The 140,440-nt window shown below is 42.2% G+C and overlaps 11 protein-coding genes across 19 annotated transcripts in view; 7 read left to right on the plus strand and 4 right to left on the minus strand.

Moving 5' to 3' along the window:
- Window positions 1-2,770: 2,770 nt before the first annotated feature.
- Window positions 2,771-6,037, minus strand: fgfbp1b (fibroblast growth factor binding protein 1b). The gene is made up of 2 exons (XM_086210246.1): window positions 5,773-6,037; window positions 2,771-5,505 (listed from the first exon to the last, which is right to left on the minus strand). Exon 2 carries the CDS (start codon window positions 5,477-5,479, stop codon window positions 4,841-4,843), a length of 639 nt encoding a protein of 212 aa, XP_086066372.1. The 5' UTR covers window positions 5,480-5,505; window positions 5,773-6,037; the 3' UTR covers window positions 2,771-4,840.
- A 4,844-nt stretch (window positions 6,038-10,881) lies between these two features.
- On the minus strand, window positions 10,882-14,712 carry fgfbp2b (fibroblast growth factor binding protein 2b). 2 transcript variants are annotated; one of them, XM_086211831.1, is made up of 2 exons: window positions 11,528-14,712; window positions 10,882-11,247 (listed from the first exon to the last, which is right to left on the minus strand). In XM_086211831.1, exon 1 carries the CDS (start codon window positions 12,326-12,328, stop codon window positions 11,540-11,542), a length of 789 nt encoding a protein of 262 aa, XP_086067957.1. In that variant the 5' UTR covers window positions 12,329-14,712; the 3' UTR covers window positions 10,882-11,247; window positions 11,528-11,539. The 2 variants fall into 2 exon arrangements, with proteins under 2 accessions (XP_086067957.1, XP_086067956.1); XM_086211830.1 differs by having other exon boundaries at window positions 10,885-11,308.
- Window positions 14,713-14,856: 144 nt separating this feature from the next.
- Window positions 14,857-37,569, minus strand: prom1b (prominin 1 b). 6 transcript variants are annotated; one of them, XR_015117626.1, is made up of 28 exons: window positions 36,965-37,568; window positions 30,219-30,280; window positions 29,749-29,775; window positions 29,447-29,652; window positions 27,506-27,626; window positions 27,350-27,413; window positions 27,138-27,227; window positions 26,865-26,888; window positions 26,373-26,590; window positions 26,152-26,226; window positions 25,976-26,039; window positions 25,853-25,861; window positions 25,584-25,743; window positions 25,033-25,185; window positions 24,809-24,932; window positions 24,513-24,616; window positions 24,196-24,280; window positions 23,941-24,087; window positions 23,506-23,577; window positions 22,217-22,309; window positions 21,548-21,601; window positions 21,375-21,455; window positions 20,895-20,963; window positions 20,520-20,609; window positions 17,883-17,998; window positions 17,052-17,150; window positions 16,060-16,094; window positions 14,857-15,959 (listed from the first exon to the last, which is right to left on the minus strand). XR_015117626.1 is itself a non-coding variant. In XM_086211825.1 (28 exons), exons 1-27 carry the CDS (start codon window positions 37,233-37,235, stop codon window positions 16,073-16,075), a joined length of 2,619 nt encoding a protein of 872 aa, XP_086067951.1. In that variant the 5' UTR covers window positions 37,236-37,568; the 3' UTR covers window positions 14,857-15,959; window positions 16,060-16,072. The 6 variants fall into 6 exon arrangements, 4 of the variants coding, with proteins under 4 accessions (XP_086067951.1, XP_086067950.1, XP_086067952.1 ...); XM_086211825.1 differs by lacking the exon at window positions 17,052-17,150 and adding an exon at window positions 21,751-21,768; XR_015117627.1 differs by lacking the exon at window positions 26,865-26,888.
- Window positions 37,570-37,676: 107 nt separating this feature from the next.
- On the minus strand, window positions 37,677-49,791 carry tapt1b (transmembrane anterior posterior transformation 1b). Of its 2 annotated transcripts, none has more exons than XM_086211829.1 (14): window positions 49,593-49,791; window positions 47,100-47,230; window positions 46,883-47,001; window positions 45,951-46,113; window positions 45,728-45,863; window positions 44,518-44,615; window positions 44,365-44,434; window positions 44,103-44,183; window positions 43,708-43,817; window positions 42,895-42,954; window positions 42,474-42,542; window positions 42,295-42,371; window positions 42,013-42,185; window positions 37,677-41,926 (listed from the first exon to the last, which is right to left on the minus strand). In XM_086211829.1, exons 1-14 carry the CDS (start codon window positions 49,756-49,758, stop codon window positions 41,676-41,678), a joined length of 1,704 nt encoding a protein of 567 aa, XP_086067955.1. In that variant the 5' UTR covers window positions 49,759-49,791; the 3' UTR covers window positions 37,677-41,675. The 2 variants fall into 2 exon arrangements, with proteins under 2 accessions (XP_086067955.1, XP_086067954.1); XM_086211828.1 differs by having other exon boundaries at window positions 37,677-41,929.
- Window positions 49,792-50,894: 1,103 nt separating this feature from the next.
- clrn2 (clarin 2) lies at window positions 50,895-53,377 on the plus strand. The gene is made up of 4 exons (XM_086211832.1): window positions 50,895-50,922; window positions 51,053-51,395; window positions 52,072-52,251; window positions 52,354-53,377. The coding sequence occupies exons 2-4, from the start codon at window positions 51,143-51,145 to the stop codon at window positions 52,620-52,622; spliced, it is 702 nt and encodes a 233-aa protein (XP_086067958.1). The 5' UTR covers window positions 50,895-50,922; window positions 51,053-51,142; the 3' UTR covers window positions 52,623-53,377.
- Window positions 53,378-55,317: 1,940 nt separating this feature from the next.
- On the plus strand, window positions 55,318-60,425 carry lap3 (leucine aminopeptidase 3). The gene is made up of 13 exons (XM_086211833.1): window positions 55,318-55,530; window positions 56,228-56,343; window positions 56,489-56,543; window positions 57,023-57,128; window positions 57,211-57,370; window positions 57,452-57,616; window positions 58,401-58,559; window positions 58,680-58,804; window positions 58,975-59,063; window positions 59,145-59,247; window positions 59,618-59,697; window positions 59,783-59,895; window positions 60,012-60,425. The coding sequence occupies exons 1-13, from the start codon at window positions 55,432-55,434 to the stop codon at window positions 60,196-60,198; spliced, it is 1,557 nt and encodes a 518-aa protein (XP_086067959.1). The 5' UTR covers window positions 55,318-55,431; the 3' UTR covers window positions 60,199-60,425.
- A 385-nt stretch (window positions 60,426-60,810) lies between these two features.
- On the plus strand, window positions 60,811-62,735 carry med28 (mediator complex subunit 28). Its single transcript, XM_086211834.1, has 4 exons — window positions 60,811-61,021; window positions 61,565-61,631; window positions 61,729-61,841; window positions 62,097-62,735. The coding sequence occupies exons 1-4, from the start codon at window positions 60,827-60,829 to the stop codon at window positions 62,298-62,300; spliced, it is 579 nt and encodes a 192-aa protein (XP_086067960.1). The 5' UTR covers window positions 60,811-60,826; the 3' UTR covers window positions 62,301-62,735.
- Window positions 62,736-64,089: 1,354 nt separating this feature from the next.
- klhl2 (kelch-like family member 2) lies at window positions 64,090-73,440 on the plus strand. Its single transcript, XM_086210247.1, has 15 exons — window positions 64,090-64,574; window positions 66,355-66,474; window positions 66,577-66,683; window positions 66,880-67,001; window positions 67,812-67,974; window positions 68,291-68,400; window positions 68,521-68,637; window positions 68,782-68,931; window positions 69,028-69,145; window positions 69,849-70,046; window positions 70,152-70,253; window positions 70,478-70,606; window positions 71,476-71,616; window positions 71,696-71,839; window positions 72,002-73,440. Exons 1-15 carry the CDS (start codon window positions 64,507-64,509, stop codon window positions 72,028-72,030), a joined length of 1,818 nt encoding a protein of 605 aa, XP_086066373.1. The 5' UTR covers window positions 64,090-64,506; the 3' UTR covers window positions 72,031-73,440.
- Window positions 73,441-74,581: 1,141 nt separating this feature from the next.
- On the plus strand, window positions 74,582-78,955 carry msmo1 (methylsterol monooxygenase 1). Of its 2 annotated transcripts, none has more exons than XM_086211836.1 (6): window positions 74,582-74,634; window positions 75,757-76,050; window positions 76,145-76,293; window positions 77,443-77,569; window positions 77,660-77,814; window positions 78,163-78,955. In XM_086211836.1, exons 2-6 carry the CDS (start codon window positions 75,796-75,798, stop codon window positions 78,350-78,352), a joined length of 876 nt encoding a protein of 291 aa, XP_086067962.1. In that variant the 5' UTR covers window positions 74,582-74,634; window positions 75,757-75,795; the 3' UTR covers window positions 78,353-78,955. The 2 variants fall into 2 exon arrangements, with proteins under 2 accessions (XP_086067962.1, XP_086067963.1); XM_086211837.1 differs by lacking the exon at window positions 74,582-74,634 and adding an exon at window positions 74,741-74,883.
- Window positions 78,956-80,442: 1,487 nt separating this feature from the next.
- cpe (carboxypeptidase E) lies at window positions 80,443-95,871 on the plus strand. The gene is made up of 9 exons (XM_086211835.1): window positions 80,443-80,832; window positions 90,873-91,069; window positions 91,267-91,434; window positions 91,795-91,912; window positions 92,162-92,344; window positions 92,887-93,026; window positions 93,270-93,369; window positions 93,599-93,717; window positions 94,729-95,871. The coding sequence occupies exons 1-9, from the start codon at window positions 80,589-80,591 to the stop codon at window positions 94,825-94,827; spliced, it is 1,368 nt and encodes a 455-aa protein (XP_086067961.1). The 5' UTR covers window positions 80,443-80,588; the 3' UTR covers window positions 94,828-95,871.
- A 10,625-nt stretch (window positions 95,872-106,496) lies between these two features.
- The window catches only part of tll1 (tolloid-like 1), a 47,304-nt gene continuing 13,360 nt past the window's right edge, over window positions 106,497-140,440 (plus strand). The window contains exons 1-17 of the mRNA XM_086211838.1: window positions 106,497-106,659; window positions 108,273-108,734; window positions 124,052-124,174; window positions 124,378-124,458; window positions 125,105-125,278; window positions 125,379-125,496; window positions 127,340-127,518; window positions 128,042-128,147; window positions 129,505-129,629; window positions 131,305-131,420; window positions 131,680-131,782; window positions 133,274-133,390; window positions 133,566-133,711; window positions 135,107-135,302; window positions 135,426-135,551; window positions 136,464-136,624; window positions 136,726-136,906. Coding sequence (XP_086067964.1) covers window positions 108,554-108,734; window positions 124,052-124,174; window positions 124,378-124,458; window positions 125,105-125,278; window positions 125,379-125,496; window positions 127,340-127,518; window positions 128,042-128,147; window positions 129,505-129,629; window positions 131,305-131,420; window positions 131,680-131,782; window positions 133,274-133,390; window positions 133,566-133,711; window positions 135,107-135,302; window positions 135,426-135,551; window positions 136,464-136,624; window positions 136,726-136,906 — 2,233 coding nt within the window. The 5' untranslated portion in view covers window positions 106,497-106,659; window positions 108,273-108,553. The remainder of the gene's footprint in view (window positions 106,660-108,272; window positions 108,735-124,051; window positions 124,175-124,377; window positions 124,459-125,104; window positions 125,279-125,378; window positions 125,497-127,339; window positions 127,519-128,041; window positions 128,148-129,504; window positions 129,630-131,304; window positions 131,421-131,679; window positions 131,783-133,273; window positions 133,391-133,565; window positions 133,712-135,106; window positions 135,303-135,425; window positions 135,552-136,463; window positions 136,625-136,725; window positions 136,907-140,440) is intronic.

Genomic DNA, 140,440 nt, shown 5'->3' on the forward strand with positions numbered 1-140,440 from the left:
ACTGTTATGAACATGATATCTCAGGAACAACTTGAGGGAACTTCTGTTTCTTTTTTGACTTATTTGACAGGGACGCATACATACCAAGTGAGATGCTGTGAATCCAGGTCACAAGCAGCTAGCATTAGCAGCTAGCATTAGCAGCTAGCGTCCAAAGCTAAACTGCTGCTACAAGTAAAATGGGTAGTACAATGCAGTATTAAGATAGAAACATGTCAGCAAATGACACAAATATATACACACACAAAAATTATATATAGATATAGATATATAGAAATATATATGAATATAATATATATATATAAATATATATTATATATTAGTATATATTCCCACTCATACTATATATATATATATATATATATATATATATATATATATATATATATATATATATATATATAGTATGAGTGGGAATCAACACCAGGTTCCATTTCACCAAAACGTAATCAAACAGTTACTCTGAGTGTTGACCAGCATGGATGTAAACTGTCACTGAACTGGTATGCGTGGATGCACAACTGCAGGTTGCTAATCGTGTTTTTTTACTCTGATTTTATGGGAATGCATCTCTAAGTCAGCAGCTGCAGAGAGCGATAAGAGTCAAATGTGTAAGCCACAGCAAAAATATTTACAAAAGTAAAAACAAACAGGAATGTACATCTTCGGAAAGTTTAATCGATTTTATTGTATACAAACTACAGATGCATCCTGGTTTTGCTTGATGATGCAAACAAATTCCTCAGTTCCTCCCTCCCACCAGCCTCCCCTTTAGGTCCTGTATCTGATCTCAGCCACATGTACTAACACTCGTCTATCAAACGCTCCACACACTCCCAGATACTCATACACGGTAAGGACATTATAAATGATCGAGGAAATCTTTCTGTTTCAACTCTACGACTGTTGAGCTTCACTGTAGTTTAGATACATTGTGTTTGTGTGTGTGTGTGTGTATGTGTGTGTGTGTGTTGACTTGTGATAAGAGGGATACATACTGTACTTCTAAAAAGCAAAATCCACTGAAGACACACAACTGAAAGGCATTAAACACACGTGTGCGCACACACACACACACAAACACACACGTAAACACACACACACTCGATGTGCAAACATGTCAGTAATTCTCCAATCAAATGGTTGTTTGTAACTGTGCATTAACGTGTGCTCAAGATCTTTCACGAGGATTAGCGACCTGTTGACCTTTGAGTGTGTGAAAATAACGGACAGGAAGTTTCCTCATTAACAGCACACACGCTTAATTGAAGACTCACGTCCTGAGGTCTTATTCCTTTGTAGACGAGAGAAAGATAGAACTTTTAATTCAGAGTCTCTTTTTTTGCTCAGTTTTTTTGTATTCATTTACAAAATAAACCTCACAAGTCACCATTTTCTCCCACGGTGCATGAAATACCCATAGTTCCTTGTCGACAAATCCACAAACAAAAAACAAGTTCACAAATAAAGAATTTCCATTTTTTTCTTGCAATGAAATCGGGATAATAATAATAACCTGATCCTGAAGTACATCGTCTTCCTTTGATAGACTATAAAAGAAATAACATGATTGTTAGTATCGCGGCATGCTCTCTTCATTTCCTCTTTCACCCTTGACCTCTAACCTCTAACTACTTCCTCCCTGAGTGATGTACCCTTGAGTCGTGGAGAAGTGGTGGGTAAAACAATACGTCTTCAAAAATCCCTTGTTACGCCATCAAAGAGGAGCGACTTCCGTTTTAAATGGCGGCTTTTTAAATGTCTGTCTGAGGGGACAAAGAGCAGCAGGTCAAAGGTGATGAAGGTCAAGAACAGACAGGAAAACATTAAATCCACATCTGGTGTTGCACTTGTTTAGGGATTAGACATTTCATACAGCTGCATTATAGTAGCCTGTGCTTCCAATTCCGCTCTAATGCAGCTGTCTGAGAAAGTAATTAGAGGCTGCTGCAGGAAACGGGAGGGACAGCCTATATATTTGGCTGCCGTGCACAGTCACTCCACTTGTGTGTGTGTATAAGAGCCTTTCATCATTTGTATGAAATGCTTTTATCTGAGGATGTGTTATCAGTCAGTGGGAAGGCTGGGCTGTGTAATTCACAATCTGCCGAAATGTGTATTCGGTATTTATTACTGTTTTTCATCTCAAACCTTCGCTGTCGACTGGACGGAACCTGCAGCAAGTTCTACCCCTCTAAAACTACGCGTACAGTCGTGCACACACCAAACAGGTCAGGTATTTAGCTGAATTCAGCCAAACCTGGTGCAAAGGTACAGTACAGCATGAGCCAAGGGGGACCCTGTTATATTTTGGGGCGGAGCCACTTAATATAATAAAAAATTGAATTTTTTGACATCAGGTTTGGCTGAGTTTGCCTTGGTGTTCGCTTCCATTACTTGCAAAATAACTTCAGTGTCCAAGAACTTGTAGTATCAAGGTCCCAGAAGTGAAATGTTCTGATTAAAGTTACTTGGCAAGTATTGGACAGTTCGTAGGAATCTTCTTCTCTCACCTGAAGGAAATGCGCCCATAAAAGGATTGTATGTTTTTGAAGCATACATTTCTTCAGTAAGGTAACCTTTTTTTTTTTTTTGGAATACAAACAAAAACTGCTATTGTAAAAGGAATTAAATAACTGGAGGAGCTCAATAATGTGACCAGCGGATCCCCAAAAGTTCTCATGCACCCACATTTAAACGTTCCACAGAAAACAAAGCACATGGAGATAAATATAAAACATTTATTTGTGGTGCATAAATACAACGTGTTGTTGGTGGGCGACTGATACATTGATCAGAGGTAGAAGAAAGTTCCACTCTGCATAATCATCAATCTTCACTTCCGTGTGATAAACAAAAGCTTTCTGGTTCTTTTTAGGTTAAAATAAAACATTAAAGAACAGCTAAACCACAATGTGAAAGTGAGTAAACACCTTACACGTTAGCACAGAGCATCACTTTAATCATCACCGTCCTGTCTCCATGCACCGTTTCAGTAAGCGGCGGATGAACGACTGACTGAGATGGTAGAAATGTTTTAAAAATCCCTTTACGCGTTCAGACGTCGTTCACCGATTACACTCACAAGTCAAGTTACACCAAATCTTTCAGTGTTTCACTGCAGTGGGACCGACGCAAGATCGCAGAATTTCCTCCAGACTCTCAAAAACGTTCCCCAACCTTCTCTAAAGCTGCTAAAAAAAAAACAACAACAACATTGGGTGGTGTAACCTCACGCTGGGCTGTTTGTGTGAATCAGGACACACCAGCGAGACAAATCTCAAACCCTCAAGTATCTAAACGAGCCGGGGGAAAAAAAATCCCTGAAGGAAAATACATTATTGACGATAATCATCTGGGTCACGTGCGTCCTTCTCATCACTACAGCATGTCTGGTCCTGTCTGTGTCTTCCACGGAGGTTTTGCCAGCGTGTTCTCAACACCTGTAGAAGCACCAGCCTTTGAATGGTCTACTCAAAGTATGAAAGCACCTTGTTTGGAGGTTTCGGGTTGTAAGAGCAAAAGATTCCACAACCAGCAGATCCACCTCCAGGACCAAAGTGTGTGTGTGTGTGTGTGTGTGTGTGTGTGAGTGTTTTCCTGAAGAATTAAACAGCTGCAAAAGTGTGGCTCGGAGCTTGACGGTTCCTAGCAACGTTCTTACTCTACAGCCTCATGTTTTCAGACTCTGTTGGTTTTAAAGAAGAAATGAAAATCAGACCAAACGTGAAGGAGGCGGATGCTGGATGTGTTATCTTCGACGCAGACGAGAAAAAGACAAAATCACAAGACAGTGTGTCGGGATATAATTACATCATGCATAAAACCTCAAGACTGTAGCTCAGATACTTCAGGTTTCAGCGAAGCACCGTTGACAGGTTCACTGTTTCCCAGACGTTGATCTTTGTAACATGTTGGCTGGATGCAAACTGGAACCAGACCGTCTGAAACTGTGGCTCCACACCAAAGGTTTTTGGAGACGATTGTCCAGTAAATGTGTTCTTCCCTCATCAGGGATGTCATGATCAAGTTGCTCCGTTGTATCCGCTGACGCTGAGAAGATTTGCAGAGTTGGTTTTTACGTGTCTTTACACAGAAATCTGGTTCATAATCACCCCATACTGTGTTTTATTTCATTTTCACGGATTCTTTTTGAGCAGATTCTCAAGAGTCTATCAGCACCCGATGTGGGAGGGACATGTTGGGAATCTCCTGTGTCTGGATCTGATATTAAAGAGCACCATGGGAGGGTTCAAGTCGGATGAAAGATTGGCTATTTGCAATCAAGGAAAACATGTTAAGACGTAATACCAGAACATATAGTCACATTTATGCTGGTCTAAAAAGTAAAATGTGCTTGCAATATAGAAATTAAAAACTCCCCTCTACGACTGATTAACAGGAAAAAGAAGAATGTGGCAGTGTGTTCTGTTTGTATGCTGTATTTTCAGTTAAAAAAATAACTTCTCTTCATATATTCGCTCACTTGAATATAAAAAACTTGATTTTAGTGAATGAATATTAATGAACCAGTTTTAGTTAAAAGCAGTGAGGCAGAGGTCGTCAGTGTTGATGTAATAGGACAAAAGTACAAATGTCACCCGCTGCAAAGTAATCAGTTGAAGTAACGAGGTATTTCTACTCATTGGTGGCACAAGAGCACCGGATGTTGCGTGAATGACGTAACTGTGAACGCTTCTGGAAAGCGTGGACCGCGGAGAGAGGGTTTGTATCGATTATAAGTTAAAGATCTGTAATTTCACTTCTACGCGTCACTGGTGTGTCACCAACGAGTCCATCAGTTTCTGCCGTCGGTCGGAGTCCCTGCAGGGACCTGAAGCTAACACTCGTTCTGGAGAACGGAGAGGAAGAACACGCACACGCTGGTCCACGAGCTGCTGCAGTACTCTTCCGCCGTTTTCCGGTGGTTGTCGTGCACCGTGCACGGGGTCGGTCCCACCGGAGCTGGAGGTGACGCGGAGCGGCTCGGCGGGGGAACATCCACTCCTCCGGACTGAGAGGAGGTCACCGAGCTGTGTAGGTCCAGTCTGAAGTGCGGGTCCCGGGGCGCGCGCTTGCACATTCCAGCTTTCACCAGCGCGCGCTCGTCTTTGCACAATTTGCCCTTCAGTTTTTTCAAGGAGCGGGACACCTGTTTCCAGAAGCCCCGCGGGTCAGAGAGGTAGCCCGGGCAGCTCTGAGGTCTGGCGCTGTAGTCACAGCTGAGCTCGGTGTTTCCACCTCGGACGCGCGCCTCAGGATCCTGGCATTTAACCGTCAGCTTCACCGTGTCCGCCACATCTCTTGTCGACCACGTGCACCGCATCGTGCCCTCAAGGGTAAACCTGCCCTGACCGGACCTGTTCCCGCTTCCCTGCGCTCCGCGGTCGGGCGCGCAGGAGGAGAGAGAGACCTGTTGCGCCAGGAAGACCATCAGCAGGCAGGGAGCGAGGGGCGGCGGCGGCGGCAGCAGCAGCATGTCGCGTTAAAGATGAGCAGTTACAACTGAAGAAGAGGGGAGGATGAGGAGGATGCAGGCGGTGAATAGACAGAGAGAAGAAGAACATGTGCGCATAGACTCTCTAAAAGTTGCAACCAGGAAATAAACTTCAGAGTTTACAAAAATCCTGAATACAGTTTTTTTTAACTGAATATATATATATATATATATATATATATATATATATATATATATATATATATATATATATATATATATATATATATATATATATATGAATAACGATCACATCCTCACATCCTGAGACTCACCAGAAATGTCCAGTGTTCTTGTGCGTAAAGCTGCGTCTTGTGGCTGGCCTCGCGCTGGCACATGCATTTCATACACAGACGCAGGAGCAGCAGGAGCAGCAGCAGCAGCACGCCCACCTTTCCCGCCCATAAACACCAGCACACTCATGCAAATCCACAGAAGGAAAACTGTTCAGTTCGTCTTTGGGGAGGGAAGGGAAGGGAAACCGTTTGTTCTGGGCCGGACGTGTCCACGCTGAGCTCCTGCGGAGGATTCAACAAATCAACTCCCACTGATGGAGCCTACGTGTTTGCACCAAGTGGAGGTTTTCCAACCTTGAACCGCCATATACACTTGGAGGCTCTATACACTTGGAGGCTCGACTCCAAGTATCCACCAATCAGGTACTGGTTTCAGCCATGACGTCAGCTATGTAAGGGCCTGACCTTTACTGGTGCTGGTATGCAGTGCAGAAAAAAACAACTAAAGTGTCAAAAGCCTAATATTTTTTTTTAAATATAAAACCAAAGAATGAGGCAGGATTTATTATGAGGGATATAATAATAAGTAATAGACACACACACACACACACACACACAGTATAAAAACAATATAAATGAATTTAGAGAGATAAATCCACACATGGAAGGGAAGACCAGCTGAGCAGATCTGTGCAGAGTTTTTTTAACCACTTGGTCCCTGATTGTTGTTATTTTGAGAGCCCCCCCCCCCCCCCCCAGTGTGTCAGGTATGGCATGTCAGAGGTGCGGTGATGTGTTAAGTAAGTCAAAACAAAACTCACCTATCAGACACAAGCAGGTGGAAGTCGATAATATTTGTTGTTCGTTGCCAAGAGGTCAACAGGTCAGGCATGAAAACGAGAACCAGGGCGAGTTGAGGACAAATTCAGGAACAAACTGTTTGCCAGTCTGCCTGAGAACACGGGGAATGGGCTTGTACAGTATGTGGAGAGGCGATTGGGTAACGACGAGCAGGAGTGTGGCATAGTGGAGGGATCTGGTGATGCACGGAGCCGAACGGACGCCGGGGTTACAGCGGGGCGGGAACGTCAGAATAAAGGTTGATTATGCGGAGATGCGGGAGCTGACTAATGATAATAATGATAAAAGGGTAATATAAATATAAGTCATATAAAAGGGGGCATTATTCCAAACTTAAGCTAAGCTAGTAGCAGCTAACATGAATGGTGTAGCTCTGTGGACCCTCACTCATCGGAACAGGAAGAGAAGGAGTAGGAGGTTGAATACTTATAAGGAGAAATACTGTAGAGATAACATGTGTTTATGATCAGACGTTTGAGGAGACGCAGCTCCTCAAACATGAGAGGGGCCTCACAGCCCTCCAGGCGTAAACTTGGCAAAACTGCATTGAAATTTGTTTAAAAAAACAAAAAAAAACGAGTGCAAGCTGTTGAATGTTTAAAATAAGTACATCACCGTACCAGAGGCAACGAGAGAGTGTTTTTTGTTGTTGTTGTTCATCAACAGCAGGGAAATGAGTATCCTCACAAACAAAATAAAAAAAACACAAAAACAACACAAACGGCGTCACGCGATGCACCGCGTTGATGCCATGTCTTGGGAAAGCAGAATGAAGTCTCGGTTTCTTCCTGTTCAGGGGCTCCGGGATTTAGTAGCCAGCGTCTGCAGACAAGGATGAACTCAGGAAATACGTGACACGACCACGACTTCTCAGCAATAGGGAATGTAATCCAATCTGACGTAGATAAAGAGACGGCGTGAGGAGTGATGACATCACTAGTATTAAATGGCTTGGAGGTTTTGTGACATCACACATCAGGCGCCGCACTCGCGAACATAATCTAGGATCCTTTTTCACAGTGGAGACACGAACCTTCCTTCTACGCGGGAGGGTAAAGCAGAATCCTCCCCCCAGTCGTTTGAAGGTGACCTCACCACCTCGACGGCTCCTGGTGCTGCTTCTGTCGCGCGTGGACTTGCTGTGTTGTGGACTTTTGCACTCAGACTTTAAGTTTCTTGTCTTTTAAGGTCTTTCCTCGCATAATTTCTTGTTCTTTCTTTAGGTTTTCTTTTTTACTTCTCACAGCTGTGCTTCATCTGTAATTAGTCCCTGCCTGTTTATGCTGGTTCCCATTGCCAGATTAGCGCTGTACATTTCCTGACATTCCCTTGCGTGTTCTTGGACTGACCGTCTTTTCACCCTGAACTGCTGTATGGACTTTCCACCGCCAGTTCCTCATCTGTGCTACTGCTGCCGTTAACCCTGTCGACCCCCAGATGTGTTTATTAAAGACTGTTCATGGCCGGGACATGATCTTAATCTGTACATGACTTTAGTGTTTGTTATCATTTTTGAATTTCTATACTTGACTACCTCACTCCACATTTTAGGCCACGAGATGAGAATCAAATATTGGCTATTTCATATTCACTATTATATCGGGCAAGTTATATTTTGTGGCCACAAATTAATTAAACTGAGGGAAGAAGTTATGTACCATGGCCTCAGGAGAGCTAGACTGAGCTCTCTCTCTCTCTCTCTCTCTCTCTCTCCCTCTCCCTCTCACTCTCTCACTCTCTCTCTCTCTCTCTCTCTCTCTCTCTCTCTCTCTCTCTGGTGTATAAAAGGTGTCACATTGAGCAGAAATCCCTCTGATCCACGGACTTTTCTCACATAGGTCTGTTCAACTTGTACAGTTTGGGCCAAACTAAGGATTTGCACCGACTACATGACCGCTAAAACACTAACTTTTCTAACGCTGAACATGTCTGGATGACACACGTGCTTCACTTTCTTGTAATTAAAGTGTCTGAAGTGTCTCCACTGCTGCCTGGTTGAGTCTCCATGTTCTCCCTGTTCCTGCGTGGGTTCTCTCTGGTACTCCAGCTTCCTCCCACAGTCCAAAGACATCAAGAGAGGATGTGGCTGATTGATACTCTAAATTGACCGTAGGTGTGACTGTGAGTGTGAATGGTTGTCTGTCTCTATGTGTTGGCCCTGTGATGGACTGGTGACCTGTCCAGGGTGAACCCCGCCTCTCGCCCGTAGCTGCTGGGACAGGCTCCACCCCCCGCGACCCTTAATAGGAACAAGCGGAAAACAATGGATGGATGTTTGGTTGGTTGACCGATATCTGTTTGAGAGCGGGTGGGCCGGCCCCCCAGCTCTCCCTGTTATCTTCATGAATGACGCAGTGGCTGCAGATGAGAACAAAGACTTCATTCGAACCTGGAAGAAGTCATGTAAAGACTTCCATGGTCACGTTGTCATGCAATCCTGCAAGACAAATCAGTAACTCAGGAAAAAAATGATTTATTGAAATGAAACAGAAGCCAGTGAGGACACCGGTAAGTGTATGGCTGTTAGTTCTTGAGCTGCGGAGTCGGATTGAGCGTGGAACCCAAATCAGCGGCGACACTGGGAGCTGTCAAACACCTATCAGCGTGTGCTGTCTCACCTGTTTCCTCCAGGTGAAGGGTTCGTGTCCGCCAAGCAGTGATGGATGTTTCTGCTTTTAAACATTTCTGCCAATCTACGATGTTGGACTGACAACCAAAACTAGTTCCAAAACAAACAAGTTACCTATTTGGGGTAATTTATTCCAGTTTCAGTCTCATGTAAACAAACTGTTACCCCGCCACAAGTCTGCATGAGTTTCCTGAGTTGTCTCTGTTTGTTTGTGGTGACCCACCAGGGAATCTTTACTGCTCTGCAGTCTAATGCACCGTCCGTCTGGAGGATGAGCTTAGAGGATGCAGGTTTTATACAGAAAAGAAGTTCAGTGCAAGACAGGCAGAAGCAAGGTGGGGACTTTTGGCACCTGGTCCTCATCACCTTGGGACACTTTGATTTCTTCATTTTTAAATAATAGAAGTAGAAGAAATCATAGAAGCACATTTTTCTCAACAAATGTAACTGCGGACTGCAGAAAGGCAACCTGCCAGCATCTGTAACTTTATTTCATCGTATATTTTTTCTTCAGGTTAATCTCTTAGTATTGTGTGAGAAAATGTCAAATTAAATGCAACCTGATCATCGCTTCAGCTCCTCTCTGCTCAGCAGCGCCATCTTGTGGTTTAGAGCAGCAAGTTCCCCATGATGGAGCGCGAAGACACTGGAACTGTTTACTTATTTCTCATTTGCTTTGCTTTTACTTCATTCGTGTTTCTTTGTGCAGGTTTGTACATGTAATGATGCATTCTGATTCGTGTGTGTGTGTGTGTGTGTGTGTGTGTGTGTGTGTGTGAGAGAGAGAGACAGAGAGAGAGAGAGAGAGAGAGAGAGAGAGAGAGAGAGAGTCAGTGTGTGTGTTAAGCTACAGTCAGTTTGGTAACTTAACTCCCCTGTGATGACATGTATAGCTGCAGTCAACACTTTAGTTAACTTTTTAAAATAATTTTACCTCACGCTGTATGAAAGCAGTACTCAGAAGTGATACATTCTTATATAAAAGTATTTAGTACTTCTCATAGAATCAAGTTTGACCTGTATATTTATTGAAATATGCAAAGTAAAAGTTCCATAAAACATAGAATCAAATTTCATTAAGGAATGAAAAACACACTCTCTCTCTCTCTCTCTCACACACACACACACACATTTGTGCACCATATCATCTCTGTTGTCTCTTTCATGTTTGTGCTGTTGTCTGCTGATGTGAATGTGTATTCATGCATCACCCCTAAAAAAAAGCAAAACACATCTACTCCAAAGTAATACTTGACTAAAGAGTCTATGTATTTCTACCCTGCACCCAAATCCCTTTGCGGTGCGTTTTCATGCTCTTCCTCAAACAGAGCCTGATCTTTTTTGTTCTGTTGGTTTCTGTAGAATCTCTACTCAGGTGTTTGAATGCGTGCGGAGGTGAGAGAAAAGGGCATTTTGTTGTTTGTGTTTCTGGAAAACAACACTGCCGCCGCTCTTTTCTCCTCACAGACGACCTCTGTTCCTGCTCTCAAGACTCGATTCATCGGCTCATACAAAGAGGCGTTTGGCTGGCTCCAGACACCTTCCGTATGTGCGGCGTATTATCTTGACTGCTTCGACTGTGTCTGCATGTTAACAACTTCCTCAGCCAGACAGCTCACATGTTGTTACAGCTGGGCGATGAGAAGAAACAAGGACCCCTTTGAATGCACCAGAGCGAAAAGTGCTGCAGCTCAGCTGAAGAAATGAAGAGACACGACAGGAGCGAGGAGCGAGGTCACCACTCTGATTTTATTCCCTTCACATTTTCTTTCCTGCAATACAATGAAATGTTTCCTTGCGTTTATGTGACGCGAAGAGGTTTTCTTTTTATTTATTTAGTTAGTTTTACATCAAACAGAATCACATGCCTGCCATGGTTTCCCTTGCCTTGCTGTGCGTTAATGACATTTACACCACATGGCAGGTGGACAAGCAGTAAACCGCTTACTGAGTGTTTTTGGAGATGCTCAGTCTGAATGATGCTGCAATGTGAGGAGTCATGACCCCGGGCTCCCTCAGCGGTCCTGTAGAGGTCAAAGATGGACAAGAAGAGATCTGACAGGGTTCATCACTGGTGTTTCCAACCTGAAACAGCAACAAACGGAACCCAAGAACACACAACAGATGTTTTGTCATCAGTAACATCTAAAATACACATATAAAAGTCATCAGATCCTGGTCCTATAAGCTCCAAACCTCTGATCACTACTTCTCCATGTGATCTTCGGCTTTTTTATCTGTCTGTCATGCAAACTTCTCTCCCTCACATCCCTCTTTCTCTTTCATCATTTATCCGTCACTCACCTGAGTACCGTCTCAGTTTTGGAACCAGCTGATGACGTAGGTGCAGATGCCATGGAAGCTCTTCCAGCAGTATTCAGTGGCAAGGCGGGAAGCTTTGGAATCAGGCTGCTCCGTTGGACGAACAGTGGTCTTCCCAGGCTTAGGGGTAGTTTTCCTGGTCTGAGGGACCTTGCCTGGCTGAGGTTTGGCAGGCTGCGGCTGAGGCTTAACAGGTTTAGGAGTAGTGATGGGCTTGGTTTGGGCTGGCACGACTGGTTTACGTGGCTCCTGGACAGGCTTGGTGGGTTTGGGAGTGGTGGTCTTGGGCCAGGAAGCCAGGAAAGTCATCTGGGTCTCGTCTGGGTATTTCTTACACATCTGTGTGCGGTAGATTTTGGGTCCCTGGCAGGCGTGGCTCAGCTTCCTCAGCTCCCACATCATCTGGGTGAAGTAGTGACGCGGGTTGAGGTTGTAGGCACGGCACAGGTTGGGTTTGCCTTGGAAGTCGCAATAATAGGAGCGTCCTTGGGTCTGGCCCTGGCTCGGGCCCTTGCAGGAGACACGCAGGCGAGTATAGTCCCCAGCTCCGGACACCACCATGGTGCAGGAGTCCTTGCTCTTGGTGCTGAATCGGATGGGCTCATCCCAGATGCTGCGCTGCTTGTTGTCATTGCTGCTGTTGGCGGTTTGAGCGTTTGACACGAAAACTGTTGCTGCCAAGAGCAGCAACAATCTCAGCCTGGCGCTCATGCCGTTAGTTGGTGTGGGAGCGATGGATGGATGTAGGTATGGGATGACGTGTGTGTGTGTGTGTGTGAGCATAGAGGATGAAGGTGTCAAGCAGAGGCGGAAAGCCTCTCGGTGGGAATTTATAAGGCAAAAGCTCACAAAGAAGGCATTATTCAGGTGTAGGCTCAAACTCCTCCTCCTTCACGCCACACACACACTCACACACACACTGCCACTTCAGGCGTGTGCGATATGCCCAAAACTAAAAAAGTGATGGGGGGGGGGGGGTATGAACTGAATGAGCCGGAAGATGGGGAGCGGTCAACGGGTCTGTGGAAGCTGGGGGGGAGGGGGATTATACAGCTAAAGAAGTGTACACATATGAAGCCAAGTGTTTTGAAAAAGCTCCGTGGGACATTATATAATCTCACATAGGAGGTTCTTTGACGATTGATGTGGGGGAGGGGACGGAAGGTCCTGAGCCATAAAACAGCCTGAAGTAATTTGCTTAAGAGTTCAAGTTAATCTGTAAAAATAGAAAACTCAACCTCTTCATCTTAAAATGCAAACTTCCGCACCGGCGAGACGCCATACTATCAGAAGAACCACGAACTGGTCCTGTGCAGCCGGACGAGTCGCTCTTCATCAGAAGGGGGACAATGCTCGATTTTCATGAAGTCATCATTATTTTAACTTGTTCTTGTATTGTAACCAACTACCCTGCAACCATGAGCCCCCACCACCACCACCACTACACACACACACACACACACACTATTGCATCATTTTCAGAATCTAATCAAGGGGGAATCTCCAGAGATGAAAAGTGAACCCAACACTGAAGAATCAAAACCTGCCGAGTGAAAGCTCCCCGAAAAGGAATCCAAACTCATCAACCCACAACTTTTCAGGAGGAACATGTTGACTGCAAAAAAAACAACAACTGGTTTTTAAATCTAATTTCTTTTTTTCCCCGAACAGCTATGTAGACTGCAGTGTGTCTCGAGGGGGAAAAATGTGTCGCTCTCGTATAAAGGGCTGCAACAGGGGACGAGTCAATAGCGCGACAACAATAAACTGAACCTGACACGAGTGACAGTAGCGATGACACTCGTCAAGGCTGCTTAATGACTCAGTAAAAGTACTACTAGTTGCCTGCCGTCCTCAGAGATTTGTAGGTAAAAGAAAAGCTAGAAAAAGGCCAAAAAAAAAGCAGTGTTTTTTTTTTTTTTTTTTTAAATTGCACCAGTGGCAATGCAACATTGTGGTTTGTCTTTCCAGTTAAAAATAAATAGACAAGATCAACATGTAGCCACAATCCTATGATCAAAAATAATCAACATGCAAGCTGATAATGTGTGACACACAGCAGGCGTTTTCTGAGCATCCCCCTTAAACTCTCCTTGGACAACTCACGCACATGCCCAGTGTATTTTAAGCACGAGCACTCACGCAAAAACAAAGTCAAAGTAAAAATGGCAGCCACTCAGCTATGCTCTGGTTTCAGTGAGTCTATTTAATTATCAGTTACGGAACTGCGGCCCATCTCGACGATGGAGGTTCAAATAAAATGCATCGGGGTTGTAATTGCATATGGCAACTGGTTCTATGAATACTTCCACGGCGAGACAGGGCCCCCCAAACTGTTGGGAGAACTGGAAAATGTAAACGTGGCAGTGGATCAGCTTGTAATTTCCATTTAAAAAAAAAAAAAGAAAGAAAGAAGTTTTATTCATATTTTTAACATTACATGCATTTTGTCCCATTTAAAATCTCAGAGAATTATAATTTCAGTTACGTGCTTATACATTGCAATTCACTAAATGTGGGTCAAATGTAGTGAGGTACAAAGTACGGCGTAGCGAGTGAGTGGAATAAGATAAAAGTAAAAAGTACCACAAGGCTACTGCCTTTGATACGGACCAGAAGAACAGAAGAGTCGCTGTCCTTCACGAGATGAACGACTTGATATGAACTTGTCAGTTTGGATAGACAACAGAAGACAAGGGAGCGTGTTTAGCCTGCAGCAGGCATGCCCCCACTGCATTTTATTTTTATAGCCGTCAATCAGGTAGGGAGAATAAAAATAATAACAATTAAAAAAAAAAAAACGGAAGAGACACAAGGAGTGAAATGTAAACACGAGAAGTGTGTGTGTGTGTGTGCTGTCAGGAACAGATGTTATCCTAAACGAAGCTAAAGCTGTCGTCCTCTGATAGGATGCAACGGCGTCACGCCACCTCAGCCCCACACTGCAGACCTGTCAACACCTCAGAACAGACCTGAACTTTTCCTGCCTCTGTGTGTTCAGCCCTGCAATCTGCATACGTTACATGAATGTGCTGTGTGTTTTGGCAGACGGGTCCTGTTGCCTTTGGAGGGCCCATGTCCCGATCGTCTGGACCTTCGCCTCACTAATACTGTCATGTGTGTTCCTTGTTGTTCATACGTGTGGATTACAGAGCAGCGAAGCACATTTATGAGATTCGTTTGGTGATTTTATGACCCTCGAAAAACAAAAAAGAATCTACAGGAGACCTTGAGATTGTGTGTTCTGTCAGTATCAGTGGATTGCATCCATTCAGTTCATGAACCATAGGAAAGAGAAATGAAACAGACACTTAATGATCTCAAATTTTATTCACAGATTTTCTCCCTTATCACACTCCTGCTGGATTTTTGTTTCTAAATTTGGCCTCTGACACCAATTAGGCTTCTGGGACTTTAATCTCTGAAACCGCAAAATGGTGAAAAAACCCTTTCTGAGAACACGAGTGACTAAACCTTCACTAATTGTCTGGTGAGCGATGCCTAGGACACAATACATTGTGTTCACTGTCTTAAAACCTTGTTGAGAACGCCTGCGTGTATGTTTGTTTTATAGCAAGTAACCCGAACCCTTCACAGAAGCATGGACCAGAATAAATCTCTTCTCGTCTTCAGAAAAATGTCGGCGAGTCGACGCCTGAAGTACAGTTTCCTCATTCAGTGTTGAGATAATTCAACATTTTGCAAAACGCCCGCTTCACCCTTTATGTAAAGTTAGATGAGAAGATTGATATCACTCTCACATAAATATGAGGCTAAAGGAGACGGTTAGCTTAGCTTAGCATGAAGCTGCTCATAAAGACGTCATATCTTGATGCTGAGCTAACAGCCACTGGTTTTACCCTCTTATTGAATTCACAGAAATTGATATCAACCTGCTTAACTAACTGATGGGCAAAAAACAAGGACCTCCCCAAATGACAAGCTATTCATATAAAATCTAGCTGGTCAATGCAACTTGTTAAGACAAAACAATGCAAGGTGTACTTCAAATATTCACACAGAAAAGACAGAAAATTACTACTTCTACAAAAAGCTACATAAAAGTTAGAAAACCAGCATTAACAAAAATATATAAAACTTCCAAAAGTTTTGAAAGTGTAAAAAAATGTACACTTGTGTCTCTGTGGTGAAGTGGATAAAGTTAAGTTCACTCCCTAGAGAAGAGGCTAGTAGCTACGCTCATGTACAGTGAGAGACTCTAGACTTACTGCTGTGAGTGAAACAACACTTGATAAATTACAGTTGGCTGGCATCAGAGGTTCTGGTCGGATGGCTCGAAGGGGCACAGATGGGGTGGGACAGCCTCCACAGAGTTCCTGTTTGTTGTTGTTTTTCCCTTTCTTTTTTTTTTTTTTAATAAGACCTGAATAGGAAAGCTGGAAAGTCCAGTGCGCTGAAAAAAGAGAGGCGATATCAGAAACACCCCGCAATTAATCCAAGAGCCTGCTTGTTATTCTTGAGTGAGTGTTGACACCAGATAAACAAACACTTACAGCGAAGGAAAGGTCAGTTCCAGTTCTCTTGTCCACTGTTGAAAAAGAGAATGAGTCAAGTTACTTGGCTACTTTGTTTATTTATTTGTTGTTCAAGAGCTACAGAGGTTATATATTTTTGGACAGCAAGAGTTAGGTTGAGCCAAACCAAACCAAAGCTGAGCAGTAAAATGGGATTTTGTAGCCTTTTTGTTCTGCATTGAATCATAGGTGAGTATTGGGGGTGAATAAGAAATAAGTCCCCTGTTACAGCAGGACGATGCACTTTGCTTCCACGATACATCAACCTAGAATAAACAGCTGGTCACAACATTGAGAACATTGTGTCCTGTGGTTGTACAGTTGCAAAGCGCAGGGCAATGATGAATATGTATTGTTATTATTATTATTATTATTATTATTATTTTTAGTGAACTGGAATAGTTTAATAGCAAAATGGTTGACTGAAGTATTTTGTGAATACTGGCCCTGGAGCTGCAGCTGTGACGGTGTTTACTGCAGGTCTGATGGTGCTGAAAAAAACATAAACAGCTTCGTGCTGCAATTTACCAATGAACCCCACACCAATATGACTGTCAACAGAAAGCAAGAAAAATAGGCAGAGAGAAGATTTTGACACCTACCTAACACACTTTGTTAAGAAGGAACTCACAATATTTCTTTAGAGACCACAAACTTTACCATCCTCTGCATAAATCCAAAGACAAACGCCTTGAATCTCTGCTGGATGATTGACACGTCTGCAGTATATGAGGCTGTCAGGTCAAGTCTCTCCATAACAGAAACTTTGATGAGTGAGCTATTTTAAAGTCTCCTAAAAGGAGACAAAGATGATGGATGAAGAATGAAGAAGATAAAAAGAAGAAATGCTGACAGGTAGAAGGGTAATGTCTCCGAGCCGATGCCAGGCTGATGATGATTGATGGCTGGTTGTCAGCTTTATCACTGCTAACATGATTAGAGGCAGATTAGTGGGAGGTGATTATCAATACCTCGTTCATGAAGGGAACCTTCCTTTGGGTCACCCGTAGGAGTAGCTCGGGGGAGCGGAGGCTCGAGGAAACCGAGTCAGGGTGTTGGAATAGGGGGAGCTACACACATACACACACACACACACACACACACACACACACACACACACACACACACACACACACACACACACACACACACACTGCTTTGTATATCTATATCCATGGAGAAATCTAGCCAATGCCGACTATCAGTCATACAAAGAAAAAAAAATCTCTACACCAATTAAATGCATGCAGGTAGGAGGCGGCGGGTACTGTTGTACCTGACCACAGCAAGGTTTCCATGGTTACCGCATCTTAGTTCACCATGATTACCTGTATTACCCATACTGCAACACAAGGGTGAGGGTGGACAGGTGAGAAAGAGAATGCTGACAGGAACAAGGATGGAGTGATGCTGGGAGTGTGTAGAAAAGCAGATGGAGATAGAAGACGAGCATGAAGAGAAGATCCAAAGAAGCGAGGACATGCTCATGATTTATGATGAAAACATGAGGGAGGGATGAAGAGATCCAAATTAGAAGCATCCCATACCAAAATATAATGAGGCATGTAGAAGATGACTAAGTGAAGCATGCACAAAGAGACGAATATCAAAGTGCAACCAGCCACGGGTAAGAGGAGCTGACAGCGGAAATAACATGATGGGGAAATAGGAGGAGATTTCAAGACCATGGTAAATGGTAATGAAAGAGAGAAGGAGAGAAAGGAGGTATTAATTAATCTGATCTAAAACAGAGATGATTCAGAACTACCAAAGCCATGTATGAATCGATGTGTTGGACTCACTCCTCAAAGACGTCCTCTGTGTCCATCCTTCTGTAATATTTGGCCAGTTTAATGGAGATGATGATACTGGGGATCAGCAGGATGCAGCTGCCTCCCAGACCGAACCAGAAAGTGTTCTGCAAAACAAAGTTACCAATCATTTTTCACATTTTTTTTCCAAAGTTCATCTCGTACATCTGCTCATTGCCAAATATTTGAGTGCTACATAAAGACTTGATTCATGGTTGAAAAATGTATCCAGCAAAAATGCAAAAACATTTGCTGTATTCTCCTTCTAAAGTGGGACTGATGACAACATTCTAAATATGATACACTCAAATTTGGAATTTTGTTTAGACAAACAAGCTGTTTGAGGACCTCACCCATTGTAAACTATATTTTTGGTTTATTCACACCTCATTGACTAGAAGACCAAAATAAATGATTTCTCTTATCAAAGATTTCATTTCATCAAGACAGTGCTGGGAAACTGTGAGGTAGATGCCTGTCACGATCTCCCAGAGCTGCAAGTGGCATACAATATTCAATTTACTTAGCTTGTTGGACCAACAACTCAAAATTTTAAGATATTCATATATACTATCATTTAATAAACAGTACAAAATGGCATGACCTGTGTTAGGGTTACAGGCCAACACCATGGAAATAATGTCACTAGAGGGATTCTTTTGTTGTGGACACACAACAACCCTGTTTCAACAAAGTAGCGGTCTGGGTGAAAGTCAAGGTTTAGAAAACTTCTTGGTCTGGGTTCAAATTATGAGTGACAAACGGGACTTTAACACACATCTTCTACTGCAAAGTCTGGTCAACCTCTGCTCCAAACCAGCCTCTGATGCGGATGGCCACGTGTGTTAACCGGAGTAACTGCCACCCATCATGTGATGCTGATTTCCATTAGCATTGCTCCTGTGGCACTGCCGTGTTTCACTCTTCCATACTCTTCTATTTCAAATATCTCTGGGAAATCAACCTGAAAAATGATCATTGAAGATCAAAATAAATTAACTGAGGTGAGCTTTTCTGTTTATCATTTTACAAGTTACTTGACGAATCAAGTTAGATGTGGACTAGTTAGAAAAATGATTCTAATAAAAAAGTATTTTATATCTGCAGTCCTACAGACGATAACAGCCAAATAAAGATACCAATGTATGTACATTACTAAGCAGAGACAGTATAAAAATGTGTAATTAGAGGACAGAATACACAAATATCAGCACATGTCCACAAATTTAAATCCTCTGCTCAGCACAGTGTTGGATGCTGGTTTGAGCTCATCCAATTTTCACCAACTTGCATGCATTATATTTATAGCTGATATGTCAACATAAAACGCTTCAAGGGCCAAACTGAGAACAGTGAAGAAACTATATGTGTGCAACTTGCCACTTGATTCAAAACACACTCTATCCCATCTGTGTGTGCATGTATGCATGTGTGCATGTATGCGTGTGTGCATGTATGTGTGTGTGCATGTGTGTGTGTGTGTTCTTGTACTTGCTATATATTGAGGATGAGAATATGTAATTAACCAACAGAGTGAGAACATTTTTAGAAAGTGAGGCCATTTTAGCCGGTCCTCACATCTTCAAAGGGCTGTTTGAAGGTCAAGGCTTGGTTTTAGGGTCGAGGTTAGAATTAGGTTCTGGTTAGGTTTAGGGTCAAGGTTAAGGTCAGACAGCCAGATGAGATGGTTAGGTTTAGGGTGAGGGGCTAGGGAATTAATTATATCAATGAAAAGACTCACAAAGATATACGGATTCAAGGATGTTTGTGTGTGTGTGTGTCCGTGTGTGTGAGTGAGTGAGTGAGTGTAATTTGGAGACTTGAGAACATTCTGTTCCAGTACATGTGGCTGACTCCTCCGTGTTCCTACCAAAACCCAGCGGTCCCTCAAAAAGTCAAAGAGCCGTTTATACTTCTGGGTGAAATCCAGATACATGTAAGGAACATACATTCAGCTGGGAAAGAAATTGGTACACCTCAGCAGTCCAACATCCACACACACACACACACGCACGCACGCACGCACGCACGCACGCACACACGCACACACACACACAGTAGGCATTCCTATCTTTGCGAGGATCCAACAGTAACATTCATTCATTCTCTTACCAATAATGTGACCACCACAACTTAGTTCAAACCCTTAAACGGCCATTTGTGGTGGCCCCCCACTCACGTTATTAAATCCCTTTTGGGGTATTTACATAGACTTACACTCATTTCCTACCCTAACCACCACTTGCCTATCCCTAACCCTAAACCAGTACTCATTGTGGGCCCTTTTGGGGGATGATTATTGAATCCTTCATCCCACAACAATCTTTTGGATTTGTTAATATTATTATGATTAATGTTGGTCATGTCATGAGAGTTGGTAGGACAGTATCAGACCTTGATGCATTCATAGGGTAACACAGGACTGGAGAACTGTGGTTAACCTGTTCCAGTAAGTGCACAGGGCACTGGCAAAGTGGCATCTCAACACAAGTTATACCACACACACACACACACACACACACACACACACACACACACACACACACACACACGCACACACACACGCACACGCACACGCACGCACACACACACACACACACACACACATACAGAGTTTTGGTGTCTTACCACTGAATCGGCTACAAAGCTGCAGGCTACTATCTCCAGACTGTCCACAATGTTACTGATGGGTTTACACTGAGCCACTTCTGCAGTCAACTGTAGAGAAAATACACACATTGACACACATAAGCACATAACCACATATTCTATATCTTAAAGTTAAAATAGCCTGGCTACAGTCAGGACACGTGTGAATCATCTATAATTAACTGAAATCTAAAGAATGACATGACTTCACTTAATGCACTTACATGAGGGATTTTGAATGTTATCCTTCATCCACTGTGATTCAGAATAAATCTACCATTCACCTTTGCATTGTGATGTCATTGCTGGCATGTTTTTGCTGCACAAATCACAGAAAATGTAAGGTTTACTCACAGAGTTTTTAACCCATTCTGTGTACTGCCTGAAGTATCCCACCAGGCTGTCTACATAGCCTTTGGTTTCCTAGATAATAAAAGAGAAAAGAAAAGTTAAGCAATGTGTGACTGCAGTTACATCAGGGTTCCTAATTGAATCAGTGGAAGTATTTTTCCTCTGTGTTGAGTTTAGATCAGCGCAGCTGATCCTGGTAGATGCCAAAGTACTGTGCACACATGCATAAAGTGAATTCCGGAAAGTATAAGCAGAAATATGTTACTACACATCCTCGGTGTTCTCAGCTGTCCTTGAACACGTCTATTTCAGGGTGTGTTAATCATATTTCTCAATAAATGTTCATTCCTTTGACTTCATGAATGTGCAGTACCAAGTTGAAAGTTATGAGGATGAGTATTTATCCACTCCATCTTTATAGGTCACATCACATTGGCACATTTCACAGTAGTTATATAAAACTGATATGTATTCGCTTTTTACCTGTTTCACCACATGGGAAGCATTTTTAGTGATGAGGTATTCTGCTGCATCAATGGCGCTCAGGATATTAGTGACCTTCACCTGTAAAGAAACATGCAAATCGATTCAGTTTTTTTGTAAATTTATTGGAGTTGTTACTTGCTGAGACCATTTTCGTTATCGTGTTTTCTTACCGGCAGGTCGCCTGAGGTTCTCTGCAGCAGTTTGATACTCTGACTCAGGGTGCTCTGCGTAAGAAGACAATCAGTAACTATTACCATGCCAATCTAATATCCATTCAAAAAACTCTGTTACATTACATCACTGATACTGTCACCACATGAACAGCACTGCAACATCAAACACACACATCAACACTGTCACAGTGTTGCCTTACCCGCGCTCTGACATATTTCTGTCGCCATTTAATGAGACAAAAGGTAGCAGAGAGATGACGTTAAGTGGAAGTGCTAAAATTGTGTTTGCTAATGAAAATCTCATTGCCTGTAATATTGGCCTCAGCTTGCTCTTTTACATGTAATCAACTGACTCGCTCATTCAGCCTACAGCTTATAAAGGTGTGTAATCGTGTAACTGCATTTCTTATGATGTTGATAGACACCTAACTTTCTGGTAATAGGCTACCGCCTATTGGTTTGGAGGTTATAGTGTAAATTTGAGTGTTTACACAGAGCACCTTTAACGACATAATATGTTCATTTGCTTTGCCAGTAGCAGAAAGGGGTTTTTTGGTGGTGCGAGAGGAGGTGCAGATATTTGCTTCAGCATACTTATCAAATCAACATCTTTTAATGTGTGTAGCACAGCTGTTTTTTGTGTTTCTGTGTTTTCTGTGATTGTACCATTGCTTGCTCCATGGGAACCACTTGCTCTCTATGAATCTGTCTGATGCTGCTGGCATGTCCTTTCAGTGCATTCTCCAGAGCACCACGAGGCTGTGAACACACAAGCGGAAAGAAGACAAGAGCGTAAAGAGTATGAAACATTAAAATACAGAAACTTATAAGCAATAAACACAAAAGAGAGAAATATTAACGTTCATATTTTACTTGCATGCTGAAACTGAAGTACCACTTTATAATACTACAGGGTAGAGTAATAACAATTAGTTGATAGGCATATACCCATCCTATCCTCACCCTCAATTAAGATTTCCCCTAACCCACAGAACCCTAACTCCACCCCAGCTTTTTCCACCCATTTTTACTGTATCACATAAAGTTAACATGATTGTCATAAATAAAGTATTAGTAGATACATTAGTGTAAGACTAATGGTTAACCAAGCACTGCGTAGCAATTATTAGTGTACCCCTATTTTAAAGTGTTACTCAAACATTTGTGTTTGATTATGTTTGAAATTTGATTATGAAGCAGCTCTGTATAGAAATGTAACCCATAATTTTTAGATGTTGGAAGATATGATCCAGGATTTATGGTCAAATACTCATATCTATCATTTTTGGCCAGTATGCCGAAAACAAAAGAGTGGGTGTTTCAAATTGTTGACCCAACTCAAGCCAATTTTATGTAATGAAAATCAGATTTAATTGTGGATTGCAGACCTGCTTGGCTCTGGATGTAAAATGCATAAATCCACTTAAAAGGTGTAATATAATCGAGGAGTTTGTTACATTTGCACAGTGTTCATTTGTTTCTCTGAGTAATAACAGTCTTCTAGATCATTCATTTATTATTGCCTTCCTTTCAAATACACACACTAATCCTTCTGCAGCTTGTCCTATTTGCCTTTCAATGCCACAGCTTCTATATTATGCATGTGCCATGAATGTGTACGTGTGTGTTCAAGGTGAATGGGCAGCTTGTTCTGACCAACGTGACTGATCATGAGCATGAAGCGAGATCACTTCCCAAAAGGGCTCTCTGGCTGTATTTGGACTGTATTATGATACTTTCATAACATTCCCACCAGTGTACATGATATTAATCAGTGATTATACAAAAAAAATCATGAAACCAACAAATGATACATGGGATGATTTACAAACACATGCAGAACTTTCCATAACACCAAACAACATCACTGTTGTCATTGTGACTTCATCTTTTTTTAAAGTATCCAGCAGTCACAGGTTCCTGGAACCAGTAGGAACAATGAAATCTAAACTCACCAGCTGGTCGGCTTGAGCCTCCAGGTCAGTAGAGAAGGACAGAAGATCCACTATTGTGACTCCCTTATTTATCTACAAGACAGAATTTTAAAAAGTTTTCATTTTGCTGAAGCTAAACTTTGTAATAATAACATGCTTGTATTTTTTTTTTGATTGATTGATTTAATTCAAGCTTATAACATTACAACATTCATGCAAAGCAGTGACAACTGCATATAAATCATATAGATACCAAGTTTTTGTGGTTTCACATACAAACACACACATATTTCATGTGTGCGGACAATGAAAAAACATGTGCTGTGTGTCTTAAAGGAAGTGCTAATCATGCAATTATTATGAACCCATAAAGCAAATGCCTATATTACATTCGTAGGAGCTTTTTGACTTTTTTGACAGTTTTAAGTCTCCATATCATGATTTGTGGGCACACACCTCAGCAAGGTAGGCTTCATAGTCGATTTGTCCAATCCCAGAGTTGGCAAAGTTGATGAGGTTGTCTCTGCCAGCCTGCTCCAGTAGAGTGGTGTCCTGAAGGTCGACATGCACACCCTCAAACACTTTGGCCAGATCCTTGTTGTACTAATGTGAAACACACATAAAAATACAAGTTACCACATTGTCAATGATCCTGCTTTCATTTATAAACCAGTGTTGCTGATTTTCATGGCAACCTCAGTATTCAATTACCACAGTTCTGTTGAGGAAGGAGTTGATGTTGAACATGGTTTCCAGCTGCAGAGCGTGATACAGACCGTTGTTCTCATAGCACTCCCTACGAGACACACAGCACAGCATAATCAGACTTTTTCACTGTACCCTTTTTCACTGTACCCCCCTGTACAGTAACAATAAAAGATTCTGATTCTGATGTGAGTATCATCATGCGACTTGAATACATGTGATCACTTAAATTTCAGGTCAATATATAAATAAACTGATCTCTGCCCTTTAAAAATCAGTTACAAACATGAGTCTGTATAAAGGTGGGGTCCAATTTGCAGTACCTGTACATGCCCCCCAAAGTTAAGTCAATGTTGGGATTCTGAAACAGCATCCCGGGAAGGAAATTCTTCTTGGCTGGATGGACCATGTAAGGTGTGTCGATGATCTACACACACACACACACACACACACACACACACACACACACACACACACACACACACACAAATGAATATCCATCAACACAGTGTAGCAGTGTTGTCTGTTATGTAATACTAACTTGCCCAGATGAAATTTCTCTCCAAGATAAACAAAGGGAGAGGGAGAATCAAGTAGGAAGAGAGTGTGTATCCTGCACCTTGAACAGCTGTCGGTTCGCGAGCGGTTCACACACCAGCTTCTCCATGTTGCCACCAACAACAAACAAAGTGGTCACTATGGCCATTAGCATCCAGGCAAAGATGAAAGAGAAGCCAACACCACTGTAACAGCCAGAGAGTACAGGAGACATACTTCATAATTAATATTTTCTGCTTCTAATCTTCCTCTCTGGTTATTTTAAATGTCCCCTTGGTAACCTACGCCATGAGCAGGTTTCCTCCAGTGTTTGATAGGCAGCCACGGGTTGTAGGTGTGGCCTGCTTGTCATAGCCACAAGTGCCACATAGTAGACCCAGAATATTGAAGGCAAGGATCAGGACAACAGTGCAGAGCACTGCAACGCAGCCGATCCACCTGCAGCACACCACACACATTAAGTGTGTACACTGGCAGTTATAGATAGATAAATAGATAGATAAATGAATGAATATATGATATAATATATATATCAAGATGATATAGCCATGACACTAGCCAGAAGATGACGCAAACTGTGAAAAATATATATATATCATTTACTGTGGCAAACATAATAAGCACAAAACTCAAGTCTGAACAGTAAACCTGCTCTAAATGCAGCTTTTGGCCACTTCAGGGCAACCAAATCATGTTGAGCATCTTTAGTTGATACTGCAAAGAGTTACTTACAAACACATGTTAATACTGGCCCAAAGACAGGGGGCATGTTTACCACGTTGTGTCTGTGTAGACAGATTTAACTGTAGACAAGTAATAAACACAAATACACAAACCTGTAGAAGTCTATTTGGTCTATCTGTGGATAGTAGGACTCAATGTTCTTCTGTCCGTCATTGAGGAAAATAGTAAAGTTGGCCAGAGATGCTTCCACTGGAAACATCTTAGCAAAGCCATTGATCTCATAACCAATCTTATCCAACATGCCTTTCACTCCTAAACACACAATACGAGAAACGCACATTAATGAATGAACTCAGTAGAGACAGAATAAATAAGAGGGAAGATGGGAGTCTATTATGAAGCAAACATGAACAAGACTTACGAGGCAGAGCTGAGGTCATCATCCAAAATGATGAAAGAAAGGATGAGAAGAAATGTGAATCATATTGATTTAACAAAGAGAATATGAGTACTGACATAAAATTACATGCACACATTTGTGTACCTGAGACAATATTTTTGGTTTGTTCTTTAACCAGTCTTGGTGTATCATTAAAGGACGAGTAACCCTGAAGGTGGAGAGAAGGAGAGAGCAGTTGTGATGTGTTTAATGAGACGATGGGACAATGAAAAAGAGTCACAAGATGAACAGGGGGTGTTGAGTTGCTGACACAGACTGACCTTCTGTAATATGTTACTGAGGTCTGTTCTCAGGACAATGTTGACATTAGCCAAGGCATTATTGACATCTGGGAGCTGATAGGCAGGATGTGAATAATAGGGAAGATCAATTGTTATTTGTGGAGATTGAAATCATTGTATGCCATTCAATTTTAACATTTAACTCCCCTTTCTGTGTAATTTTCTGAATGTTTCAGAAAAATATATTGACTACTCTGCACCTTGGAGTAGTCGGCATTGATTCCAAGGCGGGACAGTGTTGAACGGATAGCGTTGCAGGTGGGAGATACAGCTCCATTGGTGCAGGCGGGATCAGACAGGGTGTTGGACAGTGATGCACGCTCTCCAGACAGACTGGCTTGAAGTCTCCCTGTCCCCTCCTGAAGTGCGTCCAAAGAGGTGCTGACGTTCTCCAGAGCCTCCTTGGTCTCCCGCATGGCTATAATCGAGAAGAAGAATGACAGGTCAAAACTTGGCATTCTTATCATTATGCCAGAAATGTCCACAATTGTGTAGCGTTTTGTCAAATCAGTGAGCAACACTGCACACATAACAATGTGGACACACACACAACCACAAAACAGTCAAAATTATGATAACACTGATTACCAAAGGAGAAGCACAACAAAAAGTGTCTACAATATACGACACTGTATCAAAATCTGTTTCTAACACCAAGCCATGAACACTGAACTCACAACAGTTCTGATTACCTTTGATTGCACTCTCAACTTTAGCTTCAGATGAAAAGCAAATGTCAGGGAGTGAAAGATGGATATGAGTTTAAAAAAAAAATTGAGACACAATACCACAGCAGGAAGCTGTGGTAAAGATCAAAAGAAAAGCCTGTACATATGGAAATCCTTAGCTGCTTAGCTTGTCTCCAAGTAAACAAAGCATTCCATCACATACCATTATTAGATTGAATTTAATGTGATACAGTATTTTCAGTCCAGAATGAATTCATCTATGTATTTGTGTGTTACCTCCTGTCATGCGCAGTGCTGTATCTAGTGAGGGTACCACCTCTTTCTCCAGCTGACTGTGAATACGTCCCCCTAGCAAAGGTCCAATGTCTGTCAGGAAACAAGATCAAAGGGTATGATGACAGTACTACAATTTTACATGGATTTAGTTGACACAGGAGGTTGAGAGACATTCAACAAATACTTGATGTAAACAGTTTGGTTGAGCTTACTGTCAAGGTCTGACAGGACTTTGTTCTTGGCTGTTGTGTACTGAGCCGTCAAGTATTCAATTTGCTGCAAGAATATAAAAAATCAAGAAAGAGCATGACTGCAAATTCAGTGGTTGTGTATTTGTCTTATCTGTTAGTGTAGGAGTGAGTGCATACCGCAGGTGTGTTGTTAGCAAAAGTCCTCAAATCTCTCATATTGGTGTTGATAAACCGACGAGTGTTCTTGATCTGGGCGCTGATATTGTGGTTTGCAGCGTAGGCCACGAGTACTCCCAAACTAAAAAACACATACATACACAGACTGGTAGGTTTAGTAAAGCCCAGAGTTATAATGACCTCTGTTCACCAGCAGAGGGCAGAATTGCCATACTGCAAAATTCAAACTGCATGAATCTCTAAAATATCACCTAGGATTCAAGGATACTCAGTGAGACAAGTATATGTTGGCAGAATAAGTCATATTTTGATAAGTCTGGTTATTTTCTAGAATAATCTCTTTTGTCTCATCTTATTTTTGACTGACAAAGATTAGTAGAATACGATGGATTATGCACAAATTCACTGTGATGGGAAACTGAAAGTGTGCAGGTACAGGTCTGATGATGTGCAAGAGTGTGTATCATTGTTTCTAATTGCAGTGACATATTGGCTATTGTTCCTGAACAAGTTCTTTGTTAGTTAATAAATTCACCTCGCAGAGTGCTGAGCCTTTACCTACCGAGCCCTTTGTTAAGACTTTTCAACATTTTTCAATTTTAACAACACGGGCTCAGACCAAGAGAAAAAAAGAGAATGTGAAAGAAAGAAGAAAAGCCCCGATCAGATAATACCTCCACATCTCCAAATAGCTACAGTGTGCTTTGTGTGTACATAGTGAATGTGTGTGTCTGTGTGTGTGTGTCAGCATGCAAGATTTGATGTGAAAGCGCTCATTCAGACAGAGAACCCCCTCACAGTCTCACAGTCAAGACCTGACTGTCCTGCAAAGTTGGGATCGTATTTCCCTGCACCTGTTTTCTCCATAGATCAGGCTCATTGGCTTAAAACATACACCCACACAAACACAAATACAGGGTTCCTGCATAGCATGTTGAAAGAAGATAAATTTGAGACTCTTTAAGACCACTTAGAAAAAATGTAAGAGTTATTTCACAGCTAAACTTGTGAAAAGTTAAGATGAAAATCACTTGGTTCCCTGTTGATGGGGGACAGTGACTGTAGTGCAGCCTGGACATTTGATTCAAACACATTTAACAAAATACAGAGAAAGTATTGTAACAAAGAAACTTCTTACCGCTATACATTTTAAGACCTGTGAAAAATCATTTTTAAGACCAACAGACAGATTTCAGAACAAATGCATATCTTTATAAGGCCTAAAATTCTGAAAATCAAATGTGAGACTTTTGAGGACCCTTTGGAAATCCTCCAAGGCACATCTTAATGATTTACACTCTTGATTATATAATTAATTTGGAAAACATCTGCTTTTAGCGCTCAAAAGTTTAGGATTTGGTTGAACAACTGCGTCTTACCTTCCAATGAAAATGCACACAAAAATTCTAACTTAACACACCTCCTGTCCATCCCACCTTTATCTCTTTTTGAGCTTTATGTAATAGACTTGTTTGTGGAGTTTATAATATTTCTGTTGTTGTTACGCTGACAGAGGCTGTTATGTTCTCACCCTGGTCTCTTTGTATGTGTGTCTGACTGTTAACAGGACAACGCTCAAACTACCAAACCAATTTCTCCAAACTCAGGAGAAGGTTCTCAGACAAGCCAAAGGAGAAATTATCAAGTTTGAGGCAGATTTGTTAATCAAAATTTACAGTGGGTTTAGTGGGAGTCAGTGTTTACTGTATTTGGATGGATTGTTTTTCTTCTTCTTCTTCTTCTACTGCTTAATAGGCGACCACAGCCTGCCTCAACTCCCTGTTGTTCCAAATCATCCAAGTGTTGTCACACTGCAAATGACCAAGTTTTAGTTTGATCAAGACTGAGACATGCAGATGTTGAATGTTTTCCTCAGAAATCATCAAGTGAACAAAAAAACAAACTGATCATAATAATAACTGATGATGTCGCAGGACTCACGTGATGATGATGGAGGTTGCGATGAGTGAGGCGGTGTAGAAACCACGCTGGCAGTCTGCGTTCTTCCGCTGTCTCTGGTGCATCTCCCCTCCACAGTTCTCACAGCATCGACAGACACAGAAACAAGTGCCTATGATGGGGACCAGCACCACAAACAGGACACCGATAGTCCCGCATATGATGAATCCAGCCTCATAGTAGATCCACTATGGAAGGAGAGCAGTCAGACAGTCATCACTGCCCTCTGCACTTGTGACATTACAGTGTGTAATGTGATTTAAACAACAGCATGAGGAGTTTACCTGCAGCAGGAGGACGACATTTTCTGGCTGTATCGCATGCGTGCAGATGCACATTCACAAACAAAAACGTAATGAGAGGAAAACAAAGACAAAAGAAAACAAGGTCGATGTGATGCTCAAGAGATTAGCATCAGGTACCATCAACATCGAGAAGCACAGAAAACACGAAAAGAGTCAAGTCACTACGTTCAAAACTAGATGAATCCCCAAAAGTTGTAGAGCCGTTAAGAGTTGCAGAGACCCAAGAATTTTTTTGTAATGTACAATTCAATCATATACTGTAGCTGACGTAATACTGCAAAATAATGACCCCATTTCATGATACTTTACCCCCCCCCCCCCAAAAAAAAACAGAACCAGCTCCATTAACCTCAAAGTGAAAAAAGGACTGAATGAATCACGATTACGTTTAGGTTTCGCTCAATGCACTCTCAATATGTGATCGTCACCATGACTCCAGCCAAACGTACCTTTCTCCATTCTTCTATTTTGATTCCACCCATGTTTTGCTGAATCATTTTAACGATCAGATCTAGGGAACAAAAAGACATGTCTTTTAATCTGTAAAAATGGTGGGACACTATAATCCAGAGAGCAACAGTGTTTTAGTGCACCAGTTGGATGCCACTGGCTAATCAGCCAGATTTGCAGACAGACAACCAAATCAACTTCCGGTATAATATTTGACACGCTATTTTGGAGTGGGAAAAAAACAACAACACTCATCTGTTTATGGCCAACAACAAAGATTATAAGGATTTTCGAGTTCTGTTGTTTCTCTGTAGGTCCTCGTCTATCCAGCAGCTGTGTGCTGCCGCTGCTCTTCAGTCCAACTGTCTGTTTATATAGGTCAGCCAACCTGCATGGCAACTCATCCCCAGTTACTCAGCAGGTAAACACACACACGTGAACTCTTAGCTACAAGCACACAAAATACAAACTCACTAACTCCTCATGCATGTTTATCTGTTAGTATGTAAAGTAGATCTGAAATCAGTCTCTAAATATACAGCTATACAACATAGATTTTTTTTGTGACAATTGAATGACTGGATGACTATTTTGATATTATCCTGCTGAGACACAGATGAACCAAGAGATGCAGGTGGGTAACAGCAACTGTGATTCTGAGTGTTTCTATGTGGAAAGTACTGCCAGCACCAACAAAGTATTTAGAAAACTGGTTGGACTGAAGGAGGCAACAAACTGTCATGTTGGGTGGAGAGATCTGTTAGCTTTGCAGATGCAGCACATCTGAGTCGTGTCGATGCCACCTGTTGTTGCTCAGCTACTTAGTTAGCATTAGCCACTGAGGGCAGTTAAGCTTAGACAGCTTAGTTCAGTGACCCAGTATAAGAGACAGCTACTGCAAACGAAAGGAGTGAAGCAGATAAACAAGTGTCAGAATTAGACCTGAAAGGATGAAGAAATAACCCTACCCAACATGAACTTGTGTGTCCCCTGCCTGAGAGCAACTGAGATGTATGACTCCTTTAAAAAAAATTCCCAATTTTTTTCTTTTAACATTTGGGGTTTTTTTTCTCAAAAGAACTACTTTTGATATGACAACTTTGAATCAATTAGTCTCACAAACAGGCACAGAGGACCACACTCGCCACTTGTAGACTAAACGCATCAACGGTGAAGCATGAAACTCTGCCTCTACTTAGCTGTTGTTATGTGTATGTTGGAAGCTACAACCCTCTTACTGTAATGTGTAATTATAGGCTCGCACAATCCTCTACGCTGACCTGCTTTGACAGATTACTGAGAGGCAACAAAACCTCATTTAACTCAGTAAATATTTCTAGAGCTTTTCACATGACAATTTGAAATTAACTATCTATTAAGTAACCATAAATATTAACTGTAACTACAAGAACAGCTGGACGCAAAGCTACTCCACAGAAGCTTGGATCTTGATCTTGGATCAAGATCTTGAAAAAGAGAAAGTTCAACGTGAAATACTTACACATATCTGTTAAGGAAAACTTTAAAAGGCCGAAGCCTTTGAATCCCTTGTGTACTGTTCCACCATGTATTATTTCATTTGTCAACAGAGTGCTCACATACTACTTGATTGTTTATGTATTTCAATGATACAAATAACTCAGTCACATTTTTACATTAGAAAAGCAATGATCCCAGTCCCAAAACTGTGTTACATACAGCTTATCAATTAAACATTGGTAAATGATTGGTTTTCTGTATAGGCAGTAGGGGTGGGAACCAGAGAATAATTATCACAATAATTTGCCAAGGATAGATCAGCTGTATAATGATTGTGTGATAACTGTTATATTGCAAAACAATTCGTCTATGATAAATCATGATATCTGTGTAACTTAAGAAGAAAAAAGCACAGGCATTATGTATAGAAAGGTATGTGTTCAATAAATTCTTCAAAGATGCTTTTGAGCCGTGATCTTCTCATCTCTATTATATACCTACTTCTGTGCCTGAGGGGAAAAAACAATAGCATCCTGTTTTTTGAATCTCACTCAGTGTGACTTCCTGTAAATTTATGTGGATTTTATTGGCTGCAAGTGTTTCAATCCTCAAATGGCTGTGCATCTGATCCCAAAGATAGCCCTGATCACTGTCGTCATTTTAGATGTGGTGTGTGTCCATTTGAGTTACAGCAATTTTAAAACTATTTAACCCAATATTCAAAGTAATTGTTAAAGCAAATTGTTCTTGGCCATGACATCCCTAAAGTCAAAGCAAAAAGCTGAGTGACAGATTTCCCTAAAGTCTTTCGCTTAGTATCTTTGATGACGTTACATAAGCAAAGATGTTATCTAGTGCAGTTCAACTGGAGTTAAGAGCTTTACAACAAAAGTTATATCAGGTGTGCTGAAGCACAATTATGTAGCAACACCTTTATAACTGTAAATCATACTCAATGTACAATATATTTGTAACTACGTGATAACAGGAGTAGCACTGAGCAATAAAATCAATACAGCAATATATTGCAAGTTTTCCCTCATGATACTGTAGCCAAATTCCAGACAAATTATTAACATTGAAATATGACTTATGTATGTTACCGCACGTGTATTTCAGTGTGTTCCTGTTCTGTTGGGGAGACAAGAACATGTATTCATTTTGTTTTGTAACAAAAAAATGTTCCCAATACATCGGAATGGAAATTTTGAATGAATTAGTTTTGACTCAATTGTCATCCCTTGAGTTATCAGTATACTGTGATGTGCATGTTAACAGACTAACCAGGTGGTAGAAACTAAGTTGTATTTTCAGACCTATTTTTTAAATTTTCAGTAATTTAAATCAAATTATCACAATATTTATCAAATCATGTTTCATCACTGTATATCATGATAAAAATATATGGTCATCCATTTTGTATTAAATACTGGTCCTTGCCAATACCCAGTCCTTAACAAGAGCCAACGAAAGTTACACAACTAACCCTAACCCTGACTTTGAGAAAAACAACTAAGAGGATTATGTGGAATGTCTTTTCCCTTTTTAAAATCCATCAGACATACCCCACAGATGAAGAAATGACTGTATATTCTACAGTCAGAAAATTGATGGCATTGAGAATTGAGACAAGAGTTTGTAGCAACATGCCTGCACGTAGACACCACCCTCACATTAATTTAGGTTTCTACTCAGTGTGATCTGTTTTAAGACACTCCTTGACTTCTACAAATCTCAGTAATTAAGTCAAACAGACAAATACCAGAACTATGACCCACTTTCCTTAAGTGTGTTTTTGTGCATGCTCATGTGAGTGTATGTGTGTGTCTGTGTGTGACAATGCCATCTGTAGTAGTAGCTGCACAGTGTTAGCATTAGCCCCGCGGATGTTAATCCTCTAATCTACCCTGTGAGTATCAGAGGGATAAGATGCTGCCTCCTCACAACAGTGAATGAGCCTAAAATGCTTTTTCACCATTGATTCAGCCTTTACATAGATGACAACAGACAGCCAGAGTCAGGACTACAAAAACTAGTGCCAGTCAGTCAAGATCTTCTATTGTCCAACTCTTTTGCCTTTATTTTTTACCTCTTTCATGTAGTTCTACAAGAAAGCTACAATTTTTTTAGATGTCGTTGGATATTTAGTCTTAGACTCAGTTTAGCTCCATATCATTGGATGATTAAATGCTTGCGACATTGATTACTCTCACACAAGCAACTGATATGACATGACCAATCAACAAGCTTCTTTTCTCCAGTCTTCTTATCATTGTGGAATATCACTCCTAGAAATGTGAGGGAGAACAATTGTGGTGTTCTATTTGTTTTTTAATAGACTTGTATTTCCCCAAGTCTTAAACCACATGCGAGAGTTGGCCCCTGACCCCATCTACCCCCCCATAGCTTACTAACTCAACCCCATACATTTTAGTGTTAGTTCGTTGACTCTATTTCATGGTATTGAAGTCACATACAGCCAGCAAAACCCCTCTTAATAAAAATTCTGTCACAGAAAGACATAGAAAACAGTTTCCACAAGAAAAAGCAGCTCTGTAGTTCGCTTTTGTCACAACTAAATTTAATGTGTGCAGCAAGCTTGCTAGCCCAGCCTGAGGGGCTAAATATGGAGATGCATCAAGGGAGGAGTTTGACAAAGTACAAGGTACACAACTACGATGAGTGTTATTAGAGAAACTCCTTCAGCACGATACATGATAGCAACATGTATGTTGCGCTCACAAAAATGATGTTTGAATGTGTAGATGTACGTAAACTGTAAAAGGCAGGATTGTGTATTTATCTGAGTTTGATAAAGTGTGACTTCACTTTCACATCTTGTAGACAAGTTTCCTTTCATGGCCAATGGCCACCTTGGGTCTAACCTTTCTTTTCTTTCATATATATGTGTGTGTCTGTGTCTGTGTGTACATATATACATACATATATATATATATATATATATATATATATATATATATATATATATATATATATACATATGTGTGTGTTTGTAGTCACACTTTCATACTTACTTAAACTTATTTATACTACTTTAATTTTATTGTTGTTTTTAATGAAGTGTCCTCCCCCTGAATATAAACGTTATCAAATGTTTTGGTCCGCAAATCTGATTCAAAAACCAAACAGAGAGAATTTATAAGTACATGTGAGTTCATATGGGCACTGTTTTAATGCCTGTGACTTCAAGATTGTGTGATTGTTTAATGTTCAATAAGAACAAATATTTCTCACTTCAAAAAGATAAGTATGACCAACCCAGAGAAAGTACACTGAGCATACATTTTAGTAGTAGCTACTGTTAAATGCAAAAAAAAAAGTAAAACTCCAACAAACTCTTTAATGCAAGGTCATTTGTTCAGTTTGTACTTGCAATTGTTGCTGCCAACTATAAAGACGTTTCAGTAGCAGCAGCTCTCAGGAAAGCAGTGTAAATGGTGTAACGATGGAGTGAGTGAGTGTATGAGTGAGGGATGGTTTAGGAGGTGTGGGACATCAAGGTGATCTACCTGTTCGTGTTAGTGACAGTAAATCATACAGGAAAGTCCCTGGCGGTTGCAGCATATGGTCCAGTGGATTAAGGTATTACGCAGTGATGCAGGTGACTGAGAAAGCCTCCTCTAATCGCTGATCTGCTAATTGATTACCCAGCCAGCTAACCCTGGACACCAAAATGGCAGCAACTTAAAACCTCCAATCCTATTGCACAGTGTCATCCTCCAACGTGACCACTCATGGACATACATTAAGTTCACAAACAAACCGCTTTTAGTGTGGCGTAACTCCAAATATTCCTGCCAGGGTAACTTCACCTGAGAGCAGTGTTCCCAGTACAGGTCAACACCACACCTGATCCCCATTGACAACCTCAGTGATGTTACGGAGGTTCCTGTGTCAGTCCTGGACACAGGCAGGATCACTTTTGACAGCTTTTGATCCAGTGATGGCATTAATCTGCTCATAACACTGGTTTATGAGCTTAGCACATTTAAGCATGTGCTCTTTTGACCAAGTAGCATTTTGACTGAAGCCGGCCACTTGTGGAGTGTTTTAGGAAGTCAAGTTGTGAATATATGGAATATATTATCTGATCAGAGAAGGAATGTTGAAACATCCCCAGCCTGCAAAAAGTTCCAGCCACAGCTGCCTCTTTGGGGCTTTCGGTGGACTTTATTGTTTAGTTTATGACATACAATACTCTGTCATGCTAAAAAGTCAAATATAGGTCGATGGTTTCTGACCTTTAACCTGACATAATGTGTGTGTGACAAGGTCTTATTATGAACCCTCAACACAGATTTTAGCTGCCTCTAACAAGAGTTATGAGCAGTTCAAACAGGGTAACAGATGTTTTACATGATAAATCAAAGTAGGGATCCACCAATTGTGAAATTCTGGGCTGACATTGATACCGATAATAATTTGGCTGATAGCTGATTGTTTTTTTTCTAATGTGATTTCATCAACACTGGCTAGTGCCATCTATGAGTTCCCTCCTAGATAGTAGTCAACAAGGCAAATATCATCCGAAACCGATGAATCATTTGACCAAACACTTACAAGTTAGTGCTCTATAAGATCTCTATAGTACTTTGTAGTGACCCAGGCAGTTCATATTATGATGCATTGTACAAATACACCGTATTTAACTCTCATTCTTACTAAGTAATCACCTCATGTGCTGTCATGGATATACTGTCAATTGTAAACTGCCAACTAGAGTTTCTAGTACATGTTCCATGATGTAACATAAATACTGCCATTTTAAAATCATATTTACCATGGTAAGGAAAAGCTAATACACAAACCCACTATTTATCACCTGTAACAATGCAGCACCATTGATTTTTGGTTAATTGTACCAACTTTTGTAGTACTTTTTGACTGTCTTTATCCCATTTGCGTTCTCTTCTTTTACTTCACCATTTATGTAAACTATGGTAGATATTAGTACATCCTTGTTTTAACTCGACATATGTAATGAAAAGCACAGGTCCCTTTGGATACGTGGTTATGTAAAGTGTAACAAAGGATAAAAGACATTTGCAGGGGTGATACAGTTGTATTCCCTGACCAGGTCATTGAATCTGTTGAGAAAGATAAATTGTTGTAACACTGTTATTAACCTGGAGGTTTTCTGTTAGTGTGGGTGATAACGTGTCCTTCAGTGGACAGACAGGAGACACTGTCGCTGGATTGAAAAGAGCTGAAGATGGAGAAAGAGGGGCAGTGAGGATAATCTCACCTTTGGGGAAGGAGTTGGGCTGGACAACATAGAGAAACGCGTGGACCATATGGAAGAGAATCCCTATGGCCCCCGGCTCATAGTAAGCGTGGGTATCATAGACCGCCGATGGTACAAAACCAAAATCCAACGGTTCCAACGGCGGAGGGGAGCGCTGCCTGCGCGAGTCCGCTCGCACCTCAGCCGGGACAGCCTCTCTGTCATCCGGCTGCCAATCGCTGCGTGTGGCTCCCCAGCAGAGCAGAAGGACGAGCCACCGTGTCCACAACATGGCTCAGGGAAAGTCCACTCCTGGAGTATAAAACAACTAAAAGAAAGTAAAAAAAAAAAAAGAAGAAAAGAAACCAGTCGAAGCAGCGCCTAGCGGGGGGAGAGAGGGGAGGAGAGGACACCTGTCCGCGGCGGTGGTTTAGCCGAACCCCGCAGAGCACTGACGCTATCGTCCGAAGAAAAACTTGTAAAATTAGCATCCACCGGTTGAAATTCTGGCAGCGGTTAACTCCTGTATTCTCGGTACGGACTCATCATTGATATATTTCCGTGAATCTTCGTCGACTGAGTGGACCGAGGATGTGGTCCCTGCCGGTGTCCTCGAGCTCACCGGTTGAGTACCTTAATCTCTCGCGCACGCGGAGGGCTCGTGCGCTCTGCTGTCAGGATGAAACAGGGAAAACGGTACAGTGGTGGGGGAAGTACACGGCCCCTTTGACTAAAAGTAGAAAATACACGGATAGAACAGTATCCTGGTGAAGTAATGAGTAATTAATGGTTCTACTTGAGTAAATAGATATTTCATATTTTGTACATTGTTGATACCATTTGTGTATTCCAGTGGTTTCAAGCATTTATACTCAAAACTGTTCACTTCCAAATGTTATGTTGAAAGTAACAAGTCATTTTGGAGTTCAAGTAACTGTAGTCAAAGTAAGTAAAAAAGGTACATTATTTCCTTTAAAATACTGTGGATCCAAAGTGCAAAGATGATGAACTTTCCACATCTGAAAGACAATTTTCAGAGGACACAATCAGAGCAGCACAAGTGGACCACAAACACAACACTTAAACATGACCCTCAGAGGTCAAGGGATCAAGGGTTGAACACTCCCAGGCAGTAGCATACACATCTTGAAGAATGCGTACTTTTACTTTTGATACTTGAGTAATCTCAATATCAAGTACTTGTCTACTTTTAATTTGGCAGAATTTTGAATGGAAACTTTGACTGGAGTACAAGTACCATTTCATTCGAGGAATAATACTGGTTTGATGCACATGAAGTGTCCAGCTCCAGCTTTTAAAATTTACCCATAGTACGAACTACAGTAAGTATTTTAATAATTTCTCATAAACCAAAACACTACACCTCTATGGGGAAGCTACCTGACACTCAGGCGGCATTATAACCAGTTTTTCCTACACTTACACATCAAAAACCTGCCGTCAGCGGTGGATCGATACATCTAAATACAGAGCACATGCTGGTATCCAGCGAGCAGGTCCTTACATCACTCTGGCTGATCACGAGGGTCCCTGGTCAAGGCTTGTCAGACTTAAACACACACAGGACTTCACGTTAAATAAAGGAAGAACCTAATTCAGTTCAAGGTAACATTCGTTTAGATAGGTTGCGCAAAACAGAGTCCCTTTGATCGTCAAACCTCAATCACCTTTCATGACACAACAGCACCGGCTAAGTTTTCAACACAGAGGCAGATATTTCACAATTCATTCTTCAGGGGGAGGGGAGAAAAGAACTCCTAATGGGTGTGATGACTGACACCACATCCAAACAACCATGGGGGGGGGGGGGGGGGACAGTGGTCCACTGTGTTCCCCCCGTGACCAGAGGCTGCAGTGAGACTCTCTGCACCAGTCAATGTTCCTGTGGGCACACGGTTAGACTTCACACCAGAAAAGGGTTACAAAACAAAATCTGTTTTTTTTATTCTCTTTCTACCGCGTAGAGTAGAAGATGCATAACACAGAAAGGTTGAACGTGAAAATAAAAACAATTAAATATCTATTGTATAGTATGTCTTTAAGTACTAAGATCCATTCATGCACCGCAAATATCAGTACCACTCTCTCTCTCTCTCTCTCACACACACACACACTGATCTATCAAATGTATGCAGTAATTCAATGACCTCCCAGGTGGATTTCCATGTAGCCTGGGGACTACAGACCAGAAACCTGATTTGATGCCACACTATATGCACTGTCAAAACTAATGATGGGTTACTGATTCCAATTGTTTGAGTGAAAGTCAGATGGGAAAAGTGAAATGACAGAAAAAAAGATATTTATGCAGGTAAAACCTTCGAGGGTACATGCAGGCTGAGGAACAGGTTGAACCACCCGTTCATAACAAGATGCAGGGGGCATACAATCAGATTCCTCCCCATTAGGAGTTAACTCTCATTCACTGTGCCAAGTGATTAGACGTAGCTTGCTTTCAGAAAAAATTTGGATTCCTTCCAGGTAGGGCTGCACACATAACCGAAAATCAATTAAAATCGCAATATGGATGGCGTACAGCAATTTTCAAATCAGAGTAGATATTTTTTAAATGCTGAATGTGCATCACGAAAACATTTTAAATTCAATATCGTGGTGCTGCAGGTGTCTTGCCCACAAATAATATTTTACAAAACATCTTTGCTTGATACAGATCCCCACAAATATCACATTAATGGATTATTCAATGAAAATGATTTTGTTAAAAAATTTCCTCTAATACAGAATCCAATCCCAGTCACAGTACCAGTCAAAATAATCACAACTAAAATACGTTTTACAATCACACAGCTCTACTTTCACAGTACGAGCCTTAAATGCATTTTTTTTTAATTCCGCGAATGAAACCGAGTGGTAATTTCCCTCTGCTGCCCAGAGCGGTGAGGGTCAGATACTTCCTGATGGCCACAATTTAAGACAACTGTTTGCAACAATTTTTACCTTAAAAAAAAACAAACAAACAAAACCAATGGCACATTGAAATGTAAGAGTGGCGCCTCTGTACTTCCTGTGCCAGAATCACCTGTTCTTGCTCTATGAAACTTGGATTTAGGAGTTATGATCTCCAACAAATCCTAGTCTCATTCTTCATGTCTATTTTCCACATATGTACACCATTAGTCCATCATATCTCTGTAATTACAACTTCTGGCAGCAGAGGTCGCTGCTGTAGGCAAAAGTGAGTATCGCTTTTACTCAGGAAGCTGAAAATTCAACCTCCATGCAATGACCACTACCTCAGAGAGCTGAAGCTTTACATTAGATTAGGATGAATTTAAAAGCCATTTCTGCACAAATTGTGTACTGCATATTTTATCTGGTACAGTGAAATTGCACTCCAAAGGAACCAATAACATTTTAAAAGTACACTGGCAGGTGATTTGCTGATAGAATTTTAAAAAATAATCTCTTCTACCGGAAGCCTCCCAATAATCATGACGGCTTTTTAGATTCTTTTAATCGAACTGAACCAGTCCTACTGTGTTTACATCCTCGGACAACCTGTGAGATTTTACCTGCACGCATTTTATCTTCCTGTTTTGTTTTTTTTAATACTGAGAATTTTTCATAATGTAAAACCTGGTAGACTGATGCTGGTAAACCAGTGTCTTATGCCAGGAAACACACAGCGGTGCTACACCGAGAAGATTTTTCAGATCATAGTTTCCAACACAGTAAAGATGCCATGGGCCTCTTTTGTTGTGATTATTTCGAGGCTACATGCTCGGGATGATGAGGGTCCACGTCAAACAGAGACGCTCATTGAGAAACAAGAGTCACTTCAAAATGAAATAGCTTGCAAACCTGTCAGGCCCAGAATTCATTCTTGTAAAAACATGTTAAGAGCCTTTACAATCAAGCAATCAAGCACCGCCTTCATCTTCTTGCTATACAGTAACAATATCAACAGAAATGGCAGAATAAGAAAACCTCCAAACCCTATATCTGTAACTGAATGGATGTAAGCTGCAAAGACTTACGCAAGTCATGGTGTTACTGCCATGTGCATCAGCTGTAACTGCGACTGGGCTCCTCACTGTAACTCAATTCAAACGAGACATCATTGAAAGTGTGTTTGTACGCAATCTGCAGAGCGACTTTGAGATTTCGCTGGTAATGCGATAGAGTATTTTCACCTGCAGCTGATCATGATCAATTTTAGAAAAAAGATTTGAGATTTTCTATAAAAACTTCATTTCAAATATTAGAATTTTTCACACTTAAAAAAATTGACAATTCTTTCTTAAAAATAAAAACAACACAAAAACAAACAAACAATGCCACACTTTACACGATTGTGCTTTTGAACACTTGCACAGTCCAGCTGTACTGATCCTCTGATCACATCTATTTCTCTCTGTGCAGTGCTCTGACTGCCAGGTTTCCTCCGTTGCCGGCACCAGCGTGCATGTCTCCAGGCGATGCAGCAATGGCAGGCATCCAGCAACCACCCTGACCCCTTCTCAGGGTCTACCTGGCTCATGGGACAAGACCAGTGGGAACATCTAATGTGGCCTCCGATGCTTGTAGTAACAGCTTTATGCCATGGCTGGTTTTGTCAGTAATAAATTAATAAATACTCCTGGGGTCAACTGAACAAAAACAAGTCTGCTTTGAGCATGCTCCATGACCCGTGTCTGATCCCTGAACCTTCCTGCCTTGCCAGGACACCAACTTCTTCTTCCAATGGTTTTCAGTCAATTCGGTTGCCACAGATGGTGAAGCGGTCTATCTCCAGCAAGTCTTTCTTGGGTGTTCTATGTTTGAGTCCGTCTTCTTCCAGTCCTGTCTCAGAGTTGATGACCTTTTCACCATCCTCGTCAGGTGTAGTTAGAAATGTATCAGAGTCACTCTTGGGGAGCGTTGGGGCAGAGCTTTCAGCCATGTTTGCAGGCTGAGGGTTGACTGATGTCAGAGTTATTCCTCCTTTGTCAGATGTGGATTCTGCTGAAGAGAGTGGAGGAGTTTAGGAGAACATGTCACAGAACTGAACTTTTTAATGATAGAGGTACAGATGAGCTATGTGCTACCTTGCTGTGGTGCAGTGTGAACTTGTTTGGTCCGGTGAGCTCTGGAGTTTGCACGGCTGGAGACGACAGAAGGTGGAGGTTCAGAGAGTTTTTCTTCCATGTTGGCCTCTTTGACGAACATGCAAGACGTTCCCAGCAGAACGATACTGTTGAGCACCTTTAGAGTGATCATCCTGCTCACAAACACAAAATACGTAGAGAAATAAAACAGGTTCTTGAGTGACAATGCCCAAACTAAACATGAACACAAAGGACCAGCAGGTTTGACAGCTTGACATTTACCCAAAATAGAACAGCAACACACACATGAAGGAGAGTGAACCCTGGATCTTCACTGAGCTGGTCACCACTCTGATCAGCTGAAAAGAAACCACACATCATCGGACGTTAGAGCTTACATAAGAAACAATACAAAACGCAATATATTAGTGTGATGAATAGTGCTGTAAAGAGTAACTGACCAGCAGAGCTAAAGGCAGTGGGATGAAGCCCATTCTTCTGGACACTGAGTCACTGTAGTCTGTATAAGCCTGTGGACACATTTAACACATTATTTCATTAGAACAAGCAGCTTTAGTCCACAACGTATTCAATATATATACTTATAGTTATTCTACCAATGCAACACTTTGCCTAAGGGATGTTCATTTAGAATTTTTTCCAGACCCATAACTGGCCTGACTGACAATATTCTGAGTTACTGAAGGTTCACCTAAGAAACTGAAGATTTTATCTGCCCACCACTCCTTGAGTTTCTCAAACTTTTAATCCTTCTTCACAAACGCGTGTTTGATACAATATGATTTCAGAGGGAATTCATCCAGACATTTTGGGACACAGTCATGTGGTGACACAGTTGATGTCTGGTTTTATTTCACTTACATTTTTCTGTCGACTGCTGACAAGGTCAAAGGCAAGGCTGGCTCGGTATTCCCCGTACACCTGGAGAAAGGATATGATACATTTGTCAACTTTTCTGGACTAGGTTAGACTGAGGTGAGGAGATGAAGAGAAAACTATATTTAATTCAACTGTAGATGGTCCATTATTTGCTTCCTTTTGTAGTTTTTAATATGCTAATCTGTATATTAGCTGTCATTTTCAGTGTCAGGGTGGATGAAGGGGACGAGAGGATGAGCAAAATGAGTTCTGCTAAAGCTACACTATGCCCACCTGTCATACTTGCAGACTAAGTATGGATTCACAGGTGTGTAAACACCAGTGACGTTTGAGTGATTAGGTTTGACAGTCTGGAGATAAAAGGGTTAATCCTTTCCTGTGGAGCTGGTTTCCCTTACATAACCATGATTGCAACTCTTTCAGAGAAATCACAGTTAGAGGAAAAAGGAGGAAGTGGGAAGCAGACCAGGTCAAAAAAAAAAAAAAAATCAAGGGAAGAAGTCAAGGAAACATATACAGTCTATCAGTGATAAACAGCAAAAGCAAAAAATAACAGCAACAGAAACTTTCAATTAAATGAATAACATCCCAAATACACAGAATTCAGTTGCATGAAAGAAACCCAAACGTGCTCCCTTATACCTCCTGATAATGGAACACATCTTCATATCTTTACTCCAATGTGATAGTTAAAAATGTTAATACTGATATAGGTAGAACTTAAACATTTTATCACAACACAGTTTTAGTTGTAAACTAGGCTCAATTGTGTTTAAGTATGCAAGGAGGACTCACGTCAGCACTAATGTCATTGAATTTGGTGATGAATGCGTGCTTGACAACGTCCACAGCTACCTCTGAGGCTATCACCATGACTACATCAGGAAACAGCACCCACAAGTGGTCTAAAGACAAACACATCACACAGGGATCAGTGACAACGTTCAGCATGTCATCAATAGTTAGAAAAGAAACGAGCAGTCAGTCAAAGTTAATTGTGGAAGTCACTTGTTAAAGGCAGTGACTTCTTGACACTGAGGCTCCTCACAATCATCATTAGTCAACATGTTACAAATAACACCAACATGTGGAGTGGGCAATGTCATGTACGTTTCTGCGTATTATTGTCTAGACCTAACAGGTGTGCCAACTTTGGTACTCTTATATCCAGGCAGCACTGCAGTAGTTACCAGGGTTCCATGAGAACTGCTCCATGTTTCTCAGACAGACGATGAGCAGGAGGATGTAGTTGGTGAACCTTTCCTTTATGTCTGTGGGAAACAAACAAATCAATCCTGGATTAACCTACTTTGTATCCACTGCGTCTGAGTGTGACTGCACACATTTACCTTGTACTAAATCACAGAGTTCAAAGGCTGAGGTAAAAAAATGCCCACACTGCTGATTTTGTGTCATCATGTTCTGTTATTTCATGTGTAAGATACCACTTACCGCTATTTGACATCTGGAAAAGGTTGTTCTTTTCAAACTTCTTAAACACACTTCCTTTGATCTCCACAAACTGAAAACAGAAAAAATTACATGGGTGAACTGCTATACGCTTGTTTTTTCTTGAGATAAAACATCTGCGGGCATTATACTCACATTGTTTGACATCATGATTGTGAGGAGGGACTTGTTATGAGAGTTGAAGGCTACATTGAGAGTGGTGGCCTGAACCATGATGAGGATGGCATGGAGAACTAGACAGCGGCATGTTAAGGAAATAAAACCCACTGGGGACTACAGTAAAAAAAAAAAGAAAAAAAGGGGAAAAAAAAAGTAAAAAGGACAAGTACATGGCTCCAGCTACGCTGGGCCAATGCATAAATGCAATCCAGAAAAGTATTTTAAAGTCGTACCTAAAAGAATTGCTCTGCAGGTTCATACTCCTCTAAAATATGCCCACAAATATTTCTATATCATTGTCAGTGAGCATTTCTTTGTTGCCAAGACAATCCATCACTTCTACAGCCATGATGTCAAATCCTCCAGATTTGTAATGTGGCAAAGCCACAGATGTCACCAGTCTGCAGGGAGAGGGCAGTTGGCATGGTGCAAACTGGCATGGTGCAAACGGGCATGGTGCAAACGGGCATGTCACTTCAGCAAATTGCTGCTCCAAAGCCAAATCTAACAGTTTAGCACCAGAGAGGTTGTGTAACCACAGGGACATTGGTCTGCTGAACTACCATGACTGCCTATGACCAGCTTCTTATTCAGCAGGTGATGTGCTTGTTTGGACAAACAGAGAATCTCTACAAAAACAGGTCACAACCACCTGAGAGAAGCTGGCTCAGATGCCCTCAGTCCTTCAGAAGCCTCGAAGCCAAATGTCAAAAGATTGGTCAAGAAAACAAAAAAAACAAAAACTAGAAAGCAGTCAGACAGCATTTACTCTCAGAGTGGCTTCTGTAACCGTAGGTGGCACGATGACTATGACTTGAATTCAGCTTGTAAATGTCCTAAGCCAGCAACTCATTAAACTGGTGAAGTTTAGGTAAGATCTGACCATGTGGAGTCCTGCTATAACAGCTTCTAGTTTTATGGTGAAATATCGAAAACTGGCCAATGCGCCACAGTAATGCTGTTTCACAAGTCAGTCAGTCCTTCAGGTGTTTCTGACCAAATCTCAGATGGACCTGGTTGACCCACTAGAAGGAGAACAATAGAGCGTTAAAAAAAAAAGGAGCAGCAATTTTGCTGTTGCCAAATATCAACCACAATATGACCTCCTTGGTGGAGGCTGTGATGTTATGGTTTCGTCAGATATGCCTCAAACAACGCCCGCACAGGTCATCCTCAGTCAGGATACAGACATAAAGCACAGCCATGAGGAAGTGAGGAATGACGCCTATGTGTGCTCTCTTCTTCTCTTTGGGTTCGGTGGCTGTCCAGTACAGAGCGTCCAGGATGTCCTGACCAAATGATGAGAACAGGCGGTCCGCCACCTGCCAACCACAGGAGACAGAGGAACAAGTTTAACAGGTTGCTATGGAGCATTGTCCTAAACACGAGAGAGCATTTACCAAATGTACCTCTAACATGTTGTAGATGATGTACAGTTTGATGACAGACTGTCCCCTGATGAGGTGGTACATCATGGCGTAATCCACGTAGCTCATCATTGAGTAACACAGCACCATGATGAAGCCTTTCAGCACATCGCACACCTGTGCTGGCTGGAGCAGACGGGAGCCCCTGAAACACATCAACATTACAGAGGCAGAGAATCAAACAGCTGGTCGGGTAAACAGAATTATGTTTGTCATCATCTCGATGAAGTCAGAACTCTGTTGCCCTCTAGAGGTCAATCATGACACACTGCTTGTTTCTGCTAGAATAGGTTTGTTTCCGAGTTGCAATTATTCTTTAGCAGTTTTGTGTATTACAAAATTAATTTGTTGATAATTTGCCAGTGTGCAGATTGACTTTTGTCAAATCTGCACACGATTTTCAAATAATCAAATAAAAGAATAACATCAGCACAGTCTCGCAACAGAAAATGTTTCACATTTTAAACCAAGAACATGACCTAAATGACCTCATTTTTAAAATGTTAATTGATTATTTGTCTTGAATACAAACTTTTTTTTATTGTCGAATTATTCTTCTCAGATGTTTCAACGCATGACGTGATGCACACTCTTCTGGAGGTGACATATCAAGAGGAACAGCATTAAATGTCATCATGTAAAAGACGTATGCAAACAAGCTCTTCTATAGGAGTGCATTCCAGTCTGAGATTTAGTTCTTTATCAAAACTAGGTGCTGATTCAAGTTTATTCATTTTGAAACTGTTGCTGCTGACGCTGGTATATTGCATGTTAATAAAAATAAATGTTTATTTAGATTAGAATCATCTTTCAGATAAAGCTGTTTAATTTGAATCCAACATTGAACAATTAAGTCGTCAAGGCTGAACATAGGGACTTTGTTCAAATTTATATCTCTTATATGTGTGTCTTACCCGAGACCACAGCATGGCAGCGTAAGAAGCTGTAACAGGGCCAGCAGCACCCTGAGGGGCAATAGGGTGAACACGTAGAGAAACGCATCCAGACAGAGGAAGAAGCCGAACGTCATCAACTAAACAGACAGAGGCACCATGACAGAAATTAGTTAATTATTGGTGACATTTCTTTCCTTTTTTTAATGTATCTTTTTTTTTTTTAATGTTTGCTTACCTTCTCCAGCTCCTTGGGGATGCGAAGGCAGGTGTAGACTCTCTCTCTGCGCTCCGTGTATTTGGCCTCGTTGTGCTCCAGGAAGTAGCCCCGGGTGAGCTCGGTGGTAATAAACCGGACCAGGGACAGGTCTAGAGACACACCATTGACAAGTTAGATGGACTTGTGTCACTATCACCTGTCCTGCTACAAATGACCTCAAGCGCTCTCTTTCAGTCTCACATATTTTTGGTAAATGTGACAACCAAACCTATTCCATAACTTCTTTCGGGAATAAAAAGACAACAACGTATCTTGACAGAAATCAATGGGGAGATCTCATTTTCTCTTGGTCATTTTCAACCAAGAATTACAAAACAGGACTAAAAACCAAGCGTCGATGGCCTATATGCTTGCTTACACATCATTCAAAAGTCAAGCACAAATCTCCACAAGGTTTTGGAAGGAGGCTCAGAGATTTGCAGTCACCCCACAGTTGTGCCAACCACAAAGAGAGCCCTAGAGTACCACCTGGCACACGTTGTCGTCGTCGTACCAGGATATTAAAGTATATTTGCTAAACTAAAGCTGTAGAGGTTAGCAGGTATGCACCTTGGGTTTTGTCATATTTAGGAGGGCATTCTTGGCACAATGATCCAACCGAAAAAGAGAGTACTCATGAGTAATGAAAACCAGATCCTTTTCTGTATACTCCTGTACCATAAGTGTCAACTTATGGCTCTTTGAAAGAAGCTGGATCTTAAATCTTTCGTTGTCACTGTGAGCAAGCGATGTAGCTAATTGTTCACAGAAAATGCAGTGATATAGCAAGATATTACATGTCAGAACTGGCTCATTTATATATGCCAAATGTCATGATTTGTTGTGTAATTAACCCAACCTTATCGTATATTGTATTGCTACTCCTCCCGGTGGATGGCTGTGTCCCTTCTATAGATGTTATATTCCTTCTCTGGCAATGTTCTTTTGGACGTTTTCAGCTTTGGTGGTTAGTTCTGCCCACCTCTGGTAAACGGCCTCCTTACCGTCCTCATTGATGCAGATATTGACGGCCTTCAGTTTATGGCTTTTTCTCAGCACTGCCATCTCATTTTGAGAAACATAAGAATTTTATCTGCCCAGGTCTGCAGCTGAAGTCAGCAACAAGCAGCAAAGTGTTGTCGAGGCCAAAATGCTGTCCTGAGATGAAGACTAAGTTTGGGAATATTGTCAAACTTAGACCCCAGACCCCTTAGACCAGACCCCAGACACCAATCTCTGCATCTAGCACATCTCAGTATCATCCAGTCTTTTCAGTCTTTCTGAAACATCATCTCTGTAGCAGTTAGAACCAACCCAATGCTCCATCTTGCTTAGAGTCCACCTGAGAGACTCAGTGACTGGACCGGACGTAGAGTGCTGCCCAAAATATAGGCCCTTTCACTTGGTCACATTATGATTTCCAATCAACTAAAGATGTATGAATGTGTTGTAGCTCCTGAGTACAGAAAACAAGTTGCGTAACTGATTCTATTATATTTTGAAAAAGGGAATTTTTTGGGTGAGAAAAAAAATGATTGATGAGCTTTCTCATATCTCTCATTCTCACAGTCTTTATTGCGTGGCACTCAGCTTCTAAGGCTTTCAGATGGGATCACAAATGTCACATGTCCTGTGTCTCCAAGGCATTTTGGATTGCAGGATGTGAAGGTATATAAGTAAAGCTGCCTTGCTGTGCCATGATCAAGACTAAAATTAAAAGATGATGGAGCCTTTGCAGTTTCTGCGTGATGATTGTGGAACCAGTTGCTGTCAGGTATTAGATATGCTACCTCCATCTCGTTTTTAAATCTAGGGTGTAGACAGGTTTGCGCTCACTGAACTTCAAGTCGGACCAATGATTCAAACTCCCCGTAACTCTGCACTTGTTGATCACTGTCGCCCTTTGTATGTGTATGTTTGAGTTGCTGCTTCGTTCTACTTTAAATGTCCCTTTGCACCGCAGCGTGATAGAAGCGTGTTAAAAATATCTTTGAATGTTGGGGATGATGATTTCCCTTAACTGGAGAAGAGGGGCCTGTCCCCAAACCACACCCCCATCCAGACTAGTACATCAAGTACACTGAGATATTTGGAAGGGGTGTCTTGAATTTTTTTGAACACGTGACATAACAGGTACCGACTATGCAGCGCTTCTGGAGGCACAAATGCAAACGCCAATGCACTTTGACAACAGCGCTGTTACTAACACTGAGGACGCCTTGATGATTTCGGGTGCCTGCTGTTGCTGTGTATCAGCCATGTAGCTGAGTGTGTCGCTAGCATGGGCATCACATCCTGACATCCAGCGGAGGCTCGATGTGCCGCGAACAGCTGCACACATGCAACGGACTGGATTGAGATCGTTGCTTTCCACAGGTAACCATGGTATTACCTGCACCTGGCTGAAAAGATGAAAACAGCCGCTAGCTAGCTAGCGCTGTCAACCTGGGGGTCTGTAGTTGTGGCTCTCACCTGACACGTTGCGATTCCTCCCCTTGCCATTTTTGTCGTTGAATCCCGAATTCTCCGTAACCCCGTCCTTCTCCTTGCTCTTCTCTGACTTGGCAGCCTTCCTGTCCCTCTCACTGTCTTCCTTCTCCTTTTCCTCTCCCGGAGCTGTCGACAGCGAGTCCGCCATCTTTACCAGACGGTCTCAGCTGCTGTCGGGTTAGCTGCGTCACACTCCGACGTCATCACGCCTTTAGTTGCGTCGTATCACCAGCAGGTGTCGCCAATACACGTTATTTTTGTATTTTTGTATTTTTTTAATGGATCGATTGATTTATTACAGGATTAGATAATTAATTCCCTCCCACATATTTTCATTAAAAAAATGATCAAAAGGCTTACAATTTGTCTATATATCACATAAACTACAATACGTGTTTTCATGAAGTAAAAATAGGAAAATTGATTAAATAAACAAGATATTTAAAACCACTACTGAAAAAACTTCTGATATTTCAAATTACTCCCAAGACTTTATTATTGACTCTTTTTTTTAAACGAGATGATCAAAGAAGTATACAATTATTTTTATTTCATGTAAATGTACAATTGCCTTGTGATACAACCCAAATACTGAACCTAATGGAGCAGCACCATCATCAAAGTAGAAAAAAAAAGTTTGCAGTAAAAAGCAACAGAATCTTATGCAGCTTTATTGCAAACAAAAAGAGATTTCCTAAATGCAAATATTACAGTACAAAAGAACACTCTAAATGTCAATTATACACTTTACAAAAACAGTATTAAGTTGTGAGGCAGCCACTAAACACATTGAGGGATTTGATGTGATTAAATACCAAGACAGGTGAATATCTGTTGATAACCATAGTCTTATTTTCATTAATAAAGTGACAAGAATAGATTTAGATGTGTGAAGCTGTAATGCACTACCACACATCTGGTAATAATAAAAACATACTGTTGTAAGAAATAGTCATTCAACTGAATCTCTAACATTTTGGATAACAGTTTGTACTTGGTAAATATAATAAATGTGCAAAACCATGAGGCAGATACAAGACAAAGGAAATATTCACTTACCTAAATGAGCAGACAAGGTGACATGTTCGTCTCCATAAAGCCAAAATATGTCACTATTAATGCTCAATAACCTTTGGGATTAAAATGGCCCACATAAATCCTAGTGACACAATTAACCATGGTTACATGGTTTTATAGCTGCAGCAGCCATTAGACCAGCCATAAGCGGGCACACTTGCAGCTCTAAAGGCCAAATTGTCTTCAGAATGAGGACAGCGGCTGCAGCATCCAGGCACGGATAGAGTTTCTCCCGGTAAGGGATCTCTCTGACCACCGTAGATTCGGTTTCTCCTCCGCTGTGAGTCACATTTCTATACACGCAACTTTTCAGCAAGAAGACTAACCTTTGTTGCGTGTTATGTTTTATTTTTCCTGCTCAATAGATATTATAAACTAATGGTGGTTGCCGGTTACACTCCGCGTTCGCTGCCCGGCGTCGTGTTACCTCTCCCGGGGCGCCATGGGCTCGTAAGATGCCTTCGCTTTGGAAACGGATAACCTTCTCGGTGGCCTCTGGGCTTTGTGTCGGCTCCGTGGTCCTCCTAGTTGTGGCCTTGGCCACGGAGCGGTGGGTCGCCGGGCGGATCTTGTGTAAAACCGGGGTGGAGATAGTGAACGCGTCCCACCCGGAGCTGGATCTGTTCATTGGGGATGTTTACTACGGTTTGTTCCAGGGAGGGAAGACCAAGAAGTGTGGGCTAGGGAACAGACGCTCCAGAATCTACAGTAAGAAAGACTGTCAGTCTGGTCCTTTTCATGATGTAGACTATCTAGAACACATCGAATCATTTGGAATATCACATAGTTACTGTTTTATATTGAGAGGACAAGAAACATGCGCACACCAAACCATGCAGCCCGACTGTCGTGCTGTCAATTGTACCATACAAACATGAGGTGCAAGGAAGAGCGTACCGCATGTCCATGATAGCACAAGTTAATTGGTCATATTCCAAATTACTTTCCTTAACTGAGAATCTTGTCTGACTTTCAAGAGTAAAACATGAAGGAAACCTCAATAGCAATTAAAGGAGTTAACAAACAAGAAACTTCAACCTGGACAGATCAAGAAACAAGACTTATACCTAATTGTTTTTTTGTTTTTTGTGTGTGTTTTTTTTAGCATGAAGTTGTTCTAGCAACTGTCCATTTTTGTTGAAGCAACACCTCTTTTGTCCCATAAGCTTAACACTAAGTTCACACAAATCAGAGAGTGACTTGACAGATTCACACCCTGGGACCCTTGAGAAGATATTAAATGTTTCCTTGAGCAAGAAACTGAATCCTGGATGGCTCCTGATGAGTGTGAAGCTCCTTCACACACAACCATAAACAAATTGGTAGAATGTCTATTCATTGTCACTCTACAGACAGCTAAGGATGTGTACGTCTGTTTGTCCAGTTTTCCCAAAGCTGGTACGGAAAATAAATGGGGGGCTTCACATGATGGTGATCCTCTTCCTGTTGGTGGCGGTGGGCTTCGCGTTGGTCAGTCTGTCCTTCTGTATTTACAACGCGCGCAAGGTCCCCTACCAGAGTATCAAGGGGCACAAAGGACTCTACCTGTGGAACTTCATTGCAGGCATGTGACACCACTTTCCAACTCTTTATTGCTAATTTCAGTGTTGTTTTACCTTGATGAACCTTCCTTTGGTCTGACCCGTGTCCCACTCTCCATCTCCAGCTCTCTTTGGTGCCTTGGCCATGCTGTGTTTCCTGGCAGCCATGAGGCACCACAACCTGACCGAGCGGGTGGCCAACTACAGAGAGAACCTCTTCATCCTCGTGGTCCTGGACGACGGCCTGGACTGGTCCTTCTGGCTGTGTGTAGCCAGTGTGGTGACTCACTTTGCCGTCTGTGGAGTGGTGGCGATGAGCCGGATTAAACTACCCAAACCAGAGGTCAAGATGCCTGTGGAGCCCACCGTCTCTGCTCTGGACCTGCTCTACTGAGCATTAGCACTTGAACTGTTACGGTTAACAGAGGGAAACCAACATTATGCCAGTGCCTGTTTGCTTTGAGGTTCACATGAATAATTGTTCCATAAACTCAGTTTCCACCTGTGACATCGGTATGTGTTTATCTCTACTTGTCACTCGTAGACTGGGAAATGATTTACTTACTGGACAAGGAGAAGCTTTTCAGAGGCAATTAAAGGTAATAAACAGTGTTTCTTTTCATCCTGTCTGGGTACATGGGTCCGCGTGATTTTGTGGTTGGTGGCACGGTGGTGCAGTGGTCAGCACTGCTGCCTCATAGCAAGAAGGTTGTGGGTTCGAGGGGACTAGGCTGATTGATACTCTAAATTGACCGTAGGTGTGACTGTGAGTGTGAATGGTTGTCTGTCTCTATCTGTTGGTCCTGTGATGGACTGGTGACCTGTCCAGGGTGAACCCTGCCTCTCACTGTAGCTGCTGGGATAGGCTCCAGCCCCCCCCCCCCCCCCCATGACCCTTAACAGGAATAAGTAGAGGAAAATGGATGGATTTTCTGGTTGTTATATTTCTGAAAGTATGCCAAGCAGACATAATGCACATCGTAAGAGGAATCAAGAATAGTGGACCAGTTTTCTGTAGTGCCCCTTTGGCCTGGGAATGCAGATTTATTATCTGCCATCTTGACTCTACAGCCAACATGAAGTCAGGACCGTCATTTAAATGGGACACTCAGAGATCTACAAGCTTTGTTTTTGCTGACTCGTTTCCTGTGTTGAATGATTTTTTTTGCCTGTCAGGAATTTAAATGGACCAGAATAAGCTTACATCTTAAACTTTGGGCTCTTGAAATTCTGCTGTAGATATATTTATATATATATTCCTTAACTGTAATGTGTAAATTTACTATTGTCAATATATGTATTGAACTGTGACTGAGTTCTCTGTTTTGTTGTTGTTGTTTTGAGACATAAACATGTTACTCTATGAAAAGAACCCCAGGAAACCAGACCCTCTCAGTGATATGGAAAAAATTCCTTTTGACATCCCAGGAATAACACAGATTGAGTAGAAAACTGATAGAGGAAAGCCTTCATCTGCCTGCAAATTATCCACAGTGTCTCCCGCTGTCTCTTTCCCTTCCTGGAGCCTCCAGTGTGGGCAAGCAGTGGTGCGCAGCTCGTGAGGCTTTCAATGATCAATGTTGTTACCAATCATCGCCAGCCCCAGGCTGTTACAATCCTCACCCAAACAATTCACTGGGCATTAATTTAAACTTCTTTTTTTCATTTATTACATAAAAAAACTAGGGGCATCATATGAGTCAACTGGTATTTAAATGGTTTAAATCCTGAAAAATGACAATGAATATGGTTTTGATGATGAAGACTGAAGCTGGGGAAAAAAAAACAACCTCTGGATGAAAAATTAAATATTCTTTTTTTTATGTCCAAAACTCAGACATATAGGATCCATAAGTATGTTTTTCTATATGGCAGACACACTGATGGGCCAATGCAGCCAGTTCAGCATCTATGTATTTGCTTGTGCTCCAGTACTCATCACTCAAAACAATATTCCAACTGATTTTGAGTGATTTGTGGACATACACTTTCAAAGAGGGAATCAAGCTTTCCCAGAAAGTTGATAAAGAAGTTTGCTCAGGAAATTAGTCAGCTACCGCCAAGGAGTAAACCAGCAGGACAAGCAGATGTGGGTCGAAGATCCTGCAAACACACGGAGAGGTTTAATATGAGTTCAGAGTGAGGAAATGAAAAACTCTGATTATTCCTTTAATGGTATGAGGAGTGAAGCGCTGTATTCGAACATCATACGGCTCATCTATTTTTACAGGATCATAAATTAAGACAGAAAAGGGAAGCAGGGTTGAATATGTTGCTGGAGATGGCAAAAAAAAAGTAGCATTAATATATAACTGGTTCAGGCTTAAAATGGGATGTCTTTTAAAAGAACACTTTGTAGGATTAGCAGGGATCCACCGGCTGACACGAAAAGATAACAAGCCAGGAATGATCCTTCCAACACAGTAACCACTGCATCTTCAAACATACATCATGAAGAAGCAGGAGTGCAGAAGAGACTGCAGCTCCACTGCCAATGACAGCTCAGACTGAGGAGCATTAACATATATTTTCAACTGCTCAGTGTAAGTACATGCAGTATAACCTGTAATCTCAACTACGCGCGCTGTTAAACACCAGTGGAAAGAGCAATTAATGCTCCCTTCATATGGATTATGATATCGGCTTTTATTGGATCTATTCGAAAGAGGTGTTGTCCCTACTTCCAAAATAAATCTACACCTCTCTGGAACAGATGAAATCCCAATTTAACGGTATGACTCGTGAGGTGAGGATATATTGCAGTTCTACTTATACTGCGTCTTTCCTTTTTTTTAATCAACATTTAGCCAATAAATAGACCAGTACAACTACATGATGTTAAAGAAAAGTCAATAAATGTGTTTGATTAAAACTAGACTCAAAAGTCGTTTTTGGAATAAAATGGCTAACCATAATGCATAGACAGGTGTCTTGTCTACCACTGGTGTGTGTGCATATTCAAGAGGCAAAACGGCTTTGACTGTAACCACTAAAGTCAGTTGATAAGAAGAGAAAATCTGATTCTGGGACGTCAAATTCATCCGCAAGGTGGCAACAAAACTCTATATTTGGTCGCTTTTTGTTGACGTAATCGAACATGCGCCTCCGTCGGGTTGCTCGGCTTTCACCTGCACGCATGTAACGTTACGACCTTTAGATCCCTTTCTAAATTAAGTCACTTTGTGGTCATACATGAGCTCCCGATGACGATGCTTCTTGTGAGGAGAACTGCGGTGTCGGCGGTGCGGTTTAACTCCTGCAGGTCGTTTTCTACCTCCCGAAGTCACCGCACAGACAGGAAAGTAAGTCGCCTGCCAGACCACCGCCTGGTGACGTCCATCTGACACTTACATCAGCGACTCACGCGCATTTTAATTTGAGTTTTTGAAATTATAATCAGTTCAGCTCCGCGCGCGCGTGTGCGACACATTGTATTCATTGCGTGAACTGTTGTTTCTGTTTAAGATAAATTATTTTTTTGTATAAAAAAAATCATAATTTTATATCGGTACCCTCCATGTCATGTGACCTAGTGACTTCAAATCAATACCTGATATTACTGCTGGAAAAATCACACACACACACACACACACACACACACACACACACACACACACACACACACTTCCTCATTTTGCTGCCTCTTCTATTTAATGTGAATATTGAAATGTTACATCCCCATTATTTTATGCCAGATAATATTACTAGACTAAACAAATAAGACGCAACTCTTTTCTGCAGTTGTATCAACTCTCATAATTTATATGAACATTTGAAAATAAAATTGTGTTATATTTTCTTGTGTTTCTATGCCGGTGGCACTGTGGTGCAGTGGTTAGGGTGAAAATCAATATCAGATACTATAAAACTACAATATTATCACACTGGATCTAGATTTTCCACTGGGATTAGTTAGGCGACATTGTCTTTTGACTGGACAAATAAGACGGCTGCTCTGACTTCTAAGTAAAGAAGCTTCCTGTGCATATGTCTGTGCAGGGTCTGGTGCTGGGAGTCTTTGAGAAGGAAGGAGAGGAGGGTGGCTTTCATCTGTCAGAGGCAGCGACAGGTTTTGACCACACGGTGTCTGGAAAACTCTCCGAACTGCTAAAAATGTAAGTCCGTAAACTGACATTAGAGTCCAACTAATATTGAGGCAGAGGAGGACAGTGAGCATTAAAACTGTTTGGGTTGACAGTGTAAAAACTCTACATGTTTTTGTTGGTATCATTTTTTTGTTTTAATTTTTGTGTTTCTCAGCTCTGGACCAACTCTCAAGAAAGGCAAAAGCAGAGTATTTTATGGAATCCACGAGGTAAGATGCTGTGACATAAAATTAGAGAGGGTTTTCCCTATGGTGTGATTCGTTGTGGTGGGTGTGAAGATGTGTGCCCATCAAATATACTGCCTCTCAGCAAAAAATCCAGTATGGTTTCTTTGTGGTTAAGGTGATATTAACTGGATTTGACCTGTCTACCTGCTCAACTTTAAGCCCCTGTAATCAAGTGTGATTTGTCTGGAAGGTGCGCGCAAACAAAGTCTAAGAAATATGCGCGCATGCAACACAAAGGGTCCTCCTCCTGTATGTAGTGAATCAAACACACCTGACCGAAAACCTGAGTGAACTTTTCAGTTGGTTTGTGGTGACTTAAATTGTTTTACTTGGAATTTTCTTCATGTGAAACCAAACCAAAGGGAGAAACACTCCAAAGTGACGAACTCATCAGCTAATTCAGGCCAGAGCAAACAAACACAGATGTGAGACAGAACGTAATTCCGTCTCGTCTTGTCCAGGATTTCCCTTGTGTTGCTGTGGTCGGGCTGGATATGACCAACGCGGGTGTGTGTGGGGCGGAGAACTGGGACTCCAGCAAGGAAAACATCAGACAGGCAGTATCAGGTCAGTGTTTATGAGCGCTGGTAACATGGGCAGTGGGCTGTGGTCGGAAGCTGACGGATGTGTGCGTGTGGATTGTCTTCAGTTGGCTGTCGCTTACTTCAGGACCTGGAAGTGAACCACGTGGAGGTGGACGGCTGCAGCGATGCTCAGGCAGCTGCAGAGGGCGCCATTTTGGGTCTGTTTCAGTATGACCAGCTTAAATCCAAAAAGAAGACCAAAGTGACAACGCAGCTTTATGGAAGGTAAAATGGCAGAAAAGTCTTTATGACCGACAAACGCTCATCACGCTGATATATATGCTGTGTGTGTCTGTGTGCACTTAGTGCTAACAGGAGCAGCTGGGAGAAAGGAGTTCTCTATGCAGAAGGCCAAAATCTGGCCCGTCTACTCATGGAAGCTCCCGCTAATCACATCACCCCTACTACTTTTGCCAACACCATTGAGGAGAAACTGGCTCAGCATGCTGATCGGGTCACAATCCAAAGGAGGTTTGTTCTCCCTGCCGAGTATGATAGTGAAGGCTGCACGTGAGGCAGAGATGAGCATGTTCGCTGCAATTAGCATCATTTTCCTAAACATTTTACTTCGTGTTACATTGTCGGTAATTTAGGATATCTCCTGTCTATCATGAGCTTGAGAAGGTTCGAGGAGTGCATTGATAAATCAGTTTGTCCTTTATTTTATTATGCTTCCACACAGGCAGAAGCTGTAGGCCAGAGATGCTATGTGTCAAAGGTCAAGGTCCCTGTGATAGCCCCACATCACGGAGCCAAATAATCACAACATGGCATTTCTAATCTTAAAATGTAAATTTGATTTTTGAAAGTGTTTTTTTTTTCATGATTTTGGGGAGCAGATAAATGGATGGTCACTGTCAGAGTTCATATATATATATTTTTCCCAGTATTTTTCTATGGCTGAGGACATTTTTCATGACCATACATTGTCTGAAACAGCTGGCAACAGCAGGCAAAATCAACAGTAGTATGTTTAACTGACATTAATGATTAGCCTAATTGTTTGATACAACATAGTTGTGTATTAAAGGAAATGAATACCAAACAGAAGAGATTTCTCTCAGTTGATGTTAACCAAACCACTTATTATAGGGTATGCAGTTATTGGTGAAGTGCATTTCCCAAAATTTACGGACCTGGAAATTTTCACAGTTTGTTACTTTTCCAGATTTTTCATCCATCCCCAGGAATCCTGTTTGTTGAAAAATGAATGGGTTTTTTTCTCTCTCTCTCTTTTTTTTTTTTTTTAATTTAGATCCCAGGCTTGGATAGAGGAGCAACAGATGGGAGCGTTCCTCAGTGTGTCTAAAGGCTCCGAGGAGCCCCCCGTCTTCCTGGAGCTTCATTACAACGGTTCTCCTGACAGGACGCAGGCTCCGCTGCTCTTAGTTGGAAAAGGCATCACCTTCGACAGGTAAACGGTGATAACACACACACACACACACACACACACACACACACACACTCCAGCTCACTGCCGTCATCACACAGTTATTCCAATGCCTCTTTTTTTCTCTTTGCTGTGTGCCTGTAGTGGCGGTATTTCTCTGAAGCCGTCTGCTTCCATGGATGCCATGAGAGCTGATATGGGCGGTGCCGCTACAGTGTGCGGGTCCATCGTCACTGCAGCAGCTCTTAAACTGCCAGTCAACATTATTGGTGAGCTTTGTGACACTAAATCCACTAATGAGCCTGTTTTCATCCTACATTATAAATATAAGGTGACTGTGTATTTTTCTTATTCAGTTTTTATTTGAATAGACGTAATTATTAACAGTGAGTGAAATGTTGGTAAATACTAAGCCCCCGAGCCTGGCTGTTTGAACCAGGTCTGGCGCCGCTGTGTGAGAACATGCCCAGTGGAAAGGCCACCAAGCCAGGAGATGTCGTGACAGCCAAGAATGGAAAAACAATCCAGGTAGACAAACCCATGAAATGTGGACAGTTCAGTTAATCTGTATTTTCAGATTAATGGATCAAAGTATTAATTAATGTACAGGTGGATAATACAGATGCAGAGGGAAGACTGATCCTTGCTGACGCGCTCTGTTACAGTCACACCTTCAACCCCAGAGCCATTGTCAATGTTGCTACGCTAACAGGTGGGATTTTATGTTTTTATTTTTTTATTTCTGCAATTATTTTCCAATTCAGTTATTCTTCAACGTGTTGTTGCAATTAGGTTTTATACTGTATACCATATAAGCACAGTTTTGTTTGTCTCAACAATAAATATGATTTGTGGACTTTTCAAAATGATTTGGCAATTTTAAAAAAAGTTTCTTTTTCAAATTCATAATGTTTACATGTGTTTTTTCATGTATAAAATGTAGTTTGGTTAAATCCAGACAATATCGACACTTGTAACTCTGCTCCCAGTCGAAACAGCTATGAAATGTTGGCCAAAAAAGTGCAACAAAATAACAATATCATGGATCCCTAATAATAAACACGGCTTCATCCGTCTCCAAGGTGCCATGGATGTTGCTCTGGGCTCAGCAGCAACGGGAGTCTTCACGAACTCTGACTGGCTCTGGGAGCAGCTGCACAAGGTTCTGTTTATACATCAGAAACACACACACACACACACACACACATCTCAGCGCCTGTCTTGATGAATGGTTTATGTGTGTGTAGGCAAGCGTTGTGACAGGTGACAGAGTGTGGCGGATGCCTCTGTTCCAGCATTACAAGCGACAGGTGGCTGACAGCCAACTGGCTGACCTCAACAACATCGGCAAATACAGCCGGTACGTACCTGACAACACTCAGAAAGCATCTGCAGCTCCTGCTGGAAGTGTCAGGGTAGTGGAGAAGTGCCTTTGTGGCATACTGACCTGTATGTGACTGGTTTATTCCCTCCTAGGTCTGGCGGTGCGTGCACAGCTGCTGCATTCCTAAGAGAGTTTGTCACTTCTCCTCATTGGGCTCATCTGGACATTGCTGGAGTGATGAGCAACAAAGATGAAGTTCCCTACCTGAGTAAAGGCATGTCTGGAAGACCAACACGCACCCTGGTGGAGTTTGCGGCTGGGATGGCTCACCATGGCTGACAAAAAACAAAACAACAACAACAACAAAAAAACAATATTTAGGCAAAAAATTGTCAATCGTGACTTCCCTTTTCTACCAAGAGCCACCTGTGATTTTTGTCACATGAACAGAGGGCTAATGGCTACATTTCAAAATTCATGCTTATCTGAACAGTGAAGCCTAAAATCTATTTTTACTTGTTTAAATAATGTATATGTTGTATCAATAAACTCGGTCACACTTTGAAGTAATCTAGCACTGTAATGCTTTGTCAGTGTCTATGCCATCAGTGCACAATTGCTGAGTCTTTATGACCGATAGTATGGGGACCCTTAATGTTTGCGAATACGTGTGATTTCTATAATCTCCTCTCAATTTTATGTATAATGATTAGGGAACTGGCTTCAGGGGCTGGTTCCAGTTTAGGCAGATGAGCATGTTGGCAGGGGTTGAAGCCAGGACTGGGCTGAAAGAAGAAATAACCGTATTCTCAAGCAAGAAGGGAAAACACTTTGGTCAAATTATGATGCGCTGGGTATGCGTCGTTAGTGAAGTTAATTTTGAGGGGGAAAAAAAAGCAACTCCAGAAGATTAAACACATGTAACCTGCTGTGTCCAAAGGGCAGATTACTTCCACGACCTGTGCGCATGTGCGGACCGGGAAGGAAATTCAGTCAGTCAATGATGGCGTCGTCCATGAGCGGGATGTTTCCCGGTCAGCAGCCTCCAAATCCCCATCCCGTTGGTGGTCCCGGTGGACCGGGGCAGCCAGGCTTCCCTGGAACGGCTAACAGGCCCCAGGGAAACAATACCCTAGTAGATGAACTGGAAGCCTCATTCGAGGTGAGACGTTGACGATGAAGCTACCGGGTTCCATTAGCTTCGTTTGCTAACGGCTGTTAGCTCGCGTAGCTAGTCTAGAGGGGCAAGTCCTCGGCCGATTCTGTTGTTAAAAGTAGCAACTGTTGATATGTGGGCGTTATGATGTTCTATTTCACAACCTGTTGGTTTGTTGGTTGGAGTAAACCATGAAAAGTGTAAAACCAATGCTTTTATCATGGGGAACTAGCCACTAGAGGCAGTCGTTGCTTTAGGAATCAGCTTGAAGTTGAAAAAGTCGTCTGGAATAAACTATAATAAACCACCGACACATGCAGTCTTTTGACTAATCAATCCCTACACTCATACAGAACAGAACACTTGTGCTAGTGAAAATGTTTGTAATCCATACAATTAACTCATGATAGCAAACATCCTCTAAATAGTATCTCGGCTCGGTCTGCAGGACCTGCTGGCTATTATCCTGTTCAGCACAGACCAGGAGTACTAACCACTTAAATAAAATTACTGCATTCATTCATTTCCTTGTCTGTATTCACTCTTCAGGCATGTTTTGCATCTCTGGTAAGCCAAGACTATGTTAATGGAACTGATCAGGAGGAGATTCGAACTGGTGAGGCAGGTTAAGCATTTTTTTGTTGTTTGATTTTTTAAAAAATATTATGATCTATATTCACTTATTAGATTTGTTCTGTCATTGTTGAGTGCAGGTGTGGACCAGTGCATACAGAAGTTCCTGGATGTGGCTCGGCAGACGGAGTGCTTCTTCTTACAGAAAAGGCTTCAATTGTCTGTGCAGAAACCAGAGCAGGTGGTGAAGGAGGTAAATTAATATAAAAAAAACTATCTCCCACCCTGGTTTGTGACCTCAACACTGACTATATACTGTATATGTATTGTTCCCCTCATACCCCTTTGAGCACCATCATCTGTATTTATCGTCCTGTGCTCGCTGGCAATGCTCTTCTATTCTTCTGTGACCTGTATGAGTGAATCTGCATCAGGGCTGGTGAATTATTTGTTTTTGTCCACTTGTTCATGTGCCTCCTCCTGTGACACTTTCTTTTTGCCACTTCAGGACGTGTCAGAGTTGCGTAATGAGCTGCAGAGGAAAGAATTACTGGTTCAGAAGCACTTATCTAAACTCCACCATTGGCAACAAGTGCTGGAGGATGTGAGCGTTCAACATCGCAAACCCACAGACCTTCCCCCTCCTGGACCGCTCGCCTTTCTGGAGCAGGCATCGGCTAGTTTGCCCCCTGCTCCGTTAAAACCAAACTAACCCCGGGACTTGTTGAGATGGATTAGTTTTCAGTTTCAGATAGAAGTTGAGTGGAGAGGTGCTGTGGACGAGAAGCATCAGTGTTTCTGTTGGCTGTTTGGAGTATACACACATGATTACAGCTGAACTTTTCCTCAGCTCTGGCTCGTAAGTTTGTCTCAGCTGGTAAGAGACCGAAACCAGAAACATCTCTTGAATTCAGCTTCAGTTGAAGAGAATCGGAGTTTGCCTGACTCCCCAGGTTGGAGGTGTAATGTGGTTGAACCTCAACGTGAAAATGAAGCGGACCGCGCCTACGTCATGACCCGGAGAACTGCTGAGAAAAGTCCTGAAACACTGTTTTATACCATCTTTCTTCAATACCTTGATTTGTGTAACTATTTATTTTTCTGTCTTTTTATACATTGAAAAAAATTAAATACTTTAAAATTTGAATCTCGACTGATGACGGTGCCTTTTCATTCACGTGCTGAAATTTTAACGTCAGGACTAAAATGAGGACAGGCTATTTTGATGGGAACATTCCATCAGTTGAACACATGAAGGTCATGTCACAGGTCAGGGGAAGTTGTGCTCTTCGTGTCTCTTGAGACTGGATGAGATTTGTCAACTCTGAGGAAATGATGATGTCTGCAGGGTTCTACATCCGACTGATCCCTGACAGCCTGTTGTCTCTAATGCATTCAGTGGTTTCACGCCATAACAGACTTGTTCTACTCAGCTATCGTCCGTCTGCTGGCGGTACAGCCAGACAGAAATCCTCACAGATGGGCTCTGGGACAAAGCTTTTAGAGCAAACCAAGAGGTGGGGGTGGGGGTGTCTTTTTATTGTCTGCGGCACTAACATTGTTATTAATGCATTCTGAAGATGAATGTCAAATATTTCTCCTCAGAAAATAAAGGAAACTGCAGTATAAAACAACAAAATACTCATTATTGGTCGTGTTAATAAATTGTTGCAAAGTCTAAACGTGAATTTCAGGATTATGAGATGACTTCAAATTGAACTGAAATATTTAAAAAATATTACTCATTCAAAATTATGAATGAATACATTTTCAGATTACTAGGTGGAGGGTGTCCTATTGAAATGTAATGTGAAAGAAGCAGGTTTTTTTTTTCAGTTTCCAAATGAAAAAAATGAAATAGTTTGGGAAACCGAGTTATGATTAAGTACGAATCATGACAGTACATTGTGTATAACCAATACTAAGTGATATTTTCATTTATTGTCACTTCAATCACAATATTTCCCCAATGAAAATGGTGAAGTGGAATGTCACCATTGTGAGATTGTATGTAAGAATTAAGTTAAAATGTTAATTTTTTTTTTTTTTTTTGGTGAGTCAAAGTTAAACTAATTACTTTAATGACTTTTTTTATGAGATATGATACAAATTTTAATCGCGTGATCTAAAAGTCCAGCATACAGATTGTAGTTTAGGAAATACCGCGTCCACGTTTTGAGCTACACGAATTCAGAGTTACGATCATTAAAGTCAAAATTAAAAGATATTAAGTTAAAGTCACGACTGAAAAGCCTATAATTTCTGACATTAAAACCCCCAGTTTATGACTCATTTCAACATTATGCCTCAATAAATCCAACATTTTCACTTCATCTCACAAAATACTTCTCAAATATTTAATCCAATACGTAAGATTTAAAGCCATTTTTTTTTAAAAAAATCATAAAGTTGTGTTACAATAATGTGCCAACATCGAATTAATTTTGTCCCAATTTATTTCCTCCAAGCTCTCCCCGGTTAGTCTTCCACAGCTAGGGGGAGACAGTGCCTTCTTCTGGGACACCTTGGTTGCACGGAGGACCGTCTTTGCCGACACGTCCTTGTCTGTGCGTTTTAATCAGCGATTGGAAAATAACAGGTAGCTTTGTCCGTCCGCCGCTCGCACCCATACACACCCAGGAGGAACGAGAGGAAAGCGGCGTAATAATAAACCCCGTTTAACGCGTTGGTTACTCGGTTCCTGGGCCATTTTTTTCTCCGGCCGTTGTTGGGTACAACAGGCGGGTTGACTGGCAACGTGTTTGGGCTGAGTGTCACTGCAGTCGAGCTGTGTATTTCTATGAACCAGGCTGCTTTAATGGGGCTGCCGTCAGCCCGCCTCGCCGCCTCTGGACAGATGATCGCCGCGATTCACGCCTGATTTTAGCCTCTCTGAAAGACGACATCGTGGATATGGAATGGTGCATGCCGCTGGGCCAAGTTTTCAGCCTTTGAATAACACCGGAATCATGGACAGTCATCCGCTGTAAGTGTGAATACGAGAGAGAGAGAGAGTGTGTGTGTGTGTGTGTGTGTGTCCGTCCGTGTGTTGACGTTTCTCTGTGGCTGGCTTTGACTGATGGTGCCGCATTGACAGAGACAGCCAGCTCATGAGGGGGGGAGCAGGGGCCGAGACCCGGGGACCCGCGCTCGGAACCTGCCTGCTGTACCATGTTGGGATAAATGTCAGAGCAACAGAGGTGTTTTGTTTATGTGTGTCAGCTGCTGTGTAGCCATGTGTGTGTGGGTGTGTTTGTGACAAGACAGCACGTGATTTTGCAGGGAAGCATAATGACATACAAGTGATGGTCAGTAGGTTTTATACAGCGTTGCACCCACAGTCACTCTCACTCAACTTTATATGTCCCTCTATAACACAGTGAATTCTTTTCCAATGGCAACTTTCTTATTTCAAATTTTGCACCTCATTTCACATTTTTATTGTATTTATATGTCAAATAATAAGTCATCATATATTGTGTTTACTTCATTCACTGATTCAAGTTCACGTTCTCCCACGGAATTCACAACTATTCTATTCTATAAATACATTTCCGTAGAAGTTTTGTTTGAATTTATTATTCCATTGTCATCCGTTCCATTTTATTTCATGATTTTGAATTTATTCTAGGGGCAACACTCCTCCTGTCTACCTGCGTAATTCACTCCTAACAGTAAACGCTAATGATGAGGCTCGTGTTACTGATGTGTTAGCGTTCTTCTGTTGCAGTAGTTCACAAGTAGAACTAGAAGTGGAACTCGCATGCCTCAGTGACGGGTAGCTGCCATAGTGACCTTTCACCACCAAATTATAGGCAGTTCATTCTTCTCTTGAACATTTATGCCAAGTATGAAGGTATTATCTCACGGTGGTGCTGCGTGATTACAACAGAACCAGTACCTGAGGAAATGTAATACTTTTTCCAGCGGTGGTATTTGATGACTTATCAAGTAAAAGTATTAGTTATGTTTCCTTGAATACCTTAATCTGGTCAGCAACACCATATTAAAATATAGTGTTTATTTATTCAGTTCAAGGCTGATAAATTAATCAGTGAGGAAACTCAGTGCCCCCGGGGTCACAGTGGGTCAATTGCTTCAGCTAATTTAATTATTTGCTAATTTGTCAGGTCACTCGTAACACATCAGTACAAAAATCAACTGTGACCGGTGTTGGCTGGAGTACGTGCATTCTTTACTTAGTAAAAGTACAGATACTTGGGGGGGGGGGGGGGATCTTGAGGAAGCATTGAGCTTTACTCAAGTTAAAGTGAAAATGTGCCTGCTCTGAAATCTACTGTTCATTTTAGCCCTTTTACGCCATTACCACAGGCTGTTCATGCCCATTTTTCATATATATATATATATATATATATATGTATATATATATATGTATGTGTGTGTGTGTATTTATACATACACAAATATGTATATATGATTAATAAAAAAATTATTAAAGCATTCTAACTAAAAAATTAAACATACATCAAAATGATGCACACTGACGACGCTTTAGTATGCAAATCTGTTTTCAGTGTCAGCAGTAGAACTTTGAATGTTATGATTGTGCATTGTATACAAATATATAATGTGTGTCGTTGGTATGAATTAACAGCTATATTCATATATCAGGGCTCTTGTTGTGTATCGGTGGGTTCATTCTTGAATGGAAACTGAGCATATAATATTCTACACATGCACAACCCTTTCATGTTCTGTTTTTGTGTACCTACTATATGTTTGTGTACCTGTACTGCCCATCTCAGGTGCACTAGACTTTGTCCACATGCTCTGGACAAAGAAGACGGAGTGGAGAGGCAGGGTCCCGTCACTCTCAACCCTCGACACATGAGGAAGGCCTTCAAAGTCATGAACGAGCTGCGCAGGTGCATTCTTCTGTCTTTTCTTTATTTTTTTCTTTGTCCAAAATTCCATGTTTTTGTTGTTGTTGTTGTTTTTGGTCTCATTTTGTGTCCTTGCCATGACAGCCAGAGCTTGTTGTGTGACGTGACAATAGTGGCGGAGGACGTAGAGATCGCTGCTCACCGAGTGGTCCTCGCCGCTGGGAGCCCTTACTTCCATGCTATGTTCACAGGTATCCTTAATCTATGCTGCTTAATAACATGTCTCTGACATCCTCCCTGTGTCCTTCGTGCAGTGATGATAATGTGTGCGTGCGTGCGTGCATGCGCGTGTGTGTGTGTGTGTGTGTGTGTGTGTGTGTGTGTGTGTGTGTGTGTGTGTGTGTGTGTGTGTGTGTGTGTGTGTGTGTGTGTGTGTGCGCCCAACAGGGGAGATGGCGGAGAGCAGGGCAAAGCGGGTGAGGATAAAAGAGATGGACGGGTGGACTCTGGGACTTCTGGTCGACTACATCTACACAGCAGAGATACAGGTCACAGAGGATAACGTGCAGGTGAGAACACACGTGTTACATGTCACTTACTTCCTGGTGACAAATAGAAACCATAACCAGTCGCCAACCCAAAACATAGAGATTTGCATTTGGTGCTCTAAGTCAAGGCCCATGTATTCATACTTGTAATGGGCCAGGGTTCATAAAAAGATCCCAGCAGGAGTCTTTAGAATGATTTGACGGCTCATTTGAGAGCATCAACCACAGATTTGGTTCTGTGTCATCACCTCCATCAATAAAACTGTATTGAATGTCATCTGGATTGTATCTACTCAAAAAATGTAATATTTTTCCATTACATAGTGAAGTTAAAGTAATGTTTTCATTATTTGTTTCACCACAGCGTTGACAGTTAGCTCACCATACTGAGTGTCTCCGGTTAATGGCATGGTTTTACGAATGATTTGTACAGGATTTATCATTTATTACTTTAATAGTTACCACGAACTGTATGTGTTTTAAACGTGTTTTTTTCCAGCTTATTTTTCGATGAATATTCTACTTTGATTACTCTCAAAGAGTGAGCTTCAATTAGAAAGCTTTCACATCCCACTAGAGGGCACTCACAGCCCACCCATGGGCCACAGCCCAGTGGTTGAGAAACACTAATTTACATTATAGGGACTTGTTTTCTGTTCCCAAAATGAAGGTGAACCCTGTGAGATTCATTGAGCCTTCGAAGCTGCTGATAGTTTCAGTTGGTTATATTGCCAATGAATTCACATCCATCATGTAACACTGATCATTCCCCCTCATGCATGACCCTATGTTAATTTTGTGTGTGTGTGTGTGTGTGTTCCTGTTTCACAGGCCTTGCTACCTGCAGCAGGGCTTCTGCAGCTGAATGAGGTGAAAAAGGCTTGTTGTGAGTTTCTGAGCTCCCAGCTTCATCCGTCCAACTGTCTAGGAATACGAGCCTTCGCTGACCTGCACGCCTGCTCTCAGCTCCTTGCGCAAGCCAACAGCTATGCAGGTTTGTGCGTGTGTGAGTGTGTCTGCAAGTGTGCACGTGTGTATTAATTTAAAAAAACAGGACAAACTAAAGATGTGAGCTGATGATGATGCTCTAGGAAAAATCCAAGAGTTACTGTAGTTAACATGAATGTTGGAGAGAGATTACATCCAGATTATTTTTGTGAGTGTGTGTCTGTGTCTGTGTGCATGAGAATGTAGCTATTCAGTTTTGTTTGTGTGTGTCCTAGATGATGTGGGAACAGGCTTAATGAAAATGTGGAGAGAACAAGGATGTAAAAAATGACCCCAGTACTGAATTATATTTTTCGCTCCAGAGCAACATTTCACCGAAGTTGTTGGTAGTGAAGAGTTTCTTAATTTGGGTATGGAGCAAGTGTCCAGCCTGATCGCCAGCGACAAGCTCACCATTCCCACAGAGGAGAAGGTACTTCTACTACTACTCCTACTACTACTACTACTACTACTCCTCTCTATTGTCCGATACGACGAACCAATACGCTGAACCTCATGTGTATTAAGTGCGTGTGTATCCCTTGTCGTGCAGGTCTTTGAAGCAGTGATCGCTTGGGTTAACCATGATAAAGATGTCCGCCAGGAACACTTGGCTCATCTGATGGAACATGTTCGCCTGCCACTCCTCTCCAGAGAATATCTTGTGCAGGTATGTTAGTGTGCCACTGTTACATTAGCCAGACTTAATCTTAGTCTTGATATCAGATTGATGTTTATATTTTCCTGTTAGTCCAAATCCAGCTCCTTCAGACTAACCCTTGGTTGATTCATGTCTCATTGTGTTTTTTGTTAGCGAGTGGAGGAGGAGTCTCTGATAAAGAATAGCAGTGCATGTAAAGACTACTTGATCGAGGCCATGAAGTACCACCTGTTACCTGCCGACCAAAGAGCCCTGATGAAGACTGCACGCACACGTATGAGGACCCCAGCCTGCTGTCCTAAGGTACAATCACACACGTAGTCAGAGACAAGCACAGATACTTAGATTAAATTTGTCATTTTTGTTTATTCATTATCATTTTTTTGGGGTGGTGCTCAGGTGATGGTGGTCGTAGGAGGCCAGGCTCCCAAGGCCATCCGAAGTGTGGAATGTTACGACTTTGAGGAGCAGCAATGGTACCAGGTGGCTGAACTCCCCACCAGGAGGTGCAGAGCAGGTAGGAAAAATGAGGAAATGTGTTTATAATGGCTGTAGTATTAAAATAAAAACATGGCCGATGTTCTAATCTGGTCTGCTAAAGAGGTTTGTGCTTGAACTCTGTACAGGTGAGCTTCTTGTCAGTAGCTGTTGACCCTCTGATTGCTGACAGCTTGCAATCATAACCTGAAAAACTGAGCAGCTAAATGGAATGTGGTTCACTGAGGGCTGTAGAATCTAGAATGATTTAGTTCTGCTTTCAGAAACAGGTCTTGTCACCAACTTTTGATTTATTGTCGTAGATTCTAGTCATTTGTGTGTTTTTTTTGTGTGAGAACTGATCATATGAACAATCAGATGTGTCACTTTTTGACTGAAAACCAACCTCAAACTCCATATTTTCAGGTGTTCTTGTTACGTTTTAAAACTGTGATTTAAGTCCTGTGAGAATCATATGCTATAATGCCCCCTGCTGGCATGTCTGATTATTTTCCACTGAGTAGGAAGCTTCAAAAATCAAGACAAGCTTTGGAAAATGTTTTTGTTACACGGATGTTACATCAGCAAAAGAACTCTCTAGTTATTTCAGACTTCTTGCTACAATTTGAACTCACACATCTTTCCAGACATCGCATTAAAAACCTCCCGCATCTTCACTTGCTGCTTTGTGTCTCCGGAGCTGTTCGTGTTGACTTGTTTATTCCCTGTGTTGTTGCCTTCAGGTGTGGTGTACGTGGGGGGTTGTGTGTACGCTGTTGGAGGATTCAACGGTTCTCTGCGTGTGAGGACGGTCGACTGTTATGATCCCATGATGAACCGCTGGACGAGCGTGAGCAGCATGCAGGACCGCCGATCCACTCTAGGGGCTGCTGTGCTGAACGGGCTTCTGTACGCTGTGGGAGGCTTTGATGGAAGCACAGGTGCGTTCATGTGAGCTTGTGATTTCAAAATATTTATTTATTTATTTATTTTTTGCTGACTGGCAGCAGTTATGTCATTACCACATTTTCCATGTGTATTTGCAGGATTGTCGACAGTCGAGGCATACAACGCTAAGACGGATGAATGGTTCCATGTGTTGCCCATGAGTACCCGACGTAGCAGCGTAGGAGTGGGTGTTGTCAATGGTGAATACAATTCCCAGTCCAGTATTACAGTACGAATTTAGAAATGGATTCAGTAGGTGAACAAAATGACACATATGCCACACAGCACCACAAGATTAACGCAAAATGAAAGGTAGTGTTTTTATTGCAGGGCTGCTCTTTTGTATAGTGAGTTTTTCTGCTGCTTTTCTTCTGTTCCTCATCAAAAATTCTGCGTTACTCACAAACCCCTTGTGTGTTTTTAGGGATCCTGTATGCAGTGGGAGGTTACGATGGAGCGACCAGGCAATGCTTGAGTACAGTAGAAGCCTACAACCCGAAAAGCAACGCATGGAGCTACATCGCCGAGATGGGAACGAGACGCAGTGGAGCAGGTGGGGTTTGTTTTTATATTAACCTCAGCCAGGGAGGTAATGTTGTTACCTTCAGACGTTAACAGGACTGCTCAGACCATTAAACTGATTTTCATGAAATTAGTTAAGAGATCTTAATCCCAGGGCGGAATGTTCAGAGGCTAGAGTGGCTGACACCATATTCAGGAAAGGAGAAGTTGTTCAAATGTCAAAAAAGTCTGTTTACAGCATCCTCACTGCCATAGATGTCACTTGTCATATTGTTTTGAGTTGTTTTTGCTGGAATTCAGACACATTTTTCCCTTTTCACACATTGTTACTATCTTAAGCTAAAGCACTCCGGCATTTTTCTCCATGTCGCTCCCAGTGACAGGTGTAACCTCCTGCAGCTCTGTCGGCTCACACTCCCCTGTCTGTCACGACATAAACTGAATCCTTGCCTCGTTTAGTAGAAACTAAGCAGTTAGCGTCATGGCAACCTTTAACTTCCGTTGAAGATTAGAGTGCTTTTCTAATGTCTGTGGTGTTTAAACCAAATTTCTGTTCATCTCCCTTTTTTATTTGAACTTGTAAAACCCGTCTTGTCTCTGGACATTAATTTTTCAGTGTGTACTAGTCATGCGCTCTGCGAGTTCAATAAATATTAATGCTACATTTTATTTGTGAGCACTTTTTCTGGAAAAAATGAAAAAAATAAAGAAAAAAATCACAAAAAAACATAAAGAACTGCTTATGTCAGCTCATGGGCCGAGAAATATACATCACAACATTACTTTAAAACAGGGGGCAACTAGGGGTAGTATAGCTAAGGGTGGGGGGTATCAATGATCAACTGAGATAAAAATGTCATCAGTGGTTGTCAACGATCCTATGACTGATGTCTTTCTCAGGTGTAGGTGTGTTAAAAGGTTTACTGTACGCTGTGGGGGGGCACGACGGCCCGCTAGTGAGGAAGAGCTGTGAAGTGTACGATCCTGCCTCTAACAGCTGGCGGCAGGTAGCAGACATGAACATGTGTCGCCGCAACGCAGGTAAGACGGACAGTGCATCCATCTACCGCTGCAGGCTGATCCATCCACCAGACTGTCAGTTTATCTGGGTGTGTTTCAGGTGTGTGTGCTGTGAACAATTTGCTGTACGTGGTGGGAGGAGATGATGGCAGCTGTAATTTGGCGTCCGTGGAGTTTTACAATCCAAACTCGGACAAGTGGACATTATTGCCCACCTGCATGAGCACAGGACGCAGTTATGCAGGTGAGTTATTTTCAGATTGGGCCGCGTATCAAAACAGTTTGTTGTCACTTTAAGAAATATCTTTCATGAAAGAAAGAAAATGAGGAGTTTGAGGATAAGAACAAGGGAAGAATCTCTGATACTAGCATGTCTTTATATGTATGATGTGTTTTTTTCCTTCAGGTGTGACTGTGATAGACAAGCCCTTATGACTGCTCCTGACACCTGCCACTGATTCGGAGCAGAATGTATTCTCCTGCTGAATACTGATCTTGGATCTGTCTATGATGCCAACGCTTCGATGTTGGGCAGCACTAGCAAAGGCACTTGACGAAGATGAAGAAAATGAAGAGGTTGTTGTTGTTGATGACGACGATGAAGGTTTTTGCACTTAACCTGACCAGCAGAGCTGTAACAAACAGGGGGAAGGTTGAACCTGTGTTTGAATCCCGTCATGGCGGGACTGCAGCAGGCAAACCAGTCGGAAGCACCACTGTTCCACTTCAGTTCCGCTGAAACGCTACTGATACGAAGCTCCTACAACTGCAGAGTTCCTTTAACATTAGTAATGTTAACATGAAGCAGCTCTGAGAGAGACTCTCTGTGGACGAGGACGGCTCAGAAAGACCCCTCTGGACTGAGATCTTTGTTTCTATCATCCCGAGAAGAATGTCTGTGTATGTGCGCGCTTGCATTTAAAGGTGCTCTGTTGCTTGCACATGTGAGCCTGTGTGTTTATGTGCATTTGAGTCTTGTGCGTGGTGACGCCTGGTCCAACGCCGCATGAATGCACTCTGTCTGACCTCTGACCTTACAGCGTTGCAGAGTGCCTGAATGTCAAAAGACACCCGCTTTCCTGTTCTTCTCCTTTGTTATGCCTTTCGTACTGTGACTGGATGGAGTACAGCTGGACTCTGGGTTCAGAAACACATCTGAGAACTGACAGCAGGTCAGTGACGGCGCATCGGTCGTGTTCGCCCGCATGAATTGCCACAGCCACGAGAGAAAAAGGTGCAAAAGATGATTTAAAAAAAACAAACAAAACATTTCACTGGAATACTAACATTTCATGTTGCCAAAAGCCTTGACAGACCGTGGGAGAAGCAGTTTGAGATGCAAAGCATTTGGATGCATCAGTGCTTTACTGTCACCTGCCAGCCATGTTTGCTGTGGTTGTAACCACTAATGGCAGCCTGAACTCACTGCATGGTACCCAACTCTGAGCTCATCCTTCAGCAGCACCCTCTACTCCTTTGGTGTAGCAACCCTGTTAACTACTGCACACCCTGACTGACGTACTATGAATGTGCCAATTTTACAATGTCTCTTTATTTACTCTACTAATCTGTTCTCTCTTTCTGGAAAGTGACCAAACCTACGCTCAATTTTCTTTCTCTTACATCTCTTTCTCTTCCCTCTCCTTCTATATGGAAAATTGCTATATTAGTAACTGGTAGTGCTGTTTCTTGTCAGTGTTTTGAGGAATGTCATGTAGGCTAATGACTTTGAAAGTGTTTCTTTACTTGTTTTATATTATCATTAATAAATATGCTTCTTGTATTTAAAGCTGTGAAATTATATAATCAGTTTTTAAAACTTTGCCAAAACAGTAAAATATTGAAATCGAATTTGGTGTGAGTGACTTTTTTTTTTCAAATAATATACTATTACAGTTGCAACTTTATTTAAATAACTACAATTACAAATGTGTTACAACAAGAAAAAGACCTGAATGCTGGTGTCATTTTCACATGCTTGATCATGTTAATCTGACTATTTTGAATTTGAAAGTTCAGTTTTGTCAAATCCACATTTGTTAGAATAAGAATGATTTCTGCAGCGGTGGAAAGAGCCACACTGTACAATTATGCAAGAAATGCACTGTAATTTCAACTTTTAGTAAAACTTTCAAAGAGAAGTGGGACAAATACTGTATATTCTTTACAAGACTAGATACAGTTGACAGCTGTATTATCTTAGTTTTTTTTTTATACGTGCAAAACACGGTCAACTCTATAGATTAAACAATAATTTCAACAACCCTTCAAGATAAAAATGGCTACAACTGCGCTTTGTCCTCACTTCAGCCAATATCCTGTGGCTTTTCTGTTCATGCAAGTTCAATTCAACTTTTCAGGAAACTTACTTTCCAAGGTGTAGTTGTTGAAAGGTTACTGCCACTCAAATTACTTCCACTAACTGTCCACCGCTTACTTATATTTGTCAAAATGACTCCCAGAAAGTTTGGTCTTTCTTTGGCATTTAAATGATTCTTAGCCTTAGGGTTACCATTAAATGTTAGGTAACCTGAAATTTAACATCCATTACAAGAGGTAAAGATTGATTAGGAATGTCTGATTGAAGGAAGAAACCTGCATTTACGATTAAACCAGCAAGGCACACTTTTTATTTTGACTTTTTTAAAAAGAAAAAACGTGAATTTATGCCTTATTAGAACATATAAATCATTATTTCGCAGGGTAAACTACCTGTAAATCTGTATTTAAGGACATTTTAAGCTAATACCATGTCACAGTAGGATGGGGGACGTGTGATCCCGCCCCGTCTCTTCCCCTGCACAGTCTGTTCAACACAACACAAATGTTATGAAAGCCAAGCTGCCCTCTGATTGGCTGTTGCTGTAGAAACTCGCAGTCTCACTATCATCACTCCATCACGCGGACCAATCAGAGAAGCCGCTCGGCCCCCTGACGTCAGTCTCCTCTCTTCCTGGCCAATCAGATCATTCGATGTGACTGTACTTCATCCGGGCCGGGACACTTCTTGTTCAGGTAAACGGGACGTACCGCGGAAAGGTGAGTGTCACGTTGTAGCGTTAAATTAGATGTTTAGCTGAATTTCTTCGCTTAATTAAGTTCATTAATGTAATGAACGAAGAACGTTTGTTTGCTTGTTGTCTAACTATTGCTCGTAAATATTTAGCTCTGGTGGTAATACCATACTCACCAGTTTTTGATTAATTATCATTATCATATCAAGTAGCAGTATTACTGCTGAAGCACCTGTCGACCGTGGGGCGAAGTAGCTGAGGAAAACACAGTGAGGTACCGTAACTGTCGGAAGTATGTTCTGTTGTACTGTAACGAAGTATTTTTCGGCGAATGGCGGATGAAGTTGCATCGAAAGTCAGATTATAGCGAGCATGAATCTGTACTGACTTATTGCTGTTTTTGAGTTTATGTGCAGCGTCTCAGCGAACATATTTTATGTTTGCGTATGTACAATTGACTTTACTCTATTTTCACATGAAATAAAAATCTAAGACTGTCAAACAATTCCGTGTTTATATTAACTACGCATGAAACTGTTATACGTGTTGTCAAAGAAGCAGTAAAAATATATGGCATGTAAATTTAGCCATTTTGCAGAATGAGCACTTTTACATACAAAAAGTACATTATATTGACAGTATTTATTCATGCTTAATATTAGTCAGAGGATGTATAGGATTTTTTTTAATCACAAATATTAGTCTGATTCTACTTGAGCTACTCTAGTGTGAGGTTTACGAAATCCAGAAGCTTTGTCTGTTCTTTGTGCGTTTTACAGTTCTAGTACAAGGTTGCTTAGTATAAATGACTGTTAAATGAACAGACATGAAAGTGGAGACAGACCAGACCACTGGATTTTGTTGTAGTCACAGATTTTTCACTGATATTTAATGTTGCAGTGAATTGAATAAATGAAAACAGAGGGGTTTTGGTTGAACACACACTTTATGATAACTAGATTGCACTGGATTGCTTGACGTGTTACATTAGAACCTAGAGAAAATAAATTCAGGACCATTTCCTTCATCTTCTTCACATTATGACTGTTACATGTCGTGTTAAACACCAACATGATGAAGACCAGCAGTGGCTGAGTGGTCCACCAGTGTTGAACGGCACTTGAGACACCATGTTTGTGTTCTCCAGTCTTCTCCTCAGACCCGCTGTCACCTTGTGTCGTCCATCATGGCGGTGAACGGCACGGCAGACATCCTGAGCTCTGCCTACCTCGCGGTGGAGTACGTTGATGGGGTTTTACCTGAAAACCCCCTGCAGCCCTCCCTGAAACACGCCTGGGGCTACATGCTGGACAACTACACCAAGTTCCAGATTGCCACCTGGGGGTCCCTCATCGTCCACGAGTTCATTTACTTCCTCTTCTGCCTCCCTGGATTCATCTTCCAGTTTCTACCCTTCATGCAAAAGTACAAGATTCAGCAGGTGTGTGTAGCTGTGCGTGTGTTTGTGTGTGTTTGAATGTTGTATGGGATGACTCTTCATGTATGTGTGTGTGTGTGTGTGTGTGTTTTTGCAGGACAAACCAGAGACCTGGGAGAAACAGTGGAGATGTTTCAAGATGTTGCTCTTCAACCATTTTTGTATCCAGCTGCCTTTGATCTGTGGAACTTACTACTTCACGGAATACTTCAACATCCCCTACGACTGGGACTCCATGCCACGCTGGTCAGTATTTCAAATATCCAACACGTAGTAAAGACTAGTAGTACTACTCGTGTAGTCTGAGCAGTATGTGATTGAATCTTAGATGTAGTAAGATCGACATAAGTGTTTTTTTTCCTAAGATATCAGCAAGTTATGAATTTACAGGGATATTGTCCATCATACCCATTTCCCATGATGCCCCTGTATTCTATTTAAAAATAGAAAATACTCTTGATGACTGTGTGGTTGTAGATGTCTTTGGGAACTCATCAAATGTGAAATTTTGATAAAAAAAAGAAAAGAATCGACCATGTAAAGTCCAGATACAACAGGTTTGTGTACTTTTGGCGAGATGTCAGAATCTCCATGGTAACTCCATTTGGAAAAAAACCCTCACATTCTTCTTAGAAACCCATCACCGAGTTCTTCAGTCGTTTCTGCCTGAATATGAGATAGAAGAGGTTTTTCTATCCTGCTGAATGAACATTATCATCTAAGTGACAATAATAATTCTTTTTTTTTGCTTATATTTCTGTAGTTGACAAAAACTATAATTATAAAATATAATTATATTATAATTGTACATTATAGACCGATGTTTGCATTTGAACACTTCTGTTTTAGTAAAAGTGTAGGGTTGGGCGATGTGGACAAAATCAATACTGAGATCTCAATGATGTTGTTGTTTTTTTAAAAATATCCTGCACTATGAGAAATGGAGTTCAATTGGCCTGAGAGGTTCATCATAATAAAGTCAGTTTTCTGTTATTCATGAGACCAGAGGAAACTCTTCGCATTTTTAGAACAAGTGCGAAAAAGGGAGTTTTTAATGACTGTTTTTTGAGGAGTTTTCGATAAGCACAAAACACTGTATGAAAATATTTTTAAAAAACCTGCTATTAAGCTGACATTTATTATGAAAATATTTAAACACATTCACAAGCTTGATACGGGAGTTTTTTTTGTTGTTGTTGTTATTTTTCAGTATGATTCTAAGGAAATTGGAATGGATACTTGTCATTCTTTTAACTTGAAATATCTGGCCAGACATTTGCTGCTGAATTTATAAGTATTTATAATTGCTCCTGTTTCACTGTCCAGTGTCATTAAGATGTATTTGACAGTGAAAAGATTTAGTTTTGATCACTGACGCCATGTGACGCCCCGCAGGCCGTACCTGCTGGCTCAGTGCCTCGGCTGCGCTGTGGTCGAAGACACGTGGCACTACTTCCTCCACCGACTGCTTCATCACCGCAGAATCTACAAATACATCCACAAAGTCCATCACGAGTTCACCGTGAGTGAATTCAACATGTGATAAGATAGATAAACACTGAGTTGTGGCCGCTTCTCTGGGGAGCTATTTAATAACGCCACTGTCCCTCAGGCTCCGTTTGGCATGCAGGCGGAATATGCTCATCCTGCAGAGACTCTCATCCTGGGGGCCGGATTCTTTATCGGCATCATGATCTTCTGTAACCACGTGTTCCTGCTGTGGGCCTGGGTGGCCTTCCGCCTGCTGGAGACCATTGATGTCCACAGGTAGGACTCGCGGGTGTTCTCTTTGACTGAAAAGAGCACAAAATACAACATGAGGAGGGATGCATTTAAAGAGATAAAAGAACATAACAGTTTCCTGAACCTGTCAAGTAATTTATGAAGTTGACCACTAGAGGGCCAAAGAGTCAAGTCAAGCCAATTTCATTCAGAGCCACAAATCTTTATTGTGATACAATTAAGCCGAGAGTCCAAAACGACACTGAACCCCTTTTAAAGGCAACTGTTTCATTTGCAGGATCTGACAAGAAGCTGTTACTTCAAAATACTGGTAAATGTTATCTGGGATGCGAACGTGACAGACTTTCATTCCCATCTTTAATTCCCTCCCAGCGGTTACGACATCCCTCTGAACCCACTCCACCTGATCCCATTCTACGCCGGTGCCCGTTTCCACGACTTCCACCATATGAACTTTGTGGGGAACTACGCCTCCACCTTCACCTGGTGGGACAAGCTGCTGAAGACGGACAATCAGTACAGCAAGCACATGCAGAAACAGGGAGACAAGAAGGAGCAGTGAACACACCTGGTTTGTCTGTGGAAGGGAAGATGCTGCGAGCAATGGTACTGCTTTTTCTCCCACTACAGAAACACACACACAGACACACACACTGAAGGTGTTCTTTAAACGAATCAGCTCGACTACAGTTTGGTTCTGAACCAGACTGCAGGTTGATTTCAGCCTTTTGTGCCTTTTTGAAAAAGAAGTATTGTTGTCTGCTTCTGTCAACAGCTGCCAGCTGAAATAAACATCCTCCTTTTGATTTCCTCCTCTGCTTTGTTATTGAATGAGGGTTTTTTTTTTACTGTATGTCTTGACAAACACTTCTGTATTTACTCTGAATGTCTCGGCACTGAAGCACTTCTTATAATTCTTCTATAATACATGTTTGTACTCTTTCAAAGCTGCTGTCAGAGGGAAACGACTTTTGAAGCAAGAACATGCAAATTCTAAATGAGGGATTTTCTGACGTGGCGCATCCGGATTCTTAAAGTCTGTTTTATTTAAGACTGTAGAAATAATGAAAAATGCTGATTATCTTTGAGTTTTATGAAAAGAAATCCTGAGATGTTTTATTTTTTGTTTTGTCATATTAGAATAAAGACACGTGCACAAATTTAATTCTGAGTTTGCTTATGTTTAGCAGTTTTTGGAGAGAATTCTGTGTTGAGACACTTCATCCTTACAGATACTGATGTGTGCGTATTTTGATCATCTCAGGCTTGAATAGTGATGTTTTAGATTAACATCACACATTTGAATCTGCTGACTGAAATATTCTATGATATATCTGTCTAAACGCAGAGGTGGTATTTAGTGTGTGTGTGTGTGTGTGTGTTTGTGTGTGTTTCCTCCATAGGTTTGTGCTATACTGTGAACACACCCCTACAGCCTAACTCAGCACTCACTGCCTCGTCAAACCAGACAGCAGCAGCAGTTACCAAACAGGAAGTGAAGTTTAAACTCATTTTATGAATGACCAAACCTGCCTATTAATGACACGTTAGTGGTAAAATACTCTGGAAATAAAAATAAAGAAGCTTCCTGTTCATTTTAGCCTCTTTGTTAACACCGGCCTTACACTGCTTTATTGTCACGAGGTGATTGCATGTTTTTGCTTTGGAACGAAGAATCAGTTGCGTCATGAGAAATGAAGGCCTGGGAGGGAAGAGCAGATTGGCTGACTGATTGGCTGTTGGTTAATCTTTGATTATTTATTGAGTAAATATTTACCTGGACTGAAGATTCAAGCTTTACAAATGATTAATATCCTAATCTCAAGAACGTAAACTACGTTTTTTACTCAGCGATTTCGACTGTATCCCACCATGTTCCTGTTTGAACAGAGCTGGATTAAACAAACAAAGCACAGGTCCTTAAATGTAAACTGGCAGGTAAGCAGAGTGCTTTGCTTTCCAAATAAATACATTTCCAAATTCCAAATAACCTGAGTCCGTCTTACACATATGTACTGCAATAATGCTGCAAATTTACCCCAGCACAATTGCAACACGCTTAATTAAATACGACTGAATAAAGCTGGTGTTGTATGATGCCAAATTAGGAGTTCTACATTACATTTCTGCGATTTTCATTGAGTGGTTCCACCCTTGCAGCTGTCCTTCTCCCAGAGGCCTCGTGACCGTCTGACACAGTTGGTTTCCCCGTCCCACGTCTGTCTGTCTGTGCCGACAGTGAGATGTAATGATGAAGTGACGTCTTGAACGAGCTTAATTAAAAACAGGGTTTTGGTACCCAACTTTTAATGTAATGTGCTTCCCCCGGTGGTGGAGGTTGTGGAGTGTGAAGTTTTAGTTGGTATAAAAACTTACAAATAGCAGCTTTGTTGTGTCAAACCAACATTATCACCAATCACATTGATAGAAACACAGCAAATGAATAACGGGACAGTGTAACTCTACATTTAACCTCTCACTTGTTAGAATTTTCTCTAACTATATAAAAAGGGCTGTCACTTGTTTTTACATGAGGACCCCCCCCCCCCCCACACACACACACACACACACTTTACATTTATTTTGAAAGTAGTCACCGGATGTGTGAATATCCGGGGAGCTTGACCGCGTGGCTTTGCGCTCAGGTACGCCAGCGCATCATCGCACACAGAGAGGGAGAGCGGGAGGTAGCCTATTTATAGCCCACAGCGAGGCTGCAGCACGGAGATAAGGCTTGGAACCAAGCCGCAGGCAGACGGGTAGACAGACAGGGCTTAGAGAGACGAGGACACGTCAAAATGAAGCCATTTATTTCGCTGCTTTTATTCGGGGCGTCAGCAGTCGCCGCTCTGGTCAGCGCAGCCGGTACCGATGGCGAGATCTCTTTCGAGTATCACCGTTATGAGGAGCTGCGGAAAGCGCTGGTGTCGGTGTGGCTGCAGTGCCCCACCATCAGCCGCATCTACACCATTGGGGAGAGCTTCGAGGGCCGCGAGCTGCTGGTGCTGGAGATGTCCGACAACCCCGGGACGCACGAGCCTGGTCAGTTTTACGCACACGCACTGCAGTGAATGTCCTCCCTAATCCTCGCTCCCTTTGTCCCCCCGCTTCCCTGGGTGGTGGGGAGTCATCCCCGCACGTTGTGATCACCAAACACATCACGCACTATTGCGCATAGCCGCCTGGTGTGGTTGTGATTTTGTGAGGGCGCAGAAAGAACCCGTTCTGCTGTCCCTGCTGAAATAATGCGGCCGAGCGCAGGTGTGTCATGCTGTGCGTAAAAACGGTGAGCGCACGCAGGGGCCCGCTGCATCACTCCAGTGAAATCTAGGTGATAGATTGTAGAATCAGCCACGCAAAGCCGCCATTTTGCTGGTTGATAAGAATCTCTTCGTGCTGATCCCGAGTCGTGATTCTGAGGAAACCTCCCAAAGGAAGGGATCGCCCGGGCTCACTGAGACACGGTTGGAATCAACGTCCTCTTCAGAGCATAAATCCGTCGGCAGTGCTGACTGCAAAAGACATCAGAGATGTGGCCTCACAGAGCATTCAAATTAGGAAGCCTTCTGTTGAATATTTAATCATCCAGCAATCTTTTTCCACCAGGGCTTGAGTGGAGGCTGGAATAAACCAGCACACATATGTGACCTCGCAGTTTGACAGGTACCCCAGACACAGGAGCAGCTAAACGTTGCAGTGTTCATACAAAAATGACCAGTCTTCCTCTCAGCTGAGAGAGAAAATCGAAATAGAGTGGGAATGATCTTTAGCTGAGATACCAACAATCAAATAATCATTAATTTGTGTTGAAGTTCCTCTCATCTAATCTTATTGTGACACATTGCCATCTTGATAAAAGATTAATAACACCAGAACTGTACATGTCATCCATGAAACAAAGCAGTAGAAATCTTACCTATTTCATATTTTCAAAACTCACTTACTGTATATTTGTTCTATTTAAACATTGTTCGCATGGAAGAAAACTGTCTTTACTGCATTTGTTTCCTACTTTACATGAAGTCATTTTGGTGTTGGTAGAATATGAGGTTCTGGCCAGGACATCTCTTCTGCCTGGTGATATTTAATTTATGATTTTAACTCATTTTTCTAGAACGAATATCACGACACCCGTGATTTGAGGCAATATGCAGGTCCATACTATGATTTTGATCATAACTGGATGAATTGTTCAGCCTCCCTCAGGATGACGTTACCAGGGGTGGGACAAAATATCGATACTGCAAAATACAGTGACAAATATCAATATTTTATGTTTTAACTAGTAGTATTAAAACCAGATTCCTCATGGCTGCATTGGACATTTCTCACACTTTATTCAATATTTTTCACTACAGTTGTTAAATCATGCAAAGCAGAAACATTAATGCAGGAAATAAGAACAATATTTGTGCTTTTTTTTTTCTTTCTAGGGTTGATTTTCCTTCTTTGGTCATTTAGATTTCCTGACCTGTCATACTTGAATTATCCATTATGGCAGAAAAGCTGCTGTTATCGTTGGCAAAGTATCGTCTCACTCTGTGATTCTTACATCTCATGTTGATGTGACCTGTGGCAAAAAGGTGGTGTTTTATTTTTGTTAGCACATCGTGAACCCCTCCTGAATCAGTCTGACAAAGGCCTCAAGATTTGTTTTTTGTTTTTTTTAAACATGTCACAAACACGATGTCTTGAATCAGCGGAATATGACGTGTGGACATCTCTCGACTGTGGCTTCCTGCTTTTTTGAAAATTGCAGAAGGTCGTACAGCGGGGTTGATTAATTGTGCGGTCCTATTCACAACCCAGAAGAGACATCAAATGTCAGACGCGTACACCGTGTGGTCCTGATGGTGACACACACTGTTAATGATTACCTTGTAGTACATCTAACCTCAATGTAAGAGCAGGTCGTCCTGTCCTCGCCAACTCTTCAGTGGGAGCATTGGGACTTTTTTGCTGGAAGCGATTAATGCCATTCAGCCTGCAAGAAGAAGAATCCCCATCTGTAATTAGTGTATAAATAGTTTACAGTGTAGTTTGTGGTGTTTATCCGACTATACGTCTATTATATCTTTTATGTGTGAAGGTGTATTTTCTTCTCTGGGTGTATCTGTGTGGTCTCACAGTGCACCACATGTTCTGAGTGTTCTGCAGCTCGTACGGTCTCAGCGTCTAATGAGTGCATGTACGTGCTAAATAAGCCTGTAATAGTCTGGAGGGTGTGTGCAGGCATGAGTCACGGTAGCGATGTGGAGCCCTTATTACTACCAGATGAGTTTCCAAGCTGCTGCCTCTCCAACAGAGGCCTCCACCCCCCTTGCCACCCCCAACCCCCCCCCCCATCCCCCTTCCCCCTTCCCCCTTCCCCCCACCCCTCTTCTGCTGAGCAAAACATCCAGAGAGAAGAAGGATGATACAAAGACAGATGAGGAAACAGGAAGATTTTCACGGGCTGACAGGGGTATTATAGAGGAGAGAAGAATAACATATTCCCTAATGGTTCAGACCAATAGTTTTTCTGACCCGGCTGAAAGGTGGAGCTGAAATAGCGGTTGCCGGGGCAACAGATCGGCTTAGTGCACTGAGCTGACTCGCAGCTTGTGGTTGGCTGCCTGTCTCAGGAGGACGGCGGGCCTGAGCTCATGCATCTGTCAGTAAGCAGCCATCTGTTATACGCTGCGGCACAGGAACTGCCAATAGCCGAGATTGTAAACATGCTGGTGCCTATTAGGATACAGGGTGTGTGTAGAACATTGGACGCACATGTAGCTGCCTGCTGTACTTCAGTATTTATGTTAACCTTAGATTCATGAATGACGCTCTTCAGCTCATTGTTTTAGTTCACTTATCAAACAAGATTAAAAACTGACACCAAAGCAGTGACTGACTGGTGGAGAACATCTTTGCCTCAGAATTTGAGGGAGACTGAAGCAGAGCTAGAGAGGAGAGTGTATATTATATTTATCGGTGGACTGGTAGAAGCTTTACAGCGGTCCAAGATGGATCCCTGCACCGCTCGCAACGCAGTCACATGAGTTAAACAGCCTGAATGAACTGTCCTTACACATTTGGGGTTCACTGACAAACTAAACCAGATACAAATCTAAGTCAACTCCTCCATTAGTAAGTACTGGGCAACATTATTTTTGAGACATTTAAAATATAGAAACATTTTTAAAACTTTCAAGTAAAGGCAAAATCACCAAGTTTTCATAATGTTCAAAACAACCTGAGACTCAATAAGGCTAACGGAATGGTTGGCAATTTGAGAGCAGCAAAAACTCATTTTGACACTGACATTTTGTTGTCCAGTAAGTCAAGATGGGGGATTTGATAAACCAACAAAGTAACATTACGCACCAGAAGCTATTCTTCACGAGTGACATTTTACACATACGTAGCTTATGTTAATGTCATTATGTGTTTGAGTATTGAATGCTTCACTTTCCGTGAAGACAAGAACAAAGCCAGCACTTCTTCTACTTTTCAAGTTGGCGTGTGACATGTTTTTCCTCATTGGCAGGAGGTTTTTGCATCTCACAGCTGGGTCAGATTTGAGTGCGCTTCATTTAAAGCGGGGGTCTCTTCTCGCTGAAAGGGGCTCTGGCTAAACTCTCATGTCTGGAACTATTTACAAGGCTTCCGATATGAGTAGAAACCTCATCTAGCAGTGGGGTTTGGCTCTCTGTCCTCACGTCAATATGAGGCACTATTAGGCCATGTCAAGTAATGACTGCATAATAATAATCCCCACCAAGCGTCCACACACACACACACACCTACACACACACACACACACACACACACACACACACACACACACACACACGCCTGGTTTAACCGTGTAATAGCCTGACACACTGCTGAATATTGTCATAGCAAATGACACACGGCACATTGCAGTGTAGCAGTGGTTTCTTTTGTTTTGTTTTTTTAAGTCTTGTACCCCCTGAAACATACAACCTCCTGCCGTGCACCTCCACAGATGATGCTAGCACCACCTGTGTATGAAGGCTAGCAACGACAAGATTAATGCTACCATTGTCAGACACGATACCTGATATACCGTATCCTCTATAAGTTTCAGCTGCTCCCATGGGTGTACAGTAGATTGTTTCAGTTATTTATCTATATTTGAGCAATTAAGGCAACACATTGGGTGCCAAAGGGCTAATGGGTGTGCCTTATTTACAATCAAGAATACGGGGGCAAAAATATAACCCCAGTTTATGGCAACCATGGCAATGCAGAATAGCATTTTATGAAACTTGCTCCTCATGGAAGGGAGAAGAGAGTAGCAGGGATAGCAAAAACCAGCTACGAGGAGCAAACAGAGAGGGGAGATAAAAGACAGGAATGTTAATGGATGTACAGAAGTGTGAAAGGATGGTAAGGAAATAAAGGAAAGGCAGAAACAGAAAGAGGATGAGCGCAAGGCCAAGCATCAGCTAGATGTCATTTATTATACATATGACACCCCGTGTCTTCCCCCCATCTGCCTTCACTGTACTCGGAGTTTCTTCTCCTCCTTCTGTGAAAGCCTTGCCATTGGCTGTTGTTCTACTTCTTATTCTGTGGATTTTCGTCCCATTTGCTCTCTTGTTTTACTTGAACACCTTTCATCTCAACATGCTTTGTGACGCCACATCCTGCTGTTTTTGGCAGCGCCCCACCTCCTCTCACAGCCTCTTTCTCCTTGTAATAACATCAGTGAATGTAATCACGAGTCAGACAAGGCGGAGTGTGTTTACACAACCTCTGAGTTGATTTGTCTCCTCAAGCACCTGCTCCTGTCAGGGTTGCTGGGAGACCAGAGCACTCAGATGATGTGCTTCCCTGATGACGTGGCAGCAGCAGCTGCTGTTCCTTTGTCACCCTGGTAACCAAATTGATGACTTTTCAGATATCTGCGATAATTCCTGATACACACACCTGGTTTCATTAGCCTCACACATCCAGATCGCATCACTTACGGCTGGTTGGGATTCCTCACGAAAATTCAGCCGTTTGCTTTTGACATGTGAAGCAAATAAATGCCAACGAAAAGGAGAGAGCCAAAACTAAATAAAGCGATGTTCCACTTTCAGGGCTTGACTGTGAACAAAAAAGACAGACAAGGCTAAAACTACTCACGTTTGCCTAAAGAAGACCTCAAGGGTTTAAATTGCATCATCACTTTAGGTGTGCAGACATCTTTTCTGCTAAGAGGGAATCATCGCCACCGTCTGGAGTGCAATCCATGTCGCAAATCAACGATGGCAATCGCCATCCTTGTCAGTTTGTGTCCATTAGTTTTTAATTTGAGGAGTAAAATGAGAGAAAGGGTTTGTGTCGGGGCTTCAGAATCTCTGCCGTTTGTGAAAACGGTTCAGTAAACCAATTTTCAGCTTGTACTGTCGTGTTGGTGTCGTGGTTTTGGCTTCATTTAAATTTGCTGTGTACATTAAGGAAAAGAAAACAATACACGGCAGTGGGTTGTTGATTTGGCGTCCTTGTGGTTTTGTCTTGCTTCCCTGTTTGACATGTTTTTGTCCCGCACCTGCATTCCGTCCTGTTTTTGTAAATTCACCGCATCATATGTAGCATTTATGTTGTACATTTCCCACAACGATGCACTGGTGCTACAACTCGATCACATCTGGTGTTTGACCACATGTGAGGTTATGACAGGTCAAACTGTGTCCGCGCGTGATAAATTCACAGGTGAACCTTTTCTATACATCTTTAGTCTGTGAGTCAATAAATAAAAGCTGTAGAGAATAGAAGAGGAATAGACTGAGGCTCAAGGAGAAGACAATAGTCAGCCTGAGAGGGGAAGGGTCATCCTGATCCGTTCCACCCACGCAGTGACGCATCACAGTTGCTTGCAACTCTTGGGCAAAAGTGTTCCCGTAAGAAAGGAGGAGAAGAGCTGTTATGAAAGATGAATTATGTAATTTTGAAATAAATATTAATTGTGTTTTATTGAGATAAATGATAGTGTTTGACGTCACTATTCATGTCCCATTATCATTAATTCACTGGTACCTGCATGTGTTGGTACATTTGTAAATGTGTCAGATGCTCCAGTTGCATAAAACATGCTTGCTAACATGTAGATTAATAACATACTGTAAACATGTTTCTTGAGCGAGACGGGAGAGGCCTCCAGATATAGAGCATCTGTGTTTTAGCTCGAAACTTTGAAATCTTTCTGGCAGCCTGCATACAAATACGCAAGTGTGTGTGTGTGTGTGTGTGTGTGTGCGCGTGTGTGTGTGCGTGCGTGCGCACATGTGTGTACCTTTTTACAGCTCTGCTCTGACTTTGAAGCTTGTAAAACACATTTGCCGACATCAGGACAGAAAGAGTTAATTGTAGTCTTGAAATCATTAGTAGCAACTCAAAGGGGAAACAGATTCGGGAGTTTAAAAATAACTCGACCTGCGTGCTGCTCAGTGTGTGTGCTGATTGATGTGTGCGTGCTTTCCTACATTGAAGCACAAAAAAAAAGAAGAAGAATGAAAAATGCGAACGTGAGAATCAACGAACACATGCGTCCTTGAAATCGGTTGTAATGGCTTCATGTACGTGCTTCACATCCCTCACATCTGCTGATCTGGAGCACTGTTTCATAACTGATCTGGGGGGGGAAAAAAGCACTTTTTTTGTCTTTCCCCTCTGTCAGTGCTCAAAGAAGGTTCTTTGTTCTGGTACAGCCACAGAAAGCAACTGATATGTGTCTAGTTAATCGATAGCACTCAATCGCTGATGCTTTTGTCGGTCTGGTTATATGGCATTCGTCTGTCATATGTTTGAAAGCATAACAAAAATGTGGAGGAATGAGGCAAAATAAGAAGCTGATGAAACAGATGATTTGTCGTTTAAACACAGCTTCATCCACCCTGATGTACATAACTCTCAAATATGAGAACCAACAGATCACAAGGCAAGAGAAACAGAAGGAGCCAAAGGTTAAGCAATTTAGTTGCATTTTATGCGCGACTGTTAACGTGGCAAATAAACGTAAATGTCCCAACAGCGCCACAGTGCATAAAGTTAAATTCAGACCAAATCTGCTGCTCTGGCAAAAACGCAGTTTTGTCATTCATTTCAATGGGGTTAGTGTGTGTTAGCTGTGGGGGGGAGGGGCTGCAACGCTGCAGCCAGCAACCAGTCAACTTCCGTAGAAATGTAATCTGACATCAGGCTAGAACGGCCAAACACGTAAGCCAGAGATCAGACCGGAAGACTCTTTAAGTAGCAGAGAGGGACTCATCGCTGTCGTCTGGCTCACAGCGGCAACAATCTCCTTCCTCCGTCCAGTTGTTTGGAGTTTGAGGAGTGGAAGTGAAGGAAAGAGTCTGTGTCCGTGGTGGACAATCTTCTTTTTCTCATTTGTTTTTCAAGTGTAAACAGTTCACGACAAACGTCGCACAAATGGGCCTCATAGTTACGCGCGCATGCCGCCACACAGCTGCCACATTACCTCACTTTGTCTGAAACTGGCACAATTCCATATTATGGAGAAAGGGGAATCCATCCAGGAACGACTAATCACCTCTTTCAGAGTCTATAAAGCAACAGTGCCAAAGTTTCTCTATTGGGAGGAGTTGCCAGTTTTGTGTGGGACCTACGGTGGCCTGCACATTCTGTCACATACTCTGTCACAACCTGCACCAGTGACTACTTATTTAGAATTTTAAAAAACAACCTTTACCCTTGCAGGGAAAAATAGTTTGTTTTAGGTCAAAACACAGTAATTAAAGAGGGATTCATGTGGGACAGATTTTGGAAAAGAAAGGAGACCATTACTGTTTGCTGATGAGAGATGTACAGTATACAACCACTCTGTGGATACTCATGATGAATGCAGCTCCATGACTGATAGCTAAGAAGGGCTGCAGAATTGTACCCTTACAGGAATGAGATTGGGGGCACTTTTTCATTCCGCCTTGTCAGATTTATTCATGTCCACCTGGAAGCTGTTGATGGAAGTGCTGGCATCCAAATTTCTTCGCGTAGCTTGATATTTATGAAACACCTAAACACGACACTGACAGAGGTCGTCCTTCCGACTCCGCACGAGCTCGTACATCTTCCAGGATTCTCACGTAAGGACAGAAGGAAGATGCAGTTTAAACGCAACTCTCATCCCTCTGCATCATCTGCGCGTCCTCATAATGTCTGTCGTTGTGGCCGGCTTCAGCGCAGTCAGCTGGTCTAACAATGAGGCCGTTGAATTCCTGCACAAAGGCATTCAGTGACAAATGTGGCTGAATGAGCAAAACATTCTCTCCTAGCTTTTATACAACCAGCAAACATTTTATTGCAAGTATTACAAAAGAGAGAGCAGGAGCCAGAGGAGACCATCAAGCTCCAGAAACGCCTACAGGTTTGTTTTAGTTTCAAGTCATTACATTCACATTTAGTTAAAGCGAAGTAAACATAATTACACCGAACATCTTTGAACTTAGGACTGTTTGTAGGACAAAAATAGAGAGTTTATTGACCGAAACTACAATTACGTTTATCGCAAACATTCTTTCACGTGGTTAAAAAAAAAAAAAACCTACAAACAACACATGGTTCTCATATATGTCACATCTAACAAGCAGGATGTGAATTCACACACAGACTCCAGTTTCCTGAACCTCTTCCTATGGTGTGAAGTGAAGTTGTTCCTGCTAGTGAGAGAGTCACTGATGACAAGCTGAAGATCTCCAGCATCTCTAATTTTGTCCTGGAGTCAAACCCTCTGAGATTTAGTCCAGACTTGTTGCTCCGTCAGATCCTAGAACGATCTGTGACAGCGTCACTCAATAATCCATTGAGTTTGGACCCTGATTGTCCAAATGGAGTTAACCTTTCAGCTGATGAGTCAGTGTGTTTGTCACTGCCTGAGTGTGTACCTACAGTTGGTCTGGTGTGTGTTCAAGGTAACAAATTACAATACGTTGCTGGCGACCTTCTACTGCGATTAGTTTCCCATCAGACAAAGACTGTGACGCATTGTGAAATTCGTTACACAGGAGAGTTAGTTAACAGTTTACTCTTCCATATTTAGTCACCTCATCACTCTTACTAATCAAACAGTGTTGGTGTTACTTTCATTATAATCTGCATAAATTTCCCGATAGATAAGAACCTGCCTTTGTAAGGGTCCCTCATGTTATTTCATTTATCAATGGGTTATGTTTTTTGCCAATTCATGTGATCACCAGCGTGTGTTTGTTTCTTAGACAGATATCTAAAAAGAAAAAGACAGATTTTAATTGAATTTACTGTAAAAAAAAAAAAAAAAAAAAGAAGTAATATTAAGAGGGATAATTGATTAACTTTCAGAGGTGACCTGAATCAAATTGTAGATCTTGGATCCTGACAACGGTTCTAAGCCATTTGCAGGATATTACCAGGGGACCTGTTTCTTTGGACATGCCATTGACCAGTCGGAATCACTCTTGTGTCCCCCTGAAACGGCTGATTTCTGGGAATCACCTGGATTGCGTTCATAATCTATGATGACCTGTTTAAGATAGTAGGGAAGAACATGAATGAACAGGTAGCAGCCGTCCGGATGGCCTCCTTGGTGGAGGTCTACACTCCTAAATCTACTGCTGTCATGATTCTCATTCTTGCAACAACTTTTTTTCTTTTAAGCTTTATTCCTTTGAGCTGTTTTTTTTTCCACCAGCTTTGATTTTTAGCATTGTGGTATGATTCTATCAAAGAGCGTAATTCTCGTGCACGTCCTCTTCATCGGGTAACAGATTTGTGTTGAAATGTGACCTGCGTATGGGATTTCTATAAGGTTCTAACCGAAAACATGGCAGCGCATCGAAGGTGATGCTGCGGCGTAACGCAAATGTAATGTAACACACTGTGGAATTAGGAAATGCATTATGATTGCATAAAGTAACAAGGAACATTAACACATTTTTTGGAGTCACGATCCCAATCCAGAAGTATGAGCGGTCTTTACAAAAGGTGCTTTGATGTGATGGTTTGTTGAGATCCCCTTTGTACTGATTCCAAATCAGTCAACCTTACTAAATACTGTATATGGTCCAGTAACATTGAATTTGTTTCTGTTCTTGCAGGCGAGCCAGAGTTTAAATACATCGCCAACATGCATGGCAACGAGGCCGTGGGCCGAGAGCTGCTCATCTACCTGGCTCAGTACCTGTGCAACCAGTACCAGCAAGGCAACGAGACCATCATCGACCTCATCCACAGCACACGCATCCACCTCATGCCCTCCATGAACCCAGATGGCTTTGAGAAAGCTGCGTCACAGGTGATGACACAGAACACACTTCATACACCTGATCTGAGGGTTTACCAGGAGACGGTTCAATCCTGCAAACATGGAGTCACTGCATGGTGTGGTCTGAATTACGCAGGTCAACATTCAAGAGTGGTAAATGTGCTGGCTTTGACACAGTCTTTAGACGTGTTATCCTTCCTAATCGCCGTGCTCTGTTTCCTGCTCAGCCTGGAGAGATCAAGGACTGGTTTGTGGGCCGCAGTAACGCTCAGGGGGTGGATTTGAACCGTAACTTCCCTGACCTGGACCGCATCATCTACATCAATGAGCGAGAGGGAGGAGCAAACAACCACCTGCTGCAAAACATGAAGAAGGCTGTGGATGAAAACACCAAGGTAAACAAAGACGGCACAGTTGATCATAAAAGAGTGAGATGGCTTGAATGAGCCTCGAATTTAGAGTTATTTTCTATGTCTGTGCTTCAGCTTTGTAGAGTTACTTTTTTATGGTGATTTTAAACAGTTTAGATTCACAAACAAAATATGATCTGAAAGTAAACCAATTATATAAATAAAAATCCTAAAGCTTTGCCGTTAAACTGAGTCTTTTGGCCAGAACTTACACAGAGAGATGTGACGTATCTCTACAACAGCCTTTGACTTTGACATGTTACTACCCTGCCTTTGTATTATTTTGGGCAAAATTCCCTTTCCTGTTTGCTGCTTCTGTAAGTACATAGATTTTTTTTCCTGCAGCTGGCTCCAGAGACCAAGGCAGTGATCCACTGGATCATGGACATCCCTTTTGTCCTCTCCGCTAACCTGCACGGGGGAGACGTGGTGGCTAACTACCCCTACGATGAGACCCGCACTGGTAAATAAACACACATGCGCATCCTGTTATTTGTTTTTATGACTGTTATAACATGTACCTTTCCACTAAATAAGATTTATTTTACAGCTTTAAGTAGCCAAATGTTGCACCTACGACTTAAATGCCAAGATAGTTAAAATCAGACGGAAAGTAGTTACAGCTTCTTGTAGTCAACAAGATGTGTTTGTGTTGTGAATGTGTTAAAGATGCAGGAGTCTAATTAATGCTTAACCATGTTCCCCCTCCAAGGTTCTACCCACGAGTACAGTGCCAGCCCAGATGATATGATGTTCAAGTCTCTGGCGAAGGCCTACTCCATCTACAACCCGGTCATGTCAGACCCTCAGCGCCCCCCCTGTCGTAAGAATGATGATGACTCCAGCTTCAAGGACGGCATCACTAACGGAGGAGCCTGGTACAGCGTTCCAGGAGGTGAGAAACCTTCCAGTGATTGATGATGTCAGAGAGGCGGACTGTGTGTTTAAAATTCTGACCTCGTGATTGCGCTTGTGGAAGTCAAATGGAATTAAGGAAGTCAAATGGAGTAATAAATCTTATCGGGTTTTATTTTGTGAAGGGAACAACCAAGACATGATTAATAGCATGAGAATGATGAATTATGCTTATAAATCAAACAGTGAGGACGACTTACAGTATTCTGTTGTTTATATGTGCATTTTTTAATGTACGTGATGTCTGACTGTGAACCAAAAGTCCTCAGACACAGATTTTAAGTCGAAACATTAAAAGAAAAAATACTGATAAATTTATCCTAAAAGGCTTGTTTTATCACCCTGTTTGAAATGTTTTTTGAATCAGTGATACACAAATATCGCCAAGGTTTAAGAAGCTTTATTTCCTTCTTACATGAAAATAATCAAAACCAAACTTACTGGTCTGTCATGGTTTCCTGCTAATTTTACTGATGCACATTTTGAAACTCATCCCCTTATTTTTGAACGTCGCCACCACAGGAATGCAGGACTTCAACTACCTCAGCAGCAACTGCTTTGAGATCACTCTGGAGCTCAGCTGTGACAAGTTCCCCAACGAGGACACGCTCAAGACCTACTGGGAGCAGAACCGCAACTCGCTCGTCAACTACATCGAGCAGGTCAGCAGCACACGGGACTATGAAACCTTTTCTGTCTCTTTTTATTCGTTCGATTTGATACAGTTGACCCAGAAATACAAAGAGACTTAGTGGGTTAGAACATTGACAGCTGAAGACTGTTGTTGCTTCAGTGCGGTGCAGGTTATCACATGCACACCAAACATCTGGGTTCTGTTATGGGTTCGTGGCTAGAAGAATGACAATCTCCAGTGACAATGGCGGTGATGATTTCTGTGTCTGTAGGTCCACCGTGGCGTGAAGGGCTTCGTGCGTGACCTGCAGGGCAACCCCATTTCCAACGCCACTATCTCTGTGGAGGGTATCGACCATGACATCACCACAGGTATCCATCAAGAAGTTTGTCCTCATAATCAAACACACACCGTAGTATCACTTCACACTATTCAGATGAGAAATGCAAATGTTGTAATACCACCATCTTGTGGCCGTAGCAGGTATTGTTTCATGTTTCAGCAGCTGTTTCATGCACCTGCTGCTCATCGCATCTGCCCAGTCATAGGACATCAAACACTCCATCAGTGTTTATTGATGTGACCATCTATATTTTGTAGCTAAAGATGGAGATTATTGGCGCCTTCTGGCTCCAGGAAACTATAAGGTGGCCGCCTCAGCACCGGGTTACCTGACTGTCATCAAGAAGGTGGCTGTTCCCTACAGTCCTGCATCCAGGGTAAGACTCACCGAGCGTAACCCGACCAAAATCAGTTCCAGAGGGGATTATTTTGGGACTTGGTAGAGCAAATGTAGTCTTTCTCTTCTACAGTAAATACCTGAAAGCAAACTAAAAATAGATGATTTCGGGTGAGACTAAGTACAAGTTACTTTCATGAATATCTGGACAGGATTTTGATCTAGTAACTACAATATCCAGAGGAGAATATACTGCATGCTTGACTGATTCTTGCGCTCTCTACAGTGGTTCAACACGAATAGATATACAAAAGAAACCATCTCTAATCTGATCCATTATCCTCAGAATGAGTGGGATTGAGCCTAAAAAGGAAGTGTGCAGTGGGTTGGGTGGTCGATTTTACTCAGAGATATAACATCACCGTGCTGTCCTTTAAAACCCATCAGTATGTCAGGAAAATGAAAATGCGCTAAAAGAGAAATATGTGAAAAATACTTTAAAAATCTTTAGAATTGAAGTTTTTGCTACTGTGGCCTCAGATGATTTTTTTTTTACAGTCTTTTGAAATTTACCATGACAGAGAAAAGCATTCAATGTCTGACTGATGAGAAATGTATCAATAGGACTTAAAACTGCAACTAAATATCATTTTCTTTCATCTTTTTGCCCACTCTGATATGACAAGTCAGCAAATGTCGCTTTTGTCTAACAATTTAATTCCGTGCAAACACAAAACAGATGATATAAATACTAGAATCAGTGAAGGATTGTTTGATTATAAAATCAATGTAACTGAGTTTCTAATGTAATCACACCATCAGAAGGCACTCTGCGGAGACAAGAGTTGCAGGTTTTCATCATATTGAATTTTCATTAAAATTCAATGGCTTTTTCCTTGACTGAGGCAACACCTCGCCATTAAATGTGAAAGTCAGCCTGGTAGATTTGGTTTGATCCAGCTGACTGCAGACAGACGGGCACGGGTGAGAATGTGACCTCATCGTTGCAGGTTAAAGTACTGAAATCTCTCATCCTGTCTCTGTGTCTCAGGTGGACTTTGAGCTGGAGTCTCTGATGGAGAGGAAAGAGGAGGAGCGGGAGGAGCTGATGGACTGGTGGAAGATGATGTCAGAGACACTGAACTTCTGAAGCGTTTTTGTCTGGCAGATGATTGGACCGTCTGCACATTGATGTAATATATTCAACAGTCTGTGTGCCCGTCCTTTCTAAAAAAACAAGAATATACTGTTTGTTTTGTCCTCTTTTAGTCATTATTTTAATTGATTCTATTCTTTCTAACGGTTTGCTGATACTCCTGGTTGTTTGACTATAATGCACGCACACACACTGACGGACACGACAGCAGGTACTTCGGTGGCGGTGAGATTGTTGTTGATTTCTGTGGTATTGTGTTCTTTATTGTACAAGTGATTGGTAACCATGGCACCCATCTATATAACCAACGAGTGACTGAGTAATTGTGTGTGTAGAAGAGTTGTTTACATAATTGCCATATGGCTTTGTCCATGAAAAAAACTCATTATTCCTGTTTTAGATGTCTCTGTTTCTCCAGGCTTTAGTATTGAAACACACACGCACACACACACACACACACACACACACACACACACACTTTTTTTCTTGTAATAGTGTAATATAAAAAAATACAACACTACAGTTCTGCGATGATAAGGGACATTAAAACACTGTAAAACCACTGTAAACATATAGTATCTTATAATATCTAAATATGTAAACAGTATACAGATAAACTCCTTCCCCCGGGGCTTTTGGTGTTGAGGAAACATTTTTTTAAACTGACTGCAGCACAGCTTTGATTTTAGCACAGAATGAATGGTTCAACTATATACTGTATTTATGAATTAGGTAGAAATAAATATGTTTTTTTTTGTAACATAAAATAATTTAAGAAAAAAAAAAGGCCATAAACCTATAAAAGTGTCCACTTCAGTTTACCAGTAAGCCATTCCTTTGTATGAGCACTACACAGGAAATATTATAAAGAACCGTGGTACATGTAGACGTTTTTCAGTGAATAATTAACATCAATGTGAGAGGACACAGTGTTTCACTGACTGCATGGACGACTGAGACCTGAGGCAGAATTTACTGAATGTATAGCTATTGAAATTTACAAATGTACTGATCAATAAAATTCCCCGTTTATGTCAATCTGCAACGTGGTCGCCTTTGTTTCAGCCTGCGCATTCAAAAGTATAACAACCACAGGTTTGAGACACTGTTTGACTGGAGAGTAATTGAGTAATAGAAACCAGGACGATTGTTGGTAACTCTTGGAAGTTGATAACTTGTTCTGCACCATTATAACACGCCGCAATCTTCTGATACATTTTCAAATGTTGATCATTGTCAAGTTGGTTTTTTTTTGGGGGGTGGGGGGAGTAAACAAAATGGTCTTTGTTACGTTGTAAGTCATGTTGCACATCAATTGATTAAACAGGCAAACAAATACATCAGATTAAGACACAACAGCAACCGCTGTCACCTCACTTACTCACTTACCCACCTAATCTGGGTGGTTTGGAGGTGTTTGGTTTACGTGGCTGCAGGGATTGGAAATTGTGTAACCAGTGTTTGCTGTGTGATCAGGATTGTGTTGCGTCACAACATTGCCGCCTAGTGGACAGATACAGACACCACCCTGTGATGTGAAGGTTTTGAGTTCTCGCTTCTGTTTTCTTGCCAACCTATTACTGTTACTGTAACCTATCGCATGTTACTATCGCTACTGTATGTATGCTGAGGACATAAAGAATGACAATAGAATAAAAATAATTGAATAAATGAGGTTAAAACTGGGTAGGAGGCTAAAGTTTCTGCATTATGCTACTAAAACTGTACTGTAACCACGGTTAAAGGTTATGCTCACAGATGCAAGCTGTCAAAGAGACACCAGACTGAAACATCAAGCCATTAGACTCCTGACTTTAGCCTGCAGGTGTCAGTGGGACTCGCCGTGTCATTTTGATTTCTCCCCTTTCAACTTCTTTTTATCATAGTTAAATTATACATTGGACTTGTTTGCTGAAGGTTTAAGTCAGGGGTGTCCAAACTGGTCCAGTAAAGGGCCGGTGTGGCTGCAGGTTTTCATTCTGCAAAAGCAACACCTGATTCTACTTAAAGCAGCTAAACCTGGTTTAACTAAACCAGCAAGTTTTAAACTGCTGCTGGGTGGGTTGCAGTAACAACTTATAGTGCTATAATTAAATCTGCAAATCTCTAAATGTGAACGAAAACATTAGAAATACACTTGACTGTTGTCACAGTGATCCATTTTGTCATTTCTAAGAAATCAAGATGTCCAAAAAAAAAATGGAACAATGTGAAAAATGGTGAAAAACCAAACAAAAATCCTGGATTAATCAAGCAATCACGCTACGACTTGTAAAAAGAGCTGCTGTGAGGTACACAGTTTGTCATTTGTGGTTCAAACTTTAGTGACAGTCTTCCACATTGGAAAAAATGAACCAGGTGTGACGAATAAATGACTTACAGCTGCATCCTATTTAGCTGATTTGTTCAGGACCGCCGTGCTTTGCTGCCTGTCACACATGGCAGGTTGTGTTTTTTTCTTGGTTGCACCTGCGTCACTGTGACAAACCTGCGATAATTTTACAGTGATACTGCACTTTTCCCCATATTACAAAAAAGAAAGCGTTCCAAGGGTTTCAGAGATGCTATTTCAAATCCTCCTCTACCACATGCTTGTCCGACATCCCTCTGTTTAGCAGACAGCGTATGCTTTTAGAATCACATGTTAAACATTCTGTCTGGACGCTGGCTATTTTAAGATTTAAACACAGTGCAGACAAACATACGGTTTCAGCACATGAATTTGTCCGACTTTACAGCGCATACATAGGACATTCTGCTGAGGGGAAAAAGCCCAAATGTGAAACGCCGATGTGTAAAACACACACATTTGTGTTTTGTAACCAATCCTGAAAACAGCATAGGATTTATTTTCAGTGGTAAACTGGAACTGACGAGATGCAGGGTGTTAAATAGAGTGATGATATGAATGGAAGTTTGTCTTAAGTTTTTTCTCTCTCTCTCTCTCTCTCTCTCTCTCTCTCTCTCACAGACACACACACACACACACACACACACACACTTCGAAAGGGTGGCACTTTTTAGTCCAACTATGCAGTTGAATCAGCTGTTTTTCTATTAGATGCTAGCGCTGCAGATCAATGGGCCCCATGGCCTATTAGTCATTCTGGCCCTATTAGCATCTGCTATTAGCATATCCTCATCAATAACATTGATCAAGTCGCTCTCGCTTCAGGACGGAACAGAGGGACACCAAGGAGACCTGGGCAAAGTCAACAGCAGTCAATCTGATATTAGACAACAACTGGTTTTTGAAGTTAAAAAAATGACACATAACACGTTTTCCTAAAGTCACTCATAACAAGAAAAGAAGGTTTCTTGATTTTATGAGATTAATAAGATGGAAGACTGATAGTAGAGCGAAAATGACTTAACAGGTCAGTACATGAACAAAAAAATAAATACACACACACACACACATAAAAAGTTGAATTGATTCTTAAAAACAAAACAAAAAAATAAATAAATCCAACTACCCTCACAGGCTGCTTCATCCATCATCCCAGATTTGAGGAGTTCAGCTTTTTTCCACTGTCGAACAGAAAAAAACCACACACATTCGTCACCTTTTGCTTTTTCCAAGGTATGTTTTCATTTTATAGAAAATCCATAAACACAATGATCAGGAAAATCTATCACCAATTGAAAATCTCTTTGTTATTACCCCTTTAATCCACCAGATGACATTAGCGTGCTGATGACCTGACAATCTTTTCCTGTTAGAATTTTTATGAAGAAATTTCTCCTTGGGATGGGAACAGGCAGAGGACCAGGGATGGACCAGGGATGGACCAGGAATGGACCAGGGATGGACCAGGGATGGACCAGGCATGGGACCTTAGAGGGAAACGGATTGGCATTAAAGGCAGGCAGCACGGTGGTGCAGTGGTCAGCACTGTCACCTCACAGCAAGAAGGTTCCAGGTTTGAGCCCTGGCTCCATCACAGGATCTTTCTGTGTGGAGTCTGCATGTTCTCCCTGTTCCTGTGTGGGTTCTCTCTGGTACTCCAGCTTCCTCCCACAGTCCAAAGACATCAAGAGGGGACGAGGCTGATTGATACTCTAAATTGACTGTAGATGTGACTGTGAGTGGGAATGGTTGTCTGTCTGTCCTGTGATGGACTGGTGACGTGTACAGGGTGAACCCTGCCTCACACTACTGGGATAGGCTCCAACCCCCCCCGAGACCCTTAACAGGATAAGCAGAAGAAAATGGATGGATGGATGGCATTAAAGGCTCTGTCCTTGGTGCTGGCACAAAACAGTGGAACACAAACAAGGAGGGCAGAATCAGAATGACCCATGATGAGGCAAGGATCTGACTAAATTGGTTGTGGAAGGAGCATCAACAAGTGTCTGATTTTCTTCTGAACGTACATTTTTGGAAAGGCTCTCTTGTCCTCTTCCTGAGATTGGGAGGAAAATCATGATTGTCCACCTGCCTTTCTGTCAGGGAGGGGAAGGCCATAATGGTCCTGTTTGGATCAGATACTTCCCTCTCATTTCCATGGAGGAATCCATCCGCCTTAGCTTTACTATCGGCCTCTGATGCAGTAGATAGAAGCAGCCTATTGCCTCTAGAGTGAATTGATTAATTGCTGCTTAGAGGGGGTGTTCGTTTAAGTGTGTTTGATTTCTGCTCAGCCTAGGAAGTAAGTGGTAGAGTGACACCTTGGTGGAGACTTGTGAATATTGCTATCCGGTCAATTCCAATCAAATCAGATCAATCGGTCTCTGCAGCCCCTCTGTCAGGATCCATATCCTGGTCATGGATCACGAATGGTGTGGCGATCAGAGCTCTTGCATAGAAAGTGGCTGTTGTTAGCTGAGCTGTGTTTGTGGGCTCTGAATGCTCCAGTAAGTTTGTTTTCCCCCTACAGAGCCCACCAGCTCTCACAGTGGCTACAGGCCGCATTGTCTAACTAGAAGATTGTACTAATTTGGGCAGACACAGTACAAGTGATTGTTTTTGTTCTGCTTTTTTTTTGTCATGCAATACGAGAGAAAGAGTGTAGAAAGCGGATTCACACTAAACATTGCAGCTCCTCTTCTTGTGGTTACTTTATGTTAAGCATGGTATAAGGAGCTGTGGAGTACACAGTGAGGCTCACTACCATCATGGCAGTGATATTTACTTATATTAGTTGTTTTTAATCGTACATTTCGCTTTAAAGGGCTGCGCGGTGGTGCAGTGGTCAGCACTGTGGCCTCACAGCAAGAAGGTTCCGGGTTCGAGCCCCGGCTCGGGCACGGGATCTTTCTGTGTGGAGTTTGCATGTTCTCCCTGTTCCTGTGTGGGTTCTCTCTGGTACTCCGGCTTCCTCCCACAGTCCAAAAACATGCAATTGGGGACGAGGCTGATTGGATACTCAAAATTGACCGTAGGTGTGAATGTGAGTGTGAATGGTTGTTCGTCTCTCTATGTTGGCCCTGCGATGGACTGGCGACCTGTCCAGGGTGAACCCCGCCTCTCGCCCGTAGATGCTGGGATAGGCTCCAGCCCCCCCGCGACCCTTAATGTGTAGGAATAAGCGGAAGATGACGATGGATTTCGCTTTAAAAAAATACCTGGGAAATATAAATCGACGATTCATTTGTAATTACAAAAAGACACGTTGACGTTTGTTCCACCACGCCTTAAAATTAAAAATCAAGCACTTGAGGACGGATCGAAAAAGATTTTGGCGGTCAAAGGTAAAGGTTGCTGTGACCTCACACGAGCAATATCTGTCTCGTTGCCGTTAACGTGACACCACAGGGAGGCCACTCGCTCTGCTTGTGAATGTGTAATTCTATGACAAATGTGCTGATATGTGGGGCCTCAAACCAACCCGAGGACGGCGGCAAAATTCAAATAGAGAACATGAAATGAACAGCATAGAGTTTGAAAATAACATGTAGTTGGAAAATATTTTGTTTTTGTCCTGATTTGTTGGAGGGTAGAAATGGGTTTCACTGATTTTCATCAACATTTCATATATACATGGTCTATATACAGAATGCACTTAGAGAGGAATCTCTGTAGAAGAGGACTGCAGCTGGTCTGTCGGGGCTACAAAGCTTGTCTTCTGTAATTTAGTGCTCGCCTTCGCCCATTTACACACACTCAAGTTTGTCTCTCTATATTTTTGAGGACGATGTGTACGCTCACAACTTCATGCCCAAACCCAAAATTGACATGAGTCATTTTTTTTTTTTTTTTTTTTTTTTTTTGCTAGGTTCAACATTTAAAAAAAACCCTTTCAAGCCATGGAAACAAACCAAAAAGTTTCCACAATACAGAAATGTCCTCACACTAAGACGGCTTCAAAATGAGATGTGTCCTCATAAAGATAGAAAGGCATGCACACACAGAGTATAAGGTCCCCCACTGCTTATTTGGAGAGAAAGATACACTACCTTTCTGAGAAAGGAAGCGTATCTGCAGGGAGCAGAGGCAAGAACACACACAAACACACACATACACACAATCCCAAGTTCCTGAAGAAGTGCTGTGTCAGCAAGGGGGCTACTGTGCACGCACACATGCACGCACGTACGCACGCACGCACGCACACACACACACACACACACACACACACACACACACACAAAAGCATCTCCGGCTTTTAGTAAGGTGGTGTGGTCTGGAGGATTTCTTCTAATATGAAGTTATTGCTCTCTCTCTCTCTCGCCTGACTTCTAACTTTGTCGCTCGCGAGGATCCAGCTCAGCATCATCGGTCTTCTATCCAAATGTCTTCCTCCTTTTTTTTTTTTTTTTTTTTTTTTTTGCAGCAAAGAAACAAAATGCTGCCGTCAACAAATAATTTAAAGCAGTATCGTGTTCAATGTTCTTTCTTTTTTCAACGTAGTGGTAAACCTTTAAAGAGGCGACACGAGCACATCGTCCTGTGAAATTTCCCCTCACTACACCCTGAAGTAACATAAACATCAAATCATGATTAATGATTCACGAGACTCCCAGAATTTTCCGGCTGAAGACCTTCTGGCACTAACACAACCTTCAGACTGTGGATTTACCAAATGTGCCCATTTCACTCCACACTGGCCGCATTTAAAGCAGCTTTGATCCTTTCTAGTCAATTAGTGTCCAAAGCCGATCGCACCAAGTGTATTAACAGCGAGTCGAACATAACTCCATCTGCATCACATCATTCGTTACTCACAGCTACTTAGCCGAATGTATCATTTTACTTCAGGGGAGACAAAAATTGCTGACAGGATTCTGTAGTTACAGCTGTAGTTTGTCTCATTCAGCTTCTGTTCAGACAGATTTAAAAAGAGCTTATTTGTTTCTGAAGATAAAAACAGTACCAATAACTACCATGGAAATAGCAGTCGACCCTTCACTCACTTTAAATCTGGCTGTGTTCTGATAGGCCGATGAGCGAATGAATAACGAGGTATGAAAATTGATGTTATCATATCGACCAGGTTTGATTTCTACCACGTTATTAGAAAACAACACAGTTTACTTCAAAATTTCATGTCTGTCGGGACTGAACGTTCTGTGGAACTTTGATAAAAAAGTTTGTCGACAAAAATACAAACAAACAACTTTTCATTCCTTCAATGTTCTGATCTTTTCCTTCGTATCTTCACACACTTTTGTGGAGTGGAGTGCTACTGGACACAGCTGTCCCTCTGACCTACATCACGAAACAATCATGTTTACCATCAGGACATTATACGACTAAATATTAGTATAAACTAGGAAAAAATGCTCATTCAGCCTCCCTTCTGCCGGTATTCTTTTATCTGTTTTCCATCTCTGTCTCCTTGCAGCTGCATCATCTTCTCACTCCAACATGCATCCTGCCATCATTCTTCTTCTCCCCTGTGGATAAATTCTGGTGGCACGGGGACAAAAACGATCCCCGTCATTGTTCCCAAGCCGGCTCGTAAACGTCAGCCGGCACATGCACGTCCACATGGTCACACCTACATGTGCGAAAACCCACGACAGGCGGGGAAGGAGAGGTGAAGGTGGAGTATCTGAGTTGCAAGAGGTGCAGAGAAGAGGAAATAAGAACACGAGAGCGAGAGAATGGCACGCACAGTTTGCCATTTAAACGGAGGATATCCTCTCTGTACCTCGTCTTCCCTCCGCTCGCTCTGTTTACACAAGAAGAAACCACTTCGTAGCTCTTATCTAAGTGTAACACAAAGAAACAACTGGTCTGAACTTTGCTTCAGAAATCTTAAAGAATATTCCTTAAAATGTACATTTGTTACCTCAGAAGTGGGAAGTGAACCTGCTCCAGTTCTGCAGGGGTTCAGCTCCTCGGGTAGCAGGAGTTCCTTTGAGTTGGGCAGCTGAGTTTGGCTACGGAAAAAAGACTGAAACAATCTGGAAGCATCATGATGTCCATATGTTCACTGGGATTTAAATAATCATCACTTTGTCAGTATTTCTCAACGTCCGCCAAAGCTTGGTGCTTTGATATTTCAAACATCATTTTTCCTAAAGCTTGCCTAAAAAATGTTGACGTAGACTTGATCCGAATCAAATGAAAACCTGCTCCGTCCAGTATTTGTATGTCAAGTATTAATCACACATGACATGAGTTACATGGAGTGATGACACAACAGAAAATGATCACCTTACTGTCTTGTGACTTTTCCTTCGTTGTTTCTCGGATGTGCTCTTTCAACTTTTCTGCCGTCATCATTCAAGCTTGCGCGGTGCAGAAGAAACTCAGCATGTGAACTCAACACGGCAACAAATGTATGAAATTAAAAAGAAGCCTGCAATCATGCTGGGGCGTGTAGAGAAAGAGCCCGACCCAAAAAAAAAAAAAAAAAAAGGCAAAAGGTGACAACAAGACATTTGCGGTGGAGAAGAGTGATGAAGCTCGGATGTTAGTTCAGAAAATCTCAATACAGTTTTAATTCATGAGTTTTATTGACGCCAAACAAACAAACTTACTTCCTTTTAAAGCACTGGGTGTTAAAACATGCGCCTGCAAGTGCAGAACAGTCCTTGTCTTGTCCTGTACTCACTGAGGAAGGCTGCCGTAACTGCTATTAATCATCAGAGCAAAAGCTAAAAACTTTTAAACCACCTCCACCGAAAAGGCAGATTTTGGGGTGGTGTGTGTTAAAGAAGTAGAGTGTAAGCTCAGTGGAGTTCGCCACTGGTGCGTAGATTGATGGGGAAGTGTGTTTGAGCAAAGCAAAGCTAATAATAGAGCTCCAATAGCTGCCGACCACAGCACTTGGGGGAGTCTCCAGGGGATGCTGCTTACTTTGAGGGTTTCTCCAGGTGTGTGTGTGTGTGTGTGTGTGTGTGTGTGTGTGTGTGTGTGTGTCTGGGCGTAGAATGCTGGCGAGGTACTTTCACAGAGTCCGAGACGCACTGATCGATAACTGCTTTAATCGGTGACACAAATACCTGCACACAGCATTAATCTCAATATTAGCTCCTATTTAAGAGGGAAGCATTTTGCTGAATCGGTTGGCTGGATGGTAACCAGACAGAACTACGGTAAGTGGTTGGAGAGGCCCAAACGCCACTCAAGGCCTTACCCAGAGTTAATTAACAGCACAAACTGACAGAAACAATTGCAGAAGTTTGGACTCGGGAAAACTTTTGCTCGTAAAACAGCGACATAACCAGAGAGAACAAATCAGACATAGCGCCACAGAAGCACTAAGACGCGTAAAATTAATCTTAAAATTTGTAACAAACTATAAATCAAATTAAATCTGATACTTTCTGTGGAGGTTGGATGCAGCATATTTCTGGAACAGCTTCATTAACCGGGTATGGATGGAAAACTTGATTCATTTCAGTACTGGGAATCAACGTTTGATTCCTGAATCGATACGTGGAGACCAGAATGAAGCTGTCGTGTTCACTCGATTGCCTCATGTCGCTCTCTGCTTGTTACGCGTGGTGGTTTTTTTTTTGTTTTGTTTTTTTGCACAAGTAACAGCAAACCGTTCGGCTCACTTCAAAAATTATACATTCAAGTCTCATTTACATTTATACGGGGTCATCTTTTGCAAGGATAACTTCCAAGTTCATCAGTAAAGGATGTTCTGTTCTTTCTGGCCTGGCGTCACATCCACATAAATCATCTCTAGATATGCAGATTCAACTTTCTTCAATTCGTTTGGATTGAATAGAAAACCCCCACTGCGGTGCGAAACGTGCCCGTCACAGTGACCTTTGACCACCAACATCTCTGAGTCCCAGTGGGATGTTTCAGGCCAAATATGGAGGAAATTCTCTTAAGACGTTCCTGATATATTGTGTTAAATTGAGGTGATGGTGACCTCGACCTTTGACCACAAAAGACTTTTCAAGTCATCCTGGAGTCCCAGGGAACTATGCCCAATAATGGGATATCTCTGGAATTCCTGGGGGGGGGGGGGGGGGGGGGGGGGATTTCATCAAATTTGGTACAAACACTCACTGGGATCATAGGATGATCAGAAAATGTGTTGGAGTTCAAAGGTCAAAGTCAGCGTCACCCAACATGAATGTGATATTTCAGAAAAACTTGCGGGAATTTCTTCAGTACAAATATCCACTGGGACTCAAGGATGAACTGCGCAGATGTTGGTGGTCAAAGGTCACTGCGACTCTCAAAATGTGACACTGCTGGTTTGAGTTTACGTATGTTTGGTACTTCTGAGTCCCAAACATACGTAAATGTTGTTAAAGCAGGAAAAATAACCAAAAGAGCGATGCATTTACTGACAGGTTTTTGTCACTAAACACACTTTGTGAAAAAACTCAAAACAAGAAATTTCCACACAGATACAGTTTGCACCCTGGTTCTTTCCCCCCAGGTAACTATACTACAACTACAACTACTCTCTCTGTCTTTTGTTGTTTTTTTTTCTTGCCTTTTTTTTTCTTGCATTTTCACAACATCTAACAAATCAAGGCGTTGGCCACAAAACTGTCGATAAACTTTCTTGCTGATCTTTTCTCCGGAGTGCAATCATGATGAAACTTTAAAAAAAAAAAAAAAAAAGAAATATTTTCTGATCAATTCAATATAAAAACTCCCAGATGTTTAGGAGGAAACAAATTTCAACCACATGAGAAATGGCGATGCTTTCTCTTTTCTTTTCCAAGGGTCAAAATACCGCTTGGCAGAAAAGTTGGTTTTGCTCTGAAGTTTGAGCTTCTCTGTGAAGTTGGGTGCAGTTTTCTCATTGCTCTGTGTACATTAGAGCTAAATCTGGAATAGGCATGAAGGAACCAGCAAGCACATCTGAGGATTCTGCATTTCTGAAGGAACTTTTTTTTACTTCAGGAAAACAAACAAACAAACAAACAGTGGAGTCACGTCTATATCCTACAACCTGCATGGAGGGGAACTGTCACCAATGCTGTCAAAAAAACCCAGGGGTATTGATGTGGATCAAATATTTTCCGTGTGTGTGTGTGTGTGTGCGTGTGTGCGGGCGTGCACTGCTGCCTCCAGGGGATTTGTGGCCATGCCTCGGGGCGTGTATGGTGGACAGCTTGCGGCTGGATTGATAGAGTGACGTCAGCGCGCCGCTACCTCTCCCCGGGGGCAGGATTAGTCGCGAGCAGCAGTAAAGAGAGAGAGCGAGAGGGAGGGGGGAGAGAGAGAGACAGACAGAGAGAGAGAGAGAGAGAGAGAGAGAGAGAGAGAGAGAGCGCTCCGATAATCTCCCGGTTGTAAATTGGGGGAGAAGGTGACGTTTGGAACCGCTGGTACAAAGCGATACCGAGAGCCCCAAATGAGACCCCTGAGAGGGTTCGCTGCATTTGAAGCGTGATGGGTCGAGTCGTGACGCCGCAGCAAACCGCCGCGCGCCCGGCAGGTAAAGGCAGCAGGTAAGCTGGAGACGCGGGGTGAACTCGTCTCAGGAGGATTTACCTTGGCAGGTATACACAGGCTGCACCGGCTCGTCTCTCAACAACTGCTGCGGTTTTATTTTTACTGCTTGCGTCTGCCGTGTGTGTGTGTGTGCGTGTGTGTGTGTGTGTGTGTGTGTGTGTGTGTGTGTGTGTGTGTGTGTGTGGTGAGATTATCGGCGGTTGTTTACAACTTCGCTGTCAAAATTAAGAAAAATGCTCAAGTGTTTAAACCAAATACAGATGTTGTATCCTTGCAGGCTTTTTAAATTTATTATTTTCCTTTTTAATATTCAGCGGTTTCACACACGCTCACACACACTCACACACACACAGAGTGGAAGTTCCCTCGCCGAGGATGAACCCTGGTGAACTCACTTCATCTGACTGACCTTTATGACAGATTAGAGGAGACATCATAGGTGAATGACAGGGGGGTGCAGACCTACGATAGTCTCCCTCTGTATGTCTGCTTATGAGTGGGAAAGAAAATAAACTCAGTTTTCACAAGTTTGACAAATTCACAGACAACAGCAACAACAACGACAACAACAACAACAACAACAACAACAACAACAACAACAACAACAACGATCAGTCATAAAGACGCAGCTTCAGTAGCTGACTGCTCATCTTCTGTCGGGACACATGTTGCAGTGTTCCGCCCCTCACCGCCATCGTTTTTAGACGTTATTCCGTGTATCGATTTGCACCGGCGGTTTTAAAACACTGCGCTTGTGCTAATCATTCATCTGTAGCCGCCGGATCAATGGCGTTAAGCATGCTGAGTCTTAACAAGCTCCTCTTTTCTTTTCTTTTTTTCTTCTTCCTTGTTTTGGTTTTGTTTACGCACTAAAAACAAAAATTAAGTTCCTTTAAAAAATAACCAAACTACACTGTGACTTTTAACTTCTTTCTGTTTTGTCCTTCAAGGACTGAGGAGCTGAGATGAGAACCAGTGGGTTACGAGCTGACTTGTGACCATAAAAAAGGAAGGAGAAGGAGAGCATCCTTGGCGTTTATGGTTCGGCTGTCACCTACTTGGCACCTGCCTCTAAATAACCAGATAACGGCCATAATGCAGCAGGTCGAGCAGCTGATGGATCCTAAAGCCCACTGGCCGCCTTTCTAGCCTCGGTGTTACTTTTACCGCTACCGGTTTGTACTGTAACTTATGTTGTTGAGGACGGATCCGATACCCTGTAATATCAGTGCGCGCTAACACAAGCCACTGGTGTTTGCGTGCGCGCGGTTGGGAGTCTGGAGCCATATAAGCACACTGAACAGAGACAAAGGGAGATAAAAAAAGTTTTGGTTCTGTTGGTTCTGCACCACTTAGGTCGAATAGTGCAGGTATGTGTGTGTGTGGAGGCGGTGCACTGACTCGGGCTGAGAAAGACAGCACCACCGCCGGACACGAGAGTGAGTGAGAGAGAGAGAGAGAGAGAGAGAGAGAGAGAGAGAGAGAGAGAGAGAGAGAGCATGCGAGGCGGATGTTTCTGGAGTGAGACACTCCGCCGTGCGTCTTTGCGCTCAGGCTCATCCAGCCCGGATCCCCCGCTCACAGATTCTTTCTCCTCTTCGTCCAACAGCTGCCTCACTCTGGGAGTCACACTCGAAGATAACGGAGCTCCTCAGCGGACACTTTGTTGACTGGCACACGCCGGGACAGATTCCCCTCAGCGCGCTTTTACCATGGAGGGAAGCCGGTCAAGGTAACTCACTGCAGCCTCTGACCGCCGGAGAGGAGACCGTTCTTCACAATGACCCGTTAGATTCCTGCTGCCGATGCTTGCTCTGGACAGTGGATTGACCGTCTCCTAACACCGGAGGAGAAGAGCAGAGACAGTTCTTCCTTTATTTCAGTCTTCGGATGGACCGAGTTCCCTCGGCATTGGCCGCTAAGATGCACTGGATCACGCTGGTGCTTGCCGGCTTGACTTTCTGGGGCAAATTGACTATTTGTAACTGTTTCGACTACGAGGAGCCAGATTATGATTATTACGAGGAGGAGCGAGCGGAGACGATTGACTACAAGGACCCGTGCAAAGCCGGTGAGTCCTCACTTGCCTCTGGCGAGTTGAAATAGAAAAAAAAAATGATACTACATCGCACATCTGGTGGCAGCGTTTGCCTTCTTAACCGAGCCGGTTGGCTCTACGGTGGCACGTGCTGTGACTGTGACGGATGGCAGCGCGTGAGCGTGTGTGCGCATCTGGTCCAGATGCGGTTCTCCCGACTCTCGACCCTCCGCGTGTGTGCCGCGCTGCCACTCGTCACGGTTCATCACGCCTCACCTGTGGGTGCTGATGTCTGGTCCCGACTAGACGAGGGTGCACGTGCGGAGTGTGCGTGACGTGCACGCTGAGCGTGCGTGTGGGTCACAGATGTTAAATCAACCATCAACAAAGATGAGAAACAGCTGGAGTCTTCCAAAACATGTGGACACACACACTCACACTCACACACACACACACACACACACACACACACACACACACACACACACACACACAGAGAGCAAACGTGGTTACATTGTTGTTCCACAGCAGTTCCCAGTCTGTCATTAAATACCTAACAAAAATTTTATCGCGCTGTTTGTGTGTATACGTGTGTGTGCGTGTATGTGAGTGAGTGTGTGTGCTTGTATGTGCGACCGTGTGAGTGTGTTCGTGTGCGTGCGTATGTGTGTGTTTGTGTGTGCGTGTGTGTCTCAGGTATTCCTCATGTAGTGGGGACCAGAAAAGAAAACCACAATGTCTTGACTGCCTCCCCTTTGAGGATAAAATGTCCCCAGGATGTTTAAAAAAAAAAAAATTAGTATGAAAACCTATGAAATGATGGATAAATGACTGATTACTGTTCAGCTTTTTATCTATTTAATATCCATAAAATATCCATTTTTTTACATCATAAAACAATGATGCTTTTCCTCCTACTTTTATGTCAAATGGGGACTCGTTTAATGTGTCACTAAGGTAACCACATGCAAATAACTTGCCTTTTTGGCAAACCCACTCTTGAGGGAATCATCCAGATGCAAGGGGTGGAGCAGGTGGGGTTGTGCCGAATGGTCACTTGATTTAAAATGACCTTTCCCCAAGTATCCGATGGCGCAAAAGAGCTATTCACCGCAGCTCATCTTTACTCATTTATTCTGGGGTTTTCCCTTCGTTTGTCAACTGTCTGTGGGAGTCGCATGTGGTGTCTTTGTTGTGCTCCACCTAACAACACACCACAAAGCCTCACTTAAGATTTCACAGTGCCTGCATTAAACAACACTGTCAATGTCATTTTTGTACTCACTGGGTTCCATCTATGCACTTTGGGCATCGTTGCCTATAAGTTCTGTGGTTTCTTCGTGTTTCCGATCATATGATCCTTTCTTACCTTTGAATGATTTGAGGATTCGGGAGAAACTTTATTGCTAACACATTTACAAACTTAACTGAACAAAGGTCAGCATAACAATTCTAGGTGACACTTACCTGCTGCACACACGTGTAGAGAGAGTATAGGTTGGTGTAGAGAGAGTATAGGTTGAAGTACTACACGCGTCCGCAGCTGTCCGTGGCTGCATTTATGCCGTGTCAGTATAATTGAGGCTTTACTATACGCCCAGACGTCCATGTTACCCACTGACTTTGCTTACAACCTAGCGAGGCTGTTTTGACTTTGATGGGGATCCAACCCAACTGTCACTCACAGTGGGCGTAAGAAAAATTGTGGAAGTTCAAAATTTATTGCCTGATGCGTGAGGCGCTCTGAGTTTAGGCACAGCCTGGGGAGTTAAACACTGTGTTTTTAAATGAAATTATCCACACTGAAAATTAAACATCCGAGAGTTTCTCTTTAATCTCACACTGTTCACATGCTTGTGTCTATCTGCTCTAAAAAAACAAAAAAATAACTCATTTAGGATCACAATCATCACTTTTTTGTCACGTAATGCAGCCAAGCTCAAACCTGGTGAAGGTCAGCATCTTTCTGAGAAGCAGGTGGAAGAAACTGAACTCCTCTCCTCTCCTCTCCCCTCCTCTCCTCTCCTCTCCTCTCCTCTCCTCTCCTCTCCTCTCCTCTCCTCTCCTCCATGTTTGTGTGTGTGTGTGTGTGTGTGTGTGTGTGTGTGTGTGTAAGTTTAATGGCATTTAATGCTCTAATGCTGCGTGTGATGGCATGTCGGGCTGATAAGAGCTCCACCCAGAACACTGAGCGTCCACATGCTGACCGACACACATTCCACACATACCAAAAAAAAACCTGACAACCCTGGCCACTGTGTGTGTGTGTGTGTGTGTGTGTGTGTGTGTGTGTGTGTGTGTACATGTTCATATTACACTGATCTCTGTGTGGGTGATTTTATGTTGATCCTGCAATCCCATGACTCTGTGGTTTGTAGTTATGCTAAGAACTTACCGTGTGTGTGTTTGGACGGAAGCCCGGGCAGGTTACAGCGAGACGGTCAGTCTACATGTGTTTGAGTAACCTGGTGACTCTTGTGGGTTAAAGTATCTGAGTGAGAAAACACAGGCGATGTTTTATTTGATGGAAATATCAGTGTACATAAAGGATGTATTTATATCCACATGCTTACATTTCTTGCAGATGAAGCATACCCAGTTTTCCAGCGCTCTCCATAATTACCTTCATCGTTGTAATGTAATCAGTTCTGTTTGTCTGTCTGTTCAAAATCAGAAAGCACTCATAGCCTGTACCTCTGCCAAGATGAACTTTTGGCCCCTGGCTCACTGGTGCTCAGGTCCAAATTAAAGCTGCAAGCCTTGATGAGAAGGCTCTTGTACCCCTGCGTACACCGGAGTGAGCTGCTGCTCTGTGGAACGAGAGGGAGGTGAAACCTGATAATATTTGGATTTTGCAAGGAGAAACAGTCTAAATTTGTACATTTGTCCCTTCATGTATCCACACAGTGGCGCTAGAGAACATTTTTAGATGTATTTTTTTTGTAATATGTTGCTGTATATCACACGAAGACGCCATCGTGTGATTTTGATGTAATTCGAATGATGCTATGACAGGCTTTCTCCCACTAGGAGGCGCTATGACATTGACAGCTTGAAAATGTCTTCAGGCTGAGATTTTCATCAAATGTGAGAATTTTAGAAAAGATGTGACCTTGTAGTGTCCTGTTATAACAGTTTCATGTCTTAAATATGGCATCGTAGAACCTTTTAACAGAAACTTTAGTCTTCACACTAAACTGTCACCAAGTTCTTAAGGGGTTTCTGACCAAATTCCAGGAATGGGCCTCCCAACTCGTTCACTGGCCACGACTCCGCTACGGAAGATGTACAAACCTTCGGGCAGTATTACTTCTATAGAAGTGAAGGATCTGGATATTGGTACAAGTGTACGAGAAGTAAAGGCTGGAATACGTCGATGATTTTAACCTGCTTCTGGTCCAGTTTTTGCACCAAAGGCCTCTGCTTGAACTTCGACTTCATTGGGGGTTGTTCGGGGTGCAGCGTACAGGGAGACACAAGGTGTGATCACGGACTGATCAACTGCTCCCGATCCGCTGGCTGACTGGTTAAATTTCAGACATCAGAAATTTGATCGACTGACTTACATTTCCACAGTGGAGGCACAACCCTATTTTCATAACTTGATTGTACTCTTCTTATGATGACACTTGAGTGCTACGGCGATACGTCTCATTATCTGAGGCAAGTTGGTCACTGTGGCAACGGCATGCTCTCCTGTTTGATGTGTCTTCCCCCTCCTATCTCGACAGACATCTTCAACAGCCTTAAGACAAAGGAGCAGCAGGGCTGCCGGGTCTTTGTCTCGATCACGTACAGGTGCCCTTTGAAATTTTCAGCAACCTCCTCTTAAACAACACCTCATTCAACTTCAACAAATTCTTTTTTTTCAAGGTGTAAAACAACTTCCTTTAAGCTTTCAAACAAAGATTTATTGATAATTGTCATCCCGCAGGTGCCCACCGCTGCACTGTGTGGGTCGAGTCTTGATCATGCTGGCCACACAGAGAGAGCGAAATAATTTTGACTACCAATTTCTGACTGCTACTACTTGGAATTAAACACTCACATTCCTAAAATCGTACAGTCAGTCGTTTTATGAGATGCAAGGACAACATTGTAAGAATTGAGAAAAATCATGCTTGAGGTATTTTTTGATAACCTGGTACATATTCAACAATAAGATAGTAAGAGTGAAATACTTAGAAATTGATCACCAAGTACCTAGCGGTATTCCTAATTGGAATTCCAATAATTGATCAATTGGAAATAATTTCAGCATAGTTATTGAAAAATGAATGTGATTGTCACTTGCACCAATAGAACCCCATCTCATCATTTAAAGCTTTCATGTGAGTCTTGTAAGAGGTGGAAGTGCGGCTCATTCCAAGCTCTGACCCTGTGGCATCGTCTGAGTGGTTGGTATTCCGCCTCCTGTTTTTGCTGGGAAAACACAAGCGGAATATTTGGCTGTCTGCTTATCTCCTCCGAGTCCGCACTGGTAGACAGGAGAACACACACTTCCAGGCTTTTGTGAAGTGATTTCCCTACACGAGCACACAAATGCACTTATACACACACTCCACACACACACATACACACGCAGCGCTCCCTCCATTCACCAGCGCTTATCTCTTCCTGGTTGTCTGCATCCTGCTACTCAGCTGGAGATGACACACACTTGGGCATACACACACACACACACACACACACACACACACACACACGCACACATGCACACGCTCCTACGCTCACTCAAGAGTCATTCATGCTTCCTTTCAAATCACTGTTCTTATAAAATGCTCACACACACACACACACACAGAGTGAAAGCTAAACAAACCTCAGTGTCCGAGTGAGGCTGCGGGTCGTTTCTTCAGGAGTCACCCAGGAGACCGGGTGCGTGCTCTCCCCTTTAAATACAATCGTGGTGAACAGAAAGAGCATGGAACAATACCTGCCGTATGACACTGACACTGAGTGCAAACACAGTACGGGACCTACAATAACACTGCATCAAAGAGAGAGAGTTTCTGCACAGTGTTGGCAGCAGTTGGATCAAAAATGTGTTTTAAATTTTATAATGTCAGTGACAGTTTAAACTGATAGTAGTGGTTTGCTCTGGTCATCGTGTACACGTCCCTTTTTTTAGAAACAAAAACAAATATGTTGCATGACTGCAATAAATTTTCCCTAACTGCTGGAACAAGAAATGCATGTTTTCCATCTCCACATGGGGATCGGAGGGAAGGGTCAGGGAAAAAGTAACGATTCAGTAATGATTCAGTGTAAAATGGGTACAAAACATAAAATGGATAATTACATCATAGTTTCCAGTTTCTTGAAGCAAGACCTTCTAGGGATCTCCACCCTGCTGCCCACAATGATGGTGATGGTTAGATGTCCGTCCAGAATGGGGGTGCCAGTGACGGGATCAGTGAGTCAGGAGAGAGTATGTCTATACGGGAGGGTGGTTGCTTCAAAAGCTGATAAGATAAAAGCAGTTTTAAGTGCAAATCAACTGTGATAGCTAAAAGGAGTTAAAGGGTATTTTTCAACCCAGCCAGGGACGGAAATTCTTTGAACTGAAGAGAGAGAAACAAAAGACGTGTAACTCCAGGGCGCGGTGTAATGCTATCAGGCAATTACTAGTGTCAAAGTCCGTCTGCTACAAGTGCTTGTTTTTATCACTGATTTTCCTTGGATTGTTTTTTTTTTTTTAATCAGTGTCTGACTACATCATTTAAATGATCCTGAGTTTAAGTTTCACTTTCATTTTCTGTACCCATGTTGTAGGGAGGGATATATTATGACAGGTTTACAGCAGAAATCACAATGAAACCTGTAACACTGATGTCATCTCAGTGGATTTGTGCCATGCTTATATGGTTAGTTGCAGTCAAACACTTTCTTTGAGCGTGCACAAAGAAACCTTGAGCACATCTGAGCTGCAAACATCTTTCTTTCTTGACTCCTCGTTCGCAAAGTTGGATCTTAGATTTTGTGAAGAGCTCAACACTGAACACTAAGTCGTGTCTTTGCTCCGACCAGATGCCAGAATAGAATTTTCAAACCTAAATTATGCAATAAGTCTACGTGTTTGACAAAAGCAAAGGCACTAATGTGAGGATGTGTCCATGTATATCAAGAAAGTCCACATGAGGAGGAGGCAGGTTGCGGTAGTGGATGGGACCTATAAGCAGACCTTTACAGTGGCAGATGGCGTTTCAGATCTTGTTCTAGTTTTGAGTTTTATGTGTCCTGGTTGCAATTGTGAGTTTCACAACTTTAATCCATGCCACGATCCTTAACCGGCTCTATTGTTCTAGCTGTGTTTAATATGCCTAGTTAACATGCTTGTGTTTTTGGTTAGCACCATTTGCGCAATGAATTTTATAGTCAATAAAAACAAAATCCTAAATCAAAAAGTAGTAGTATTTCTACACTGTAGACTTAATAAGGGTTTCACCTGTGTAACCTGTGTTTTAGTCTTTTCTATAAATTGAATGAAGCTCTCTGTCAGTGTGTTATACGTGTGTGCTCACCCTGTCGTGACAGTGAGCTGCAGCTACTGTTCACCCCTTCCCCCATTCCTCAGTAGGAAGGAAACTAGAGCAATGTGTGTATGTTGTGTGTTTGACACTGTGGCGCATGTGTGTGTGTGTGTGTGTGTGAGTGAAAGAACGAGCGGTCTCACTCATATTGTATTAAACAGGATTTTCCCGAGCAGAGTGCTCCTGCCACTGAGCTTCCGAAGTCTTCCTCAGGATTCCCGCCTCAGCACAAACTCTCCGTCAGTGCTGAGAACCCACTGTTTGTTTTGGAAGTGTCATTGTTCCGGAGCAGGAGAAGGCATGAGTCAGCACCACTGTCACTCCACCCACCTGCCACACATTGCTCAATTATTAAATGTCTGGGTGCTTTTATGTCACCCAGCGTTTCCTGATGGTAGCCTATTTATAGAAGCGAAAACATCATTATTGGCTGTGGAAAAGTCACCTTCTCCTTACGGCCGCTTTCTTTTTAATTCCTTTATTGTGTTTCATGCAAACACACTTTGCAGATACAGCTGACACACAAATATGTCAACATGCCTCTTAATGCCAATAGACTCTCAACACACATTAAAGAGTACATTTATCTTGTTAAATTAATTACATTTAAAAACCTGTTTGTAAGCTTCTCTTGTGTCAAAGGTTTGCATGCTAGCGTGAGAGACGAGGACACTCTCGACTTATTGTGGCCCATCACAATGTCTGACCAAACCCGAACCTAGAGGTGAGGATGCTCACTGTCACAGTGATGTTCTGTCTTTTGTCATATAACATTATAATTATACAAATTATAACAGCGGAACACTTCAACGTTTTGTTGTTGTTGTTGTTTTAGCAGGACACTTGTCTGATGCGGAAGTGGTCGTTCCTTCTATCGACAGTTTGCGTTTCAGCTCTAAGATTGTTGGGACTGGGAATGTTTTGGAAGTTTGTTTTATGGGAGTGTATCTTTTTTTTTTTCAGTAAGTTGCATTTGGACTTGAATAGTTTGGGAGACAAATGTGAGTTCAGATGTTCGTGGGACTGGAATCAGGTTGGCAACCCTGAGTCACAGAATTTAGTGATAGTCTGTTTTTCTGTTAACACTGTTCATGCTGGTGCAGTCTAGAAGTACTGCATCACGGTAGTATGCCTATGTGTACCTCTGACCTTTGACCACCAAAACCTTCCCAGTGGACATTTAAACCAAATATGAAGCCATTCTTCTAAGACATTCAGGAGATACTGGATTAAAAAGAAGTGGTCAGACAGACTGACGGACTTCACGCCACAGGAGTTTCATGTTGAGCTGAGTTCTCTTGACTCCTGGCGATCTTGTGCACCTAAACTTGCTGCGATACTTGTAGTGAAAACACAGCTGAAGACGGCGATATATTCCAAAGTGTAAGGATGAACAGTGGTGGCATGCAGGTTAGCAGCTTGGATGAACTGGTGTCTCCACACTGCCTCTAGGTGAGAGTGTGAAAGGTTGTCTTTATGTGTCGGTGTGCCCTCTGGTGCACCTCGCCTCTCGCCTGATGTCAGCAAACACAAACACACTCATGTTTGCATGGATACAGTAGTTTGACTTGGGAAGGGATGAGACAGCCTGAGTGTTATCCTTTTGATTGGGTTTGTTTATGATGACTTTTTAGCCGCGTTCATGCATAAGGAAACATATCTTAGACTGTAAATGAACACACAATCTTCCGGCGGTATGTGTTTGTGTGGTGGTGTGTAATTGGGTCTGTGTCAGTGTCTGGGACTGTGTTTAAATATACATGATTAGTGTGTATTTGTGCTTGTTTTAGGGTTTGTGCCTGACACTCTATCCTTAACTCTCCAGACGAACACTAAACACCTGTTGAAGAAATAGGTCAAAGTGGTGATTTGAAATGTTTTTCTTCGGTTACACACACCAACAGTCCGCTCTTGTGCCCTCGCTGACTGATGTTGAGGTTGTCTATCACAAACATGCTTACAGGAGGGTGGGGGTGTGAATTTTTAAAACCTGGACCAAGCATTCGCATTTTTTTCCTCCCCTGAAAACACATTTTTGACTCATGACATTAACAGCAGCCTGTCCTCACATTCCAACACCTCACAGCAAAAAATACCACATCATAATTTAATCTTAGATATTTGTAAAGACAATAATCTCCCCTCTAAAATGCCTGAAAGTGATATTTTGTTCCATAATAAACAACAGAGACTGGGTTCATCTTAGTTTGCAAAGCAGCAATGGACAGCCAAAGGAATGACATCCCTCCGCATGTCATCATGTAGCATAAACCAGCCTAGTAGACCCAAAAATACTACCTGCCCTGGACGTTGCAGTGCCTCAAGTCCAACAGGGAGAGAAAGTGAAATGGAATGTTCCAGATTGAAGTTTTAAGCAAATCTTTTGATATACAGAATGATGGGAACGATGGTGCATCGGAACATTGTCGGCTAAATTGTAGCGGCTTGGCAGAAGAGGCGAGTCAACCGATGCGTCAAGGAGACGTAACCAGTACAGACGTGCCTGATCAGGACAGAGACGCCTGAGCTGTCTCAAAGTTTTCAGTGGAGCTGAAAGCTGAAGAACATCTGAAATATGTCCAAGTAGTTTTTTTACTTTTACTAAAAGCTATTTATCATTTAGTTGTGGAGAATGATGAATGGAAGCAGTGCTAAATGAGTGATTGCGCGAAGTTACAGGCGGTGGATGGACATGTAGTGCACAAACTTTCATGCAGGAAAGTTTCCAAGAGTTTGTATTTTGGCACAGACATCCAGAAAGCATCCAACTTTTTATATTATCCACAAACTTAGATTGACTCCTGACCTTACCGAGTGTGGTAATTGCCTATCCTTAATCATAACTAGAATATTTTAACATAACCGTGATCTTTTGGAAATCTAACACCTCATTTCCACCTTTGAGACAACACTAGAGTATCTTGGGCTGTTCAAAGTTCAGAAATAACATTGTTCACTTTCATATTGGCACTTAATACAGCTTCTTAATTCATCCTCTATGTCAGACAATCCAACTTTGCTCTGATAAAATAACTTCCAGAAGACTGCCAGGGGCAACACCCTTTGCTTTTGAGCACTTTTCTAACTTTGCTTCACAAAACAAAACACAGGCTGAAAGTGATGCTGAACAACCTCCAAAAAGTGCTTGGAAAAAAGAGAGAGTCTGAGTGGATGATGGATGGAGCCTCCTCATACATCATGGACGTGCTGTGCGTAGAGCAGAAGAACACAAGACATTTTTGAAGCCAAAGCAGCACACAGGGATTACACTTACATATGTTTAACCCGTTATTAGAACGTTTAAAATTATATATATTACAGAAAATAAAAGGAAAAGCATGATAGATCCCCTCTAGCCATGAAATAGCTGTCTGGAAGGGGAACTATCTGGTGATAAAGTTGCATTGATAGTATGTTTCAAATTATTATCGTGGCTTTCTTCAGATTCTATCTCAACTCTCTCCCACAAAAAAAAACCCATGACCCACGACACAGAGCATTTCATGGTATTTTTTTTCACAGTAATGAAATAAATGGCAGTATGAAAAATAGCTTCATTCAATCCTCAGCATTGTGCAAAATAATACTGATCTAAAGGGTAACGTTTTTAACAACAGCAAAAAAGCATCCAGAAGAACTGTATTCATCCATATTCTGAAGCAAGAGCGCTGTGTGATGTATTGATAAGGGGCAACCAAACTTGTTGGTATTTATATATACTGTATTAATAGTGGACCCCAGTTGACTAGAGTCTCTGTTCACTGCAGCTGAGCATGTTTAACAGTTACCAGCGTACAGGATCGAGTGAATCATAGAAATCTGGGGTGGAGTATCGCCCTCAGCTGCATGGTCTGCTGCATTTATGGATGCACAGTTGTCGGGACTGCACTTTTACAACCTTATCTCCTCATCATGTCGGAAATCTGTCGGCCGGTGTTCTGCAGCACCTGCTTTGGCACACAAAGGGTTAATATGGATCAAGCAGCCTGCACAATGATTACTTTTGGAGAAAATCCTCAAACAGGGCAGAGATAATCTCTTTTTAATTTTATTGTACATTCACAGGCGCTGTTATATACAGTATAATAATATCACAAGTGGAACAGCACATGCACATTTGCGCACACATCCCAGCCCACCTACAGTGTGACCTTTTATTTGCTTAATGAGGAGCTTAGTGAGGTGTTTGTATTCGTGTGTGTGTGTGTGTGTGTGTGTGTGTTTGAGTTAGATACACCCCAGTGAGTCCAGCATGAGTGCATAACTCAGCAGTGCGTGATTCTTTACTGCAGTGTGCTCCATTGTCAGTAAAATGTCAGTAGCAACAGAAAAGATTAATATTTATAAGAAAAATAGGCGGAAAAGACCCCAAAAGGTAGTTTTTAGTTTGTGATTGATCGTAAATTCATCTAGCACAAGTGTGCACAAGTGTGCACATGGAAGCACTCTCATCTGGAGTTGCTCTCATCGTAGTTTGACCCAAACGATTAATGCTGTGGCTGCAAATGCAAAAGAAAAGTCACCAGTCAGTTCAGCGCTGATGTGTTTCACTGATAGAATTAAACAAAACGTGCTGCGTATTTCTTCACCTTGAACGTCATGTTTACTACCGTGTTTATGTTGCACCACTGAAGGCTCACCACGACATTTAGAACAACTAGTTTCTACAGTGGAGTTCAGGTGTCCAGCAGAGAATGAAGTCACACAGCGTCTGAGTGTTGTAGTGACAACCCAGTTGGGAGTGAACATACTGGCTAATGTTAGGTGCTAGCTATGACAGCTGGAACTTAAACGCTGAAAAGAATCTGGCAGCGGAATCTCACATTGTTTGGATCCACAAATGCGGATAATTTAATTCCACTGAGCTTCTCGTCAGGTCTGTACTTGGTTTTGGTGTCAGATGCTGGTCCACGCCTAGTGGCAGTGAATGTAAATGAATGAATGTTAATGAGGGACATTCTGTCTGAGAACTTTCTAGTTTATATGTAACATGCTTGTTGTTGGCTTACGTGTTCTTTCATGAACAAATCTAAAGTAGATTATTCAAAGACAAACTCCTTCTCACTATGAACAGCCCAGTGTGACTGGATTACACTAATCGCTGAGGATTTATTGTTGAAATATGTCTTTAATTTAAAGAGAGCTGTCTTAGCTTGAAACGATCTCATGAGCAAATTGGAATGGTACGATATTTTTCGTTTGAATGAGGATATAAAAATGTCATGATAATCATCACACCTTGATTTCAAGAGTTAATTTAGAAATGAAAAATCATGAAATCATGAAAAAGTGTTTTGTTTTTTTGTTTTTAGCATTTTTAAGTTTGTTTTATAATTCCATTATATTAAAACAATGTAATCATCAGTTTAGAAATTCTCATAAAACAAACTAGTGAACCGAGGCATCCCTTAAAGACTGTTTGGACTCTAACGCTATCCTTCGCTACAAATGTGCAGTTGCCCATTCTAAGGATCTATAAGTTTCAGTGGATGATGCATGACAACGAGCGCGGTTACATCAGTACCAGAACGACTGCTGTCGTGCGTCCGTTCCTCGTTTGTTATCAAGCTGCACAGTAAACTTTCAAAAAGATGACATCAGTCCCGGAGAACTTGATCAAACTACCATTATGGTGTGTGTGTGTGTGTGTGTGTGTGGGGGGGGGGGGGTTGCTGGATGCAAGTGAGTGAGGTCTGCCTCTCAGTTTGGTGCATTACCCCAATGTGTGTGTGTGTGTGTGTGTGTGTGTGACTGTAACTGTGTGTGTGTCGGTGTTGGAGTGTGTGTGTTTTTGCTGCAGTGCCCCTGCTGAAGGGCGAACAGTAAGGCCCTGGTCAGCATGATGTAGGTCTCCTGGGATGTCCTGGGGTTTTTGGATCAATACCTTTTCTCCTGCATCTCCCTTCCTCGCTGTCCTCACCCTCCTCATCAAGAGGCTTGACTTTGGGCTATTTATGGTATCTCTATGGATTTACATGACCACAACAATCAATGGGCCAAACTTACTATCACTGTACTCTCCTTGCTCTTCTAGCTCGGTGTCTTGTGCTTGTGTCAGCTTCTTTTCTCTGGAAAAACCCGAAGCCCTTGTAGTTTCTCTTGTTGTCCTGAAAAGCTACCAGGAGAGACAAAATCCAGGGGGAATATCATTTCTGATGCAGGTGAAGCGGCAGGAAGCTGCAGGAGAGGGGTTGTGGCTATCACGGCAAACCGTGTACGTGTATTCAGAGATGAGTGAAATAAAAACTGGCAGCCGTTCAACCTGTTTATCAAATTATCAACTGTTGACTTACAGACTGCAGCCATTTTCAAAGCTTTGAAATAAAAAAAAAGTACTGATTAGAGCAAGTACGCATTTCGTTTGCAGCATCTGTAAATATCTTGTGCCAATATCATCTTGACATAAAAGTATTGTGACCAAAGACACGCGTCTGCATAATTTTAATATCTGCAAACTGAGAAATCTTAACATCATTAGTTTCTGACATTTTGTTGGCTTTAAGTCCAGTGTTGGTTCTTAAACATCAACCCGACTTCTTATTTTTTCAACTGGAATTCAACATCTGTTCAGCGTTACAGTCCAACATCATTTCGATGTTAAATTAACGTCTGCTGCCATGAGGAAGTGACCAGAAACCTGTTTTGAAGATGAAATGAAGCAAAAAAAGGGCTCTCAACCTTCGATGACATGATCTGCTACATGCCATCAGCTTTATGTGCATAAATGTGATAAAACTACATGAATATATTACTGCAGCTCTGCCCTCTAGAGACTCGTATATATGTGACCAATATAGTACACACAGTACGCACTCCCACTTCTCATATGATTGCATGATCTGTAAACCGGCTATGGTCATTGTGCTTGTCTCCTCAGTGCAACAATGGCATTCTGACCCTTATTTCCTCTAGTGGCGATCCTGATTAGCTAAATGACAAGCTCCTTCTGTGCCATTGTTAATGTATTAGTGTCTCAAATCCCCACGGAGGGCCATAACTCCGCTCAGCTAATCATTTAGTGATGGTTATCATTCAGTTGTTCATTGTTAGAGGCTGGCAGATATACTGGAGGTAGAAAGAGAGGGGAAAGAAAACTGGGTGAGTAGGGGATGCCAGATGTGCCTCTGTCTGATGCTGGTTTTCATTTGTAGTGTTGTAATGCATGACAGTAATAGAAGATGGCATTTGGGGGGTGAAGGAGCACAACATCAGCAGATGAAGCGTGATTTGAGACTGTGGGATCGAGTGATGCAAGATTTAGAGAGGGTTTGTTATGTCCGCTGCAGGATTTTTGCATTGCTGAGCGTCGACTTCATCGTGTACCCTTTGAAATCAGAAACTCAGCGCTACTTCAAGTTGAAGATCAGCCTGGGATACCAGCATTTCAAGTCAAGTCCACTTTACATGTGGGTTTCAATGCCAAGCAAAATATTACAGATGATAAAACCAAAGTCATTCGAGTTAAATCTCACATGGCAGCCATCGATCTAAGGAGAGAACCATAAATGGAGCGGAGCAATAGTTCAGGGAGGATATCAGTCAAGTTCAGCTCACAATCCTGATACACCAGCTGTTCCAAACCAGCCTGATGCATTCAGTTGCCTGAGAAAAATGAAAAAAAAAAGTTTCCAAAGACGATACTTTTGTCTAGAATCAATGCATCTCATCAGCATTGTTGTCCAGCTTTTTTTGGGGGGGCATTTGAATTGTCATCAATCAGATCAGTTAGAAATGAGAACAAGTCCCGATCATTCAGGGTCTGTCTGCACCTGCTCCTTCCTGGGGGAGGGGTGGGATACAGCGTATATCCTGCAAGAGCCTCTTTGGTGTTGCATTTTTTCTTCTACCCAGGATTCTATGAGTTCTTTACTGATATGATGTCTCTGATAAAGGGACACCCACTCTTCATGTTTTGGAGGTCAGATTGTCACCCACAGATATTATTTTTTCATTTAACACGACTACCACAAATACGTAAAACACAGATTCTTGTTGTAATCTTCAACAGGATTCATGGTATTGCAGATTCACCCATGATGCAGATGATCTTTTTAGTGCAATGGCAACAGCGGTGAGAGCGCAGTGGACGGACACATTAACAGGAACATTTCAGTGGCCAGAATGTAAAGAAGGGGGATGTGAGGGAGGTGGGTTGTCCAAGCAGGCAGGGATGGAGGAGGGAGGGGGCAGCGATGGGAGTTCAGTCTCAAAAAGGCTTACACGTGGCCTGATATCAGACCTTTCTCAGACCACTACAGGATGGTGACTCTGGGAGAGCGGCACTGAGCTCTCTGGGTGTTCCGGCTGATATCCAGCATGTATTTTGAGTTTCAGACTGGTGATTGAATCGTAACTATGATGGCTCTGTACTGCGGTATGACAATATTGCTATAAAAAACAGAGTCAAGAACTGGAGTATTTGAAACACTTGAGAAACTTCTGGGTATGTGGCATCCTCCCTTCTGCCCCTGTGTACAAGTGCACCATGTACCCACCCTCCACTACCACTCATTCTGCAAAGCTAACTAGCCATCAACCAGTGTCTGTGGGTCTCAGCTCCTACTGCACACACAGAGGAGGGAAGGGTATCTATCTTCTTGTCTGGCTCCGGGGAAGATGCCAAATATGCATATTTTCCCAGAAAGTTGGCATCTTCCTTTTACATCTTGGTTTTGGATGCCGGATTGAAGCAAAAAAAAAAAAAATGCTCAACTGTGACAAACATGCACATTTTTCAGGAAGATGTCATGTCTGAAGATGAGTATTAAATCCGATGTCAGAGATGTTGATGGTGAATTTCTTTTTTCTTTCTTTCAGCCGCATTCTGGGGCGACATTGCTTTAGATGAAGAAGACCTACGTATGTTCCAGATTGACAGGACGATAGATCTGACACAGCACACACACATGCACACACACTCCCGGCAGGGCCACACGTCTGGTGAGTGAACTCAACATCTCACTCTCACTCCGTAATCATCATGTAACGCTCTCCTCTCGTGTTTCCTCTTGCACACTTTCCTTAGCCGCACAGCGAAGCAACTTGAAAAGGAAGGAAGTAGACTGGGGCCACCTGAGGATGTCAGCATTTATGGTTCATTGATTGGTTGATTCTTGGCTTTCGTGTGTGTGTGTGTGTGTTAGGTGGTTTGGAGGAGCATGAAATTGCAAAGAAGAGAGGATCGTTATACCTGCTGCTGGAAAGAATACGTAGATTTGGTTTCGGTAAGGTACCTAAGCATCACTGCACAAGACATCATTTGACCTGCAAGCTAACGTTAGCGCCAAGGGGCTTGTTGATGCAGTGTCAGCAGAAACACCAGCTAGGATGTTGACAGTAGCACCAGTTAAGACGAATGGCCTGACATAGTGAGCTTACTTTGATTTTCAAGAGTTTCATAAAGTTCCACAATACTCTGAAAGGGGAGACCGTTTACGTTTCAGTCTTTTTGCAGTGCTTGAATAATAAGTTGCCAAAAACAGTTGTTGATACCAACTGACCAATAGGAATTCTGACATTTCATTTATTGTCATTGTCAATTATTGAGGTGAAAATGCCTAAAAAGGTCCAAGATATGACTAGTGATTAGTGACAGTACAGCATATTTCTGGAATCAAGAGCAAACAAGTGAACTTTTTTAAGACTTTGAAAAGACACACATTTGATTCTATTAAGGAAGTATAATTATTAACAAAGAAGGGCAATTTTAACATTTGTCGTTATTCACTTAGAGTTCCATGGGTACCAATTAAAAGTTTTAATGGCAGGATATTCAGTCAAGCTTATGGAGAATAGGATACATAAACTACATAAATTACATAGCCGAGCAAAATAGAATAGACTGATGTTTCTTTCTTCTCACTTTCCTAGAGTATCTCCCAAAGAACTCCAGCAAAGGAGCTTCCAGTTCCAAAAGCCAAACTGGGAAAGTTGGAAAGCCTGGGAGCATCACAAAGAGTCGTATTCCTCGAGCAGCCACATCCCGAGCGGAGCGGATATGGCCCGGAGGAGTCATTCCCTACGTCATCGGAGGAAACTTCACTGGTAAGAAACTCCACTGGACTCCTGCCTGCACCGCTCAGCAGCAAAATACACACTAATGTGTGATTGTGTAAAAGTAGGATGTGAAATGTGTGTGTTCCAGGTAGCCAGAGGGCCATGTTCAAGCAGGCCATGCGTCACTGGGAGAAACAAACATGTGTTACATTTATTGAGAAGACAGATGAGGAAAGCTACATAGTGTTCACCTACCGACCCTGTGGGTAGGTTTTGAGGATCTTTGTCGGTCTGTGTGTTTGTGTGTGTGTGAGTGTGTTTATGTGTGTGTGTGAGAGAGAGAGAGAAAGAAAGAGAGAGAGAGAGAGAGAGATGGTGTGTGAGTACCTAGAGTTCACTTGTGACCTTGTCACAGCGAGAGACGATATGGTCACTCAACAATGGCTCCACTTTCCTTCCTGTCCTGCTCCTGTTTCCCCATTCCACCAATCACACCGCGCTGTCTATGTGTTGTTATGTGCGTGCAGGTTTTTTTGTTCACACTCAGACTGCAGAGGTGTATTGTTCTACCGTGGCAGCATAGTGGGTCAGAGTGTGTTTGTACAGTGGTGCCACTTCACTAACTGATGGTAAGCTTAAAGATTTTAGAGTGGCACGCTCAGGTTCATGCTCGGATCCATTGTTGTGCGCATGGATGTTCAGCTAGCCTTTCAGTGTATGTCAGCAATGGATAAAACGCTTGATTAACCTTAGAACACTAACGTTAAAATTGGTAACACCATCACTAACGTCGGGTATATTTTACCTGATATAATATTCCTGGTAAAATAGAGTTTTTATCAAAATATATTAAAGTACAACACTGTATGACAAATTGAAGTATTCTTCTTTAATTTCCCAATGTGCAATGTTACATAAAATGAAAAAAAAAAAGGTACCATGGGGACCCTAAAATGACATGTCAAGAATCGTGTGGGTGAAAAATCACCTGACTTTAGTGTTCTAGGGTTAAGCTTGTTGATCCAAAGAAAACAAATAAATAGGCTTTTTTTAAAAAAATTTCAATTTGTTTTGAATAAATCATGAAAGTTTTCCATCCTTTTTAGATGGTTGGTACAGTTTTTGGAAACCGTGATGAAACTTGTGCAATTTCCTTATTTCCTTGAAGCCTGTACCATAAAAAACACATGAATACAAACTTGTACTGATGGATTAAACTATAATATTTTCGGTTATTGTAGTCAGAGCTCCAGAGCTAAGTTCACACCGTATGACTTTGAAAGGCATCGCAACAGTTACAGGGGCTTAGTGAGTTTGAGTAAAGGCTGATCCAGATATGTAGCCTGCTTAATATCGCGACGTGTCGGTGATGCATCAGGGATAAATTGGATTTTCAAACATTAATACTCACAGGCATTTAGAGGAGTTAAAGATCTGTGTGTTAACTGATGATGCGGGCCGTCTCAGGCTCTGTGATAGGCTGCCTGGATCAGAGATTAGACTCTTTAATCTGATGTATAAATATCCTGCTGCTTGGATGTGGTGGTGTGTGTGTGTGCGTGTGTGCATATGTGTGTGTGTGTGTGTGTGTCATAGAGAGAAACAGAGATAAAAAAAAAAACCTCAAGAATGGAGAGATGGTCCTTGAAGCACTGATCAAACTGCACTGGCTGCAAGTTCCATGTTTTCAGGGATTAATAAATGGAACCTTTGAACCTTTGCTGCCAGAAAAGACTCTATCTTCTCCAGTGACTCCTGATCCCTTACCCTGCAATCAGCTCCCTGGATAACTTTAATCAGATTTGTTAGCCTGGCACGGATGTCTCGGCTAACCAGAAAAAAACAGAATGAATGTGTGTGTGTGTGTGTGTGCTGTGTTTGAGCAGCAATATGTGAATTTTCCCAGCTTATTCACTTTGGGTTATGAAACCGCTGTTATCAGAGAGTTGTATGTAAATAAATCCTGACGCTTTTCCTCTGCTGGAATAGTACAGGACAGGAAATCCTGAATGTGTGTGTGTTAGCACTGCTGATGCTTCTTCCACTGCCAAATGTGAAATGTGTAAATGTTTATCTCCCTGCTATCAACTCCCCGCTAATCCTTCTTAGGTGTTGCTCTTACGTGGGTCGTCGTGGCAACGGGCCCCAGGCCATCTCCATTGGCAAGAACTGTGACAAGTTTGGCATTGTGGTACACGAACTGGGCCATGTCATTGGATTCTGGCATGAACACACGCGGCCTGATCGTGACGATCATGTGACCATCATACGGGATAACATCCAACCAGGTGACCCAGCCCCCTCCCACGCCTCAAACACTGTCAGAATCAAGTGCTCTTTTAGCTGGACACAAGCAAAGAGGTTTGACAGATAAAGTTTTTCAAATTCACACTCAAGTGCAGCTCTGTGTGAGTGTGAATGAGACTTGTAATGAGTGTGAAGTCACCTGGACCCCCCAGACAGACTGTCACTTCTCCTGCCAAACACTCCTCCGGTCCACACACTCGCAGACTGACAGGTGTGAAACAAGCTCATGTCACGTTCATATTAACAATTAATCTTAAAACTGTAAAAATACCACTTTTAGGCTTTAAGGCCTCGGAATGAAAACCCCTCAATTCCTTCTCTCAAGTATCATCACACTTGGTGCGTCATTATGGCTTCTTGCTTCAGAAATAACAATGCTTCTTAATGCGTTGTTAATAAAACGGAATCTTCTAATGCTGCTGTCTCTCCATGGGATTTTGTGTGTTTGTGTGCATGTGCGTGTGTGTGTGTGTGTCTGCATTTCTCCCTTGGTGCGGGTCCCAGGCCAGGAGTACAACTTCCTAAAGATGGAGCCGGGGGAGGTCAACTCTCTTGGGGAGCCGTATGACTTTGATAGTATCATGCACTACGCCAGGAACACTTTCTCAAGGTAACCAGTCATAACATTTCATCAGATGACGAATGCTGAATTTAATAATCAGATCTGATCTGTGATTTTAATGGTGAAAAACCCTTGATGTTTTAAAAAAAAAATCTGTGTGTGTGTGTGTGTGTGTGTGTGTTTGCTGCTATGAGGTAGCGCGTATAGCTAGCTGAGCTCAAAAAGGCAAATATTCATATCGTGAGCGGCAGGGCCACAGGATGTATGACCTCACATGCATCAAAACTTTTCAATCATACCGCACTGATGTCGGACTAGACTACTAGACTGATGCATTTGCTATTTACAGGCTCGAGGCCGTGTGCTGCGAGGTCACGAACCGCTGTAAAATCTCAATTCTGTATTATCCCGATTATCCTGTATACGTGTCCAAAGAGTGCTTCTAAACCCCGAATAATATCTGCAAATCCCTTATGCCTAAATCGTAAATTGCTAAATTTGTTAAAAGGCCAAATTCTGAAAAACCCAACCAGAATATGCTGTTTGCATGACCCTTACTAGACTCAAAGGTGACAATTATTCATATACAGGCCCCGCCCCTTTAATCATGGAAGGCCCCGCCCCTTCATCGACTTGCCGAGGCAGACCCAGTTCTGAACCTAACAGAAAAAAAAAAACCAACTTCTGGCCTAAAATGGGAAACACTGATCTAAACAACTTCACTTTCTCCGAGCGCCGGCGATGTTTGATGTTGGTTGAATGAACGGTTGTTGAGACAATCAAGGGACAGAGAAACACACACGGACAGAAACTATTACTGTACCTTTTCTATGACTCGATGAATTACCACTTTCACAATATCTCAAAATTATTCTCCCTGTAATTTATGACTCCTGAGCTGAACGTTCCTCACTCGCAGTGACAGCATGTGTGGTCTCATCTGCTGACATGTCAGAGTCAAAGTGTTTTTTTGAAACCATGCAGAATGTGTGAAAAAAATTTAGAGGCTTTTAAACCACACAATATTGGCATTTTGCAGTTGAAGTTCAGGAAATAATAATTTGTTAAACTAACAGCCCAACTGGGCAAATACTATGTTGATATTTGCAGCAAGCCAAGGTTGGACTATCGCACACTTGGGAGAGCTTTGTGCTGGAAATGATGGAACGTTTCAGTATCATATAACTTTTCCCTGTGTTTTTAACAACTTCCACCATCAGTAAACTGACGCCTTTTATTTGGCAGTTAATGCAATTAACAATACACACAAGCAAGATTTTGGATTCCCTCCCGTTCCTCACTGCACGCAAAGTTCACATTTGTGGTTGGAGATAAATAAATGTCTCATTTCAATTAAATGAATTTCCTTAAAAAACAGAGCTGTTTCTTTTTTCCTCGCTTGAAGGGGGATGTTCCTTGACACCATCCTTCCATCCAGAGATGAAAACGGGGTCCGTCCTGCTATTGGCCAGCGGACCAGGCTCAGTAAAGGAGACATTGCACAGGCAAGGAAGCTGTATAGATGTCCAGGTACTGATATATTTACTATGGGACTGCGTTGAGTAACTTCTATGTGCACGTGTGTTCTGCCATCTTACCTAAGAAACCCTACATGACCTCCCTTTATCTGCCCAAGTCATCTGCGTAAATTTGTACCGCCCCTCTAATCTCCAAACCACAGTGGTGAAGTTGAGTAATTTGTTTTTCTATGTGACATTACCATAGATTTTTTTTTTTTGTGGAACTGTGTCTAACAACACACACACACACACACACACACACACACACACACACACACACACACACACACGCACACACGCACACAGTCTTATGATCAGTCCTCGGGCACACCCGCACTCTTCTGGCGCCTCTGTGGTCCCTGGCGAGCTGTGCTGACGTGATCTGGATGTGCTCTCAAACCGAGCGTCTCAGTAATGTCGCAAGGTGAACAGAAAATGAGACAAACAATCCGTTCAAGTTGCATCACAAGTCTTGAAGGATAAATCTTTGAGGGGTTCCGGTACATTTTGTTGTCCCGAAATTATTTATCCTATGAAATCTTCCTCTGCATAAATCTGGAACCATTTTTCTTTTCACTTTGTCGTTTTGATACAGTAATGAGAACATGTTGGTACGTTCCAGCTGGAATTACACAGTACTTTAAACTTAAATGTTCATGTTTGGGTGATGCCATATTCACTGACAGATGAACAGAGCCCCAGGGCATTGTGGGGGAAAACAGCATGCATGATGGGATAGGATTGGCATATTTGGCTACCCTCTTTTTTTTCTGAGGGAGGACAACTCAGAATGAGAAGAAAGAGAACAATATTTCATGATAATATAGCAGGTTTGCGCAAAAATGATAAGGTGGATTTTCACCAATTTTGGTGGATTTCTGTCACATTGGCCAACAAAAAACCGGCAACATTTCGGACCAGATCCATTTAACGTAGCGTAAAAAACATTTCACATTGTGTTTGGCTAAAGTCGCTTTGGCAGACATTCTCAGAGTGCACTCTAGTTATTCCTATATTCATTATTCTGAATAAAATGAATTCAGAGTGCATGAACCTAATACAGAAATACAAACACGTGCAAATTAAAGGATGTAAAATAATGAACCCTGAGTCTGTATGGGAAAGTTTTAACAAGACAGTTCACCTTAAAAACAAAAAGTTCCCAACAAGTTTTGTGTATTAATTTGAGTAACAAGGTCATCCTTTCTTAAAAAGAGATGTTTTTGTATTATTTTTGCCACCATAAAACAATTCAGATCTTTCGTACACTAAAGAGGGCATCCGATATCTGACACTCAGCAACTCACGTGAAAACAGTCTACTAGGTAAATAACATAATAGGCAAGGAGAAAAACGTGTAATATATGTTTATGTCTTAATTCACTTCTGAGTCTGACATACACATCTAACCCTTTCCATATGGACATCATAGACACAAACATTTTTTGCACAAAAACCTGAGGCTACTTTTTCAGTTTGAAATGTGATTATTTTTGCAAATAGGCAGTGAAAATAAATTTTGTGCACATTGAGGGTAACTGAAGACATGAGAGTGTTCTTTAGTACTGTACCTAATACAAATATCAGTGCACAGCTCAAAGGATCGTTATGCACAACAGCAGGATTTACCACAGAAATGTAACTCTATCTTTGTGTGTGTGTGTGTGCGTGTGTGTGTTTTGCAGCGTGTGGAGAGACACTCCAAGAGTCAACAGGCAACTTCTCGTCTCCTGGTTACCCCAATGGATATCCTTCTTACACACACTGTGTCTGGAGAATATCTGTTACACCCGGTGAAAAGGTGCGCGCACGCACACACACACACACACACACACACACACACACACACATACACAGCAGCACCCTGCAGTGCGGTGAATGTGCATGCGTAGCCAATAACAATAAGAGACTGCTGACAGAAGGTATATTGATTAAGTGCAGGTATCACCGTCTTCCTCCGTTCTGCCTCCTCTCGTTTGCTCTCTGAAGTGCAAAGATCAAGTAAAACAAATCAAATAACAATGAAAAAAAAAATGAAATATTTTCTTTTGCTCCTCCAGATCGTTCTCAACTTCACCACCATGGATTTGTATAAGAGCAGTCTGTGCTGGTACGACTACATTGAAGTTCGCGACGGTTACTGGAGAAAAGCTCCACTGCTCGGTAAGAGGGAGACAGATGTTTACTCTCCTTTGAGGTACGATTTTTACACGTGGCCTGTCTTGACCTAAACCCCAGGATCAGAGCTGGGCTGTCAGGTGATTTTGATGTAGTAGCACATATGTTTTAGAGGATATGTGATGCACACTGGAGTAAAGGAGTACCCTAGCTTGTCTTGTCTGCTTTTGTTCCATAAGCTCAATGAAACACATCTGTTTGAGAAAAATCCAAAAGAGCTGCTTGAATATATTGTCCTCCTGCCATTCATGTGTGTGGGGAAGCTAGCGTGAAGCCAATGTAAAGCAACATGCTCATGTTCTCCTGACCCAAATTGGTGAGGCCTGCAAAGCTTGAGAAGCAACGGTTAGCAGAGGTGGACAAACATCAGTTAGCGTACATACGCCATTTTTGATTGAAGGAAAACTGACTGAATGTTAAACTGTTTTACAGCATTGCCCTGAGTTTAGTGAAGGCTAGATATGGCAACAACCATGGTAACCATTAAAAAAAGCTTTAAAGCTGTCTTGTCATAAAACTGGCCTGTCCTTGCAGTAGGTAGGAAGGCGTGAATATTTTATAAATTGGTGCTACGTGACTAATCTGATGCACCAGGATGATGCAGCTGCCTCGCGGATTCTCTTTTGCTTCAAAGGTAGAAAACCTTCAAGGACCGGGATGCACTGGTCACACTGCTCTCCCAGGACACTCCTGGGCTGCCGTCTTGTTGCTGCGTTTCAAATATAAAACTCGTGTTATTGCACCTACTGTACACTCAGATGTGTGTTTGACTGTGGTGGCTTTGGTCAGGTGGTGGAGGTCTCATCTGTAGTGCGTCATCTACCATCTCTTGCTTGAAAATGAGCGTGAAGTTTTTGGCACTGGAGTGATGTTAAACATTATAATGACACAAAGCAACTGAAAAAAGTTTTCCTTTAAGTCAAAGTTCAGCTTTGTTGTCTGAGATTGACACAAATGAAATTGAACCCACTGCTTGTGTCACAATGGTAAAGTTGCACCTCTCGGATGTACAAGAGTAAAGCCACTTTTCTTGTAACCAGATTAATCCAGCAGTTTCTTAGGTGGACTTTTTCCACTTCTTTTAGTCTCTTTATTTGCACTGCTACATTTACTTGATCAGACTTTTATTCATATACTTAATCTACTTCTCAGTTTTGCTTGTAATGCACTTGCAAGTGTACACAGTGCTACAAAATAAACTTGACCATCAAAAAAATTCACTTTTTCCATTTTAAATGTGGTATACAGTAAGAACACCCACTCTTAAGTAGTCTTAAGTAAAAAAGGTAAAGTGACGAAGTACTTCTACTCACTTGCTATGGATGAGTCACTCTCATCAAAGTGAACCTAACACTGTATTTATTCCTCTTAATACCCTCATTGTCTGAAAATGATATATGTTCCTCACTATGTGGTGTGTCCTTTCATGTGCCACAATGCAGCAAAACTTGAACCGGCATGTTTTATGTCGTACAGGCAGGTTTTGTGGAGATAAAGTTCCCGACGTCTTGATCTCCACTGACAGCCGAATGTGGATCGAGTTTCGTAGCAGCAGCAACTGGGTTGGAAAAGGCTTCGCTGCCGTTTATGAAGGTAACTTCAAAAACAAACCGAACAAGATACGATACAGATAAAAATGAGTCAATGTAACTTATCTCCATCACGCTGACAGACTGTGACTTTTGTGGGATGTTTGAGGGTGTTTCAGGTGTTGTTGGCTCGTGCCATCGGTGTTAATCCATTGTGTTTTCCTCTCACTCCTGTGCAGCCATCTGTGGTGGCGAGATTACCAAAGACTCTGGACAGATTCAATCTCCAAACTATCCCGATGATTACAGGCCATCTAAGGAGTGTGTGTGGAGGATCACTGTTTCTGAGGGATACAATGTTGGGCTCAGCTTCCAGGCATTTGAGGTGACTCACTCCCTGTGTGTGTACATGTGCGTGTGTGCCTTTGTGTGTGTGTGTGTGTGTGTGTGTGTGTGTGTGTGTGAGAATGTGTGTTAGTGATTCATGTTGTGGTGACAAAAAAGACATAAAATCCCTTTGATCTTTGGCTGACAACTTTAAGGTTACAGTAAGGGTGAGGTTAAAGGTGGATTCAGGAATTGAATCTAAGTCAGTGTAATAAAGGAAACAAAATCCTGTGTGTGTGTGTGTGTGTGTGTGTGTGTGTGTGTGTGTGTGTGTGTGTGCGTGAGTGCGTGTGTGCGCACATGTGTTTGTTTGTGTGTGGCTTGGTGTGTGAGCTTAGGAATGTCTGGGTCAAATTTCACGCTTCTATAGCTGCTAGGAAGTTAAAAAAGTTGGGTGCGCATGTAATTGTGTGTGTGTGTGTGTGTGTGTGTGTGTGTGCGTGCGTGCGTGTGCACACGTGCATGCACGCAGACATTTCAGTATTATTCTTGCCGTTTTACTCTGTAGAAAGATCTGTGTGCTAAATGACCATCCATCGATCTGTGAACATCTTACTTACATCTTACCAAGAATATCTATTTTAATTCTTGTCAAATTATCTCTTAACGCTCACACTGCAAAAAAGTTGAACATGTCCTAGGAGGACACATGAACATTGTTCTTGATAAATATATAGGTTTCCTTTGTCCTATAATGTGTGTAATGAGTTAATTTGACTAAAAATAAGAAAAAGTTGTAAAGATTTTTCTGTTATTGTAGTGTGAACAGTGAATGTGCTGATGAATGCAGCATAGTTAAACTGTTGTGACACAAACACCAATGTAAAGACTTTAGCTTTAACCTGAATGAGCTCTTATAGAGCTATCGAGTTGAGTCTTGAGTGTATTGATACACTTTGAGCGAGATGCCATCCGTGTTCTGATGCTGAGTTCTAAAGGGTAGGGAGTTCCACTGGCAGGGCGCCAATAGCAAATCACCCGGAGTTACCTGCCGTGACCTGAGGTAACCAGCAGGGTTCCATCCGACGATCTTTGAGGCCTGAAAAGTTAGCATTAATGTTTAAAAGTCAATGCGAAATCTACATCCAATGACGGCAACAGCATCAGGGCGGGACCTCTACCCTCAGTGGTGTTCAAGGAAGTTAAATGTGGCTCTCAGTTGTTGTCAGGTGAGATTTTACTTGAAATCATGTCATGTGGAGACATTGATAAAACAGTCGTGGGTTTTTTCAGATGCATTTTGAAGGAAAAATCTTCATTTGATCTGAAATCTTTGTATTATGAATGTCAGTGTTGTTACTATGGTGGTATTTGTTGCTGGTTCTTTTGTTTTTACCTGATACATATTTCAAGACTACAATGACCTTACTGTGTTCTTGTGCTAACACCCCAGATTGAGAGACACGACAGCTGTGCATACGACTACCTGGAGGTTCGAGATGGCCCTCTGGAGACAAGCCCTCTGATTGGTCGTTTCTGTGGCTATGACAAACCCGAGGATGTGCGTTCTACCTCACACACACTCTGGATGAAGTTTGTGTCAGATGGGACTGTTAACAAGGCGGGATTTGCTGCTAACTTTTTCAAAGGTGGGTGTTTGGTGTGAATTGATTGAGTGAGGCTATGTTGGAGTTCGGAGTGTTTCTTTTCACTTCCTACCCCAAGCCGTCTGCATGTGTCTGAAAATCTGCTCTGACGTGTGCTCTTTTCAGAGGAGGATGAGTGTGCCAAGCCAGACAATGGTGGATGTGAACAGAGGTGTGTAAACACTCTTGGCAGCTTCAAATGTGCCTGCGATCCAGGCTACGAACTGGCCCCTGACAAGAAGAGCTGTGAAGGTATCACTGTGTGTGTGTGTGTGTGTGCGTGCGTGCGCGTGCGCTTGCACATTGCATCCGTGTGTGTGTGAGTGTGTGGGTCTGGAATGCCGAATTCTTGTTTGCAAGTGCATTCCTTTGTATGCCGCTGTGCGCTGCTGTAGGATATGAGTGTAACTTGTCAGACGAAAAAAACATCCGAACAGCCTCCATCAACAGGAAAAAACATGTTTCCTACACAAGGCCACATAACTGTGTGTGTTCCAGTATCATGAATGCTGTGAAGGTCCTGTAATCCCACGAAATAGATTAACTAGCCGTAATGACCCACATACACAAACAACTGAACAAACCACCCCTGAGGCAGAGACAGAGAAAAGGTTATGCTCGTAAAATATCCAAATACTATTTCTGCATATCAGCCTCATTCTTTTGTAAGGATTTTGTCTACACTAAGCTCAAGATGAGACGTTACACAAGACCTAAAGGAGGTGAAGTACAGCAATAATAAATATGGTTTTCAAAGTCAGGCTTGACGTCACAAAGGGAAAATGAGGTCAGGAGAAATCATAGGGTACAAAATGTAGCTCAAGTCAAGTTTATTTATAGTGCACATTTGAAAAGCCGTTGACCATTGTGCTTTCCAAGGAGATTTATAAAACGAGCAGCGTGCAGATGTGTGTGAAGAACCTGTGGTAAAGTGTTGGGTGTCTTGTGACTGAGTGACTCACGTCCCCTTGATATTAACAAACGGTATTAGCAATGATGTTGCAAAAACATCTGACGTGTCCTTGGAGCTGAATCTGGTGGTTTTAATTTGAAATACTCCCACCAGCATCAAACGGTCACATACATGTAAGATCCTTCCTTCGGCATCCATTCAATTCTGCTTCCATGTTTGTTCACTTAGCTTTTGTCTCTCTGCATTTGCAGCGGCGTGTGGTGGTCTCCTCTCTAAACTGAATGGAACCATCAGCACCCCTGGATGGCCTAAAGAGTATCCGCCCAACAAGAACTGTGTGTGGCAAGTGGTGGCCCCCACTCAGTACCGCATCTCCATGCAGTTTGAGGCTTTCGAGCTGGAGGGCAATGAGGTGAGTGTATCTCTGTTCGTTCAGTAATTAGAGCAAAAGGATGCCAAACATAGCAGCCAGCCCGTGGATGTGTGTGTTAGCAGAGTTGTGTGTATTTTTAGGTGTGTAAGTACGACTATGTGGAGGTGCGCAGTGGCCTGTCCTCTGACTCCAAGCTGCATGGTAAATACTGTGGCACGGAGGTCCCTGAAGTCATCACGTCTCAGTACAACAACATGAGGATTGAGTTCAAGTCTGACAATACCGTCTCCAAGAAAGGCTTCAAGGCGCACTTCTTCTCAGGTAAGACACAGCTGTGTGTGTGTGTGTGGGTGTGTGTGTGTGTGTGTGGGGGGGGTAGCGGTAGGCAGAACAGTGTATTGAATCTGTCATTAGTGTCCAACTTTGTTAACGACACGCGTCTCCCTGCTGACTCAGCAAACAATAATGATGTCATGTGGTTTTTGGACATTTCTAAACCACCACTGTGTTAACTGTGATGTTTGGCAACAGCTTTGATAAAAACAGGAAATTGAAAAAAAATGGAAATCGCCATGTTCAAGTTCCATGACTCTTCCAGGTTTTTTATAACCACACAATTGACCAGTATACACCCTGGATTGCGCTAACTAGATTTCAAGGGTGGACTGATGATTTGTGCAACATCAGTCTGGACCTAAATCCCAGTATCGAAGTTTAAATATTTCACTTTAAAAGAATGACATCTCCCTCTGATGAATACAAATATTTTTTTCCCCCTTTTCTCATTTTTTTTCAATTTTCAGTTTGGAAGATGATGTACAGTATGTTTGATATTAGAAGTGTTCTTAAACTTTCTTTGTGTTCACCTCAGTTCAAAGACATGATGCTCTGGCGTGCTCCCCATCAATTGTGCGTGCCTGCTACCATCTACAAAAACCCCACAAAATTGTCCAAAACGTCAGTTTACAAACTGTCCAGCGCTTCGTCTGATATAGTCAACGTCTCCTTTATCTTGCTGTACGCTCAGTAATCCACAAACGCGTTGACTGCATTATGTTACACACTGAGCTTGAAAGCTTGTTTTGAAGAGAAACAGCAGAATGAACAATTGTAATTTTTAAGATTTTTACACAGTTATTGAGCTTTTTGTGGACAAAAACATGTTCCATTGTCATTTTAGGAGGGGATATTTCAGTCGTATGAGTTTCAAGGATACAGAGCGTGACATCAGCCCACCTTCTCTGAGTGCTTTTGTGTGTTAATGTGCATTTATGGAAGTCCCCGTGTGTGTGTGTGTGTGTGTGTGTGTGTGTTTGTATGCCTCGCTGTTCCAGCTTGTGTACTTGTGCCGTGTCTGTCTCTGTCATGCTTTGTCTCCTGAGCCTCCAGTGCCTCCTGCGCTCTGCCCTCTCTCCCTCAGACAGGCTGGCACTCTGTCAGGAGCGTATGTTTGTGTTTGAGTCATGCCAGGACATTAAGCGCGGCCGCTCCCCCACTCATGGCCACATCACCAACAAGCTGGCAACCTCATCAAAGGTCAGAGGTAACATGACCTGACAGTCGGCGTCTCTGATTGGCTTCTGTTCTCCGGTGTGATGTGAGGAAATGGATGGATCCGGCGTTAATTGTGTGGATCGCTGCCTTATCCATTTCTCTCTCAAGGGAAACATGTGCTTTGTCCCAAGTCCATACTACATTCATTTAGTATTAATGATCACTCTAGACCTTCCGAAATTATTACTCTGATCAGGCTGTTTTTTTAAAACACAAGCAAATTAATTAAGAAAGTGCTTGCACTTCAAAAATATTTATTGTAAAAAAACAAAAATAGAGGAAAAGAAGACCTCACAGGTATCAGTTAGAGTATTTGAAATGTATCAGTTGTCCCAGAGGCATCAGTGCTATTTTTATCCCCGTTATCTGTGTGCATTGTGTGATAGGATAAAGGCGTCCATCAGAAATAATCATCCAAAATCCTTACATCTCTGAGTACTGCTAGTGTCCTATTGTAGCTGCGGTATATTCAGCAAACAGAGTAATGTTTAGTATGCAAGTGGGACAAGCTATGATTCCAGTAAGAATACAACAAATATCCCCCACTGGCTGTTGCAGGGATGACTTTGTTGGGTGTTAACATCATATGATACAATGTTTGAGCATTGTGCTTACGAAGACGTCTCTTTTCTTACTCTTTACATTCCTTACATTTTAGTAACTCAAAGGGAAATGACAAATCTGACTTGATCCTCCCAAACACCTGGAACACAGCGGAACCGTCCAGTGGGGCGTGTTTGATATTTATTGTTCAGATACAGATGTGTTTGGGCGCATGTGTTTAAAGTTGCTTTGAGAATCTTCCAGGGATAGCTTTTGGTTGGCCATGAGCCAGCGGCTTTGGGGAGGTCCGTTCGGCCTCCCACACACAACTAATCCACGTGAGTCTAGGTGTGTGTGTGTGTGTGTGTTAGTGTTTGTACATGCACATGTGCGTTTGGACCTTGTGTGCTTGACCTGAAGAAGGCTACTATGAACACTGTGTAGCATCAACTGCAAAGCTTCTTAGCCTGTGATTGGGTGAGACTGAGCCCACAATAGCACCGTAATACCACATCAGACAGACAGACACATACACACACGCACGCACACACACACACACACACACACACACACACACACACACACACACACACACACACACACACACACACACACACTCTACAAGTGAAGGAAGGGAGGATTTTGTAGTTTCATTAAAAGCAGATCTACTTTGATTCACAAGCTCTGAGGTGAAACTCAGTGTCTGTGTCTAATCTAACAACTCCTTACAGAAATCATTCCCTCCGTCACAGACGCGTCACACACTCTGCTCTGGCCCACACAAACACACTCACTGTACATCCTCTGTCTTCTTGGGGGATCAGCTGACCACTTCTTTCTCCTCACTCTTTTCGATGTGGAAACCCCACACGAAGTTTGGGGTCTCGTCCAAGTCCACCCTGTGATACGCTCTGTTCAGAAACCACAGAGCTTTGTCATCACCCAGCCCGACTGAGGAGGAGCCGAGTGGTTAGAAGACACCACAAATGAAATGATGAGAGTAGAAAATGAGCAAGAAGCATGAAAACACCTCGGTCTACCCCTTTTGTTGTTTATTTCAACAAATATTTAAACCCGCATCAGCAGCAACCTGCCAAGCGGTCCTTCAGTGTCATTTCCACAGCTCAGTTTCCAAGGTTAACTATTTGGGGAATGATGTACAAGACACCTGGGATATTTGTTGGATTTGTGAATATTTTACCTCGTATTAACATCATACAGAAAAAAAAACTTCTTCCCTTAATACACAAATTAATAATGATCTGATCTGAGAGGAGTGTCAGGTTATCCATTTGACCCTCAACCCCAACGACCAACCGAACCTGTCACTTAAACACATTAACATTTGTATCCATCTGTTGTTGGAAGTTTTTCCCCTCTTTCATACGTCACACTATTATTTGCTCTAATCTTTCATTTAAAGTTTAAACATTGGGGCTGTCTTGCTGGATTTGAACTCCCATGGCATTAGCTTGCACTCCTGGATGTTTACTAGGCAGTGTGTGTGTGTGTGTGTGTGTGTGTGTGTGTGTGTGTGTGTGTGTGTGTGTGTGTGTGTGTGTGTGTGTGTGCGTGTGCGTGTGGCAATATTCTCTCCATCTTGTGTGTCTGTGTGTGTCATGATTGCAAAATATGGCTCTGGGGGAGAAACTACCACAAAGGCGGTAGTAAACACTTTGGCAGCTGTCTGTCGGTGGATCAAATTGTGTCATTGCGGTAGTGTCGTGCTGAAGAAGATGTTTTCAAAATTTGAGATCA

This window comes from Aulostomus chinensis, chromosome 8 (assembly GCF_037954235.1).
Source record: "Aulostomus chinensis isolate RoL2024-O1b breed Wild chromosome 8, RoL_Achi_v1.0, whole genome shotgun sequence".
NCBI lineage: Eukaryota > Metazoa > Chordata > Actinopteri > Syngnathiformes > Aulostomidae > Aulostomus > Aulostomus chinensis.

What these genes read in the sequence shown, in the direction of transcription:
- fgfbp1b (XM_086210246.1), bottom strand. Translation starts at nt 5,479, where the DNA reads ATGCTGCTGCTGCCGCCGCCGCCGCCCCTCGCTCCCTGCCTGCTGATG.
- fgfbp2b (XM_086211831.1), bottom strand. Translation starts at nt 12,328, where the DNA reads ATGCTCACACACACACACACACACGTCATCCCATACCTACATCCATCC.
- prom1b (XM_086211824.1), bottom strand. Translation starts at nt 37,235, where the DNA reads ATGTTGTGGACACGGTGGCTCGTCCTTCTGCTCTGCTGGGGAGCCACA. An exon ending in ATGTCGTCCTCCTGCTGCAG is followed by an intron (nt 29,653 to 29,748) that starts GTAAACTCCTCA and finishes CTCCTTCCATAG; the next exon opens with TGGATCTACTATGAGGCTGG. An exon ending in GCTTTGTAGCCGATTCAGTG is followed by an intron (nt 17,999 to 20,519) that starts GTAAGACACCAA and finishes TTTGTTTTGCAG; the next exon opens with AACACTTTCTGGTTCGGTCT.
- tapt1b (XM_086211828.1), bottom strand. Translation starts at nt 49,758, where the DNA reads ATGGCGGACTCGCTGTCGACAGCTCCGGGAGAGGAAAAGGAGAAGGAA. An exon ending in CTGCCATGCTGTGGTCTCGG is followed by an intron (nt 46,114 to 46,882) that starts GTAAGACACACA and finishes GATGTGTTTCAG; the next exon opens with GGGCTCCCGTCTGCTCCAGC. An exon ending in CACTGCCTTTAGCTCTGCTG is followed by an intron (nt 42,372 to 42,473) that starts GTCAGTTACTCT and finishes GTTTCTTTTCAG; the next exon opens with CTGATCAGAGTGGTGACCAG.
- clrn2 (XM_086211832.1), top strand. Translation starts at nt 51,143, where the DNA reads ATGCCTTCGCTTTGGAAACGGATAACCTTCTCGGTGGCCTCTGGGCTT. An exon ending in CAGACGCTCCAGAATCTACA is followed by an intron (nt 51,396 to 52,071) that starts GTAAGAAAGACT and finishes CTGTTTGTCCAG; the next exon opens with TTTTCCCAAAGCTGGTACGG. An exon ending in CCTGTGGAACTTCATTGCAG is followed by an intron (nt 52,252 to 52,353) that starts GCATGTGACACC and finishes CTCCATCTCCAG; the next exon opens with CTCTCTTTGGTGCCTTGGCC.
- lap3 (XM_086211833.1), top strand. Translation starts at nt 55,432, where the DNA reads ATGACGATGCTTCTTGTGAGGAGAACTGCGGTGTCGGCGGTGCGGTTT. An exon ending in GTCACCGCACAGACAGGAAA is followed by an intron (nt 55,531 to 56,227) that starts GTAAGTCGCCTG and finishes ATGTCTGTGCAG; the next exon opens with GGTCTGGTGCTGGGAGTCTT. An exon ending in AACATCGGCAAATACAGCCG is followed by an intron (nt 59,896 to 60,011) that starts GTACGTACCTGA and finishes ATTCCCTCCTAG; the next exon opens with GTCTGGCGGTGCGTGCACAG.
- med28 (XM_086211834.1), top strand. Translation starts at nt 60,827, where the DNA reads ATGTGCGGACCGGGAAGGAAATTCAGTCAGTCAATGATGGCGTCGTCC. An exon ending in TCAGGAGGAGATTCGAACTG is followed by an intron (nt 61,632 to 61,728) that starts GTGAGGCAGGTT and finishes TGTTGAGTGCAG; the next exon opens with GTGTGGACCAGTGCATACAG. An exon ending in CAGAGCAGGTGGTGAAGGAG is followed by an intron (nt 61,842 to 62,096) that starts GTAAATTAATAT and finishes TTGCCACTTCAG; the next exon opens with GACGTGTCAGAGTTGCGTAA.
- klhl2 (XM_086210247.1), top strand. Translation starts at nt 64,507, where the DNA reads ATGGTGCATGCCGCTGGGCCAAGTTTTCAGCCTTTGAATAACACCGGA. An exon ending in CCATTCCCACAGAGGAGAAG is followed by an intron (nt 68,401 to 68,520) that starts GTACTTCTACTA and finishes CTTGTCGTGCAG; the next exon opens with GTCTTTGAAGCAGTGATCGC. An exon ending in CACAGGACGCAGTTATGCAG is followed by an intron (nt 71,840 to 72,001) that starts GTGAGTTATTTT and finishes TTTTTCCTTCAG; the next exon opens with GTGTGACTGTGATAGACAAG.
- msmo1 (XM_086211836.1), top strand. Translation starts at nt 75,796, where the DNA reads ATGGCGGTGAACGGCACGGCAGACATCCTGAGCTCTGCCTACCTCGCG. An exon ending in AAAAGTACAAGATTCAGCAG is followed by an intron (nt 76,051 to 76,144) that starts GTGTGTGTAGCT and finishes GTGTTTTTGCAG; the next exon opens with GACAAACCAGAGACCTGGGA. An exon ending in TGGGACTCCATGCCACGCTG is followed by an intron (nt 76,294 to 77,442) that starts GTCAGTATTTCA and finishes GACGCCCCGCAG; the next exon opens with GCCGTACCTGCTGGCTCAGT.
- cpe (XM_086211835.1), top strand. Translation starts at nt 80,589, where the DNA reads ATGAAGCCATTTATTTCGCTGCTTTTATTCGGGGCGTCAGCAGTCGCC. An exon ending in TCGTCAACTACATCGAGCAG is followed by an intron (nt 93,027 to 93,269) that starts GTCAGCAGCACA and finishes CTGTGTCTGTAG; the next exon opens with GTCCACCGTGGCGTGAAGGG. An exon ending in CGACCATGACATCACCACAG is followed by an intron (nt 93,370 to 93,598) that starts GTATCCATCAAG and finishes TATATTTTGTAG; the next exon opens with CTAAAGATGGAGATTATTGG.